Source organism: Thamnophis elegans, chromosome Z, assembly GCF_009769535.1.
Source record: "Thamnophis elegans isolate rThaEle1 chromosome Z, rThaEle1.pri, whole genome shotgun sequence".
Taxonomy (NCBI): domain Eukaryota; kingdom Metazoa; phylum Chordata; class Lepidosauria; order Squamata; family Colubridae; genus Thamnophis; species Thamnophis elegans.
In genome coordinates this window covers 106,758,998-106,902,609 of record NC_045558.1, presented here as the reverse complement: position 1 = coordinate 106,902,609, position 143,612 = coordinate 106,758,998, and the positions used below count along the sequence as shown (strand labels likewise).

The window sequence follows — 143,612 nt, the reverse complement described above, 5'->3', positions numbered from 1 at the left end:
ATGAGGACATTTTGCTCACTTAGTAGAGTAATACATTTAACACTAGCCAAGCTTTATATGTTTGTGTTGTGGCAATGAAAGCAACTAGAACTTTAACCTTGACCTTGTTAAGTGTCCACTGGATTAACAACTCTCATGACTGGGCAGGAGGCATTACAGTTGTAGGTGGAGAATTACCTGTATAGCCCAGAGGAAACTGGTTAACTTTATGCAAAATGGTACTTATTTGCATAAAAGACTTGAACTAGAGTGTCCCTATTTCAAATTCTGGGGTATTTCTTTCCCATTTATTTGGGCAAGGCACATACATTACATTGTCCTAATAAACTGCCTCTGCATTTCATTACAAAGCTGAAGGGGAAAACCCAGTGGCTACAAAATATAATTGGAAATGTAGAGTAGTTGGAAGCTGTGGGTTTTGAATGACCTCTAGTGGACAGTCTTAAAGTCGTATGGAGGAAATCCCCATTTTCCTGACAAGGCAGGGGTTTCCCTGATTGCAAATGGGAAGTTCCAGGCCGGCAGATTTAAAGGCAGCATTGGGAAATATAATATTCTGGACCACTCTTACTTCACCTGGTGTCCTCCATAGATCTTAGACCCCCAATTGATTATTTGATTAGATTTAAAGGCCACTTCACTACAATATACGCTTTAAAAAGGGGATACAATGTAAAGCAAAAGATATTGCACATACTTCTGACAAAACAGATGCGAAAAGCTACCAACTAAACTCCACACGGCCTAGGAGAACAGCAAGCTTTAAAGACTTCAGGAACACCGTCAAGGTAACTGCCACATGGGATACTATTTCAGAGCACAGGAATCATGGCTGCTTCTGGATAAGTGGTATTGTTTGACAGGACCTGAAATTAACGGAGTTTCGTATACTGTGCCTAGCTCCAAGGACATTTCAATAAATAACCAATTTTAAACCAATTTTTTTCAGAAACTAATTCATAATCCCCTTTATGTACTCTGCCCTTCCTTCAGAGAACCAGAGAAATATGTAGGACTGTCCCTTCCTTTTATTGGATCATCACAATGACCTAGTTCTAGATATGGCTAAATGATCTTATCTGACCCAAAACCATGTAATTAAATTCTATCAATTAGAATTTAAGTCTCTGTAGCCCATAATGTCCAAGAAATGTGGATAGCCTAATCCATACTGAGGGCATCCTTGGGCCCTCACAATATGGTTTCACAATATGAAACACACACACGGATCTTCAAGAATGCTAGTTCTCAGGTTCCCTTGAACCACAAAACTCAAAAAATCACTTCACATGTGGCATTAAATATACAATATAAAATGACTTGTTTTGGCAAAGGTGTGTTTATAGACTCAACCCTATAGATGAAATAAACCACTGTCAATAACAAGGATAGACTGGAGTATTTTAACTGGGGGCTGCAATTTTTTATTTTATAGTCCTCGCTTAGCAACTACGATTGGGACTGGCAACATGATCACTAAGTGGGAACTGAAGCATGAGCTTACTTCCCCTTTAGTCGTTAAGTGATATAGTCACTAAGTGAAAAGTCATATGAACGTGACTTATGATTTTATTTCTACCTTTCAAACTGTACAATATTAACTGCTTATCACAAGTGAAAATTGCCCAATTGTTGCAAAGCACATGAATAGCAATCATATGACTGCAGGATACTGCAGCTGTTATTAAATGTGAGGATTGGTCACAAAAGGATTTTTTTTTTTTTAGCATTGTTATAACTTTGAATAGTTGCTGCATGAGACACTCAATAAGAGTGGAAAACTGTGGTTGTTTTTTGCCTTATAGGGTTGCAAAGGGTATGGAGGACAAAACTGAAGAGTTAAGGCATGTGCTTCATGAGTTTGTATTATCTTAAATTTATTAAAAAAAAAATAATTACTCACATAGTTAAAATCCTAATTTTGTTGCCACTAGAATGTTTCAGTGACTCACTCTGCACCCAGCATGTGACAGAGAATCAGCTATGGTGGAGTACTTGTGGGTGGGTGTACACACACACACACACACACACACACACACACACACACACTTTATAAGTGATAAGTGAACTCAGTCAAGTATTCTTAAGAACTCCACTTCCTTTCTCTTAAGACAGGATCCTGGCTATTTTTCTGCCCACACACACCCTCTCCTAATTAACTACAAGGGAAAATTTCTCACACAGGAAACCAGTGAGATGCTTTATTTTCATGATCAGTTTATTTCTTCTGGGTATTTGCCCCATACACCAGGTACTACATATGGCAACCCCCTCTTATTTTCACTGTAAAACTCTTCCCTCCCTAAGGAGAAACCATTCTCAGTTGTCTTACCACTATTGTTAAATGAATCATTGCAGTTAAGTTAATGATGCGGGGCACAGCTGCTTGCTGTTCACAAACGGGAAGGAGTGCAGTCTTTGGAGGACAAGTGTTTTTTTTTTTTTTTTTTTTACTTCTCCCTCTTCCCACTCAGAAGGAAGGTGGGTGACTGACCTCCCCCCCTCCCCCCCAAATCTGAAGCAATGGAAGAAAGATGACGACTGTTCGGGAAGGAGGAGAAAACAAAAGTGCTTAGTAGCTCACTTGACGCAATTCCTTTGGCAGGATCCCAGTCGAGCCATTGTAAGGCTTATGCTGAATCCAAAGACTCGCTATGGGGAAGCATGCCTGCTGGTGCTGCTGGGAGAGGTCTGCCTCTTCCCCAGTCCATTCAAAAGGTCTATTCGTGGACGTCCCAGATCTCAGACAGAAGTGGCGGAAGCTTCTTATCTTGAAGGCGCAAAGCAAAGACCTGCTCTGAGTGCACGCTGCTCAATGTCCGCAGGCTCACCAGCTTCATCAGCATGCGGGGGAACATCAGGTGGTCCTGTGGAAAAAAATGGAGGGCAAAAGAGGTCTGGTGAAAGGTCTGGTGACGCCTTTGGTCAGAACTGTGTTGTTTGAGATTCCAGGGCTGCAGAACGCTCAGAAAGCTGCCTTTAAATGTTACGTGTCTTGAGTGGAATACAAATTGATTAAATGGTTCCACCAGAAAACCGCAGTAGACAAAAGCGCGCTCGACGAAAGCGCGTACGTGACGTCATCACAGCGCGACGAAAACATCGCGCTGTGAGCGGTAAATTTAAAATTAAAGCGAAAACCTTACCCTAACCCCCCCAAACCTAACCCTAAACCTAACCCTAAACCTAACCCTTAACTAACGCTAACCCTAACGCTAACCCTTAACCTAATGCTAACCCTAATCCTAACGCTTAACGTAACCCTAAACCTAACCCTAACCCTTAACCTAACCCTAACCCTAAACCTAACCCTTACCTTTATGTGAATCGGCTTGCTTTAATTTTATTTTAATTTCAATTTAATTTATTTTTAATTTTTTTCGTCGCGCTGCTGATGACGTCAGGTACGCGCTTTCGTCGAGCGCGGTTTTGTCTACCGCGGTTTTGACGGGTCACGGATTAAATACATGGCAAACAGTCATATAAACTAACATTTAATGTTTACATACAAGTAGCCATTGGATTATGATAGCAGTTGGGAAACTAGGATTGCTGTCGCTAAGTGATGTGGTTGTAAAGCACAATGTTACACAACCGCACAGGGCAATCCAAGCAGTCCCAGTTGCTGTTGTAACCTGGAGACACCCAGGGCATTAAGAAGGAAGCAGCAGCAGTCCCAGGTAAGGAATGAGGAGTGTTACGGGGGATGACGGGGAGGCCCAGTACAGGTTGGATATGAGTTGAGGAGGGAGATCTTGTGGTCCAGAAGAAAGGTAAGGGGAAGAAGGGCCATGATGTGTCTGAGAGAAGGGAGGAAGATGGATACAGTGCTTGTGAGCAAACGGAAGGAGGAGAAGGACATTGTGTGCGTGCAGGTGGAGAATGCAGTGAGAGAGAAGAAAAGATGGGGGAAGACTTGCCCAAGCAACTTGTGACCTTTTCTGCTGGGTTCCCCATTGATTTTACCTGGGAAACGCCGGCAGAGGTGGTCAAAAATGGCACCCAATGACATTAGGACCCTGCAACCATCCTAAATGCAACTTGGTTGCTAATCACCCAAATTTTGTATACGTGACCGCAGGGGGCATTACAACACCTAGAACTTCAAGGAACGATTTTAAATCCCTTTGATTTTAAATCCCTTTGTTGAGCACCATCATAACTTTGAAAGGCTGCTGAACAAATGAACTCTAGGTGAGATGGGCGGCCAACAAGCATAATAAATAAATATATAAAAATGAACGTTGAATGAGGTCTGATTTACAGCCATTAATTTAGTGACCATTCAAAGTTACAATGGCACTTTAAAAAAAGACTTATGACCATTTTTCACACTTAAGACTACTGCAGCAGCCCCATGGCCACGTGATCAAAATTTGGATGCTTGGCTGACATATGACGGCTGCAGTGGTACCTTTTGCAACCTTCTGACAAGCAAAATCAATGGGAAGATTAGATTTGCTTAGCAATCACAATATTAACTTAACAGTTGCAATGATTCATTTAACAACTGTGACAGAAAAGGATGGTAAATTGGGAAACAATTCACTTAGCAAGTAAATTTTGCTTAGCAATGGACATTTTGAGCTGGATTTTGGTCATAAGTCAAGGAATACCCGTACCTGTAAATTGAAAGTGTTTTTTTTTTACTTAATCCTGCCCATCTATCTGAAAATAGTATGTACATAGACTATGTACATACTATTCATATAGATTATTCATAGACTATGATCTATGAAAGATACATGATTTACTAAGAAGGAAGGAAAAAAGGACCCGGAAGAATTGGGAAAAGGGAAGGAAGGAGCCGTTGGCCTACTCAGGCTCTTAACACGCAGTACCTAGTGAAAGCAGGACAGAATTGCACAATCCAAAAATGTTTCAGGAAGAAACTTGTCTCCACACCCTACCATTCCCAGTCTAGCTATAGGAAACTGTTAGTAGGACTGGAGGCAATATTTCTAAAGATTTCCATCTTTGTGGTTGCAGGGTAGTGACATCCCTGGATAAAGAAAGAAAGCCTTTTTTTCTGTTCGATAAGAGTGGGGGTTGATGAAGTTTTCAATTTCAGAGCTGAAATAAATCTATTGGAGACCTACCACACTTATTTTTTTATTATTTTAAATTATAAGAAAACCATGCCAAAAATTCAGACACCTTGCCACTGATTTTTGGCATTGCAATATTGGGAAATTCTTGGCAAAAAAAGAATCACAAGGCTGAAAAAGGGCCTTTTCCACTCTCTAAACCCAGCATGTTCAATACATTTTGTATGCTTTAAGAAGTAGTGGTTCTAATCTAGTGTACAGTTCCAGTCAACTTTGAAGGAATATGCTTAGAACTGTACTCTTACTTGCACTCTTAATATTAAAGGCTAATCTGAAGCAAACTTCCTTCAAGATTCAGAAAATTTATCCTTATGGTTTTGTGTTTTCAGTTCAGGGATTGTTCCACCCTACTGGAACAGAGAACCATCCCTCTCTCCCTTGCAAACAAAGAATTAGCACTTCCTCTGTTAATCAACTAAAGTGAAAAGGAAAATGACTATGCAATACAGCCTTCTAGAGACTGAACTCCTATCATTCGTGCTTAGCATAAAAATAGTCAGTGGAGATGACAGGTGTAGTTCAGTGGGTGGAACAGGCTACTAATTTCCCAATCCTGTCCTAAGATTTATCAGGGACACCCAAAGTTATGTTGGCTTAAACCAGCTGTGGTGTTTGCAATCTAGTAAAATGTGCTAAACCATAAGTTTTGTCTTGGACCTTAGGCCAGGAGGAATATTATTTTTATCACTTTTCCTCCACCCAATGATGATAATCTCTCCCCTTTGTTCTATGGTTTTCTCCCTCAGCATTTACCATCTCTCCAATCCAAATACCTGTGGACGATTGAGGTGGATGTAAGAACTAAGGGCCTCAATATAGGGCTGCTGCAAAGCCTCTACCAGGCCATGGTCCTGTACATTCGGCCTGTCAGCAGAGAAGATGTTGATCGCAATGAGGAGGGCATATTCGGCATCATCCAGCTGCAACTCTCGCATGGCCCGAGAAAACTCAAATATGGGGTTGATGAATTCTACCTGAAGACCTTGTTTTGGGGGCGAGAGGATTGGGGAGGGAGAGAAACAGAACATTAGGGAACAATAGATGTCATCTAACTTTCCATGCTCAGACCTCCAAGTGTATTTCTTGTTTGTTTGTTTGGGTTTTCTATCTTACCTCGCTTCAGCTATTTTGCACTACTCAAACTTATGAGTGCTTCAAAGTTTAAATGCCTAAGATAAATTAATAGTTTGGACTGTAGATAGATCTGAAGGTTGAAAAGACTCTCCAGAAGTTGGCAATAGCAAACTGTCATATAGATGCATCCATAAAATTAAGAGCTAATTCATTATAAAGTAACTATATTTTAAAAACAGAAAACAACATGATACATTCATTAGACAGTGGTATAACCTGAGCATGGTTAGTGGCACAAGATAATGTGAAACCTTGGCAGACAAAATGCCTACCAGAATTTTCTTAAAAAGTTGGGCCGTAGCAAATGAAATAGATTGACACAGATTTCCTAAAGAAATTCAATAATCAAAACAGCTACAAAATAAGTTTTCTCCTTAACTAACTTGTCTTGACTAGCAGTAAGGTACAATTCTTCAGCTGAATTCAGGATGCTGAAAGGTTACTAATAAATAATCAAAATATCAGCATTTTGAACTAGACTTAAAAAATTAACATACAGTACAACTAGGGCAACAAATGCTTACTAGAAAGTAACTGGTTACAGGCAAAAAGAAAATCAGCGAAGAACAAACACTTTTAAGCTCCTCCAATACAAGTTCCTCCAAGCTTTCTTCCAATATAGAAAAATAAATGATATAATGCGACATGTAAACAACTGTTCCTTAGCAGAGGAAGGAAGAAGGAAACTAAACTAGAGAGCCTGAACCAACACACCCTTTTCACTGCACAATAAAGATCCCAGAATCAACACTAGACACGCAGAAGATACAAAGGACAATCTGAATTGTTTCCAGATATTTAAGTCTTGCCTCATAGGTTCACCTCTGCAAAAGGATGATTAGAAACAAATGTAAACTCTTGTCAAATGTGATAGCTCAGTAATCTTTTCACCCTTTTCAATTTGAGATGTGAAACAAGAGATCGGGAGAAATCAACCAGAAATACATCACTGGTCTACCCTTGATTTATCCCTTATTAGTATCCTCAAATATATTTTTGAAAAATAGAATCTATCTCCACCTGGGTAAGAACTTTAAACAAAACACATATCGTAAAAATACAGATTATATATTTCTAAACAAAATAGTGATTCTGCTTACATTGGGATTTACTCAAAATATGTAGATTTGACTGCAAGTATCTTCTCAAATGGAGAATGAACCAATATTCACATATGCTACATTCTCAATTTCTCCATTTTTTATCTAATGAGAGTCATAATGTTTCAAGAATCCAAATGCCAGAAATGTAACTGCTAAGATTTTGCTTTCTGTGTATATATGGGAATAGGCTCTCTTCTTTAAACAGAGATAAACCATCCTGGACAATTTAATAAAACACATAAAACTAAAACCTCTCTGTGTGAAGTTTTATCAAATGTGAGATTTATGACTATTTATACCGTCAAGAGAATCTTCTCAAATCTGGTTCTTCTCGTATGTGTTTATATCACAATTCCCATCACTCACAGCCAGCTGATTCTTCTTAGGTGGGCCAGGAATTTTGGGGGGAAGTAGCCTCTACCATTTCATACCCATTTTTTATTTTTCCCCCTCTTTCTGTCTGCAGATTTCTTCCCTGCACCATTTCATCATAATTCACTTTTCACTCACCCGCACGATGAAAGTCATCCTTGCTGTAAGTAAAATCTTTAAGAAATGTAATGCACTGAGTCTCATGATTATAGCGCCGGGCTGTCTCTAATAACATGATCTAAGAAGACAAGCAAGTGTTAAAGAACAGATATTACCCTTCTTTAAAAAACTATATAAAATGAAATATGTTGATACTGTTTATGATATATACTTAAATAAGACAATACTGTTAAGTGCGGATAACCAATTAAGTAAAATGCTTGTTATATTAAAATGGAACGATGATATATGCTGCATATAGAAACTAGAAATAACAAATAGAAAATGAAATGATAAAGTTGGTATACTTTTTCCTGAAAGGGCAAAAAATGATTTTGTTTATTTTTAAGAAAAATTTAAACTCAAGATTGAAATAGAGGAAGAAAACGTGGGGCCGAAATTTAGAATGATAATGTGATGTAAAATTAATTATGTATAAGAGATAATGTAAAAAAGGGGGGGAAACCCGGACAACACTTTGTTTGTAAAGAGGTTTTAAAATTTGTAACAAAAAATAAAAAACTGCATATAGAAAAAAAATATATAACATTCATGGTGCGTGATTAGGTAGGTAACTTTATATGCCACTTATTATCTGGAAAGCTAAACTCTCCTTCCTTTTCTTTGCTTAAAAGAAATTCTATCCTTTCCCATTCTGAGGCCCAAAAAAGCAGAAGCAACACACAATGCAGTACACATTGCAATACAGTAAAAGAAGTGTAACAGCAAGTATCGTAAGTAAATACCCGCTCTGTATTCATAGAAAACATTTTAAAGTACAGCCCAATTCTCACAGACAACAGCCTTTGTACCTGGACTATAAAATTGCAGATCTATGTTTTAAAATTCTATTTGAAATACCCTGAATAGAGAAATTATTGTTATTTCACTTTAGGGTCTGGAGGTAATGATCTTTGTGAGTATGTCTGTGTAATTTTTTTTTGGTACATCATATATTGTTAATAATAGGATCATTTATAGTAAAGGAATTCATTTGCCCAGCTGATCTAATATTGTGTCTATCAATGTTACTCAACCGTATCATCTTGAAGATATGGACTTCATCTCCCAAAATGGCTGACTGGGGAATTCTGGGAGTTGAAGTCTACACATCTTCAAGCTGCTAAGGTTGAAAACATGGTCTATAAGGTTATAAGGTTATAAGGTTTATTGTATTTATATGCCGCCCTATTCCCGGAGGGACTCAGGGCGGCTAACAAACCCAAGGGGGGGGGGGGAGGTAAACAAGAAGGAAATACAACAAACAGGTACAAGAGAATTTAAAAAGACAATCAACAGTCACACGATTCGAGAGAGGAAGGGAACTCGTCAACCCCAGGCCTGCCAGCACAGCCAGGTTTTAACAGCTTTGCGGAAAGCCTGGAGAGAGGTGAGGGTCCGAATCTCTGCGGGGAGTTCGTTCCAAAGGGCCGGAGCAGCCACAGAGAAGGCCCTCCTCCGGGTAGTAGCCAGATGACATTGACCAGTAGATGGAACCCGGAGGAGGCCTAATCAGTGGGATCTAATGGGCCCTTGGGAGGTAATTGGCAGCAGGTGGTCTCTCAAGTACCCAGGTCCAATACCATGAAAATCTATACCAATGATTGCAAAAATGCCTTTGGCGGAAAATCTTTTTCATCATTTGCTATCTGGTCCTCTTATATTGGAAATATTACTTATTAATTTTGTTTGTGCAAAACATGTGCTATGCCAGATTTCATGGGAGTAATTACTACAGGGTGTAGGATCTTTGGCTACACAGATATTTCCAGGACAACAGCCCTAGCCAATATAAGATTTTTAAGCTCTTATAGCTATGGAGGCAAAAGAAAGCTCCTTGCTCACCTCAATGGTAGAAGCCTTTAGCAGTGCGATTTGGTCTTCCCGTGAGAGCTGCAGGAAGCCGGGTACTTGCTTGGCAAAGTCTACGATCTCTTGCACTGAGATGATGGCTAATTCTGTAAAATGGGCAAAGCGCTGCTGGCGAGCCTCCCGGCTGTTGGGGTCGCTGCTCATTGGCCAGGGCTGGGAAGTAATGGGAAAAATAAAGAGATAAGGGACAAAATAAAAAAGGGAATGAGGTTGGTCCAGTACATTTTATGGCTTATCCAGATTAACAGAGTTGGAAGGGACCTTGGAGGACTTTTCTAGTTTGGCTCGCATGAAATAAGGGAGGGGGGCAGGGGCATCGTGTGCGGGCGTGCCGCACCCATAATGCAATGCGTAACCCCCCCCAGTACGCATGAGAGGCGTTTCCCATTTTTCCATGCTTTTATCGCCTTTCCCAGGCTCCAGAGGCTTTATAGGACCTGGGAAAGGCGAAAACAGCACCCCCACCCCTCAGGCCCTCCGGAGGCTTCAAGGACCTTCAGGAGGCTTCCCTGAAGCCTCCAAAGGGCAAAAAACAACCTTACAAGCAAACTGGAAGTCACTTCCGGTTTGCTTGGAGGGTCGGTTTAAGTCCTCCGGAGGCTTCAGGGACTTTCAGGAGGCTTCCCTGAAGCCTCCGGAGGGCTTAAACCGACCCTCCGAGCAAACCAGAAGTGACTTCCAGTTTGCTTGTAGGATTGTTTTTAGTCCTCCGGAGGCTTCAGGGAAACCTCCTTGTTAAGTTCAATGGGTGGCAATGACGGAGGCGAGACAATGACTCAAGTAACAAGGCTTTATTACACACAGCTAACACAACAGCAACTCCAGAACCAACAAGCATAGAACAGTTCCCGCTTGACAGCTATTTATAAGCAAGCTGTCCGCGGGGCAGCCAATCACTGCTCAGTAACTCTTTGAACCAACACCAGGCACGGGCATGGTTCCTGGAACAACCAGCACAGGGGCTCTGAGGTGATTTCTTCCTTGAGCGCCCTGCTCCGCCACCTGCTGTCTTGTGGCAGTTAATGCCAGCCTCATCGGTGTCGGACAAAGGATTTTCGTCCGCCTCTCCCTGATGAATAGGCACAGTATTAGTAGATGGTAATGCGGAGGGCGCTGCGGCTTGAAACCTCTCAATCTCAGCAGAGGACTCGTTGGACATTTCAGAGGCACGAGCCTCGTCTAACGCCAATTGAAGGCTAAGCTCTGAACGGGCTAACAATTGGCGACAAAGCCTCAAATCAGTCACACCGCACATGAATTGTTCAAGTAGGGATTCATCTAGATTAGGAAAGTCGCAGTGCAACGCCGCAGCCCTGAGGCCAGGCATATACTGGTTCACAGACACCCCCCCCCCCTTCTGCAGCCTTTGTCGGAATGCATAGCTCCTAGCTATGCACGATGGAGCAGGGGTGTAATGGTTTTGCAGTCTTGCCAGCAGGGTCTCCCATGATAGAGATTGGACAGGTTGTGGCACGGCCAAAGTCCTGGCTGTTTGAAACATTTTGTGCCCACAAGCATTCAGAAATTGGGCTCTCTTCCTCTCACTAGGCAAGTTAATCAGATTGTTTGCCTTGAGGAAACACTTGAAACACTCAATGTAAGCCTCCCAGGACTCTGAGCCTGGCACAAATGGTGCAAAGTTGTTTGAATTAGCCATCCTGAAAAGAACGTGTTCTGAGGAGATTGCCTCAATGATTAGCTGAATAACGTCGTGTAAAAAAAAATTGTTCTTACATGACCTAGCTCTTCCTATGCCTCGACCGATCCCATCTTTGTCGCCAAATGTTAAGTTCGATGGGTGGCAATGACGGAGGCAAGACAGTGACTCAAGTAACAAGGCTTTATTACACACAGCTAACGCAACAGCAACTCCAGAACCAACAAGCATAGAACAGTTCCCACTTGACAGCTATTTATAAGCGAGCTGTCCGCAGGGCAACCAATCACTGTTCAGTAACTCTCCCGCTCTCGCCGCGCATGCCATAGGTTCGCCAACTCAGCCCTATATCATTTCAGACAAATGGTTGTCCAATCTCTTTTTATAATCATGGAAATTACAGTCCAACTTACCCAGAAAGCATTAGGATAAGAAAGCTGCTCTAGAAAGTCATCCTGCCTTTGCCATAGGCCCTCGCCTTAGAACTAGTCAGGACTTAGGTCTCTCTCTCTCAACACACACACACACACACACACACACACACACACACACGCACACACACAGACACACACACACACACACACACACACGCTTACTGTGACTTTGGGCTGATCACTAAAGCTCCTCTTGTTACACTGCTGTTGGGCCGCCACCAACTGTTGGATCATGCCCTCCTGCTGTGGGGTAAGAGGAACCGGCTCAGGCTGAGATAAAGCAGGATCACAGAGCAACGGAGGTACTCGAAGTACTTCGCCTCCATCTCTCTCCCCAGCTGGAACCCCATCACTCTCGTGCTTAGAGATCTTCTTCTTGCGGATTTGCTCTTCTGAAAGGACACCTGGAGACAGAGAGGGAGTCTGGCATGAAATGGAAAGAGCTCAAAAGTTCAACAGAGAATTCCAGATGCACTTACCGTGTTTCCCCCAAAATAAGACAAGAGCCTTATTTTCTTTTGACTCCCCAAATAAGCACTTGGCCTTATTTTCGGGGAGGTCTTATTATTTTTGAGGTGCAGGAGGTAGTGAGTGTGGTCACCTCCTGGCTGCTGCTGTGTTGCAATATTTTTAGGGAGAGCTTATTTTGGGGGGAGGACTTATTTTAGCACATGCACTCAAAAGCCCAATTGGGCTTATTATCTAAGTAGTTCTTATTTTCGGGGAAACAGGGTTGCATTTTAAAGAACCATCTTTCTCAACTGTGGGATGCACTGCCCAGAAAGATTTATTTTCTCCCTCATTATTGTTTTCTGTCAGAGTACAATCCAATCCATCTTATTGACTCAAAACTTTGCACTTTCAGCATTTTCTTTTCTTTTTGATGTTTGTAACTTGAGGGTTTTCTTCCTGATAAGGATCATTCGGCCTATCAAATGTGGGCAGTACTTCAACTCCCATCATTTCTCACTATTGGCTATTTTGGCTTAGTCTTCAGCGCCATCTAGTGGGCTACAGATTTCTCATTTCTGCACCAATGTTTGTCAGCTTTAAGGCATGTAGATTTTAATTTCCAGAATTCCCTAGCTAAGTTAGTGGATGAATTTTGGGAGTTGAAGTCCGCCCATCTTAAAGTTGCTCAGGTTGATAAACACTGTCCTAGAGCATTCAAGCTTTAAAAGGTCTATGAAGCATTTAGAATTCTGGAAGTTAATTTGGCATAGGCAAAACATCTCCTTTCTGTCTTCTTTTCCAACTTTTTTTATTCCATTAGAATGATCCCTGCTAGTCTGCTGCTTCTCTGTTTTATTTAGTTCAATCCCTTACAAGCTGAAACCACCCATTATTTATTTTTTTAAGAATTGTCCCTAGGGCCCCTAGGACACAGGGGCCCAGCGCCACTCTTGGAAATCATGATGATGGAGGCAATGGATTTGCTCTGCACCAGGACAGTTCCCATTCCTAGCTGGGCCCTGATAAGTAACCTCAACTGGTTGTAGTGGCTAAGATCCCATTACTCACATTCTTCCCGCATGCCTGCTTGTCGGCATTTTTTCAACCGGCATTCCTGGCACTTCCGGCGCATGTACATGTCCATGTGGCACTGGCCACTGCCTTTGCAGGTATACTGAGCTCCTTTGATGAGGCTGCGCCGGAAGAAGCCCTTACAACCCTCACAACTCAGGACATTATAGTGAAAACCCGAGGCCTTGTCCCCACATACGCTGCAGACTTCGTCCCCCAACATCTTGGGGGCAGGTCCCTTTTTGCGTTTGCGGGCTGGCTCCTCAGCTGCAGAGGAAGAGACAGAAAACCAAAGATAATTATTTTAAGAGAAATAGGGGCGTCTCCCCCACCCCCACAACTTCTTAATTGCCAAGCGTTAATTTCAATGTTTTTAAAGTGCTCACATGCCTGGCTATTGTAAAAAGAGCGCATTGGGTTTATTCTTATCCCCTCTATCATCTTCAGTGGCCAATCATTTGGAAGCATTTAACAAAAATAAGCAACCAGGAGTCATAATGGAACATATAAGACTGATAGGGAAGGGATTGCATTTTATTGTGGTTAGTGTTAAGTAGTGTTTTTCAAACTTGGCAACTTTAAGATGTGTGGACTTCAACTCCCAGAATTCCCTTGTCAGCATAGTTCCTTTAATATCCCATTAGACAGGCAAACTCAATCACTCCTCTTAACCATTTAACTCCTCTTTTTCAAGCAGTAGCTAGATACAAAGTCAGACTGTTCATGAAAACATGAACTTTTGTCATGGATCCTTTTATTTAGTTGCTTGGTACTAAACTAGACAATCTTTGAAAACACTTATTCAGTTCTCCTAGGCTTTTATATCATGTTGCAAGTGTTTTGATGGTATTTAGTGGTTTGTGGCTTCCATATTCCTGTGAAAATATGTGGTTATTATCTGCTTCTTTCAGTTCCTGAAAGTCTTGAGTGCAATCTTTGTAGCAGCTCTGTATGTTGCCACATATGAATTATAATTTGTAATGAGGCAATAATGGCCAAGTTAGAAATTATAGTAACTGAACCAATTAAATAACCAATTTAATTAAGTATTAATCAAATTTCATTTTTGACAAAAAGAATTAATTTTGAGAATGATGCCTCAATGTGAAAAGAGTTTGTCCTTTTGTGCCACCCATATCAGTATAGTTGCTTAGTCATTTCCATTGGATGGAGGAACAACTGGTCAGGTCAGGCTACATAAGCACATTATCCCTAAAATAAAATAAAATTCACTGGAATCTGGCTTATTATTTCATACAAACTAGTCATTTTCTTCAAATTTTCATACTGAAAAACAACATGGAAACATTTAAAATGTAACAACACATGGACTTTTGCTCCAAATCCTTACTACACCTGTACGGGCAGTCCTCAATTTATGACTGGTCGCTTGGGAAATGTTTGAAGCTCCGACAGACCTTCCCCCGCCTAATCACATGGCCATACTTCAGATGCTCAGCAATCAGGTCACATTTAAAACTGTTTACAGTGTCTTGCACTCATGCGACAACATTTTATGTTTTTTGCCAAAAATTCTCATTTAATTTCAGTTTTCAGCAAAACCGGGCCCATGGTGAAACATTGCTTCGCTTAATGACTACGGCAATCACTTAAGGGTTGGTGCAAAAAAGGTTGTAAAATTAGGTTGGTCATGTGGGTGACCTGATTTATGATCATCACAAGTTAAAACTGTGATGGGCATGCTTATAACAGTCGTAATTCAGAACTACCCATAATAATAATTTCCTCAATAATATTCCTCTTTCTAATACACTTCAGATTGATGAATTGGTTATTTTGCTCACCAGTGCTGTGCGTAGAACTTTCGCCATCATCTGTGCAAATTACTTCAATTTTCACTGTGTTCTGAGACTCTGCCTTTGCCACTGACCATTCATTTTTGATCTGTGAAGTGGGCTCCCCACAGTCTGTTTCTTTGAAGGAGAAGGAAGGAGAAGAAGGTGGAAGGAGAAGGAAGTGGAAGAAGGTGGTGGTGGTGGTGGTGGTGGAGACGAGGAGGAGAAGAAGATGATGATTATTAAACTCTGAAAAGCTTATCTTACTTGTTCAGCAATGGGCCATCAGGTAGATTTTATTAAGTTTACCTTGTGATAACTGAGGTTCATCGGTGCCTGTTTTGGCCATCTCAGGGCATGAGCCACAGCAGCATTATATAGCTGGCTTTGGAATCAGACGACAAAACAGTTCTGTGGAGCTCAACTTCTTCAGTCCTCTTTCATTTCCTCGGGAAAGACAAAAATCCTACCATTCTGTCTTGTCCTGGGAGAAGTACTTTACCTCAAAAGTTGTGCTCTCCTGCCTGATAGGAAAAAGAGTCCATATGCACCCAAGTGCACTCTCAACCAATTCTCCCAACAACATAGGGAAACTATTGTCACGTGGATCAAAAATAACTACTTTCTGAAACAGAATTAAAAAGACAAGCCAGATTTACTGAGGACAGATCATCAAGCTTTTATCTATGATGGCTCCATGGAATATCCATATTTGGAGAAGCACATCAGCAGATTCTAGATGCTGGCAGTAATAGTATAAATAAGTTGTTTCTTCATACTCTGCTTGTGATAAGGCCCTTTTAGAAATACATTACTAGATTGCCTTTGCTCTTAATTTAGCACGTCTTCTTCAACACCAATGATGAGGAAACTGTGTACTTTCAACTAAAAACCTCAGCAAGTAAGCAAATCACAAGCAAGGAATGTTTGCCTTTCCCACTGAATAGGAAACAAATGATGTAGAGATGGGGGAGGCAGAGAGGGATGGTGAATATCAAACAGAAAAAGGGGGGAGAGAAAAAACTTCCACCTACATGTAACTCTTACTAAGTTGAGTAAGATTCACAAGATATAACTATTAATAGACTTTTCCCCACAAATACACAAAAATGAAAAAGTTCCCTATCTTCATCCTATATCAACAGCTTCTTTTCCAAAACTGTTACTCACCCTCATATAGTTATTTGCTCTACATCAAACATTCCATGAAAACTTTATCCAAGGTCTGGAAGTTGTCCTTAAATTCTGTCCCACCTTTCTCTCCCCCGCCCAATATGAAAAGATATTCAGCTAATATACAACCATATAGCAGGACTTATGGAGGGGGCACAGCAGCAGTTATTAGGAAGGAGGTACAGGTGACCAAATTACTGTCTGAAGGTAAAATGTAGCCTGAAAGAAGAAGAAAAAGAAGATATCAGCAAATTCCCTTATTGTACACCATAATATATGATTATGTGAAGGGCATAAGGCAGTTTGACTCACTAATACTTAGTTTTCAGAATGTTGATAAGTGTTTCCTCTTATATGTTCAGCAGTATTAAAATAAAAATGAGTAATCTGTGGCTTAGAGCCACATACAGAACCTAAAATCATTTTTTTTGGCAACTTCAGATCTCAATTATATTACTGAATTTTGTTTTCCTGCTCTTTCCTGAGATTTGAAACCCATAAAAATTATTATTAAAGTCTAAAAAAAGTTAAACATTTTTAACCGCTAAAAATAACAACAATCTTCTCATTCCAAAGTCCTCCCTGCAAAAAGCCAGAAAAAGAGTCCAGGGATAACTTAAGATGTTTAAAATTCTGGATAGCTGTCACAAAGAAATTTGAGAAAACGAGTTCACGCAGAAAAAAAACATAAAAATCTTTGTATATCAAATTAATGTATTTATTATATTGTTACCCTATCTTTGTGACAAACACGAATGTAATCATACATCAACCAAATAAATCTTTTTTTAAAAACCAAATTACGATTCCTGTTGTAAATGCTCTTTTAAAAACTGAAATTTTCAGGGATTCCTTCTTTAAATCCAAAGGCAATTGAAACACAGGTATTCCATAGCTACGATGCCCAGAATTCTCATCTTAACATACAATAGTCTCTGAATGAAAGCTGATGTAAAAGTTGTAATACTTGTGTAACTTTCAAAAAAAGATGTGAAATTAAAATCGGAGACCTCCGGGTTTCTAACTTAGTCTATTTTGTAAAGGTTTTTCTTCTCCAATAACTTCTCAAAGCAAACTTCTAGGGAGGCCTGGCATTCCTCCAATCTAATGATCTGCCACTTATTGGAAACTGACGTCTCCTCCCACTTGCTAATTGCACTAGCAAACGGTAACTTTGGAAGGATTCGGTTTCACACCTCTTTGCTCGCTCCTGATCCTCTCCCAAATTCAGTGCCAGGGTTTCAATTTCCCAAGTTCTCTGCTTCCCAACCTCCTCAACGAGTCGGAGGCGTAATCTGGGAATCTCCTCCCTGCTCAAAAGCTCCCAAACCTTTTCGACACCGTTCCAGCCGAGCTCAGAAAACCTTCCCTGACCACACGGGATTTACCCCCGAGAAAACCAATACGGGACGACGAAGTTAACGGGATGCAAGCAGCTGGGATCTCTACCCGTCCGCTCAACCAGGGAAGAGCGGGGGAAGTGCAGCTTTTACTTCCCAGATTTGTCCGAGAGGCTGCGACGTAAGGAACCGGGAGTCCAGCCACTATCATTCCCATCCTCGCCCGGGTGGGTATCAAAGCGATTTCCCTCTGCCGCGTACAATACTTCGAGACCACTCTTTACCTTCTGCTCTCTCGGAGTCCCACCACTTGCCTAAGCCAGTGAAAACACTTCTTTCGCATACAGAAGCAAGGCGCTTCCGGGAACCCTGGGCAGGCGTCACTTCCTTTCCAACGTGGGAAACCACCCCTTTTCTGGAGGGCGCGTCGGCCTCTTCTTCGTCGGGTCTGCGTTTTGCACCGCACTGCTAGCGCGCTGTGTCGTGGGGGTTGCACAACACCGAGCGTGGGTGGACCCGGGAAGCAGACGAGCTCTTTGTGCTTCCAGGGGAAAAGGGGAAAGAAAAAAAAAGGAGTTGTGCAATTCAGACTCCATTTAGCCACATCACAAGATACTGATTTGGCAGCCGCGTTTATTATCCACTTTGCTGAGTGGCAAGTGCGTGGATTTCACATGAGATTCATGAAGCAGCTTCACTGGTGATAGTTCGCTCTTCAGCCACGGGGTGTTCCTTTTTTTTCCCCAGAATTTTTTTTTTGTTCTCTTACCTAGCATTTTAAGTATACATTCACATAATTGTTATTTTTCTTTACATTTATCATTCTTATACATTTATTATTTCATTTAATAGGTTATAATATACAGTTTGGGTTGCTTTATTTACCATCCCTTCCTGTTGTAACACCACCTTATTTTCCTTTTCTTTTCTCCCTCCCTCCCTTCTTTACTTCCTTCCTCCTATCCTTCCCCTTCCTTCCCTTTCTCCTACTCCTACTCTTTCTCTTTCTCTTCCCCTTCTACCCTCTCTTCTTCTCTTCCTTTCCCTTCCATCCTCCTCTCCTCACCTCTTTCTCCTTTCCAGCCACGGGGTGCATTTTTTGTAGAGTCTCTAGATTGCATTTCACAACTTCACACACAAGAGTAGTGCCATTAATTTGGTAACTTATAAATTAAAGTTATATAAGATGCTTTATAGATAGCATTTACCTGGATTGCTGGGTTAGCCAAAATATTCAAAAAATTCTAGCAAATGTTGGAAATGTGACCAGAAATCTGGCACATATCTGTGGTGGACTTGTGCTAAAGAAGGGGGGGGGGGCAAAAATACACATGTGGCTAGAAAAGATACCAGGAAAACATGTAGAACTTAAACCTGAACTTTTATTAGACATACTACCAGGAAACTTTGATAAATGAAATGTACATTTAATATTGCATGTATCAACAGCAGCAAGGATTGTATTTGCGCAGCTTTGGGAAAATGAAGAAATATCACCAAATGAAGAGATAATTAAGTTATTGGACTGTGCAGAAATGGACAGATGTACATTGAAGATTAAACAGATAGAAGATACAGAATACTACCAAACGTGGAATTTATTTATCAATGGCTGGAAAAAAGGATAAAGATTAGGAATATAATTTGTATTGTTAAGCAAACAAAACAACCCAGGCAACATGATGTTTATTAAACACTAATTAAATGTAATACTAGAGAATTAATAAAACTTTATATAAAAAAAGAGTAATGCCATTAATTAAAGTTTTGTCTTCCTAAGAAGCAAACTGGATGATCTATGGAACCCAAACATTCTGAAACCAAGTCAGATTGAATTTTTGGACTTCTTTTATTCTCTTGGATTGTTATACATTTATGCAATTACAATTACAGATTTTATGTGATCTTAGATCAGAATTACATCAAAAAACAACGGTCACAAAAATCCACATAATTTGATACATATATAGTGAGTCAGATCTGTCCTGGACTGGCAATCTTGTTATAGTACACCTTTATAGGTACAGAACATCTAACTGCTAGCAGATAATTTACATATTCATCTGAATGCGCAGGGAACATTTTAATAAAGGAAAGAAGCTTCCTTTGTTTCAAATTAGAGTGAAATTCACAGTTTAATAGATAAGATCTCACTTGTCCCAGATGGGCATAAGCTTTGTAATATGGGTATTTTATTAAATACACATTTTATAATTGTTCAGATTAATGTATATTATAACACCACTAAAAGGAATTTATGCAGCAGTTGCTAATGAGTACAGGTAGTCCTCGACTTAAAACTGTATAGAGTTACAAGGGCAAAGTTGTAACAAAATTACAACTGCACTGAAAAATGTGACTTAGAACCATTTTTCATACGACCTTTATAGAATCCCCATGATCATGTGATCAAAATTCAGTTATTTGGCAATTGGTTCATATTTATGACTTGCTGTGTCCCAGGGTCACATGATCACCTTTTTGCAAGAAGTCAATGGAGAAACAAGATTCACGTAACTGGATTACTAACGTATCAACTGCAGTGATTGGCTTAACGACTATGGCAAAAAAAGGTTGTAAAATGGGGCAAAATTCACTTAACAAATTTTGAGCTCAATTGTAGTCGTAAGTCAAGGACTACCTGAAGTTTAAAATGTAATAAACAAATCAATAGCCTTAAACAGGACAAGATTTTTGTTAACCATTAAATATGAGCCAGCAGTGTGCAGCAGCTGCCAAAAAAGCCAACACAGTTCTAGGCTGCATAAACAGAGGGATAGAATCAAGATCACGTGAAGTGTTAATACCACTTTATAATGCCTTGGTAAGGCCACACTTGGAATACTGCATCCAGTTTTGGTCACCACGATGTAGAAAAGATGTGGAGACTCTAGAAAGAGTGCAGAGAAGAGCAACAAAGATGATTAGGGGACTGGAGACTAAAAGAAAGAACGGTTGCAAGAACTGGGTATGTCTAGTTTAATGAAAAGAAGGACTAGGGGAGACATGATAGCAGTGTTCCAATATCTCAGGGGTTGCCACAAAGAAGAGGGAGTCAAACTATTCTCCAAAGCACCTGAGGGTAGAACAAGAAGCAATGGGTGGAAACTAATCAAGGAGAGAAGCAACTTAGAGCTGAGGAGAAATTTCCTGACAGTAAGAACAATTAATCAATGGAACAACTTGCCTCCAGAAGTTGTGAATATTCCAACACCAGAAGTTTTCAAGATGTTTGATAACCATTTGTCTGAAACGGTATAAGGTTTCCTGCCTAGGCAGGGGGTTGGATTAGAAGACCTCCAAGGTCCCTTCCAATTCTGCTATTGTATTGTATTGTTGATGTCTGTGGAGATTCTCAATCTTTCAGGTCGTGATTGTCCCACAGGTGCTTTTCAAAAGGCAACTGCACTCCCCGCACCCTGAAAATGTTTTATTTCTCATCCAAGAAGCTTCTCAGTGCAATGATTTGCCTCCGAAACTTGTGGGTGCTCCACCACTGGGAATTTTAAAGAAGAAATGGACAACCATTTGTCTGAAACGGTATAGGGTTTCCTGCTTAAGCAGAGAGTTGGACTGGAAGACTTCCAAGGTCCCTTCCAACTCTTTCTTTGAAAAGTACCTTTAGGGTTTTCATTGATGTTGTTGCGATAGATGAAATGTAGCTTGTCTTTATGCATTTTACTAGAGGGATGTGTTTAGAATGGGAGAATTACTGTGAAATAGTGTACGCTATGGCTCTCTCAAAAACCAATACCTGTGTTTCTCCGAAAATAAGACAGGATCTTATTTTCTTTTGACCCTGAAATAAACACTTGGCCTTATTTTCGGGGAGGTCTTATTATTTTTGAGGTGCAGGAGGCGGTAAGCGTGATTACCTCATGGCTGCTGTTGCTTTAAAGTAGTTACCTTTATTGCAAAAATTGGTTTCTTATTACTGAATACACTAAAACTGTACTATAGGCTCTAAAAGTTGTAAAGTTTAATTCAACACTAGATTATCTTTAGGGCTGTCCTTAATATTTTGAGGAAACCAAGGTCTGCCTAAAAATGGCTCTGCATCTTATATGGAAGTGGAGACAAATCTATTTTTTTTAAATGCATGTTACCTCTTCTAGATCTATTTTAGAACCTTGACTATAGTTTTCATTTGTTTCCTATATTAGAATGGCAGGAAACTACCTTCAGTTTTCAGTACTCATGGTCCACATTTTTTTGTTTCTGATCATTTTGATTATTTTCTTTTCTCTGGACTGATTTTAATTAGTACTTCCTGAAGGGAGGTGCACAGAACTGGACACAATACTCACAGTAGGATTCAACTTGCATCATTTGCCTCTACAAAACTGTATGTCCCCCTGTTAATCAAAATTTGGTCTGTTCACATTTTATTGAGTGACAACTATTCGTACTGTCATTGGCGAGATATTTTGTCAAAAATATTCTGGTAATCCAAAAATACAATGTCAGCAGATTAATTCCCTTGCTGATTCCTTCCAAGATCTGTATTTCTATATACCCAATTAATAGTCTTTACCTCTATATCCTAGGTAAACTTGAAGTTGCATGTAATTACCAATATTATATAGCAATAGCAATAGACTTATATACCGCTTCATAGGGCTTTCAGCCCTCTCTAAGCGGTTTACAGAGAGTCAGCATATTGCCCCCAACAATCCGGGTCCTCATTTTACCCACCTGGGAAGGATGGAAGGCTGAGTCAACCCTGAGCCGGTGAGATTTGAACCGCTGAACTGCTGATCTAGCAGTAGCCTGCAGTGCTGCATTTAACCACTGCGCCACCTCGGCCCTTATGTGGAGAATATTCCCTTCCACTTGTCCATTGTTTTCTCTAAATATCATGTTACATCTTACATCATCTCAGTTGAAGTTGCTTTGGTATCACACTCTTCAGATAATATCCATAACTGTCTGAGTCATCTTGAATATGAAGTTATCTTTATTGAAAATAAAAAGATACATTATTTACAACATTGAAACCTTGGTATCTCATCTCAGGTTATATCTAGATAAACATAAAATGGAATATGGTAATGGCTACAACTTTAAAAGATATCAAAGGACATTGGATAAATACAAACCTAAAGATCTGCAAAGGCCTGAGGACTTGGCTTTGTGCTTGCAATCCTGCAGCCATTTATGTGCAATGAAGCCATTTTCTGTTTATGGTGAATGATAATTATTGCTTTTATAATTTTCTCAGCTGCTGTGCATTTTATATTTTTTGTATATCTTATCATTTCATCAATTTTTAATCTTGCTAGCCATGCGGGGTCATATATTTTACATAGGCAATCATATACATCTGTGAAATAAATAATTACATAAAATAGTTCCAGGATTAAAAGTTCTCCTATGACTAACCCTGCACTAGCAAGCATGAGCTTGGGCTTGGTGGCATTCTGTGGAAGTGGAATTCAAAGTGTGGTTTGAAGAGCATATTCCATCTTTTTAAAAATTGTATTCTATACAGGATAAATATTTATTCCTGCCATCCTTTGAAAACAGACTGATGAGTGAGGGAGCAAGATTGTTTGTCTTCCATGTTGCAGTGTTTTTCAGCTAGGGAAGCTTGAAGATGAGTGTAATTCAACTCCCAAAATTGAAATCCATGCATCTTCAGATTGCCAAGGTTGAGAAACACTGCAATACAGTTATTACAGTGGTAGCTTAAAAAACAGGGCTAGATTCAAAATAAATCTTAGCTGGGCACAAAGTGCCCTGGATAACCTTGTTGGTCGGGTAGTATGTATGCCCTATCTCAAATGCATCTCATAACAACAACAACAACAACAACAACAACAACAACAAATGATTAGGACACAGCCAAAGATTCCCTTTCCTCCTTATGGAAAAAAAAGTTAAAAATGAATATAACATACTATTTTAAGATGTTTAAAATACCCTTCAATTACACATTCTACATACTTCCAAACTCAATTAACAGATGTATTTTCTCTTGTGCTACATCAGCCTTTGCATTTAATCAGCAGGTCCCTTCTGTTTGACATTTTCAATACGATTTATTTATCTTCCTGATGGTGAATGTTTTTTAAAAAAATATTCTCTGATTGCTTCAGTCTAAACAATCTAGCTGATTCCAGCTTTGACCATTACAATAGCGACTCAGTTCCTAAGGGGCAATCCGTGGGTGAGGTGGGGGGGATAACCCCCGGGATACAGAGCTTGCATGCATCCATGGCTGCAGCCGTGTACGAAGGTTGCAGAGCCCATGGTCTCAGCCTAATTTCTTTTCGCGGAAGACCGAGGAATGAAAGTTTGAGGAAACTGCCACTTAGCAGCGGAGAATGATGTGCGCATGCGCAGACCGGTAGGGCAAACTTCAAGAGGAACTTTTTTGAAGGAGCTGGAGAATATTTCGGGCTGAGTAGATTTTTTTTTTCTGCTCTAGTGGTTGTGGGTTAAATCTATTCTCCTGGGGAAGAGTGATGGCTTAGCGGACACAGTCCACCCTGAAACGGAGTTTTTTATCCCAAAATAGGGTGGGGAGGGGCAAAAGGTGGAAGAAGAGATTCGGGCTGAGAGAGGCAATGAATGAGGAGAAGCTAGAAATGCAGGTTTCACCCCGTCTGCTCTAGAAATTCCGCCGGACTCATTTCAATTTGCCTCTTTCTAGAGGTTGGGTTTGGATTTCAGTTTTAGACCGAAACTGAGTTGAGGATCTGAAAATAAATCGAAAGATCTGATAAGAAAACACCAGTTCCGGGTATTGTAAGTGTGATGTATTGCTGCGGTTTTGAGACAGTAGTGATTATGGTGGCAGGGTTGAATTGTAAAGGAAGTTTTAAGAAGCATATGAAAGAGGCAGAAGAAGAGATGTATTAGCTAGAGCAGTGTTTCTCAACTTTGGCAATTTTAAGATAAAGGAATGTGTATGGACTTAAACTCCCAGAATTTCCCAACCAACATGGAGGAATCTTAAAATTGCCAAGGTTGAGAAACACTGGGTTAAATGGTTGGACTGGAGAGACCTATTTCCAAATCTCCATTTGATCACACAACTAACTGTTTGATATTAACTCTTAATGTAATTTACTTCCCATGAAAGCTGCGAAGATAAACAAAATTATGTAGTCCAAAATTATGTTTCCTACATTGGAGAAAACACAGGAAATAAATAAAAATCCTAAAAGAAGAATATCATATGTGGAGCAAAGAAGTGGCTTTTCTTCTATTGTTCTATTGAAAGTGATGCAAGTGTTGTCTGAGTATGTGTGTTTGTTTGGCACAGCAACCATCCTAGCGTGATTTGATTCTGGATCCCACAGGAAGGATGAATAGATATGTTCAACTTTGGGCATAAGCTGAATAAAGTTCTTGCAAATTCAGGAGAGAAAGGGAATGTGACCATGGTGTGTTAAGAACTGTCCAGGGAAACAGTGAGAAAGCAGGTGCAAGAGATGATGAAAAAAAGCAGCCAGCAGAGTAAAAACTAATACAGTATTTTCTGTGGGTTTGTTTCCCTTTCACAGGTAATGGTAGTTGGGAGAAGAAAGGTCTCTTCCCTGCTTTGAAGTACCATCCCAGCCTTTCATAGTTCCAAGCTCATGGCTGGAAGCCCAGTGCCCCCTAGAAGGAAGGTGGTTGAGGAAACACGACTGGTGCTGGAAGCATTCTTGCAAGGAGCATTAAACAGTGGAAAGGATGGGGCCCCAGGACATGTCGGTCGTGGCTACCATGACCCCCAAAGTTACATGTCCAGGTAATGGCTTTTACAGTTGAAGATTCGATTTATCTGCAAAGAAGGGAAATAAACAGAGCAGGATTTCTCAAACTTGGCAACTTGATAATGTGCAGACTTCAACTACCAGAATTCTGAGAAAGCCTAAATAATGTCAAGCTGCCATAGTTGAGAAACAGTGAAATAGTGGGATTTGAGCAGAAATCTAATAATCTATAGATGGTAATTTGAATTCTAGTTTTGGATTCTATGGGGTTAATCTTCTGGCCTAATAGAAAGTGTTCTGATTTTAAGTAGAAGTTTGAAAACTGAGAGACAAGAAGCTTAAATAATTTGACAAGAAATGCTATGATATTCAGAATTTTTTAAAAACACTTCTTCAAGTATCTCTGCCCTCATAGACAAAATAGCAATTTGAGACTCATTTTCTCCAGAACACTATTACCGTATCCATCTCTTTAATCCATCCTTTTAATATTATATGGCTAAAGTTTTTTCCCTACCTCAATATTTACCCCTGCTTCATTTTTTAAACTAATTTCCCCAACCCTTTACCATATGTGTTGTTTTGCTGCTCCTCACAAACAATTTTATTACTTTCTTGTAATTTTCTCAATGGTGAAAACGTAAGGTTCTTCATTTAGGCAAGAAAAACAAAACGCACAGGTAAAGAATATGTGGTACCTTGCTTAATAGTAGTAACTATGAGAGGGATCTTGGAATCCTAGTGGACAACCATTTAAATATGAGCCAGTAGTGTGCAGTAGCTGCCAAAAAAGCTAACACAGTTCTAGGCTACATAAACAGAGGGATAGAATCAAGATCACGTGAAGTGTTAATACCACTTTATAAATCCTTGGTAAGGCCACACCTGGAGTACTGCAACCAGTTTTGGTCATCACAATGTAGAAAAGATGTGGAGACTCTAGAAACAGTGCAGAGAAGAGCAACAAAGATGATTAGGGGACTGGAGGCTAAAACATATGAAGAACCGTTGAAGGAACTGGATAGGTCTAGTTTAATAAAAAGGACTAGGGGAGACATGATAGCAGTATTCCAATATCTCAGGGGTTGCCACAAAGAAGAGGGAGTCCAAGCTATTCTCCAAAGCACCTGAGTGCAGAACAAGAAGCAATGGGTGGAAACTAATTATGGAGAGAAGCAACTTAGAACTGAGGAGAAATTTCCTGACAATGAGAACAATTAATCAGTGGAACAACTTGCCTCCAGCAGTTGTTAATGTTCCAACATTGGACATTTTCAAGATGTTGGATAACAATTTGTCTGAAATGGTATAGGGTTTCCTGTCTAGGCAGGGGGTTGGACTAGAAGACCTCCAAGGTCCCTTCCAACTCTGTTATTCTATTCTGTTCTATTCTTTCAGTTTCATGAGGCTTTGCAGCTCAGAGATATCTTTTACAAAATAAGTGAAGAAATATATGCAAACAAAAAAATGACAAAAATGAACCAAGGAGGTTGAAGAGTAGAACAACAGACCACGGTTCCCATTCTCAGTGTGCTTTCTTCTGTCTACAGGTCCCCTGTGGAACATTTTCCAGAGTGTCCTGCCTGCAGTCCTGCCCATGAAGGAAGTAACTCTGCGGAAGGGAAAAAACATGGTTTCCGCACCAGCATTAAGCACCTGTTGCAGAAGCGGTCCAGTTCTCGAGGACTCTCGGACAATCTGCCCTGCCCTGGAGACTCTTTAAAGAAATCTAAGCCAGGACCTGAAGGGACCCACCGCAAGCGCCCCTTCTCCTTCAAGGGCTTCCTGAAGAAGAAGTCTGCTTCAGCAGAGATAACGGACCCCAATGCTCCCCCCAGGCGGCCTGACACTTTGCCTCTTGTCACCTGCTATTGCAAAAAGCAGGCAGCTGAACCAGAAGAGGCCCAGACAACAGGCAGTATGACGCTTTGCTCCTTATTCTGTTTTCTTCTTGTTTCTTTATTGTGATGTTCAAGCCTCGTTTGGAAAGATAGATGGGAATACTGTGTTTCCCTAAAAATAAGACCCGTTCTTATTTTCTTGGGGCCCAGCCTCCATTTCGCCATCAGAGCCTTCCGGAAAGCCCTCTGCAGCTAAGAAACAGGCTCTGGATTGATGCACGCAGCACCTCCTCACAGGTCTGGATCAATCCGGAGTTCTCTTATCGGCTGCAGAGAGCTTTCCAGAAGCTATGACACTGAAACAGAGGCCAGGGGCGATGCGCACATCAATCTGGACCTCATTTCTTGGTTGCAGAGGGCTTTCCGGAAGGCCTCTGATGGCAAAACTGAGGCCAGGGGCGACACAAGTGAGCGGCGAAAAGCAGCCGCAAAAGAAGTGGGCCTCTAAGGCGAGACAGGTGTTGGGGTTTGTGAGGACTGGTAAGTAGGGTAGCTCCACCACCCGCATCCCTACCCTAGCTTAATTTTTACCAGTGTGCCTTGCCCCACCCCTGCACCCAGGGATGTGCGGGATCTTAATAAGGGCTTAATTTGCGGGTAGAGGTTGTATTGGACGCACGTGTAAAAACCAAGCTAGGACTTGCTTTAAGGGTAAGTCATATTTTCGGGGAAACATGGTATATCTTGGCTTCTTGGAGGAAGAATAAGATAAAGTTATGTTTTATCTTTCCAATGTTCATTTTGAGCAAAGATTTGAGTCTTGGTGTCTCCAAGATGAGTGTTATGGTCATTATATCACATTGAGCTTATATGTGCTTATTTTTAATATATTTTCAACTTTCTTGAAGTAATGGGAACTTTCTGACTCCAGGCTGGATGCAGCCCCCAGAGTCATCTTATTAATACACTTAGACCAAGGTAGAAGTCCTTCCCACTTTCCATAACCTATTTGAAAGCCACTTCAGATCATTTCATAGTTCTCTGCATATACTCAAAGATCATCTTATTCTTGGCGCCCAAAGGAACAAGAAGTTACCTATTTATAAGACCTGATTGGCAAATTATTGACTTCTCCAAATAGTGCCTTAGCAAATAAATTTGAAAGCAATTTATATTGCTATTTTGAGGGATTCGATTGGTAGACTATAACTATGTTTGCTAATTTTTTTAAAAAACTCTTAAACCTTTAAACCTTTTTTTAAAAAAAATATTGTCCTGCCTTTTTTTCATAGAGCTCAAGAACATTTTTCATGGCTTCCCCTTAGCTAGACAGATTGTAGGCCTCATGTTGTTGAGTCAATTAAAATTGGACAATAGATAACAGAATTTAGGAAAATGATATTCTACATATTTACACTGAAACAAAGCAGTTTTAAGCTTTTGGACTGACTTTAGAATAGTAATTCCTCCACCAATCCGAACATTTGAATGTTCTCCTCATGCCCAACTGCCCATGACCAAGCTAGAAAAATTAAGAAATACTATAGTCCTTGACTTACAACTATTTGTTTGTTTGTTTGTCAAACATATACAAAACAACAAGGATAGATATGAACAATAAACATGAACAAAGGAAGCAAAACAGATAAATGGGGACAATAAGATAGGGTCAGTAGGCACGTTGGTGCGCTTATGCATGCCCCCTTTATGGACCTCTTAAGAATGGGTGAGGTCCATGGTAGACAGTGATGATGATTTGAAGTTACTGCGGCACTGAAAAAAAGTGATTTGTGACCAGTTTTCACACTGATGACATCCCTCCAGACATATGTTAAAACTCTGGGTGCTTGGCAATCAGCATGTATTTACAATAGTTGCAGCATCCCAGGTTCCTAGACTTGTCATTTGCAACCTTCTTAAGGAACTTCTGACAAGCAGAATGGGGGAAGCCAGATTCACTTAACGAGCACATGATTCACTTAATAACTTTAGTGGTTTGCTTAAGATTGTAAAATGAGTCATGACTCATTTTATCTTGCTTAGTAACAGAAATTGTGAATTTGGCTGTGGCTGTAAGTTGAGGATTACCTGTAAATAAACTGTACAGGTAGCAGTCTAAAAATCTTTAAAATGCCCAATTCTTGTACTAAAGCAAGATTGGATAGGTGTTAAATATGGGTATTTCAGGAAACCTTGAGCTTCAAGTAATTCTATTGGTAGGCGAAGAATAAAAAAGGTGGATATACTCCCTAAATCAATGGAAAATATACAATATTTTTCTCTAGAAAAAAATAATTATTGGATTAAGGAAATTATACTTAGAGCCATGATGGCGAACCCATGGCATGCTGCCCAGAGGCGGCACACACTCTCTATGCTGTTGCCAGGTGCTCTTCCAGGTTCCATTGCACTCTTGCACGCTGGACAGCTGGTCTGACGTGCATGTGCACTAGCTAGCTACTCTCTTCCGGGTTCTGGCGCACCCGTGTGCATGCGCATGCTCCAGTTTCAGCACTTGGTGCTAAAAAGATTAACCATCACTGACTTAGAGCATCTTGTCCTTCAATTTCAAGTATACCATTTCTACCTCTACCACCTACTGCTTTCCTGGTGAAGCTCATACTTGGCAATACTGGTAGTAATTTATTGGGCAAATCTGAAGTCATTCAAAAATTCCAATTGTTTCATAAATATTGAATTTCCCCTTGAGAATATTCATATAACTTGCTTTTTTACCCCTAGATCCCCAAACTGATGTCATGATGTAAAAATAACACTCCCACTCCAATATTAATATAGTCTTACAATCACTTCCCATTTTAAATATACCATATTTTTCGGAGTATAAGATGCACGGAGTATAAGACGCACGAAAGTTTAAAAGAGGCAAATTTTAAAAAAAAGTAGGTAGGTAGATAGAGGGAGAAAGAGGGAGACAATGAGAAATACATTAGGTAGGTAGGGAGAGAGAGAGAGAGTAGGTAGGTAGGTAGAGGGAGAGAGAGAGAGAGAGAGAGAAATACAGTAGGAGGTAGGGAGAGAAAGAGTAGGTATGTAGATAGAGGGATAGAGAGAGAGAGAGAGAAATACACTAGGAGGTATGGAGAGAGAGTAGGTAGGTAGAGGGATAGAGAAAGAAATACAGTAGGAGGTAGGGAGAGAGAGAGAGAAGGTAGGTAGAGGGATAGAGAGCGAGATACAGTAGGAGGTAGGGAGAGAGAGTAGGTAGGTAGATAGAGTGGTAGAGAGAGAAATACAGTAGGAGGTAGGGAGAGAGAGAGAGTAGGTAGGTAGGTAGAGGGGTAGAGAGAGAAATATAGTAGGAGGTAGGGAGAGGGAGAGTAGGTAGGGAGAGGGATAGAGAGAGAGAAATACAATAGGAGGTAAGGAGAGAGAGAGTAGGTAGGTATATAGAGGGGTAGAGAGGTAGGGAGAGAGAGAGTAGGTAGGTAGATAGAGGGATAGAGAAATACCGTAGGAGGTAGGGAGTGGGAGAGAGAGAGTAGATAGGTAGAGGGATAAATACAGTAGGAGGTAGAGAGAGAGAGTAGGTAGATAGAGGGATAGAGAGAGAGAGAGAGAAATACAATAGGAGGTAGGGACAGAGAGAGTAGGTAGGTATATAGAGGGATAGAGAGGTAGGGAGAGAGGGAGTAGGTAGGTAGATAGAGGGATAGAGAAAGAGAAATATAGTAGGAGGTAGGGATGGGGAGAGAGAGAGTAGGTAGGTAGGGGGAGAGAGAGAGAGAGAGAGAAAAATACAGTAGGTAGGGAGAGAGAGAGTAGGTATGTAGATAGAGGGATAGAGAAATACAGTAGGAGGTAGGGAGAGAGAGAGTAGGTAGATAGAGGGATAGAGAGAGAGAAAAATACAGAAGGAGGTAGGTAGGGAGAGAGAGAGTAGGTAGGGAGAGGGAGAGAGAAATACAGTAGGTAGGGAGAGAGAGAGTAGGTATGTAGATAGAGGGATAGAGAGAGAGAGAAATACAGTAGGAGGTGGGGAGAGAGAGAGAGTAGGTAGGTAGGTAGATGTTTCCAGGTGTATTTATCCATGTGCTGTAGAAGGAAATCGCTGACAACCTGCCGCATCTAAGACTTGTTTTTGCTGGCACAGCACAACGTAATTTTCATCAATCACTCTAACTAAAGAGCTTTCCGAAAGGGGGGAAAAAGTTTTTGCACTCTGCAACCCTCCCAAAAATGGCCAGTTTTTCACAAAAACGGGCCAATTTTTTTTTTCAAATAAAAGGCATGAATAGCCTGGGAGGGGGGGGGGCGTGCAAAGCGCTTGGGGGGGGCGTTTTTTGCAAAAACGGGCCTGTTTTTTGTCAAAAAAATTGCATGCATAGAGTGTTGCTGGGGCCTGGGGGGGGGAGGGAAACATCCAGTTTTTTGCTCATTTCTGTCCTCCCCATCCCCCATGAGCTCTCTGAAAGCCTCCATAAGGGTATACGTGACCATTTTTGTGAAGGGGGCGGGGCTTCAGGAGGCAAAAATTCAGTGAATTCGGCGGCCGGGGGAGAGGGTGGAGAGACCATAGATGCGGGAGTGGGCCAGAATATTGGGGTCATATTGGGGAGGGGCAGATATGGCGGGAACTTCAGGGCGAGCCATTACCGGGGAAGGAGGGTTCCCTATGTCAGAGGGATCCCTCCTTCCGGCTCTGTGAGTTCCACTCCAAGGCCAGATGGGTGAGTAGTCAGGACCCTGGTCTCAGGTTGCTGTTGCTAAATGCCAGGTCTGTGGTTCACAAGGCTCCCCTCGTCCAGGACCTAATTGTAGACGAGGGGGCAGACCTGGCATGTATTACTGAAACTTGGCTGGGCCTGGAGGGAGGAGTCCCCCTCACCGAAATGTGCCCAGAGGGTTTTCAGGTGCTTCATCAACCGCGATCCCAGAGAAGGGGTGGGGGAGTGGCCATTGTTATCTGACAGTCTTTAGTTCCTTGTAGGATCCCGGCTCCGGAGCTTGTCGGGTGTGAGTCCTTGCTGGTGAAGATGGACCTTGCGGGTCAAGTGGGCTTGTTGTTAACGTACCTGCCTCCCAACAGCATGGCGACAGCCCTCCCCTCGCTCCTCGAGTCAGTAGCTGAGCTGGCAGTTGAGTTCCCCAAACTTATGATACTGGGGGACTTCAATCTGCCTTCGCTTGGCGAACACTCTGATGGAGCGCAGGAGTTCATGGCTTCCATGACAGCCATGGGCTTGACCCAAGTAATCCAGGGTCCGACTCACTCAGCGGGTCACACACTCGACCTCGTACTTCTGTCGGAGCAATGGAGTTGTGATCTTGGTTTGTGGGGTAGTGAGATCTTGCCCCTGTCATGGTCGGACCACTTCCTACTGAGGCTCGACTTTCGGAGACCAATCCCCCGCTGTAGGGAGGAGGAACCGATTAGGTGGTTCCACCCCAGGCGTCTTATGGATCCTCAGGGTTTCCAGACAGCGCTTGGTGTTATGCCTGACACTCTCGCCCGCAGTCTGGTGGAGACCTTAGTTGCTACTTGGAACTCGGCAGTGTCTGAGGCTCTCCACCGGATTACGCCTTTACAGCCGATCTGCAGCAGTGGATCCAGGAGAGCCCCTTGGTTTACCGAGGACCTCCGGGAGATGAAGCGCCAAAAGAGATGCCTAGAGCGCCGCTGGAGGTCCAGTAAATCCGAGTCAGACCGAGCACTATTAAAAGCTTGCATCGGAGCATACCTCTTGGCAATACGGACAGAACACCTATATTGCCGCTCTGATAGTGTCCGCTGAGTCACGCCCTGCCGCCTTGTTTAGGGTGACCCGCTCCCTCCTAAATGGGAGGGTTGCGGATAACCCCCTACAAGGTAGAGCAGAGGAATATGTCCAGTTCCTCGCGGACAAAGTTGCTCGGCTTCGGATGGACCTGGTCTCCAATTGCGCAGAGCCAGCCGGGGTACCGGGGGAAGGTCTTGAGCGACATCTCTGGACTGACTTTCAACCTGTTGCTCCTGATGAAGTGGACAAGGCCATGGGAGCGGTGAGTGCCGCCACATGTGTACTGGACCCGTGCCCCTCCTGGCTGGTCGCGAACAGCAAGGAGGTGACACGGAGCTGGATCCAGGCGATGGTGAATGCCTCTCTTCGGGAAGGCTTCTTTCCACCGGCATTGAAGACAGCGGTGGTGAGACCCCTCCTGAAGAAGCCGTCGCTGGATCCAGCCATTTTGAATAACGGTTCCACCACAAAACCGCGGATGACAAAATCGCGGTCGACGAAAGCGCGCATTTGACGTCATCACAGCGCGACGAAAACATCGCGCTGTGATCGAAAAATGTAAAAATAAAGCAAAAACCTTACCCTAACCCCCCCAAACCTAAACCTAAACCTAACCCTTAACCTAACCTAAATCTAACCCTAAACCTAACCGTTAACGTAACGCTAAACCTAACGCTAACCCTTAACCTAACGCTAAACGTAACCCTAACGCTCTAAACCTAACCCTAACCCTTAACCTAACCCTAAACCTAAACCTAAACCTAACCCTTACCTTTATGTGAATCGGCTTGCTTTAATTTAATTTTTATTTCAATTTTTAATTTTTTTCGTCGCGCTGTGATGACGTCAAATGCGCACTTTCGTCGATCGCGCTTTTGTGGACCGCGGTTTTGACGGGTCACGTGAATAACTACTGTCCAGTCTCCAACCTCCCCTTTATTGGGAAGGTTGTTGAGAAAGTGGTAGCCTCTCAGCTCCGACGGTCCTTGGATGAAGCCGATTATCTGGATCCCTTTCAGTCTGGATTCAGGCCTGGCTACAGCACGGAAACCGCTTTGGTCGCACTGACCGATGATCTCTGGAGAGCCAGGGATGGAGGTCATCCCTCCATCCTAGTGCTTCTTGACCTCTCAGCGGCCTTCGATACCATCGACCATGGTATCCTTCTGCGACGGTTACGAGAGGTGGGGGTGGGAGGCACCGTCCTTCGGTGGTTCTCCTCCTACCTCTCGGATAGGTCGCAGTCGGTGTTGGTCGGGGGGCAGAGGTCGACCCCTAGGCCCCTGAAATATGGGGTCCCACAGGGTTCGGTCCTATCCCCCCTCCTGTTTAACATCTACATGAAGCCACTGGGTGAGATCATTCGACGGCACGGGATAAAATACCATCAATACGTGGACGATACCCAGTTGTATCTGTCCGCCCCGTGCCAATTCAGTGAAGCGGTTGACATGATGTGCCAGTGCTTGGAGGCTGTCAGGGTCTGGATGGGGGTTAACAAGCTTGCGCTCAATCCAGACAAGACCAAGTGGCTGTTGTGTTTCCCTCCCAAAAATTTGGTTAGTATTGCATCACTCAGGCTGGGGGGTGACATTTTACGCCCCTCAGACAGGGTGCGCAATTTGGGAGTCCTCCTGGACCCACAGCTGACCTTAGAACATCATTTGTCAGCTGTGACCAGGGGGGCATTTGCCCAGGTTCGCCTGGTGCAGCAATTGCGTCCCTACCTGAACCGGGAGGCACTCGCAACAGTCACTCATGCCCTCGTGACCTCAAGACTGGACTACTGCAATGCGCTCTACATGGGGCAGCCCTTGAAGAGCATTTGGAGACTTCAGCTCGTCCAGAATGCAGCTGCGCGAGCGATCGTACACCCACGTTACACCTATCCTCCGCAAGCTGCACTGGTTACCGATTGGTCTCCGGATACGCTTCAAGGTGCTAGTTGTCACTTATAAAGCCCTTCATGGTATTGGACCTGGGTACTTGAGAGACCGCCTGCTGCCAATTACCTCCCAAAGACCCACTAGATCACACAGGGCTGGCCTCCTCCGGGTTCCGTCTAGCAGCCAATGCCATCTGGCTATTACCCGGGGGAGGGCCTTCTCTGGGGCAGGTCCGGCCCTTTGGAATGAACTCCCCGCAGAGATTCGGACCCTCACCTCTCTCCAGGCCTTCCGAAAAGCTGTTAAAACCTTGCTGTGTCGGCAAGCCTGGGGTTGACGAGTTCCCTTCCCCTCTCGATTTGTGTGGCTGTTGGTTATTTTTAAATGCTTGTATTTGCAGTTTCTGTGTTTCCCTTTCCCCCTTTGGGTTTGTGCGCTGCCTTGAGTCCCGCTGGGAATAGGGTGGCATATAAATAAAACAAAACCTAAACCTAAACCAAAAAAATGCTATATTCTATGTATAAGATGCATCCAGATTTTCAGCCTCTTTTTTGAGGAAAAAAGGTGCTTCTTATACTCCAAAAGATAGAGTACTTTTATAATATGATATTCTGCATTCAGGACAGAGTGATCCTTTATTGAAATAAACATTTATTTGTAAGATTTAGAACTCAGGCCCATTCAAGAGCTCAAAATAATATATAAGCTGATCTTCCTCCAATATTTTCCCCCAACAATGATCCTATGATACAGGTTGGGTTGAGAGAGAATGATAATTTCAAAGTGATCCTGGCAGCTTCTATGATTAAGGTAAATTTGAACTGAACCTTTCTATTGCCAGTCCAACTCCTTTAAAAAGCAGTGTAACTTGTTTATATAATCTGAAAGATAAGCTTTTCCATGCTACTCTATATCAGGAATTTAATTCTTACGATTTCGTAAAAGTAATTTCAAATTGCTTGAAACACTTCACCTCTGTAGCACCCAACAAGGTATCATCTTAAATATATTGTATTTGCTATGGCATTTGTTTAGTCACATCTCTCATTGTCACTTGCATTTGCCTTTCTTCCAATTCTTTTTTTTTCTCAAAATCTTTTGCTTTCTAAACAGAATTCAAAATCTCTGATATTTAAAAGTGAAAATCACTTCTTCCAAATTATCCCCTCTAAATGGAATTTTCTATTTAAGTTCATCAGAAGAAAATATTATTTTCTCTTACATAATTCTAATAATTATTGGAATGACTTTAAGTGCAATTATTTATGTATAATCAATTTTCAATCTATGGTTAAAATGCTGCTATAAAACTGGATCTCTAATCATCTTCCTGATAAAGTACAGAAGAACAAGCATTACATAGTTATTTGACAGATAATCAAGTTATCATGGCCTCAGTAGATGGCAACATTTAGCTGGTTTGGTTGATATCAAAAGGCTAAGTAGGAGCACACCTGCTTAGATCTTGATTTAAAGTAAAATGGGAAGTAAAAAAGATCTTAGAAGAAAGCTATGGCAAAACACTTCCCTATTGCTCTTATCAAAACTATACAGACTTGTTCAGGTATTACTAGAAATTGGACTTGATTTGATGGAATCTGTACTTTTATCATGTTAGTACAGTACTGTATTGACCTTTTGGTCTTTTGCTGTTCACTTGTTTCTGTAACCTCCTTGATATAGGATTTGATTTTTTGTGTGTGTGCACTTTGCTTTAATAACTTTCCATTCTTTTTTTCCAGATGGTGAAGCTGAGGATGCTGAGTTTTATACTCTGGTGGCTCAGAAACTAGATTACTTTGTGAAACACCAACAACGGATTAGCCCTATAGCTGCAAAAAGCTCAGTTTCTCCCAAAGATCCAAACATTACAATTTCCACAGATACTATCTCTGACAATTCAGGTACTACATTTATTTTATTTTTATTTTTTTAAATCTATTTTATTCATTTTCACATTCCATTTTACAATCACTTATATACAGGGTATTTTCTATAAAAGAAAAAAATATATAAAAAAAATAAAAAAAATAAAAATAAAAAAGAAAACACAACTCATCATTCACAACCCCACCTGACCCTTCCATCCTCCATACACCCCATCTACCCCCTCCAACTTTCCTTTCCTCCCTCTAACGCTCCCCTCCTACTTCCCTTTCCCCTCAAACCTTCCTTCTCCCCTTACTCCCAACACACCCTCCTTGCATTCCCCTTACTCCTTCCTTACTCCTCCCTCCTCTTTCCCTCTACCTCCCTCCTTGGTGTATTCCTTTATTCAAGTGTTGTTTATTATAATTTGATAAAAAGTAAAATAAACCAAGGAAAAAAAATATATAAAGAAAGAAAAGAGAAAAAAAGGGAAAAAAAAGAACAACCGTATATAAGTGCATTCTTGTTCTTATTGCGACTATGTTAACACCCACCCACCCACCCCCCATAAATCCCCATCCCTACTCCTCCCGACTTCCCAGGGCCCACACCTGGCACTGCCTTCTATCTAAAGTATCTTATGTTCGTATGGATTAAAAATAAAAGTAATATATTAAAGGGGAAAAAAACCAAAAAAAAGAAAAAAAAAAGAAAAGAACAAAGAAAAAAGAAAAAGAAAAAAAAAGAAACTCTTTGTGTTAAGCTCAGCCCCCCATCTTTATCTATGCTTAAATAGTATAAGTCATTCTATCTATATTTTATTCTCGTCTCTTGCTTCTTTGTTATTTACCCCGACCTCCTGTAGACTCTCCCATTCCTCTTCCTTAACCTTGTATTCAGATAAACATTTATCCAAATTTGTATAGACATCAATATACAATCTAACTCAAACATAATCCCTTCTATTAAAATTTAAGCAGCGTGGATCATTCCACATATTCAAATATTACTTTACAGAAGAATAATCAAACTTTCCCTTTCTTAACCTTAATTTCAAACAATAATTCAAAATAATCTGACCAAACTTTCCCTTCTTAGTAAAATTTAAGCAGCGTGGATCAAGTATTACTTTACACAAAAATCAGTTTGCATTCTATCTTGAAATGATCCCGACCAGCTTTCCCTTCTAATAGGATTTAAACAACGTAAATCATTCAGTATATACATTCAGTATCACCCCACCAATATACGTAAATCATTCCGCATGCATTTTACCCTCATCCCTTGCTTCTCAAATATTTGCCACTATCAAATTTATGCAAACATTAGTTTAAAATCTAGCTCAAAATAATTTCACCAGGCTTTCCCTTCTAATAAAAATTAACTAGCATAGATCATTCCACATATTCAAATAATAGTTTCAGCAAGAATCAGTTTACCTTCTATTTTAAAATAATCTCTTCAAACCTTCCCTTCTAACAAGATTTAAACAGCGTAAATCATTCTGCATGCATTTTACATATATACATTCAATATCACCCCACCAATAAATTCCGCTTTTTCTGCCGGAGAGAGGTCGCAAACCCCCATTCAATCCACAACTTTAGTGAATATTTTAGAATGTCTAAATCCTCAAACTCCGCTTTTCTGCTTCTCCGAAGGAGGGGGAGCTACCCCCTCCATCTTGCAGCCATGTGGTCTGTTGCTTGCCTTCTCCTTCGGCTTGTCTCTCCTCTTTTCCAAGTGAATCAGGAAGTCCCACCTTCAAAGTCTTGTAATAGAAATCTCGAGCCTCCGAAACAGAATTGAGACGAAGTCTTTGATTCTCAAATGTGACCGTAATGCCGGCTGGGGCCTCCCATTTATATTGAATCTGATGATTTCTAAGCTCTTTAGTTAAAAAGGTATAGTCCCTTCTTGCCTTTAACATCTGGAAAGGTATTTCTTTGAAGACAATCAAGTTCTGGCCATCAACTCTCAAACTATTATTGTAAAATTTTTGCATGATCGCGTTTCTGGATTCTTTTGTGGAGAAATATATAATTATGTCCCTCGGGAGCTGTCGCTGTTCCGCTACCAACGAATTCTGGCGATAAATTTTCCGAATCTGCCAATCAAAGTTAAGTTCCGGGCTTCCCACCGCATGGCTGAGGGCTTCAACAAAGGTCTGTTTCAGATTCTCTCGCTCCTTTTCGCGGAATCCTCTGACTCTTATTGCGAATGCCTTCTTATTAAAGTTTATCATAACGAGCTGTTCTTGAGTGTCTCTAATTTTTTGTTGTAATATTTGAATATTAGTAGTCAAATTAGAATTAGCCTCTTCCAAACTTTCTAATTTATTCTCTATTTCAGCGGTATAATCTGACAGGGCAGACACGGCTGCAAACGTATTCGCCTTCATTTGGTCAATTTTAGACTTTAAATCACCATATAGCTCCAATACAAATTCCTTAATTTCTTGTTTAAAATCATTAAACATTTGAAAAAAAAATTCCTGTGTTAAGAATTCTCCAGTAGAGGGCGTAGGAGACAAGGGCTGCAATGCCAGTGTAAATTCTTTAAGCTCATTCACAGATTCTTTAGGCACATTTGTAGAGAGACGCTTCGATTTTGACCTGGGTGCCATTATAAATAAACAAATAAACAGCGCTTTCGCTCCCCTCTGTTTCCAAAAAAACAAAAAAAAAATTATTTTGTTAAGGAGCGGTCTGCAGGAAGGTAAAACCGGCTACGTACATCCCCTATCAGTCACCAACGGAGAGAAATCACCATTTTGAAGTCCGTTTAAACAAAGAAGCCTCTAAGACAAATGGTGCTGGTATTTACGATAGTAATAAAAGCATAAATCTCACAGGGGTGGGACCCGCCCGTATTAATCTTAGCTTCAAACAACTTTGCTTTGTCCTGGGGGGGGGGGGTCGCCTGTCTAGGGCTGCCAAAAAAAGGCAGCTGAGAAGAACTGGCTGGAGATAAAAGCTCCGCTCACGCTGGATCTAATCTCTGTCCACAGCCAAAAAAAAAGAGAAAGGCTGTGAATTACGAATAGACCCTAGCACACAGAGCTACTCCCTGCTCCTTTATGCCAAAAAGGGGTGATATCTATGACCTTATTTAGATATACAGACCAGATCTCTGAGAGGAGCTCGGTTGAGCCCTCCTCGGCGACAGGCTCCTCCCCCCGGAGGTCTATTTTCTTGTGTGTTTAAACTGCCTCATTCAAAAACTCTGGGTATATAACAGTGATAACACAGAAATCCCTTCTTGATCTTTGAATCAGGTGTTTCCTGTACTCATTGTAACTTTTCTGTTTTGTTGAGACTTTAATTTCTCAATATTCCAGCCAACTTTTGGCCAATACATGTGAAAAGCACCAGATTAGAGAACTAAGTTTTGGAGGAAGTATATATCAAATCATATGGAAAGAAAAATGACTCAGAATTTAAAATAATCTTTCCCCCTGAAAAATGAAGCTTAGATGAAACAATTCATGTCCTTTTACAGCAATCTTACAAATCTAAATAGATTCCTCCATTTTAAATTAAACTATTAATTTAATTTAATTCCATTTATCTAAATTGTTTAGGGGAAAACTAGTCTTCCTTTGATAAATAAGTAGCTATGGGATGATAGAAATCAAATGATTACAAGTACACCTTGATATCATAAAGTGATATAAATATTTCCTTCAGATCTTAAATATTATATAATCTGACAAATTACATAATATTTATACAATGACTTTACAATACACATGCCGTTATTTTGACATCTATGTGGCAGGGAAATACTGTTTATATTTTGGAATGACAATAATATGTTTTACTCAGTTGCCTTGGAACAAGTGCCAGAACAATTGGATGAGAAACAGAAAGAACAAATCCTTCAGAAGTTGGTTGCCCTTCTGGAAGAGCAGGCTTCTGTCTTCAATAAAAAGGTACACATGCAACAAAGAGTTACTGCATAAAGTATTGATATTCAAAGTGCAGAGCCAGGCACTAGGTGTTTTGTGGCTGCTGTGTGTAATTTTATACTATGTTGGGTTACTATGCCAAATATATTCATCCTTTTTTTCTGACTATGTTTTGTAAATCTTGGACTTTCCCCAAGTCTTCAAATAAGTTCCTGTTATCTTTAATGTTTCTATTTTGTCTGCATTTATTTTTATTGTTCGTTTATAAAATTTATAGCCTGCCCATTTTACCTCAAAATAAGTAGGCAGCTTTTTGGGATATAAGGTTCCATATTCAAGTCATTTGTTTTGTGTGATACATGAAGTTAACAGGTGTATATAAACGTGCACAGCTGAATCTACCTATTTGTTTTTCTCTGTTTTGTGATTTATTGAACTTAACATTTAATTAGGTATGTGGAGTAAGGCAGTTTGGGGAATTTTTTTTGGTCATATTTTTGGCATGGGTTCCTTTTTGGACTGTGTAATTCAGATTTGATTTGGAATAAATGTTTCAGAGTGAGTCAGAATACAGCATCTGTCTGCAACTCATTGGAGGAATTGTAGAAACAGATATCGAGACTTTATTGAGTCTCAGACTTCATGCTTTTCTACACCTTCCAAAGCATTTTTTAAAATCAAATCTGTAAAATTGCAAAACCCTAATAGTTATTTAGGGATGATCTATTCTGAAAAAAGTACAATTTACTATAGTTGCACTAAACAGATCATTTACCACACTGTCTCTGACTGAATGCTAAGCTGTGCTTTTTAAATACATATTTTTGCACTATAAGACCCCCCCCCCCAAAAGTGGGTGGAAATATTTGTGCATTTTATAGAGCAAATATTGTGGTGTGGGGGAAAGGGTTGGCCCTATCCGCACTGCCTGTCGCCGCTGCCAAGGAACACTGGAGCCTTCGCTGCCAAGCAGCTGATCAGCAGTTGGATAAGCCTCCTGGAATACCGCTGATCAGCTGTTATAGGCAGGGGGGCTCGCCGTTTGCCGCCGCTGTTTGTTGCTGCCAAACGGCAGCGAATGACGCCTATTCCTGCTGCGTAGAACTGATCAGCAGTATTCTGGGAGGCCGATCCAACCGCCAAACAGCGAAGCCTCCAGTGTTCCCTGGCAGCTGGTCAGCTTAGTTGATTGATGGTGGGCACAACGGAGTGGAGCCCTGTCAAGCCAGTTGCTAGAGCTGTGATAACTGAAGCTGACCAGGCTGTTTGTTATTGTTGCAAGGACACTAGCCAGATGAATACTGGATGGATGCTGGGAGGTAGAGGCAGATATTTTTTTCTTGTTTTCCACCTCTAAAGCTAATGTGCGTCTTGTGGTCTGGTGCATCTTATAGTGCAAAAAATATGGTAAATCTTCCAATAACTAGCTGAATGTAGCCATATTAATTTACTTGTTCAATTAATATATTTTTCAGTGCTTTTCATGACTACAATCATCTCAAGATGGGAAAATAAAAAAAATAAAAATACAATAAATTCAAGACATGTATACCGGTAGAAACAATTAAGAATGAGAGAATTAACAGAACATACATGTAAAACTTTAAAAAGAAGCATTTGTGATAAAAAGCAGCAACTATCATAAAAGTCTTTCAATAAAATAGCTTACTTCTTATTTCTTAGTCCAGAATTTCAGAATACAGGGCGACTTTGGTTTGCCTTAGGATGGGGGTGGTTTTGATATAAACTGTTTCTCAATCACTTGGAGGATCTGATATTTATAACTAAATTAAAGTTTTACAGTATTTAATAAAACAGTGTATGAACAGATAACATGGGTATAAATGGCTTCAATTTAAAGAAACAAAGTATCATGCTTATTTATAGATTGACTCTTTTTCATAATATTTATCAGTGCTTCTCTTCACATACTGTAAACTTTTGCTCTTAATTCCCCCCGCCCGTCTTTGCTTTTGTTAAATGAGTTTTCTCCTGTCCCGCTGATTACTGCCCATCCCTCACTGCTTCTCTTTTGTAGTTCATATAGCTCTACTTGTCTAATAAAGAAATGCCCAATTAAATGTTTAGTTGTCCTACACTCAAGCAACAATATACCATTTCATCATATCCACAAACTTTCTACACCAGCAAATAGGGCACTTGAACCGAAGTTCTACATTGTATAGGGTTTGTATTTTTGCAAGAGACATTGTTTTATATAGCCTTTTCTCATCATTTTTAATAGTTGTAATATTTTCCAGAAAGTACCATAGAGGCAGATAATTCAAGATTCAGAGTTGGTTTATATACCTTTGCTGGAGCTACTGCAAATCCAAAGTTGCAAATCCCTTATGGATACTCCAGTGTTCAAAGCATTTAGATAAAAAGTTTCTAGAATTGAATTACATATGTAAAACAAATATTTATATTTGTTGTGGTATTGATCAACTATGTAATTATGGGATCTTATGTTTTCTTCGTCCCACATAGACAATAAAAGTGTATCTTCATATAGATAGACATATAGACAAATACAGGCTGATTAATTTTGGGATAAGTAACCTCTGAGAATGTGTATATACCACCTGAATTCTGAAACATTATAAAAGCAGAATATAATTGAAAATAGTAGGATTTATTGTATGCATGCTATCCAAATTCTCTTTTCCTTTCGACTGATATGCTCAGGGTTTTTTATTTGTGAAACCATATTTTCTTACTCTCCAAGAAAGGAAAAAGTGTAAAAAAAATAGCATTTCACTCCTGGACTAGATTGATTTTTTTAAAAGGATGACTCTGTTAAGTACATATTGTTTAATGAATATACCCTTGAGTTCCATAAACTTTCTGAGGTAGAATTTCTAAATGAAAGATAAGAAATAGTAGAATGTTCCTAAGAATAGGAAGTTGTCTAGTCCTACTCAGGCACTTCAAGCAGACAGCTGTCCAGCCATTATTTTTTTCACCTCTATCAAGTCATAAGTCTCTTTTATCAATAAGAAAGTGTTCCTATTGTTTTGTCTGTTCCTTTGCCATTGACATTCATTCAATTCCTATTGGTAAAAGAAAATAACTGTACTTCATCTTTGATGCAACAACATTTCACATATTTGAATGTTCCGATTAGGTTTCCTCTCAACCTTCCAACTCAGACGTTTCTTATCTGGGGCACAGTGAAATCACCTCTCTTTAATTACAGCTGTCCCTTAAAAAGCTTCCTTTAACATTTAAATTCTTGCCATTCATGTCATTTTCTTTCATTGGCAGATTGAAGCTGACCCACTGCTACGCAACACTATCTCCCGCCTCTCCTACCGCAGCTTTACTCACCTGGCTGAAGCCTTCACATCACGTACCCCACCTGGAGTTTCTAGCCCTCAGTTAGCCAAGTTAGCCCTTACCATGGAACTCACAAGGAAAGTGGCTGGCATCAACAGTCACACCGTACATACCCTCATGGGCTACAGTTTGCAGTATATGGATATGTTCATACCTTGGCTGCAACAGCAAGGTGGTTGGGTATGTAGAGAAATATGTTTCCTTGGGTTTTACTTATGCTAGGCCAGATCACATAAAAAGGGCCCCAAAAATGAAACAGAAAAGAAATCCTGATTATTTTGCTCAAAATATAATTAAGATGACGAGGTCTGATTAAATACTTTGGGGAAAAACAGTAATCTCTTCTGTAAATTGTCTGCTTTTGAGGGTTACAAAATTGGACACCCTATTTAGCTGAATACATTGTCTAAATGCTGCAGCTAAAAGCTCATACCAAAAGCATCTTAGTTCTATATTAGAAGATCTCTCTCTCTCTCTCTCTCTCTCTCTCTCTCTCTCTCTCTCTCCCTCCCTCCCTCCCTCCCTCCCTCCCCCCCTTCTCTCTCTCTCTCTCACACACACACACACACACAAAATGAACATGTTCTCTATCCCTGCATTATCAAATACAATTATGTTGCAGAATGGCAGCTGACAATTTATTTTTTCCTACATAAAAAGAAAAGGTTCATTATTATAAATTACTACAGGGATATTTTCTTGTCAAGGGACTACATTTTAATATTTTTGATATCCCAATGGAATAATAATGATGTATTAGTATTGCTGCAAATACACTGAGCCATGTTTTTGTCTTCTAAAACAAGAGGGTTTCCCACACTATATGTCACAATTCTGTCTGCTGTCAAAGTTGGAGCGTGACACAATGGAAAATGAAAGAAGGGAGGGAGGAAGAAAGGGAGAGAAATAAAGAAAAAGAAAGGAAGAAAGAGAAAGAAAGGAAGTTTAACAGTGAAATGAAAATGGCTGTTCTTTATTTTTCTTTTCTTTATAGGAGAACATTGTAGCCCAGGAGGAGATATTTGACATGCAACTTGACTGAACAAACTTCTGTGCATCAGTGGCAATGCTCTCATGATGAATCTTGTTTGCAGAAGACTGAGTGCAGGGTAGAGCTGCTAGCATCTAAAGATCTTTGTGTCTTTCCACCTAAGCTAAATCCAAAGGGACATTTGTTTTAGTAGCCATGACTGAAGCTAGTTCAAAGATATTAAGAATTAGCAGAAAGCAACTCTAATCTTCTGTGTTTGGAATGAATTGCAAAATTTGACCACAGTATGCCAAATTTTATTGTCAAGTATTTCTGCAAAAGTATGAAGCAGTTACTCCCTCATAAACCTTTCAGTTGTTAAAAGTATTTCTGAAAGGCTGTTCTTTAGAGATGCCCACCATCAGAGGCAAGAAAAGTGATGCCCTTGGTGACAGCCTCTGTTCTTCCAAGTAGCGCTTACTGAGGAAGGGTTGTTTTTTTTTCTTTTCACTCAAGATAAACTTTCTTTCTTCAGTTTCTATACTTGAGATTAAATAGATACACTCAAATCTTATTTTATCCCTATTTTGAGATGGATGAAAGGAAATTTTTAGATGTTCCTTTGCCTTGTTCTGATTTTCTTTTTCTTTTTTTTTTTGTTCTAAGGTGCTCTTGAGAAATTTTGGGATTTTAGAACAAGAAAAAGAATTCCTATGTGAAACTAACTTGAAGGAGACTCATATTAATTTCAGTGGGACTCTGTGTAAATAGGAGGAGAAAAGAAACTTAATATAAAACTCAGGGATATGGAAGCATGTTTAACAGCAATAGCTTCCCTGAAGCACTGTGATTTTTTTTAAATAAAAATTTAAAGATTATATTTTGGTGTCGAATATTTTTCTTAGTACTTTTCTTTGGACAAGCCTATTCTAATGATTTGATGAAACATAACCAACTCTTCTTTGGCTGTGCTAATATGGAACTGAAGTTTGGAAGTCCTGTGTTGGAAGAAATATCCAAGTCCAGTTCCAAGCTGGGAATAAAATGGAGGCTGATTGGAAAGATTCAGTTTATTGGTGAACAGAACCAATACACACGGTGTGCAGTTCTGGGACAATGACAAAATGGAGTTGAGAGTGGGTGGGTTTTATACCTTATTTGAGCTGGTTCCACCACAAATCCGCGAAGCCCTTATCCGCGGAGACATAAGCGCGAAGACTAATTCGCGCCGTTCTAAGCGCTAAGGAAAAACGCGACCCTACCGCGATGACATAACCGCGGAGGGCAAATTCGCGCATTCCCAAGCACTCAGTACCCTAAACCTAACCCTAAACGCTAAACCTAACCCTAAACCTAACCCTAAACCTAACCCTAAAACAAACCCCTAAACCTAATCCTAACCCTTACCTTAATTGAAGTCGGCTTTCTGCCGCGGTGCCTTTAAAGCGCCCTTCTGTTGCTGCGCTGTTGTCGTGGCCTTGATGACGCGCGGTGATGACGTCGCGGCTTTAGCACCACGATTTTATCACGATTTTGACTAGCGCGGTTTTGTCGTGCCACGATTTGAGCTTCCCATTCCTGTGCAAGAACATCCTGTAATATTCTAATGGCTGTTGTCAGATTTCTATGGGGTCATGGCTGGCTGTGGAGGCAGAAGGGGAAACGCAAATCCTAGGTTCAGTGTCTGAGTTAATCTTGTGGGCCTAATTGCTTATTTGGAGTTTCTATCTGGCCCAGTCTTTCTGAATGGATTACCAAATCTGCATTTCTAAAATAGTCTGTTTGTGCTTGGGGCAGAGAGACTCTTGTTGGTTTCTGCCTCAATATTTTTTCTCTCCATTTCTCCTTTAGGGGAAATATTCTGTCCTGCCTTTTTTTAATATTCCCAAAAATATTTCATTCTCTAGGAGAGTGGTTGGGTGCTGACTTTCTACAGTCCAAGGATAGCTTTAGTGCACCACATTGCAGAAGAAAATTTAAACTAATCTAATAATTTAAAACTCGGGAGATGTTTGAATATAAATGTTCATATTTTTTTTTAATGATTTGTTCTCCTGAATGACCCCTGAATTACTCCCCCGAAATTCATCTTTAGGTGCATGATTGCTACTTGCTCCGTTCCTCAAAACGGCATACGGAGCAGTTCCAATCTTTTTTTCCAGTACAAGCACATCATACACACACTTAAGAGAAACGTTATCGAAACTGGTCCCGAGCGAGCAGGAGGCGGGTTGACCTCGATCGTGCCAGCAAAGGACCAATGAAAGCGTTTCTGCGCACTTCCACAGAGAGGCGAGCTAGAACGGTCAGAAAAAATCACATGGAAAAAGAACATAGAAGCTCGACTGCAAATTCAACCGAGGAACTTCCTGTTTCCGGCTTTTGCTCCCGGCCTCCAGTGACTTGTAGAAGGCGGAGCGGGCTGAGGTTTACACACGGCGCGAGAGGAGGGTTGCAGGAATAGCAGCATGGCAACGGCCGCGGTGAGCAACAGCCTCGTTTTCGTTCTTGGGAGAGAGTCGGCTAACCTTCTTTTCTCCCACGCGAGGACACTCCGGGTCCCTGGTCGTCATTGAGCTTCTGATGGGGGGAGCGAGTCGGGAGTAACCCGCGTGGGATGCACTAGTCCTCCTCCCCATTCGCTCCCTTCTAGAAAATACGAGGGTCCTGCCTGACTGCTTTGCTTAAAATGCATTTGATTATAGCTCCTATCATTCGCCGCCAGTCCATGTGACAAAAGTGGGAACAGGCTCTTTGGGAAGACAGCATTTTGGGGACTGGGATACATTTCCATGTCGTGTGAATTGCATTTATGTGTATATAACTTTAACTCCGAGGAGTTTACCTAGTTCTGTTTCGCCACTTGCCAGTTTGTCCTTTAAACTTATTAAGCTAGGTTGGGATTTCTGAAATATATAACAGCAAGATTCTTAGCGGTGCGGTGACTTGTGCTGATCAGATTTCGTTCTGAGTTCACAAAATGTTAAATCGGGTGGTTGAGACTTAGCAATAGTGTTTGCACAACACGTGTAGTAGCTTGGCTAAGGTTATTCTAATGTATTTTTGAAATTTAATAATGGTTTAGGGTATAGATTCTGAAGATACATTAATTCAGTTACTTGTTTAAGCATGTTGGGGGAATTCTGAAAATCCACTCATTTTAAAGTAGTCAAGCTTGAGAAATGCTGTGCTAGACTATATATCTACTGCATATTCTTATAACTTTCCTTTTATCCCCTTTCCTGAGTAAATTATACCAGGGCTGCTAGGAGGGAGGTGATACAGTGATTAACTTGTCTCCCAATGATTCTGATTAGGATTTCTATTTCTCCACTATCAGAATGGGAAAGTGCCCCCCAACAACATCCAAAACAGTCGTTTGATAGATATCTGAGAATTCTTGTTGCCCCAGCAATTATGGATCCTATTAAACACCAGATACAGGATATGAAAATTTCATGGCAGAAATTGGAATGGGGGTAGGGGTCATATAGTTTGCCAAATCATATTTTGAATTATTTAAGAGTAAGGATTTTAATCTAGATTATCTCTAACACTAAACCACCATGATATTCTAAGAACATTGTTTTTTGCTCTGGTTCTCATGTTCACAAAATCTTCCGTTTGTGTCCTTTCATTCAGAGACCATTTAAAATTATGGTTGTGCTGAAATTTTTTTAATGTAGATCAGTTCTCAAAGTTCTGACCATTGATGTTCCCCTGTGGTCATGTGATCATAGTCCAAGCACCTGTGTGATCAGTTTATGGCAGGAACCTTGCAGGGATCTGTGGTCATGTGATCATCATTTACTAGCTACCCTGTCAATTTCCCACAAATAAACTCAGCAGTGGGGAAGCCAGCAGGAGAGGTCGGAAATCATTTATCTCTTTTTCTCCCGCTCACAGCGCTTCCCTGCCTTTGTATAGCCTCTCCTGATATCTTTTGGCCTCCAACTCAAACAGAACATGTGGTGGCCTTCCCCTGCCTCCTGCGATTTGTGTGCAGTCTATGCTGGCCGGCCCTCAGTCTCCCCACTCACATTCCTTACCTGGAACTCATACCTCTTTCTGCTTAGTGATTTTGTGTATCTTGGAGTTAGGAAGTATCACCAAGCAATGCAGTCACATGACATTACACAACCACATTGCTTAGCAACAGCAATTCCAGTTCCAATTGGCATCATAACCCAAGGACTACCTATATGTGCATCCACACAACTACAACATTTACACAAATGTATTCTATCATTCATATAGCTACTGTACTGTATTCTTCAGTTTTCCAGTCTGACCTCATTCACAGTACAATGCTGCTTCAGTTTGTCTTTTCTATCTCTTTGCTTATCTTTCTTTTTTCCTCCTTTGTCTCCATGTTCCAATTACATTTTATTTTGTTCCATCCATTATGTATGTATGTATGTATGTATGTATGTATGTATGTATATGTATATGTATATGTATATGTATATGTATATATGTGTTGTATTTGTGCTGATAAATAAATAAAGGGAGACTAGTATAGATCTATTTCAAGCTATTTAGCTCTCATCAGCTAGCCATACTAAATAGCTTGAAATCGATCTATACTAGTCTCCCTTTATTTATCAGCACAAATACAACACAAATGTAACAAAGGCAACAGTAAAAATATTGGGTTTCTGTCTGGATGGTCTCTTGTGACGAGCCGATAGACAGAATGGAAGCAGTAAGCTTCCTCCCATATTTGGGCATACCAGGGGTTGTAACACTAATTATGTATGTATGTATGTATGTATGTATGTATGTATGTATATATGTATATGTACATACACATATATACATACATACACACACATATACATATCTTGATTATTTTATCAAGTGCTTGATTGGGAGTCATGTTGGACATTTCCCAACAACATGTGATCTAATTATATAATATTCTGTGTTTGGAGTGATGTGAGATGACAAGAGAGTTCACATTTGGTAGCTCAGTAGCTCAGTGTCTATGAAGATTGTCAGTCATGCAGCTTATGGAGGTCTCAAAGGTGTTTTTTTTTTCAAGAGACGATTTTCTTTGACAACATTTCACTTTTCATCCAAGAAGCTTTTTAATATCTGACTGGATGATGGGGAATGGAAGGATTTATACTCCTTGCAAACAGCTGGTCATTTGCATTCTTGAAAACACCTTTGGCAGTATTAAAGCTCATTTTGTGTTTGGATGCCACACAGTTACAGTTTATATCACTTTATATGAGGTGTTTCCAAATGGGATGCATGTTTTGAAAGAGATATAGAGAGCGATCTGTTCTCTGTCTCAAAAATTCAGACCAAAATATGTTACTTATTTGAGATTTAGAACAGAATAATTTTGATATATGAGCAACCTCATCATCATCTCTTTTCTTCTCAGGCTACAAAAGTTCCTGAAATTCGCGATGTTACCCGGATTGAGCGTATTGGTATGTGTTCATTGCTGCCTCTTCCTAGAACAATTTCCAATTTTATTCCCATGGGGAAGTTTATTATTAAATCAATAATTATGTGACAAATCTAACAAATCAATGTGCTACTGTCTGTATGGAAATGATTGCCAAATCAAAAGCTGTTGTACAATTAGATGGCTTTGTAATTTTGATTCTCCTGGTATACAGCAAGGCAGTCAATGCTGAGTCTCAGGACAGATTCTTTTATTCGTGACTTCCAAATAAAATGGACAAGAAATTATCTACTTTATTTTGAGTAAGGAAAATGAAACATTTTAGATAGATCTTTAGGTAGGCTTATTAACTGCAGATATCACCTTCCTCTAATTAAAAAAAAGAGTTCAAAAAAACCTCCCAAAACTATCTCCATCTACCTACTTGAGGTTGCCTCAACAACTTTGCATCATTACCTGTGGAAATTGCCCTCCCATAAAAAATATTAAATAAAGCCTCCAGAAAATTGTCTGCTTCCAATATTCAATGTCACCAACCTTTTTTCAAGTAATCATTCTCTTTCATGTGCACAGGAGCCCATTCCCACATTCGAGGACTTGGCTTGGATGATACCTTGGAACCCAGACAGGTACTTGAGAAAATTTTCAGAAAGTTTTTGGATTTATTGAAGTTGGGAGAAAAAGCAGTTTGTTAAAGTGACTGAGTAGAATAATAGGTGCAATAATTGAGAGAGGTTTAGTGTTTAAATTTAAACTGCAAGAGAAGAAAAATTATTCATTTGCCAAATCATTCAGTTAATTGGCTTTATCTGTGCTAATGTTTTTCAGATAAATGAATTTCATTATAAATAAATTATCTTAACATTTAAAGAACAAAAATATGTGGAACATATATAAATGTTTATTCAGTTAAGAAAAAAAAACATGTAACTTCTTCAGACAATTGTATTATACATATCCCAATACTGCTAGGGGGTGGGGGAACTTGGTGTCATAACTTCAAATCTGAGTTGTAATAATCTTTTAGAAGGCCAGTCATAATTTCAAATGGGTCACTGAGTAACTGAACATAAGTCAAAACTATCAATATTCACACCCCACTCCACACACAAGGGAATATGAGTTTGTTTTTTTGTTATTAAGATAAAGACTGGTCAGTTCTGGATTAATTTTTCTCTGATCATTGTTATTTACAAGTAAATTCAATACAATTTACTACTTGAATGTTTTCCAGGAAATTATTTATCTTAACTATCTCCTACTGTCATCGAAAATAAGCAGGAAAGATAAAGTTCCTGATTATAATTTTGCAATCTAAAATGCAATTAATATAGGGTTAAATATATAACCCATTATATGCAGTATTTGAATAGTGTTAAACTGCAATTAGGAGAGATTAATAGGTCCGTGACCCGTCAAAACCGCGTTCCACAAAAGCGCGGTCGATGAAATCGCGTATGTGACGTCATCACAACGCGACGAAAAAGATCGAAAAATTGAAATAAAAATTAAATTACAGCAAGCCGATTCACATAAAAGTAAGCGTTAGGTTAAGGGTTAGGGTTAGGTTAAGGGTTAGGGTTAGGTTTAGAGCGTTAGCGTTACGTTTAGCGTTAGGTTAAGGGTTAGCGTTAGGTTTTTCGTTAGGTTAAGGGTTAGGTTTAGGGTTAGGTTTAGGGTTAGGTTAAGGGTTAGGTTTAGGGTTAGGTTTGGGGGGGTTAGGGGAAGGTTTTAGCTTTATTTTTACATTTTTCGATCTTTTTCGTCGCGCTGTGATGACGTCACATACGCGCTTTCGTTGACCGCGATTTTGTCGTCCGCGGTTTTGTGGTGGAACCTAATAGGTCAAGTGTCAGAAAGCAAATGTGAGAAATATGCTTTGTGAGGATTGAAATAAAGGAAAATAAATATTTCCCAGTTGTCCATTTCCCTCCCTTTTTTCTCCTCCCTGTTAGGTATCCCAGGGCATGGTAGGACAGTTGGCTGCTCGTCGAGCTGCTGGGGTGATTTTGGAGATGATAAAGGAAGGCAAAATTGCTGGTCGGGCTGTCTTGATTGCCGGCCAGCCAGGCACAGGAAAAACAGCCATTGCCATGGGTAAGGGGAAATTCTAGGAACCAGCAATGAGTTGCTGGTATCTTGAATGATAATGGATCTATCAACATGAAGGTTCCTCATTCTGAATCTCTTTTCTGAATAATTCTGGCTGCATTCTCTTGTAGTAACCATGTTATTGTCTCTCTTCCAGGCATGGCCCAAGCACTGGGTCTTGACACTCCTTTTACAGCGATTTCTGGGAGTGAAATCTTCTCTTTGGAGATGAGCAAAACTGAGGCACTAACTCAGGCCTTTCGGCGTTCCATTGGTGTCCGCATTAAGTAAGACGTTGCCATGAATTTGTATTCTCCAAAGACTGATTAGAGTCTACTGCTCCAACAGAAAGGACCAGAGAGTTAAACAACCTAAGGAAATGAACAGACATTTTACTATTTATATCTATGCAATACTTATACGCTGATTTTAGCTTGTTAGCTGCAATAGTTTTTGGGTTGCTTTAATGATATTTGGTCAATTACTGTGCAATTACTCTGAATTAGCTGTAACTAGAGTTATAGCTTTAGTTGTTTAAATGGGAAGTAGAAACTAATAAAAAGGTTTCTTGATTGACTTTGAAATTATATTTCTACTTTTTATTCAAAAGTAATGTAATGAGACATGTTACCATATGTCCTTTTTCTAATGACATTTTAATGATTTTTTACAGGGAAGAAACAGAGATAATTGAAGGTGAAGTTGTTGAGATTCAAATAGATCGTCCAGCAACTGGTTCTGTGAGTTGAGCTAGAATAGAATAATATGGGGAAAATGAAGTTGAATGTCTCCAATTGCCCAGTACTGGTTGAAACTGTCTATAAAAGCATCTTCATTAAGGTCATGATAACTGGAGAAAGTTGATTGGTCCCTTCCTGTTGCAGGGTGCCAAAGTTGGGAAGTTGACCTTGAAAACTACAGAGATGGAGACGATCTATGATTTGGGCACCAAGATGATAGAGTCACTGACTAAGGAGAAAGTGCAAGCTGGGTGAGTTCTGGGCAAAGAAGGGGAAAGAGTTGCAAGAGACAACATAAGACACAGATGAAAATCAAGGGCTTATACTAGATAGGCAGTGGCAAAGACTTGAATTTTTTTATTTGTCTGGTTTTTAGAGAGACACTATGAAAATCACTCAGTGAATTCCATGGTGAAGTACAGATTTGAATGTCAGTCTTTCTGGTCCGGTGCTTTTAATTCTTCGGTGTCCGGTTCTCCAGCAGACATTGGAATGACTTATCATTGCTATCATTGTGGTTAATGGAGATCATACATTGAGAAGCATATATGTGTTAAAGCAAAAAGGATAACAGATGGGGAACAAAAAATAAGTTCATACTTTAAAAAAAAATCTTGATTCTTCTTTCAGAAGAGAAAAGAGAAGTTAGCTGGTACTTCTGATGCCATGGGAGACACTGAGTTTCTTCATGAGATGTCTTTCATTCAATGTTGAATGCCAGGCCCAATCCAAAGTTACTTCTGTCTGTTTCTACAGGGATGTCATTACTATAGACAAAGCTACAGGAAAGATTACCAAACTAGGACGTTCCTTCACACGGGCCCGGGATTATGATGCAATGGGCTCTCAGGTATTGCCATGGGGCAGAAGGTAAATTTGTGGGAGGCTACAAAGAGACCCGAGGTTTATTATGGGGAGTGGGGAGGTAGGAATTGTGATCTGAGATGGACAGCTTTTACAGGCATTATAGACTGTGGCCAAGATGTGGAGGCTTTGCTTTGAAGGCAGAAGTCCCTGATAAAGAATTTAGTCCCTGATTAAGAATCCTAGGAAGCAGGAATCATAAAGACATCCATCCTAGCTCTAGGAGACTAGATAGTGTTGGGTTTAGCTGAATGCTATAATAGTTTTATAAGTATACATTTTTCAGATGCTTTTTGTCTGAGCTCGGAATTACAGGGCTGGGCTGGGAAGCAATAAGATAGGGAGGATTCAAGTTTAATTACATCTGTCTGATTTAGACAAAGTTTGTGCAGTGCCCTGATGGAGAACTGCAAAAGCGCAAGGAAGTCGTGCATACAGTCTCACTCCATGAAATTGATGTCATCAATAGCCGCACTCAAGGATTTCTGGCGCTCTTTTCTGGTAGGAAAATGGAGTGGGAGAAAAGGGAGATTATCAAACTCTGGTGTTTGGTATTTTCAGTCAAGGAAGAGATAGTATCTATTTCGTTGGATTCAAGTTGCTAAGATAGCATAAGATATAATATACATATCTATAAGAGACATCTTCTGTTAAGTGTCAATCTAGTTTTCTTTATGCCAGTTGGATCACATATCCCATTATTTTATGGTGGCTGGAGGTTGTAGAAATTATAATTCACTATAGTTATATGATTGGTAAAAAAAATCAATAGGTTTAATATAGGACAGCAGTTCCCGCATAATTTTTATGTCTTATAGGTCAACACAAATAATAGCATTTCAGTATAATGTAAATTTTGAATGGAACGTTTGGGGGGGAAATTCCATATCGTATAATTCTTCAAACTTTAAGCCTATGGAATTCATGGAACATAGAGCCGAGGTGGCACAGTGGTTAGAATGCAGAACTGCAGGCTACTTCAACTGACTGCAGTTCGGCTGTTCAAATCTCACCGGCTCAAGGTTGACTCAGCCTTCCATCCTTCCGAGGTGGGTAAAATGAGGACCCGGATTGTTGGGGGCAATATGCTGACTGTAAACTGCTTAGAGAGGGCTGAAAGCCCTATGAAGCGGTATATAAGTCTAACTGCTATTGCTATTGCTATTTATTATTTAAAAAATGTAAAAATTATGTTTTTGGCACTTTATATGCAGAGGATATAGGATATCTAAGGATTGTGATATTTATGTAATGGTAATTAACAGTAAGTGTTAGATAACTCAGATGCAATGATATTTTACTGTGTATTTTAACAAGTATTGAAATTATATCAATAGTTAGATACATGGGAAATGTATGATCCTCTTATTCTTTTATTTATTTACCAAAAAATATTTTGGGTAGTATTTTCTGAAATTATAATCATTGAACTCTTATTAACTGAGAAAATATCTACCAAGCCATAAAACAGAAAACAAAGATGAAAAGTATGGGTAACAATGATTCATGTTTCCTCTCGTTTCTAATCCTATATTTCCAGGTGACACAGGAGAAATAAAGTCAGAAGTACGGGAGCAGATCAATGCAAAGGTAGCAGAATGGCGAGAAGAAGGCAAAGCTGAGGTGATCCCTGGGGTGAGTTGTACATTTTAGAATGTAGATTAAATCTCCACACCATTTCCCTCATTTTGTAGTCCTTTACTAACCATTTATTCAGCAACCAAACTAATGATGCTGCTGAAAAAAAATTTTTTACAGCCAATTTATGAGCATTTATGACTTTATAGTGTCCCTCAATCATTTGATCATGATTACCACCAGCACGCATTGTGCTTGACCTGTGGGGCGTTTTCCCCATTAACTTGTAGAGCAGAGAGATTGGAAAAGAAGGGATTTCAAGAGAGTAAGCCTTTTATTCTTGTACACATTAAAAATAGTGCAATTGCACTAGCAGCAAGTAATGAAAAAGGAAAGGTTGCCTACAAAAATCACTTGCTTCCTCATTGGCAGAACAGAAAGTTTGCAGAGGAAGGGATTTCAAAAAAAACCTAAGCTGTTTTCACAATAAGAAAGATAATAAGCTCCTTGAGCAGTTAGAAAGGCAGAGGAGTGGTTAGGAGGCAAACAAAAGCCAAAGGGTGAAATTGAATACACTTTTGGCTTTCAGCCAGAAAGCACAGTGGTGGTCATGTAATTTCCTACATAGTAACCACTTAATTTAGCAGAGGAGTTGCTAGTCCTACTTAGGAAGATTGAGGACTACTTGTATTTTATCTCTGACTTAAAAGTTCTGGAAGAGTAAACCTCCTCCCATGTGATTTTTCCTCTCTCCCTAATTCTATAGGTTCTCTTCATTGATGAAGTCCATATGCTGGATATTGAGTGCTTCTCCTTTCTTAATCGAGCCCTGGAGAGTGACATGGCACCTGTCCTCATCATGGCCACCAATCGTGGCATAACCAGGTTGGTATCAGGTGATTCAGTGACTAGCTGAAAGATTTCATTATGGACAAAAGCATTAAAAACCAGCTTCTACAATACCCAAATTCTGTAAACTCTAGTCTAGGCAACAGTTCTGTTCTTTCCCCTGCATAATTGATTGCTTCTCATAATTTTGATAGGCTCATTATGACTCTGAAATGATTGTAATGCCTATATGGATCATTACTCCCTTTCAATGAGATTAAAATTGAGCTGCAATGAGATGCAGAAATGCTCATATGCAGTGAAGGAAGACAATGAAATATTGATAGACAAGGATACAGTTGAAAGAAAGATTACATATGATCATAGTGCATTGTCGAGTGGAGAATTCTTATAAAGTATTAAATATGATGGGTGTTTTCAGTAAAGCCAGCTAAGATTGCACAGAAACCATTGTTCTCAAGTAGTGACTTTTAGTGGGATAATATCAAACAGAGGTGAATGTGATAACAAATGCTGAAGATTTGCTTATATTCATTAAAGGTGCAGAAGGAAAACCTGTTGTCCAAAGATGAGCTCTTAGCATTATATTTACATGATATTCTTTCTACTGGTTTATTAGTCCTGTGGACCCCATCAATTTCTTTTCCTTGCAATGTAGGATTCGTGGCACCAACTATCAAAGCCCCCATGGCATTCCTATTGACCTGCTGGATCGTATGCTGATTATTTCAACCTCTCCATACAGTGATAAGGAGACAAAACAAATATTGAAAATCCGGTGAGGAGCACATTGTATCAGCTTCTGGCCTGAAATATATTGCCTGTATCACAGTTGCCCCCTTCCCAACTACAACAATAGTTTATTTTTCTACTTGAAATGAGGCATTCTTATGCTGATTACCGCCAGGCTTCTCTTTCAGGTGTGAAGAGGAAGATGTTGAGATGAATGAAGATGCCTACACAGTATTAACCCGCATTGGTTTGGAGACTTCCTTGCGGTATGCCATCCAGCTCATTACAGCAGCCAACTTGGTGTGTCGCAAAAGAAAGGTAAGCTCAGACCTTGTATAGTGTTTCAATGCCTTCTGACAATGGACTATGCCATTGCTCAAGGTCTTTTGATGGCCAAGAACACATACATACATACATACGTACGTACGTACGTACGTAGAACTACAGACAGTTATATCACTGTTTATAGATAGCTTTAAAAATTTCCCAGTACATTGGTAAGATTAAAAGTGTATTAACAAAACTTTTTATTTATTCAAAAAAATATTAATAAGAACTGACAGTCATAGAATAAGGACAATTTGAAAATTTGGAGTGCAGTTATAATTTTGAAGTCTTGATGATTGTATACTGAGTCCAGAAAACACATTCCGGCTTCTTACTTTTACCCAGAGATTCAGACATGTAGAAGGAAATGCATGTTCACAATTTGTATTGTTTATGTACTTGAACTTAAATCTTCACTTTCCTGCGCATTTTTTATATTCCTACCAAACTGAAAATCTTACCAGAATAAGCTAGGTTTGAATGCCGAAAGAATCTGTGTGGAAAATGTTTGTGATATCTTATTGATTGCAATGCTCCTGAAGTCTAGATTCTCATGAATTTTATATTGCCCAACAAAGTTTGAAAAATCCATCCATGTTGGTTGTTTCCATGTTGGTAGTTGTCTTACACCTCCCAGTACTGTGCAATGTGCTAAATCAGTGGTCCCCAACCCCCGGTCCGCGGACCGGTGCCGGGCCGTGGACCGGTGCCGGGCCGTGGAGTACCTGGCACCGGGCCGCGCAGCGGCCGGGGGCCATGATCGCTGCAGCGGCCGGGGGCCATGATCGCTGCAGCGCAAAGGCTCCTGGGCCGTGCACAAAAGCTCCTGGGCCGTGCCCCCACCCCTGCGCACGCTCAGCGGGCCACGGTAAAATTATCAAAGGCTGACTGGTCCGCGGCGATAAAAAGGTTGGGGACCACTGTGCTAAATTATCTATCAAAAGTACATTATGGCAATATGTTATATGAACTAATTCTATTGAAATTAAGACTTAATCAGCTTCATCCACTTAACATGAAAACAGTGTTGTTTTGGGAACCCTTGTTCATAACATGTCTTCTTCATAGTCATCAATGAGGAAACATCTTTCGAAAGGAACCTTTCTTGGCTGTTTTGTGCAAGTTTCATATTCTCCTTACTCAACACCAATACTGTACATGACATAAAACTATCCATCATCATTAACCTATGGCAGTTATTCCATATCTTCACAATAATTATGGTATACTTATGATGGAGAGTTGTCATGACCAGAACAGTTTTACTATTTTAATGGTGCAGTTGGTGGGGGTCATCTTCATGGGTTTCTGTCTGTGGGACAGGAATATTGACTCTTTCCTTTTATGTCCTCAGGGCACAGAAGTTCAGGTTGATGACATCAAGCGTGTATACTCCCTGTTCCTGGATGAGTCACGCTCCACTCAATACATGAAAGAATATCAAGATGCTTTTATGTTTAATGAACTCAGTGAGTAAAAGTATGAGCGAAGAATAATCAGAGTCCCAGTCCCAAAATCACGTTCCCTTCTAGCAGTCATTTTTCCTAATGGCAACAATTATATACTGAGCTCTTAAAAAAAAAGCAATGTGCTAAATTATCTATCAAAAGTACATTATGGCAATATGTTATATGAACTAATTCTATTGAAATTAAGACTTAATCAGCAAGCATACAAATTAATTGCAAACAACTGAGCTCTCTAACTTCAGCCAGGCCATCAAAGGTTAGGACTCCACATACTATGTTTGTTGTTCTTTTATGGTAATGTGAATGATTGAGGATGTAGCAAGCTTTTCCATAGCAAAAGGCCATCCTGTTATAGTTTGTCTGCCAGAAAGTATGAAAGCTGCTAAACAGAATATGAAATGGGAATATCGTACAAAATGATCCAAGATGCAGACTGACAAGTATGGGTACTTTTGATTCTAGTGCCCTTTACTTGATCATTGGTCTTGAGTGCTGTAAGCCTCCTAATATAATTTTGTAAAAAGAATTCTGTGATTACGCGGGAACTTCATAGAGTTAAAATTTTAAGACCATGTCCTCTTAAACAACATCCTTATTTACTGAGGATGATCTCTCACTCGTCCCCCAAATAATCTTGGCAGAGTTTCTCCATCTTGATGTTTTGTTTTTATTTTTCAGAAGGGGAGACCATGGATACAACATGATGAAATTTAAATACCCAGAGCAGACGGGAGTGTGAATCGATATTCCTTTGTGTTATTAGTTTTTTATACAAATAAAACAGAATTTACTGAATTTCTGCTTGCTTTGAATTGCGAAGCCAACAAAAATCACCATTTTTAGTATTTCAGTAACTGCTTCCTACGTGGTGCTTTCTTAAACAGATTTAAGTCTTAAATTCTGCAAGCTTTTTTTCTGTGATACAACCTTTTGACTCTCGTAAAAGAATTTTATACAATGATGAATTAATTCTGTTGCTGGCATTATCGTTTTCCATTCCTTCCCCCCCCCCCCCCAAACCTATAAAATAGCCCATATTGTTGAGTGGAGAGATTTACAAGAAAAGACAACAGCAGTTTGACTTGCAAAATTTTATTTCACATATCTTCTGGAAAAAAGTCATCATAGGAATGTCTTTGCCCCCTTTAAAGTTTGCGCCAGTTACAAAGTTTGACCAGCAGAGAGAACTTAGGCACTCCATAAATGTGCCTTCTCTGGCAAAGGCAGGACAATAAAACAATCATGTTCAATATTACGTTGTTGGTTTATCCTTCTGAAAACTGCCGGTAAAGTGATTCCAATTTGGAGTCTGTAAACTGAGGCACAAAATTAATCTTGAGAATTTCAGAGAAACCCTCCTCGAGGGATGGCTCCACATACTTACTCCTGTCAAAAAGAAAAATAATCATTAAGTAGTCCCCAGGGTTGGGGATATTTGCAGAGCTTTGTTTAACCATGCTATTGGATTTTTGCAAGGATGGAAAGTGCCCAAGAAAGCTGCCTGAAGAAAGCAAGTCGATGGTGACAACCCCATGACCTATTGGGTAATTATTCTTTCCAGATATAAATAATGACAGGTTTGCATCAACACCCCCCCCCCCTTCACAGGAGGCCCAGTCAAGTCTCTTCTATCTCGTCCCTGCAGGTGGGAGGTGGAACAAAGGGAGCCAGGAACTGTGAGGAAAACTGCACCCCTACTTCTCATTCCAGTGTGTCCCAAATGGCCCCCTCCTTCCAGGAGTAAGAGGCTTACCTATCAACAGCTAGTGCACCTAAGGCAACACTTCCCCTCCCCCTAGTGAATCCTATCTCTCCAACAAACACTGAAGCTGTTCCCTTGTCTTTCCTCACCAGCCATCACTGTTAAAGAGAATGTAATTTTTGACCTCAGTTGCAAAGCAGCCAATGGCTGGTTGGCCATAGATACCAGAGGGACACAGGAAACAGGGTGGGGTATGTATTTCCCATCTTTCCTTGCATAACACAACCTGTAGGTTCATGGAAGTATAATTGGAAGGCATAGCACTGAAGGGATTCCAACTTCCCCAAATTTCATTATCATGGGGATCATGGATTCTGGCATTCTTGTATGTTGGCCCATTAGAATTGCCTTAGTTCAGCAGTGTCAAATGATTTCTTTGAGGGCTGGATCAGCATTGTAGTTCTCCATGGGTCAGCATTGTGGAGAGACGACCGATGCCTCCAGCACCCTGCCAGCCAAAAAGGGTGCAGAGGGGCCACGCATGCCCCCCCCCACTCAATTTTCAGCCTGGATGGTCTCCTGCAGCACTTTGTTAGCCAAATGGTGTGTGACTGAGCCATACAGCCCCCCCCCCCACCTGTGCCTTATTTTTGGCTTCTGCAGCATTCGGGCAAAATCGGGCCATGCAGAGACCTTGCGAAACTCCCATGTGGCCCATTTTCAGCCTCCCCAGCCTCCAGCAGCAGGTCCCCATGCAGCATATTTTTGGCCAGCAGAGTGTTTCTGGAGGCTGGGGAGGCCAAAAATGGGCCAGATTTAAGCACCCGTGGGATGGATCTGGCCCACAGGCCTTGAGTTTGACACCCCTGACTTAGTTGAACAATTGTTGCCCTACACTTTCCAATTTCACCCACTTGAAGCTTACAGATATGCACGTTTTATTTCTTTATAGACAAATAAAGAAAAGGAGGAATTTTACTCCTTGATTACATTTGGCAGGGCAAGCTTATCGGTAACTTAGCACTGAAAATTAGCTTTTTGAATTCAGCTTTGGAAATAATTAGCTAACTCTTCTAAATCTCCAACAAAAGTAACTTAACTACTCTGGGAAGAATAGATGCCCAGGAAGGACTAATTTTCCATTCCAGTTCACTCTTTTCAGGTTTTTAGAAACTTACTTATAGGTATTCAATACAATGTTGTTGACTGGCACATGTTCTTTCTCTGTCATCTCTCGGAACTAAAAAGGAAAAAGGGTTCTAGTCAGCAGGGGATAGCAATGGGAAAATAAATTGGACAATACTTAATTTTTAAAACAAATACAGTATAGGGAGTCCTTAGCCACAACTGAGCCCGTTTTCTGTTGCTGTGAGAAAGTGATTAAATGAATTTTGCTCCATTTTACAACCTTGCAGAATCACCACTGTTAAGTTAGTAACAAGGTTGTTAAGGGAATCTAACTTCCCCATTGATTTTGCGCAAAACATGAGCACATGATCCCAGGATACTGCAACATTCATAAATACGGACCAATTGCCACACATCCAAATTCTAATCACATGACTATGGGGGTGCTGCAATGGTCGTGAATATGAAAAATGGCCGTAAGTCACTTTTTTCAGTAACATAACTTCAAAAGGTTGCTAAATGAACAGTTGTAAGTCAAAGTCTACCTGTAGTCCTCAAATTCCAATGACAATTGGGATCAGAATTTCCACTGCTAAGCGATGTGCTTGAAAAGTGCCATGACATTGTTTAGTGATAATAATATTAGTTGCCACTGTTAACAAGGGCAACTTCCTGCCGGCTTTTCATAACCCAAATCAGTGGGAAGATGCAAGCCCTAAGTGGCTCACATACAGGTAAGTAGCTGCTGCTGGGCGGGGGAGGGTGCAAGAGAGATTGACAAGGGTCAAGGAGGGATCAAGAGGATGTACAAGGGAGGGGAAGGGAGGCTGGGAGAAGGTGCAAGGGAGATACAGCAAGGGTTAGGATGTGCAGGAAGTGCAGTTAAGTTTTTAAGGGCAGTACATCTCCTTTATTGGAATATTTTAAATCAAGAAGTTCTTGTACATATGGAGAGGGACAACAGAATATCACTTATCTACAGAGAACCCAGATACTAATTTGGCTTGTGGGATAAATAATTTTTAGGAAGGGCTTTGTCAGGTCTTATTAAGACTAGAGAATCAGATCTTTCACCTTCAAAGACAGAATACTTGTACTAGAAGAAACTGCAAGCTACCAATGCTACATTCATCTTTAAGCAAAAGTGTGATTTATAGCAAAATAAAAAAAATAAATTTAATATTGAAAAGATGTGCTGGGTACACCCACGCTATCTGTCAAAGTCTCTTGAAGCACCTTCAAATCTGAACAGTGGCACATTTCTAATCTGTACTTGCACCTTATCTATTTCTGAAATGCCACAATTTATACACAGTTCTCCGAAGTAGCCTGTGTGGGGAGTCATTGATGGGTTATTCTCATATCCAATCTGCCCTGAGACTGAGGTTAAAGTTGAGGCCACTCCCCTCTACTTCCTCTGCATGGCTCCAATTTAATCTCAGTCTCGGCCCGAATCAGTACTGTTTTTGCTTCGAATTGGACTTGAGTGTTTGTTTTTTTCCTTCTTTTCTCCTTCCTTTCCTTCCTCACCTCTCCTAGCGTCTGTGTGTGTGTGTGTGTGTCTTGCATAAGCTGTGCTTTGCTACCTTGTGAGGTGCTACTGTACTGCTGGGCGGTTGTGGGGCTCCAGGCCAGGTGCCAAGGGGCGCTGGGAGCCACAATCCCCCTATTCCATCTGGTGGGGGGGGGGTTGCTAGATCAGAAAAGAGGCTCCTGGAGGAGCAGCTCGGCGGACCTCACTTGGAAGCATCGGATCGCATGGTTGGCGGTCACCATTTTGTTGAAGGTGGCCATTTTGAGAGGTGCACATCCTCTGATGTGCAGCTGCTGCAGGACATTAAGAAGCTGATGGTGGCTACCCAGTTTTCAGCAGACACCACGCTGGACGCAGTTAAGTACTCTAGAGCCCTGTCCTCTTCAGTGGCATCAAGACATCTTCTCTGGTTGCTGTAGGCAGATACCAGATCAAAGTGGAACCTGGCAGCAGCTGAGTATGCCGGAGACAAATTGTTTGGTGCTTACCTTGATCCTATTCTAGTGGAAGATAAAAATAAGTGCAAGATCCTCCCTTCCTTGACCAAGCTCTCTGATCAGCGTCCAGCCCTTATCCAAGGAGGTCTCCATACCGGCTTCCTGCCAACACTTCCAACAACAGAGATATTCTTCCCCAGATACTCAAGGCAAGGGGACAGACAATACTCTAGGGACAGGTACAGGTACCAGCATCCCGGTAAATGGCTTCGAGGGGGCGGATGGCCGTCCCTACCACAGAAACAAGTGATTTGGATCAGATCACCTGAATGGCGGCTGCCTTACCTTGTTTTCAGATCGCTGGAACTGCACCACCACTGATCCTGGGTCCTTCAGACTGTTAGGTTTGGTTGAGGTTAGAGTTCCGCTCCCATCCTCCAAATAGATTCCATCTCTTTTCTTCCTCTAGGAACCAGGTAAAACGTAAGCTCATGCACAAGGCTATTCAGTATTTGATGGATATCCAAGTGGTGGAGCTGGTTCCAGAGGGAGAGAAGAGGTTAGGGTTTTATTCTAATCTGTTCGTAGTTCCCAAAAGTTCAGGGAGTTGGAGAGTGATCCTGGATTTGAAGGTGTTGAATACTAGGTTAGTGTATCATAAGTTTAAGATGGCGTCCCTAAAGTCCATCCTCGAGGGGATTAGACAAGGGGACTTCCTGGCATCCATTGACATCACGGAGGCATACCTCCATATCATGATATTCCCAGAACACCATACGTTCCTTAGGTTTTCTTATAAGGGGATCCATTATCAATACAGGGCTCTCCCTTTTGGCTTAGCGTCAGCTCCCAGAACCTTCACCAAGGTCCTGGCGGTGGCCATGGGTCATCTCTGCTCTGTTCCGGTCCGCTTACAGTGCTACTGGATGATATCCATTAACACCTTGCAGACCCTGGAGTTCTCGATCAATTTCGTGAAGAGTTATCTGGACCCCACTACTAGACTTCAGCATTTAGGGGCTGTCATTGACATAGTGGAGTGTGAGGTGTTCCTTTCTCAGGACTGTAGGGACAGTATTCTGGGGTTGATTAAACAGATTTGCAAGGCATGCTCTGTTCCCGTAATTCTTCTCTCTCGGCTCCTGGGAAAGTTTATCTCGTGCATCATGATTGTACCATGGGCCTCTGCGCCAGGGAGCTGCAATGGTTACTACTTCCCCACCAGAGGGACAGAACCAGCGATGCCTTCTTCAAGATTCTTGTGCCGCCCCACAGGTTTTTCTGCCCTTCCATTGGTGTCCCCAGCGCTGCCAGGAGCTCCCTGTTCAGGGAACCAGACAAGTTGGTCCTGATGACAGATGTGAGTCTTTTAAGTTGGGGAGCTCACCTGGAATCCCAGATAGCCCAAGGCTGGTGGATACCCATGGACCTGCAAAAAAACATAAATTGGCTGGAGCTCAGGGCGAGGGTCAGCCATCAACATGTCCTGGCCCTGATGGACAAGATTGCTGCCAAGGCCCATGTCAACAAACAAAGGGGCACTCACTTGCTTGTACTTTGAGATGAGGCAGTGCAACTGGGAAACTGGGTGGAATGGCATCTTCTGTCGATACAAGTGGAACATATCTCTGGGTGGAGAACCAGCAGGCAAACTGGCTCAGCAGGAAGACGGTGGACCACGGAGAATGGCAGTTACATCCCAGCATTTTCAACGACATTTGTCGGAGGTTCGGTTGGCCAGCAGTGGATCTCTTTGCTACCCCGTCCAACTCCCAGGTCCGGAACTTCATCTCACAGTTCCCAGCTTGAGGGGCAGTAGCCATTGACATCTTGCATTGCAGATTGCCAGCGGGTCTCCTCTACGCCTTTCCCCCTCTCCCTCTCATTCCCGGGGTTCTCAGGAAATTAGAGAGGGCAGAGGTGATCCTTGTAGCACCATATTGGCCCTGGCGATCTTGGTTTGCTGACCTGGTGGGGCTGTTGGTCCTTCCCCATTGAAGGATTCCATGGCGGGGGGAGGGGAGGTGGCTCTGCATCAAGGGAACCTAGTTCATCCGGAGCCCAAGTGGCTTCAGTTGACTGCTTGGCGCTTGAGCGGGAGCAATTAAGGGCGGGCCAATTCTTGGCCAGAGTGATCAAGACCATTGAGGCATCCCGTAGGCAATATATCACCCGCATTAACAATGCGACTTGGTCCTCTTTTGTGTCCTGGTGCCGGTCCACACAGGTGGATCTGGCTTTGACAACGCAGGTGCTGGAGTTCCTTTAGGATGGTCTTGAGAAGAGTCTATCCCACAACATCCTCAGGAAGCAAGTTGCAGTATTGCTACAGTCCCTGGGGGGCTCTCATTCCCTAGTGCAGCACCCAGGCATTGAGGTTTCTTAGAGGGGCGGCTAATCTTAGGCTACCCGTGGTTCACCGGTTTCCTACATGGGACCTACCCAGGGTGTTCCAGGCACAGACCGAGGCTCCATTTCAGCCTTTGAGGACAATAAGTCTTCAGTTCCTCACCCTTAAGGTTGTTTTTCTGATGGCGATTAATTTCGCCAGACACGTATCAGAACTCAATGCCCTGTCATCTAGGGCTGACCTATGCAAATTTCATGACAACAGGGTCGTTCTCAGGCTTGATCCTTCCTTCTTGCCCAAGATTAACTCTCCTTTCCATAGGCCTCAGGTGGTGGTTCTCCCGGACTTCTGTCTGGTGCCCTCCAAGGAGAGGGAATGGTCCTGGCATCACCTGGACTTGAGAAAGCACTGCGTATTTATCTGAAACACACTTCTACATTCAAGAAGTCGGAGGCGATCTTTGTCTCCTTCCAGCCCTCCACCCTAGGGGCTAGGGTGTCACCAGCTACCATCGGCAGATGGATTAGGCAGATGGATTATCACTAGAGCATATGAGGCACGAAGGCTTCTGGTGCCGGTTGGCATCACAGCGCACTCCAGTAGAAGTGCAGCCATGTCTGCAGCCTGGTTGACCCAGGCGCCCATCGAGGATATTGTAGGGGAGCCACTTGGGCTTCGCCCTTGCCTTTCATCAGACACTATTGGCTGGACACTTACACTTCAGCTGAGGCCTCTTTTGGTAGGAGGGTACTGCAGGGAATGCTGGACACTCGAGAGGCTCAGGCCCAGTGATTCCCTCTCATGAACATCAAACTTGGACATGTCCCATCAGTGACTCCTCCCACAGGCTACTTCAGAGAATGTCAGTTGGTCTTACCTGAACTGCATTTCTCGAAGTCCTGTGGGATGAATTACTTCTCACCCTTGTTAAGAGTGCTTTGCTAGGGTCCTAAGCCAGATTTAATGGCTATTGGGTCAGTCAGGGTCCTGGGGTTTGGGGTGTTGTCTTTCCTATACCCTTCCTTCCCAGGTTCTTCTTTGGAACACTGACCAATTAAACTGGAGCCATGCAGAGGAAGCAGAGGGGAGTGACCTCAACTTTAACCTCAAGTCTCAGGGCAGATTGGACATGAATATAACCCATCAGTGACTCATCCCATAGGACTTCGAGAAATGCAGTCCAACTGACATTTGGTACTGCCCTGTGCCAATGGTTCCAGAATTACATTCCTTGTTGGATTATAAGAGAAAAGGAGGAAAGTTTGCAAGTCCTCAAAAGGGGGAGTGGGGATGGGGACTGGATTCAAAGAAATTTGCTTTCCCAAGTGAAGAAGGTATATCATGGTATAAGGCAGTGTTCCTTAATCTCAACAACTTTAAAATGGATGGACTTTTTGAAATTCTGCCTTTATTATTTTCACAGTTCAAGATGAATTATTATGAAGGATGGTGAACAAGCCTAATACTCCTTCTTTTTCCTATTTTACCTTTTAAAACTCTGTGTGGCAAGTTCAACTCAGACAGAGTAATTAGCCCAAAATCACCCAACTGTCTTTTATACTTAAAGGAGGACCAGAACTTGCAGCTTGCTGGTTTCTGGCGGTGCCTCCACCACTAGACTGAGCTGGTTGACTAGGAATTGAAATCCACCCATCTTAAAATAGCTGAGATTGAGAAACAATGATCCAAAGTACTTACTCTGTTGTTATGCTTGGCTTGTTCCAGCGAGGCAGTAAAAAGAAAGCAGCGGCAGGGAACGCTGGCCTTCTTAGCACATTCAGTGTACCTAGATAAGGGAACAGCATTTTAATTTCTCAATTTATCTGATTATTTTCTATCTTTGGGCTTGCAGCTTAGACATTATCTACTAAACTTAAGGGATGAACCTTACCTGCGTCTCGATTCCAGTTCTGGGTTGGTATTATCCACTACTACACTCTTTCCTGCTTGCAATGATGTTTCACACAATGCCACACATTTCTTCCATGAACCAAGGGTGTCCTTAAAGGGAGAAAGGCAAGATATAAAGGAAGGAAGCAAGCAATAAAGCAGGACGAGAAGAGTTTTAATCTCTCATTGCTTACCTGGTTGACATACGCATATCCAACTGAGACTAAATGTCTCTTCAAAAAAGTTGATTTGCCAGCTGGAGTGGGCAGGAAAAGATGGAGGAAGTATGAACAGTGGGGTATAGCAGAGATTTCTAAAAGTCAACAGAACTCAAGGAACATCATCAATACATGCCTTAATACGTGCATACATTTTTTAAAAATAGCATCCATGTTCCTTGCAACATTCACAACTAATAGTCAAAGGCACGATAAAATTCCTTAATTTCACAACACTTGGACAGACTTAACCAGTTTCAACTGGGACCACATTTGACCAAACCAAATCCAAAAACTGGAGAATTCCAAGAAGCTTGACAATGGCATATTGGTCATTAATAGACATCAACAACATCAATATATCATTAAAAAGAGACAATCAACAAGCCAAAGGGGGAACCAAAATTCCCCTAACACCTCCACACCAGCAATCAACACCCTCATTAGCAACAGTTAACACCAAGACTAACTAGCCAACAATCAAGAAGCAAACAATATCCCAATTAAGGAATTGCCAAACAAGCTAACAATAAACAGCCCAACCAAACCACCACTCCTACTAACACTAACAGGACAAACCATTAGAATGTAAAATGAGAGCAAAGCCTACTCTCTATTAGCAATGACAATGTTACTTAGCTCAGGTAATGTCTGCAAGAAAACAACCAAGCTCGGAGAGCACCAAAGACCCCTCACTTCAACCCTGAGTTACAAATATTCTCTTATCTGGTAGGGCTGTGTGACATTCCAGATTGACACTGGAAAACAGGATTCAGACTGAATGTGGAACTCATCATAGAATTTCTTAAATTAAATATGAATTTTCCTGGAACTTGCCAATAGATCAGTTCCAATCACTGTTTCTCTTTTGAAACAGGATCACTGCATAATCTTCATTTCTTAGACATCAAGACTGAAAAGGAAATGTGTTTTTCAGAATATTCCTCTTCTACAACACAAACCTCTTCTGAGGTACAGATTATCTCATTTTCTTGAAATGAGATTGAAAGGTTTCTTTACACATTAACTCATGATTAAATGAACTATTTGGTCATTAACTAAATTCCAAACTTCACAGTGCACTCTATACTAATCAACCACTTATTAGACACACGTATACAACTAGCAATTACACTTAGGCTTATATACCACTTCACAGTTCTTTACAGCACTTTCTAAGCAGTGCCCAGAATCAGCATATTGACCCCCAAACAATCTGGGTCCTCATTTTACTGGACCTTGGAAGGATGGAAGGCTGAGTTAATGTTGAGCCGTTGAGAATCAAACTGCCAAACAGCAGTTGGCAAGTCAGTAGAATTAGTCTGCAGTATTGCATTCTAAACACTGTGCCAACATGGCTCTTTGAATGGTTGTGAGTGAAACTAGTTCTGGGCTCACCACTCGAGCCCTATGGAAATCTCCTGGCAGATGACAAGACCAAAAGCTCAGAGAAGCTCAGGCCTTGAAGACTTCATGTATTGCATTACTACTGTTTTCCCATTAACCTTAATATTTGAAGATGACACTGCATGAATGCTGAGGTTGCAAAGATCATCACTCACCAGCAGGGAAGCCAACAGCTATAACCAGCTCTGAGGAGGATGAGATCAAGGAGGCATTGGGTGGATCATACAGTTCAGCTTTAGGGTCCAATGCTCGCTAAATTAGGGGTTAAAGAGAAAATCAGTGTTTTAATACTAGAATACAAACTTGAATTCTGGATGTGCTCTGCAAATCTTGAATGTGCTTAATTTTTTTACCCGTTCTCCTAGTTTTGCAGCTTGTTAGATCTTACTTATCAGTAATGTGAAAAACCACACATTTTTCAAGAGTACTAATGTAATGAGTAAACGAACATAGCTTAAAATAATGGCTAGTTTGTGAAAGAGACAGCATTTGTAGTTGTTGTTTTCAACAACTCATTATTTTAACCTGGTGCACTTTCTAGATGATCTCAAGTTACAGTGACAAAAAGCTAGGCAGTCTTGATCCAGTCAATATTTTAATTATCTTCAACCTCTTGCTGAACATGCCAAAAGACAATGGCAACTGCTTTTTGCCAAGAAAACCGCTTGATGATTTCATATGATCATAAAAAGTCCGCAAACAGTTTCCAGTCTCTTATAAAGCTGCCTAGTTCATTATCTCTAATCAAGGCAGTTAATTTCACCATTCTCTGCTAATTCAGTCAGTTCCAAAATCCATTCTTCAACAGTCGGCATCCCTTTTTCTTTCCAGTGTTTTGGAAGTACAATCCTCACAATGGTCACCAGATGAAGGAATAGCACCCCATATTATTTTACTTTTTATGACAAAACAATACATAATATAAAAAATATTGATACAAATAAATAAATAAATGCTGGAAGAGAAGCTGGTGGGTTTTTTTTCTTTGTTTTTTTTAAAGAGAGACAGAGAAGTGACTCACAGGATCAAAGTCGGGGAGTGCAAACGGTGCCTGTTTCCAACCCAGGAAATATTCTTCAGGAGTGTAGAAGGGAAGGCCAGCATTCAAAGCAAACTGTGTGAATAAACAGGATAGCTTTTAATGTGGAGGAAGCAGATGAAAATGTTTTTCTGGTCTCCTGAAGATATGTGTGCTCAGATCTATCCAGTTTACCTCTGATTCTGTTCATTTTGCGTCATGTTTCTAAGTTTGCTGGAAATCTGAATGTGGGACCAAAACTGAGATAAAGCATATAATCTTTCACCCTCGGAGATTTCACTACTGATACGTTTTCTTTCTTGTTTACAAACTAAGAGATAATAGCTTGTTTTGGAGCAGGAATAGAATAGAATCTGGAAGGGACCTTGGAGGTCTTCTAGTCCAGCCCCCTGCTCAAGCAGGAGAACCTATACCATTTCAGATGTGAGTGTCTAGTATCTTCTTAAAAATCTCCAGTGATGGAGCGTCCACGATTTCTGAAGGTAAGATGTTCCACTGGTTAATTGTCCTCACCGTTAGGAAGTTTCTCTTTAATTTCAGGTTACTTCTCTTTTTTATTAGTTTCCAACCATTTTTTCTTGTCCTGCCCTCTGGAGAATAATTTGACCCCCTTTTCTTTGTGGCAGCTCCTCTAGTACAGGAATACTACTATCATATCTCCCTAATTCTTCTTTTCTTTAGACTAGCCAAACCCAAATCCTGCAGCCATTCTTCATGAGTTTTAGTTTAAAAGAAAAAGGTTCAGTCTGGCTGCCAAATTTCTTACTGGATATAAAGCTAAAGCTATTATTTTTTCAATTTCAGAAGTTTATAATTTTGGATACAGAAAATAATTACTGTAGCTCTTAAAGCAGTGCTGGGAGAACCTGTGGGTCTTGCTGAATATTGCTGAATTACAAATCTGAGCACCCCCAAAGTCACAGGATTCCTGTTCATACATGAAAATGAGTAAATTGGAAGGAATGATGCAGATGTAAAGACTACCAACTCATAGCTTATATTCTATGCCGATGCAATGCTAGCTCTGACTGTGGAGAATTGCATATCCCTGCAACTTTTCTGCATTTTTTTCTCAACAATAAACCCCTACAAATTCCTATTTTTCACTGCTTAGACTGCCAAATCCTTCCTAGACCTTTAATCATCTTTGTCTGCCCCAAGAAACATAATGTTACAGCCCTGTTTAGGTTAATTATGACTTCTATAATTTAGCATAATTATTTTGAACTTTGGCAATTCTTACATTCAAAGAAGTGACCAGATATATAATTCTGGCTAAATTTTCCTATTTATTTATATGATATATTAGATATTTAAAGAGGGGAAAATTAAGTGAGAGAGGTAAAAATATTTTAGTAACTAAGTAAGAAAAATATGAAAAAGTACCTAACATGGTTAGAAAAATAGGCTACCGATTTTTGAAATATTTTTGAAATGTTGGGTTTACCACAGAGGAGAAAAAAATAAATTCATAAACTCTGAATCAGACTGAAAGTTGCAAGGCAAACCCATTGTCACACAGAATTCTGCACACATAGTGCTTGTGTCAAACTATTATATAGACAACTAGAGACTTATTAATCATCTTGAAATTGGATTAAAGACAAAAGAAACAGCAAGGATATGGATGTTTTCAAATTATTTATATTTCATCCCAGAAGTTCAATATGATTAATTACCCGAGACAAGAAATACTGTAAGACATAAGAAGGAGTAAGTTTTCTCTCTTACCAGACGGTCACTGCAAGAAAAATCTTTCTCTTCTGTCCAGGGGCCCAGTTTGCTGGACGTCCAGCAGCATCTATGAAACAGAAGAAAGATATGAACACACCCATTGCATGAGATGGGAAACTGATCACTTGGATATCAGTAATAAATTTAAAAACTGGGCATTGATTTTGAAGGCTTAGAAGTATCATTGGCCAGGATAAGTACTTTCTGAGAGTGAGTCAAATCTACTCTCTATTGTTATATCAAATGGCCTTCCTGGTGGCGGAACTCATCCTGGTGGCATATGGTTAGAATGTAGTACTACCGGCTAACTCTGCCCACAGCCAGAAGTTTGATCCTGACAGACACAAAGTTGACTCAGCCTACCATTCTTCTGAGGTCAGTAAAATGATGACCCAGATTACTGGGGGCAATACGCTAACATTGTAAACCACTCAGAGAGTGCTATAAAGCACTACAGGATGGTTTATAAGTCTATGGTGCTATTGCTATTGCTTCCTTTATGCTTGACTCACCTCCTACATAGACACTTTCTTGCAAAGACACTTCTAAGCCACCATTTGCCTTGAAGAAAGGGGAGAGAGAGAGAGAAAGGGAAAATCCAGACATGGAATAGCAAACTATGATTTTGCTCCTTCCCAGCCCTTTTCATACACACACCCTCTTTTAGTACCTTTTTGCCACAGATTAATCCCACATGCCAAGGACAGGTTTGCGGTACATTCCTGAATGAGTTGCCACAAAGACCTGCGGAGAAAGGGATGTAATAAAAGTGAATATTCCAGTTGGGCCTGGATTCCATCCTTCCCTCAGAAGCGGATTCTTACTTTTAGCAATTACCATTTAGGTCCCAGTCCATGATCTGAGTTGAATCTTACAATAGTTATTCATTAATTATAATTATATAAATAATTATTTAATAATTACTGCTCTGCTCCCAATATTATAATAATTATTCATTAATTATAATTATATAAGTAATTATTTAATAGTTACTAGTCTACTCCCAATTAATGAATTTCACTCAATTCCTCACAGGTGAACATAGATGAATGAGGAGTTGGAACATTTCTGCAAGATTATCCATTTGGGATGCCTGATTCATCTTTTATGACTTCAAAATGACAATGTATCTGTAGCAACTGTAAGAGATTACAAGTGCACAAGCAGCAAACAGATACAACTTTTGAAGAGAAGGAGCAAAGCGGCCATTCATTTTAACTAAGGGTCAATGGCTATCATTATTTTCTTTCTTTCTTTCTTTCTTTCTTTCTTTCTTTCTTTCTTTCTTTCCATTTATTATTTATTTATTTATTTATTTATTTATTTATTGCAACCAAAAGAAAGGCTGTAGGGGAACATAGCTTGGAGAGATAAGAAACCTTCCCCAATTTGCCAAAAACAATTCTACATAAAAACCTACGTGCTACTTGTGGTATAGTTTTCCTTTAAATCCTAATGGACCCACAAGACATCTTAATAACAAAATAAAAACCATACTATTAAAATATAAAATGGAAGAGAAGCATCTGACAGCGATATGAATAACATGCAAAATAAAACATAACAAAATTAGCTACAGGATAATGGTTACTTATTACCTTTAATTTTCTCTGAAATAGAATAGAGTTCCCTAGAGTTCCATGCCAATATTAGGAATGATGGAATTGCAAATTCAACCCATCTAAAAAAGGACAGCAAATGAGACAATGCAATGGAAATGTCATAATCTGCTGCTTGAATTCTTAATTAGAAAGTGTCAGATCCCTAAAAGTGATACTACCATTCATTAGTATCATACATAAATCATTAGCTACATCTGAAACAACTGAGTTTTACAACTTTACAACTGGTTTCTTGTCACCGGGAGACTGAAGGTCCCAACATCTCTGGAGGGATGTTTATGGTAGCCATGTGGGATAAACTCCCTAAACCCAAGATGTATAGCATGACTCCAAGGGAGTTGGAAGAACTGAGGGCATTCATTGAAAAAAACCTAGCAAGGGGTTTCATTGAACCAGCCCGATCAAAAGTTGCAGCCCCGGTGTTGTTTCGAGAGAAAAAAAGATGGCTCCAAAAGCTTATGTGTTGATTTTAGAAATTTAAATTCAATCAGTATGGCAAATGTATATCCTCTCCCACTCATGAAGGATATGCTAGCATACCTAGCCAAGGAAGAATTTTTTCAAAGCTGGATTTAAGGGAGGCTTGCTACCGTAACAGGATTAAGGAGGGAGATGAATGGAAAATAGCATTTAACACCCCTCTTGGATGCTATCAATTCAAAATGCTACCATTTGGGCTACAAGGGGCCCCTGCAGTATTTATTCGATAATAAACAAGTGTTGTGGAGCATCTATATAAGGGCTGCTAGTCTATATTGATGACATTATATTATATTCTGAGACCAAGGCAGAACATGTAAAACTAGTCTGGGCGATTCTGAACAAAATTTGCTCTGCAAAACTTTATGCTAAACTCTCCAAATGCGAATTCCACCAGGAAAAATTGATTACTTAGGATACCGCATTTTCACACCAGAGCATAGAATGGATCCTTCGAAAGTCCACTCGGTACTTGACTGGGAACCATCCAGACCCGCAACCAGTGCAAAGCTTCCTGGGATTTGCAAACTTTTACGGCAGTTATCCCCGCTTTCGCCCAAATTGCCTCCACCAAGCTCTAAAACGAAGGGAGAGGAAACCCGAAACCAAAGCAGCCTTTGAACTGGACAATGGAATGCCAACGGCATTGAAAACTTCAAAAGGCTGTTTCAGCATAACCGATCCAAAGCACCGGCACAGAGAAACCGTTCATCATACAAGCAGATGCTAGCAATGTGGCGATTAGGAGCCATCTTACTTCAGAAAAATGAGGAAGACAATTACAACCATGCGCTTACACATCCAAAAAATTTAATGAATCTGAGCAAAGGCGGGCCATTTGGGAGAAAGAGGCTTATGCAGTTCGATAGGGCTCTTTTAACCTGAGACATTTCTAGAGGGGAGTAAGATCCCTTTTGAAGTCTGAACAGACTCATAAAAATTTAGAAGCCCTAAAGACCCCAAGGGAAACTCTCTCCAAAGAAATACGATGGTCTCAGTAGTTTAAAAGGTTTGAATTTATGCTCAGATACCTCCCGGGGGGAATTTCCTGGCAGATGCACTATCCAGGAAACCGCATACAATAAACATAATCAAGCCCATGATACAAGACAATCAACTAGCCGCTAGAGTCACCACCAGATCCCAGGGAAAATGGGACACTCTGGAGAACAATACACCACCCAAACTTTTTAACAAGCTTTAACCACTGATGAATGGTTTGTGAGCCACAAAGAAGCTGTCTGATGAAAGATAACATAGCTTGAGTGGAAGGGTGGTTGTATGTTCCAGCCAACCAAAGACGGTACTTAATGGAAAGGTGCCACGACTCCAAACTAGCATGGACACTTTGGTTTTGTAAAAACTTACATCTAAATTAAAAGGAAATTTTGGTGCCCATCACTAAAAAAGGACATAGAGAGCTATGTAGCCAGCTGTCCAATTTGTGCGGCAGCCAAAAAGACGCCAAGGCAAAATGCCAGGACTGTTACAGAAGGTAGCCGAGCCTTAGCACCCTGGAAGGAGATAGCTATGGATTTATTGTCGAACTACCAGAAAGCGCAGGGAATACTGGCCATTTGGATTGTAACAGACTTGTTTTCAAAATAGACATATTTTATACTGGTGCCAAAAGATCCCAACTGCCAAAAGTCTAGCCAGGTTATTCCAGATACACATTTATCGCCTTCATGGAGCCCCGCAGAGAATCATCATTGACAGAGGGGTCCAATTCACCTCAAAATTTTGGGGAGGCATTCTTAAACTTACTGGGCACCACCCAAGGACTGAGCTCAGTCACCATCCGTCACCAATGGTCAACTGAAAAATCGGAACATGGTTCTAGAACAATACCCAAGATGTTTTAATTTCAACAGGACAACTGGGTTGATCTTTTACCTTTTGCAGAAGTGGCCTTCAATAATGCTGTGCACTCAAGCACTGGGTTCACCCCTTTTAGAGTAGCAAACAGGCCAGGATTTCAACCCCATGCCTGAACTACCCACAGAGGAACCCACCATCCCCTCACTAAAAGAATGGATAGACAACCTACACATGGCCAGTGGTTAGATTAGTGTTACAGGAAGCTAGAGAGGCTTTCAAAACTCAAGCTGACAAAAAAAGAGTAGATCCCAAACCCTTCCATGTGAAGATAGAGTATACCTATCGACAAAATTCCTGAAGTCGTTGCAACCATTGAAGAATTAGGACCACATTTCATCGGACCTTTCCCGATCACCAAAGTTATTAACCTAGTAACAGTAGAATTACTCCTACCAAAGACACTCAGGAAAGTCCATCCAGTGTTCCACATTAGTTTACTCAAACGAGAAGTAATCTCACAAATCAGACCACATGCACCTACACCTCCTGTTCCTATGATGGTAGAAGGCGAACAACATTTTGAAATTAAGGAATCCGGGATTCTAGGATCCACAGGGGGAAACCCAATACTTAGTTGCTTGGAAGCATTTACCTTCAGCCCAAAATGAATGGGTAGAGAAACACCATGTTAGGGGCCCCTGCCCTATTGAAAAATTCACTCCCAATACCCAGGCAAACCTTGTTAAAATACTATGATGCAATTTCTTTCCTATTTTTTCACAGGTGAATCTCTCCTTTTTCAAAAGAACAGCAGCATGTCAGATCCCTAAAAGTGATACTACCATTCAATTGGGAAGAGGGGAGCCTCAGAGTTAAATCATTAGCTACATCTGAAACAACTGAGTTTTATAACTTTACAACTGGTTTCCTGTCACCCGAGGACTGAAGGTCCCAACATCGCTGGAGGGATGTTTATGGTAGCCATGTGGAATATATAACTTTGATGTCTAACTAGAGATAGCCATGGGAACATGTGCTTTATTGACTCCTAGGGCAGAAGAGTTAAGGAAGCATCTTCACACTTGTGTATTGGTGAGAATCTGCATTCAGACAAAGGGGAGGGGTCATTATCAGCTTAATCCATTTGCATGGCCTAAAGGTTTTCAGATGCTGCTTTGCTTCTAATGGTTTCCATCCTGCTTGATCAAAGGTTCCTTTGAAATAATCCATTTCAAGAGTCTTTACTTTCTCAAGTTAGGAGAGGAGCCATTACATAAAGAATAAAGCAAACCTCTCTTCCTAGAAATTGCTACAATTTTGGTGCTACAACGTAGAAACCCTTGAGACTTTTTACACATTCTCTTAATGCTCCTCCATCTTTGCCTTCTGGGTCCAAATCTTTACTGAAACCATATTTTCTCTTTCACATTTTCTTCATTCTGTGTGTCATATTATGCAGCATAATGGTTATTTAACTGCTGTTAGCTCTCTAAAGTTGTCATGATGAGATGAGCAGCCAAATAAATGGAAAATGAAAAAAAAATCATGAGATTAACTGGACTTTGCCATAAGCATTCAAAGCCCCCCTGTTCAACACCTGCATGCTTTGCTGAGCAACCTGGGCGAGGTACTGCCTCTCCTCGCAACTCACCTGCAACGAGACACCCAATCGCTCAATCACAGCTTCCACTTTAGCTTTGAAAATTTCAGGCCTAAGACGGCCACGGCCAATGCCCAGTTGATTGGTAAAGATCACAAGCTGCGATAAGATGGGAAGCTGAGAGATTACTTACAGCGAGGAAAGGGTTTAACACAGAAAATGGGTTTGAGACAAGAGGACCATACCTTGTATCCTTCACTCTGAAGTTGCTTCAGCTTGTGAGGTACTTCAGGGTACAGGATCCTGCAAATCAAGGAAATTTAAGGTCTGCTGTCTATATGCTCATGCTCTTATCACTAAAAAATATGTAATCTTACACAGAAATTGCACTATAAATTCACTTTTAGTCCTCTACTCTGCAAAAGCGCTAAGTATTTCTTATAGTATTTCATCTTTCCTCATGGAAGCATACTAAGCCCCATTCTCTTTTTTTCCATTTAAAAAAAAATAAATCTATCTGGACTTAAAGGAATTCCAGGTGATGTAATACCCTTCTTCCTCCATTTTACATCAATGACAATCCTGGCATGTTAGGTCAGGGCTGAGAATGAGGTAGGCTTAAGTCTTCCAATGGAATCAAAGTTGGCTGAGGTTTTTAGTTTTTCCTGGCAGAACACTCGTGACTTCAGTGGCCTGATATTTAAATGGCTCTGCTTAATATTTATCTTCTCTGGTAAAGTGACCAATTATCAAGACAATCAAATGAAAGTATTTAAAAATAAAAAAAATACAAAACAAATGCAAATTAAAACTTGTTTCTAATAAAAACGACTCAACTAATAACACAGATGAAGAATTAGGGTTTCCTTTACAACAGCCTTCCCAAATTCTTTTTGTAGTTAAAAATATGAAAGGAATCAGTTTGGAGAACAGTGACCTACACCCTTTTCCCTTCCCTTGCTCCAAGGAGCTAAAGATACGGCAGCCTGCTGCCCTTCTTCCTCAGACCTCATCTGCTTAGTAGTTTTGTAACATTGGGTTGAGAAAGATTCCACAGGTTTCAAAGAAGCAGATTTTCAAATCTAGCACTCACTTTCTTCATCTAAGAAAGAACTTCCACGCCAACTAACTGGCTGTCTACAAATCTGCTCTGCCTTCTACATCCCTTAGCTCTGTGCTTACCTCCAATCATCAGGACTTATAGGAAACACTTTTCCAGATTTTGTTGTGATAAGAGTTCCATCCAGGTCAAACCCTGCCACCTGGGTGAAAAGCACCAAAAAAGCCCTCACATCCACACTCACCAACCACCCTAGTCAACACCATTTGCCTTATTTTTTTTATTCATATATTTATTACATTTTATCCCATCTTTCATTCAAGAGCCTATGGCAGCGTATACAGTATGTGTGTTCTTCTCTCTCATTTTTACCTAACTCTTATTGAGAAAGGTTGGGCTGAGACAGCGACTGGCACAAAGTCAGCCAATGAGCTTTCATGTATGAATGTAACAAGAATACCAATCCACTACTTTAACCAGTATGCCATACTGGTTTGTTAGACTTTTTGAAGACAAAAAGCAAATGTCCAGACTTTGAAAATCAGGACATTGCTTTGCAGTCTCGGTGATTATGAGATCTTGCAAGATATTCTTTTAATAATATCCAATCACCCAAATATATAAATTCCCCGGACTTCTTGGAATTATGGCAGTGTAGTAATATTGAAATTGGAGCTTCCTTCAACAAAAATGTATGTGTATGTATTTAATTAATTGAAACACACTGGATAAAAGGTGCTTTCCCAAAAGCGATACTAGGTTTGTTTTACTCAATGGAATTTGCAACTAAATATTTATGGGGTCCTTGGTTCTTGCTGAGCTTAGTTTTTCTTCTACAAATTTCATTACCCAATTAGGTAACATGCTAGCAAGAATCCCAATGCTCAATCTTAGCTATAATATTTTTGTCTGTTAATAAATACTTTGTTTACTTTGTGCAGTAATCTGTGCATTATTCCTCTGCATTTGTAAACAAAGAGCAAAAATAAAAGAAACTTTACTTTGTTATTAGAGATAGATTTATATTTGAGTTGTCTAACTCTGGATCAGTTACATAAACCTTTATTTATAGTTCAAAGAACTGGACAGAATGCAGAATAGTCCTATTTTTTCTTGAGAAACACTCGAATAAGCGATTCTTGAAGCTGAATTTCGAAGTAGCAGCAAGGAGACTTACTTTAGTACTCGATACTATTCCTTTTTTGGTGAAGACCAATAGCTTTCATGGTCCTCCCAGGAATCAGACGGCTGGGGGCCAGTTTTGAAACAGGCTTCTGAGAAGAGTGTGCCTGTGCTGCTGTCTCTTGCAACTGCTTCAGTTTCTCAGTTATAAATGAGTCGCAATCATCCTCTTCTTCAGAAGGACAGGAAACCTTGAGACGTTTGACTGTAGGGGCCTTGCCATCTTCTCTGCCTTCTGCTGATTCTGCTTGCTGCAGAAGAATTCCAGTGGGTTCTTCTTTGCAGAGTTGTCATCTTGCTCAAAGCGGATGCAATAAGGATACAGTCCGTTTACCAGGCGCAGAGTCTCTCCTTCTTGGAGCGTTGTACTGTCCCCACAATGCAGGTGTATCTCTTCTACAGATGTGGGATTTATACCTCGCTGCCAACACATAATAATATGAGAATGTCATGCCTGGTCAGTTGGCTCTTATACCCAGGGGAGTGGTGGTTAATTTTGAAACTGTCTCTGCTTCTGTACAAAAAGCTCCCTTGGAATCAAACAGAACACTCCAAATTTCCCCCCAACTCACCTGTGTGACTCGAACTGACCGGTAGGCATAATTTGCCAGCAATTCCACTATGAGAACAGAAAAAGAGAAGACGGAGTTAATTTTCAGGCTTGTGAAAAATATTTCAAGGTCAAAGCTTTTTGATTCTAGAACTATTCAGTTCAACTTTCACAGAAATGTTCCAACTAATCTTATATTCTGCTTCAAAGCTGGACCAAGATAATTTTATGAATGAAGTGAATATACACGTCCCAGGATAAAGCTGCAGGGCCAAACTCGGTCAGTCACCAGGACCAATGGTTTCTGAGATTTTGGTCTCATGCTGGAGCCTATCTTCAGGGAACTTCTTTTCAGCAGAGTGTGTGCTGTTCTCTGTGTAGTATTTACAATACATGTGGCTTTTTAGATGTTGATTGAGATATGTTGATTGCTGTTGTTTGCTGTGCTGTCCATGCCCTCGCCTTCTAAGTAATTAATAGGCCTGTGGTAAATCAGCACTTCTGCTGACTGATGAGAAGCCTGGTTTCCAGGCTCCATCTCTTCACTAGCTGTTTTTGTACCTGCTCATCCAACAATCTTAGTAACTGTAAAATTGAATGTGTGTCCACGTTCAAGACTTGACTCTGCAAGACACTTTTTCAAAATTGCAGTTCAATGTATAAAGCAATTCAGAAAGAAACATACCGTATTTTTCAGAGTTAAGACACACCTTTTTTTCCTCAAAAGAGGCTGAAAATCTGGGTGCATCTTATACACTGAATATAGCATTTTTTGCTTCCCGAAGCCTCTCACCCACGTAACACCTATCCTCCGCGAGCTGCACTGGCTACCTGTTGATCTCCGGGTGTGCTTCAAGGTGCTAGTTGTCACCTACAAAGCCTTCATGGTATTGGATCTGGGTACTTGAGAGGCCACCTACTGCCAATTACCTCCACTAGACCAATAAGATCCCATAGACTAGGCCTCCTCCGAATTCCATCAGCCGGCCAGTGTCGATTGGCGACTACCCGGAGGAGGGCCTTCTCTGTGGCTGCTCCGACCCTCTGGAACGAACTCCCCGTGGAGATTCGTACCCTCACCACCCTCCAGGCCTTCTGCATTAGCCCTTAAAACCTGGCTGTTCCGACAGGCCTGGGGCTAAAGACTTGCTGCCCCACTCGAATGGTATGATTGCTGTGTTTTTTAACTGTGTTATGGTCTTATGTTTTGTAATTTTGTCTGTTTTTCCCCTCCCTTGAACTGTGAGCCGCCCTGAGTCCCTTCAGGGAAAAGGGCGGCATACAAATAAAGTAAATTGAAAAAAAAAATAATTGAAAATTGAAAAGATAGCCAAAATAAGAAAAATAGAGCACAAAAATATTAAAGCTTTGGATTTCTAAAGGTAAAACATAGGGAAAGATGCAAGTTTCTGTAACAGCCCAGATAATTGAATCTTAGCTAAATTTCAACATCCTCACATGGTTTATACAGAATACCAATTCTTTCCAATTATAATATTGCACAGGGAGAATTCAAAACATGGTACACAACTTCAGCCACACCAAATGTTATGACAGTCAGTGAAATAACTGGGATAGTAGAAAATTTTTATAAATACCACCCACAAAACAACACAAAGCACACACTCTACTAGAGAGAAGTTTCTTGAAGAGAGATTCCAGTATGAGTCTGAAGAGTAAGAAGACAACACTGTTGGATCTGGGTCGATCACCCAACATTATCCTGGGACACATATATTTGCCTTCGTTTGTAAGAAAAAAACCTGCTCCTGAAGGCAATGTTTTGTTAACAGATACCTTTTCAAAAAAGAGAAAACCTTACAGACCTTGAGTTCGGGAACATTTCTTATCAGTGACAAGGGTTTCTGGACCCCTGCCTAGAACTACAGTCACGCCATCAGGCAGAAGAACTGGATCATGTCGCTTATCTTGACTGATGAGAAAGCACTGCATACTGGTGAGCATCCTGAAAGTAATGAGAGACAGTTGCTTCCAAGCAACACAGTGCCATGCTTAATTTCCCATGATTCCCTATATAGCAAATCCCACTGAAGCATGCAAGAAATACATCCCGCATTAAAACCATGTGTTGAACTTGGGAGTAGGTTGAGAAGTTGTTGCATGAAGAAAAAGCTAAATTTAGAAAATATTGTTCTCAGAGACTTTAAATCAGTGTTTGCAACCTTGGCAACTTGAAGATGTGTGGACTTCAACTCACAGAATTCTGTAGCCAACATGGCTGTCTGGATAATTCTAGGAGTTCAAATCCCTTATCTTCAACTACCAAAATTGAGAAACATTGCTATAAATCAACTAGAGAAATGAAAAAAAAGTGGTAGGCCAAATGAAAATAAGGTAGATAGATATCAACCCTTACAAGGAATATCCATTAAATGTTTAAATTATCTGAATATATTATTTAAATTAGTGGTTCTTAAACTTTTTGCACCTAGGAGTCCTTCCCACTTTTACAAAAACTATGGAGGACCCCAAAACACTTTTGTTTGTATATTGATGTCCTATTACAAATTAAAATCAAGGCATTTGCAGAGTTTACTTATTGAATCATGTAAAAAAACATTAACTCATGAGATGTTAACAAAGCATTTTTTCACAAAAACCCTATTTTTTGAAATCTATATATATTTCAATATTTCAATATATATATATATATATTTTATATATATATATATTTTATATATTTTATATATTTTATATATATATATATATATATATATATATATATATATATATATATATATATATATATATATATTTAAGGTCACAACCCTGGTATGCCCCAATTATGGGAGGAAGCTAACTGCTTCCATTCTGTCCATCGGCTCGTCACAAGAGACCATCCAGACAGAAAGCCCAATATTTTACTGTTGCCTTTGTCTACACAAATATATATGTATGTATGTATGTATGTATGTATGTATGTATGTATGCATGCATGCATGCATGTAGTATTTGTGTAGACAAAGGCAACAGTAAAATATTGGACTTTCTGTCTGGATGGTCTCTCGTTACAAGAGACCATCCAGACAGACACTTATATGTGTGAAATCAAATGATTTGTCAGATATTGAAGTACTTGCAAACACTTAAAACATGTTTAAAATGTTTGCAAGTATTTTCAATATCTGGCAAATCATTTTGATTTCACAGATCCCTAAAGAATCTTGGGGCAGCCCAAGGGTCTTCACACCACACTTTAAAAATACAATTCTAAATGAGCTAAAATTTTGGGTAGCAGCCAAGCAAAGACTGGAAAAAGAGAGGAAATAATTCAACAACCTGGACTGGGATTATATACGTTTACGCGTTTAGAAAGAGATTTTCTTTTTATGAAAGGCTTTCTGGTTCTGTCGCCCACGTGAAGTGGGAAGCAAAAGTTCCACCTTACCAAAGGCTCCTAACTAGTAAATGGGACCATAAAAATCTTATTCTGCATCCGTAGAAACATGAAGACCTAGCTGAGACGTTACTCCAGAACACGAAGTCCGAAAGGCGGAACAACACCTTCCACCGATCCGAAAAGGAAGTGAACTTCATCCGCCCTCGGACGAAACAGTTTGTGTAGCTTTCCTCTGAAATATCCCCCTCTCTATAGAAGTAGAAAATTAAGAGAAAGACACTTTATCTTCATTGGGAGGAGAAAACGAAAAGCCATCCAATTTTCATGTCCTAAGGATGCAAAGAATTATAAAGCTGGAAGAAAAGCAATCTGCTTTTAGAGGGAGATTTCCATTAGACTCTAAAGCTGCGGCCCCGCACACTTTTGCCCAGGACAAAGCCACACTAAGTGAGGGCACATCCCCTTTCGGAATTCAATCCTTTCTGATTCATTCATTCATTCATTCATTCATTCATTCATTCATTCATTCATTCATTCATTCATTCATTCAGTCAGTCAGTCAGTCAGTCAGTCCGTCCATCCATCCATCCATCCATCCCCGCAGGGAATGATTCTTCATCATTAGAATTTACGGGGTTTTTCTCCTCCACCGCTCGCACAAACGCAGGCGTGGGGAAGCAAGAGTTTTCCATGCAGTTCTTGATTGGATCGCGAAGACAGATTGCAGGGGAAAGATTAAAACTCCTTCATTCTCCTGCGTCCTTGCTGCCACCCACACTGCAGCCCCCGCCCTCCTCCGCCATCAACATCCCCCAACCTGGTGCTCTCCAGATATAATGAACAGTTCCCACCACTGGTTCCCACCAAGTGTTGTCCGCCAACGCATCGGCAGGGGGGAGAAGGCGGGGGAGAAAAGAAGGGAAGTACACCCAGCTGCGGTGGAGAAGGAAAAGCCACTGGTTATTCGATTGTGTTCAGAACGTTAGGGTTAGAAATTGCTTATAAGGATAGATCGTCATTGAGAAAATCTTATCTGTGGAATTGCTAGGAATGAAAAAAATGGTTTGATGTCATGTAATAGTTCTTTAAAAAAAAACTGCCCATCGAGTAGCAACAAATCACCTTCCCCAAACACACCTTAGGCTGCGGCAAAGGTCGATCTAGTCAAATGGTTTTCCCGGCGGCCCATCCAGCCCAAATTCGGTGCTGAGCGATCCGCAGAAGCAACAGCTTCATACTCCACGGACTGGTTGGCGGCAGACCAGCCGACTTTGCATTTTAAGTGAAGCGCGGTCGCAATTTGGGCCAAGTCGGAAATAATATATGAATCTTTATTCCTATCTCTACGGTAGCTCGGTGCTTTGAATAGGCCCCCTTCCGGAGGTGCACGAGGAGGACTGGAAATGAGTTCCGGTAACTTTGGTTCCCTTTCACGTTGATCCCTGGAAACGAAGGGGCTCCTATGATAAAAGGATATGTAATTTGCCAGAAATGACCTGGGTCACTCCTAAAGAATAACCAGTAAAATAGCCTGTTTTTTTCAAGCGTGATGCTCTTACAAACAAAAAGCAACTTGGGTGGGGGTGGGCAGAAAGGCTTACCTATTTAAAGTGAGAATTGGCGTGTATGAACATGTCTGTATAGCATACTAGCTGAGTGGGAAACACTGAGCTATGCCTTTCTACCCCTTTTTGGTAATATGTGATTAGATTCCACGTTAAGGTTATTCTAAATCTGAACCAGTTTACTTTGGGGAGGGGATTTCATAGGGATGATGATCAGGAATTATTGTACAAAAAGATTAAAAGATTTCTGAATTTTTAAAAAAATATCTTTAATTTTTCATGAAATGCATTTAATTAAAAATATTATAAAATACCACATGATTAATAACACTAATTTCCTTTGTTTATTACAATTCCAAACTTATGCATTCTATTATGTACTTCTAGTAATGTTAGAAGAAGTAATATTAATTAACCATAAAAGTGACATTTGTAAAAAAAAATATTTAGTATAAACGACTTGATTTGTAAATATCTTTCAATAACCATTTGATTCACAAACAAGTTCACAGTTTAAAAACCCTAAAAAGACTGAAGGCTAAAATTGATAACTAAATGCTATAATTATTCTCTGGAACAAACTTTATCTTCTAGCAATATAATACCATTCTGCAATTATCTGTAACTGACCAAGACTTCTGCCCACCCCCCTTGCTAATCTCCAGAGTCCTGGGAAGACACCCATTATTAAAAACAAAGCTGAGAATCAATATTCCATTAAGAGAGCAGCAGATTTTTTGACCTCAGGTCAGGGCATATCAAATATGATGGAGAGCTAGGATCCTCTTTGATAGGATTGTCTGCTGGGTTTAAGAAACAAACATAAAAACAGTTGTGGAAATGGGCAGGAAGCAGCAGAGCTCAAAATTATTGTCCTCATAAAGCTGCTCCTAACATAGCCAGGAGGAAATATATGACCTGATACAATGAATATTGATTTCTCAATGAAATTAACCATATTTGAAACAATTTTAACTTAATAATGGTGCAGGGGAAAGACTAAATGCCTGATTCTCAGTAACTCCTTTGCTCACTTAACTTTGCCTAGCCATGGCTACACAGTGGGACCTCGGGTGCCAACCATGATCCATTCCAGGACTTTAGTCGGCACCTGATTTGGTCTTGACCAGAAGCAAGACAAACTGAGCATGTGCGTGCACGCACACACAAAATGGCACAGAAGGGGAAATCGCCGTGGCAGGGAAAATCGCCATGGCTGTGTTTATTCAGCACCCAAGGATGTGTTTGTGACCTGAGTGAAGCATTTAGCAGATTTTTCAATTGGCACCTGAATTGTTCATCTGTCTGAAAAGACATTTAATGTATACTGCTATAGGTTTTCTTAACATAAAAAGTACAATTTGTTTTACTGACCAGACATCACCTATGTTGAAAGTATCAAGAGGGAAATTCAGGTTACTGGTAAATACTGAGGATTGCTGCCTTTTGTTTGTTGCAAACTCCTATGCAGAGGTGGTATTCAGCAGGTTCTGACCAGTTCTGGAGAACCGGTAGTGGAAATTTTGAGCAGTTCGGAGAACCGGTAAATACCACCTCTGACTGGCCCCGTCCCCATCTATTCTCTACCTCCCGAATCCCAGCTGATCAGGAGGGAATGGAGATTTTACAGTATCCTTCCCCTGCCATGCCTACCAAACCACACCCACCAAACTACGCCCACAGAACCAGTAGTAAAAAAAAATGAATCCCACTACTGCTCTCCTGCATATAAAGGATGTTTGGTCATGTGCCGGTTTAAATGGATACAATATTCTTTGTATTTCCCAGAACTGAGTGGGTTAATCAAAAGTCTTGGGTGATCTAACTTTTTTTTTTAAACCTAGAATCCTAATGTCTAGTTAGTAGGTATAATTTAAAAGTATAAACAAATCATGTTTTCTTCTCAAGCAAGAAACAAAAGTAATTACATGATTAGGAGAATGTCCTTTTGGTTTGCAAATGTCAACCATACTGTTGGCTCTGAATCCAAGCCATTAGAACTGATGAATGTTCTAGAAAGGTTCTAGTTTCTACTCATTGTTATATTAGAAAATGGTATCACACATGACTTCATTTACTCTTCTTGTACAGTACCAAGTGCATTGGCCCCTTGGCTGATTCAAAGACAACTAGGAATGAGATGTCAAGGAAACATACACTTGGGAAATTAATGTCAGCTTGGATTGTCCTTATGAAGACTTATGGAGGTAATTATCTTAAGAATACAGAAAGTTGTTTTGTAATAAGTCATGCCATTGCATTATCTATTTTCATTAATAGCTTTAGCGCTTTCAGGCAATAAGAAAACCTTCCTATCACCTACTATATCAAGATTCTTTGGATAGGAATGCCATGGACTGAACCTTGGGTTCATGTAGGGTATTTGTAGCTGAATTGAAATGTGATCCTGGATTATCTCAGTCATTTCCTACTGAAGCCTACATTTCAATTCTCTGAGGCATCAAGTGTTGAGACACATTTGGGATTTTGTAAATAGCAGCAGCTGACACTTCTTCATTGTCTTTTTTCATGTGCTATGGAAAAGTTCAATCTGTAAGAAAAGAGATCAGCAAAAGATGGTTAACTCCTTTATTATTCTGTTACATCCAAATAATCCACTAGGGGGCAGTGATTTCATTAGTCTAAACAAATTATAGATGAGATAAATTGTACAGATAGTCCTCAATTTACACAGTTCATTTAATAACCGTTCAAATTTTTTTACAGTGGCCTTAAAAAAGTGACTTATGACTATTTTTCACAAAACCGGGGCCTTGAGGCTGTTAAAGACTGGATGAGAGCTAACAAACTGGTGCTCAACCCGGAAAAGACCGAGTGGCTGTTGTGTTTTCCTCCCAAAAATTCGGCTAGCGTTCCATCAATCAGGCTGGGGGGACAAAATTTATACCCCTCAGACAGGGTCCGCAACTTGGGAGTCCTCCTGGACCCACAGCTGAGTTTCGACCATCACTTGTCAGCTGTGACCAGGGGGGCATTTGCCCAGGTTCGCCTGGTGCGCCAGTTGCGGCCCTACCTGAACCGGGAGGCTCTCACAACAGTCACTCGAGCCCTTGTGATCTCTAGGCTGGAATACTGCAATGTGCTCTACATGGGGCTGCCCTTGAAGAGCATCCGACGACTTCAGCTAGTTCAGAACGCGGCCGCGCGAGTGATCATGGCGCACCACGGTTCGCCCATATAACACCGATCCTCCGTGAGCTGCGCTGGCTACCTGTCGATCGTCGGGTGCACTTCAAGGTTTTACTTACCACCTATAAAGCGCTCCATGGTAGTGGATCTGGCTATCTGAGAGACCGCCTCCTGCCAATTACCTCCCTGCGTCCCATCAGATCGCACAGAGTAGGCCTCCTCCGAATTCCATCCGCCAGTCAGTGCCGACTGGCGACTACGCGGAGGAGAGCCTTCTCAGTTGCAGCTCCGACACTATGGAACAACCTCCCCGTGGAGATCCGTACCCTCACCACCGTCCAGGCCTTCCGCACAGCCCTCAAGAACTGGCTATCCCGTCAGGCCTGGGGATAGGATTACTCTCACCCCGCCCGAATGTTGAGTGAATGGTGTGTTTTTATGGTTAATTTCTTTTATTCACGTTTCTTTTTCTTTTTAAGTCTTGTCTTGCACTCCCTTCCCTCCATTGTTGTAAGCCGCCCTGAGTCCCCTCAGGGAAAAGGGCGGCATATAAATGTTTAATAAAATCCTAAAAAAAAAAAAAAAAAAAACTGTTGCAGCATCCCTATGGTCATATGATCAAAATTTAGCTACTTGGCTACTGACTCATATGTCCTGGCATCATGGGATCATCTTTTGCAACCTTTTGACAAGCAAAGTCAATGAGAAGCCAAATTCATTTGGTGTTACTTACATAACAATGGCAGTGATTCACTTAACAACTCTTGCAAAAAAGATAATAAAATACGGTAAACTCAATAACTGTCTCACTTAGCAACAGAAATTTGGTGCTCAATTGTGGTCATTAGTCTAGAGCTACTACTTTGTTGGGGTGTGTTTCTTCCGAAATAAGTGGGATTTTTCTCAGCAGAAGAATAAATCATTTGATTTTCCACATTTCTTACTTGGAAACTAGTTTGATAGTTAGCAACCCCTTTTCACCCCCTCCAACTGATGCTACTTGGTCTTTACCAAAAAGAACTTGTGTGAGAAATAAAGAGGACTAAGGACCAGGAAGATTTGGGGTGCCATTGCATCTAATTATTGTTCCCTTCAGGAGCTTTAGTAACCTAGCTGTAATTTGTCACATTCTGATATTGGAACTCAAATTGTCCAGTAATACTAGAAAGTCTAGTTAATCAAGAGTGCATGATATTTGCATCCCCACAGCAGTTGCTGTATTCCTTCTCACCACAACTTACACCCATCTTTGTTTTGCATGGATTTTAATTAGGCAAACTCAGAAAATCCAGTGTAGCTGCAGTTAACTAAAAAAGGGAGATAATTTTCGTAAACCTGTATTTCAAGCTCCACTAAACATAATGTCAAGAATGTGAATTGTGATAGCATAGAAATTAGGTAAATAATAGCATCAATTGAATATACAATTAAATCACTGCTTTTTAATGTATAATTGGTTTTTTAAAAAATAGTAACACTTTTTGGGAGGTGAAGAGCAGGTTGAAGTAAAACTATCTCTAAATCAATGTAGCACATCATGCTCCAGATTATTTCTTCACCACTCTTTTCTTGCAAGAGCTGTGAAAGAAGACTACTTCAGAAGGGGAGTAGTGTTAGTACTCTCTGTGTTCACAATGAGGTTGTGGGAAGACCCATAGTGATTCTTTGTCACTGTCAGAATTCATATAATTAATTCTGCAATAGCCCAAAAAGAAGCTGTGTAGGAAGTGTCCAAAAAAGAAGTAAATCATGTAAATCTATAGCTACTGTGACACACCTTTCCTAAGAAGGCTGATAATAAGAAAAGAGGAGGGATGCAAATAAATATAATGACATCAGTCAAGGTACAGGAACAACTTAGCCTAACCCAACAAAAGAAAAGAAGATGCTCCATTCTTTCCTGTCTGTTTTGTTGATCTGAGTATGATGGAACTTTGGAATAATACTAACTTCCTTCTGCTCTGGATTTCACTATCCTTAACCAATAAGGAAGCTTTCCAGAGGAATGTATTTATTGAACCCAACATATTTTGCATAATAGAATAGAATTCTTTATTGGCCAAGTGTGATTGGACACACAAGAAATTTGAGAAGAATTTGTTTAACTTGAAAATAAATTTAACTTGAGAATGGTGTTAAAAAACTAGCATCTTGGCTTCTAATTCTCTTGCAACATATTCTTTTGCATGGCAGCCTCATCAAATCTAGAGGAGCCTTGGATAATTTTTTCCCATTTTTTTGCCCTCTAGATGAAAATATGAAAAGGAACTAAGTATTCCTATGCCTATGAAGATTTTTTGTAGTTTTGTGCCTCACAAGTTCATTCATGGCAAACTTTGCATATGACTATGTGTAAATACATGCGAACATGCACACTGAGAGATCTGCATAGATAAATGCTATTCTTTACCTTAGAATAATGCTTATCTGTCTATTAAATATCCTTAAGTATTTCTGAATTTTCCTGTCCACTTACCTTTTTTCTGAATAGGTGGAACTTGTTTTCCTTTTGCTAGGTCACTCTGGGCCAAGATATCTACCATCCAAGACAAGGTACTGGTACAATACTCCATCTAATGGGAGTAAATGAAATAAACCTATTTGGGAGGTAGTATTTTTGAAGGTTCATGTGAGATAGTTGTCTTTTATGCCATATTGTGATTACCTTGTTCCTGGCTTAGCATACCAGTGTGTCTTTTAAAAAAAAAAACATTGTTGAAACCAGTTGTGATTTCTTTAGATGTATTTAATCCATTTGGGGGGGGAATGCAATTTTAGTCTTAGAGGAGACATCTGTGGTTGGTGAACTACAACATCCAGCAGCTCTGGTTGGTAGAGGTCCGTGATAGCGAACCTATGGTGGCATATGGAGCCATTTGTCAGGGCATACGAGGCATTGCCCTGTCAGCTGACTTCGGCCTTCTTTTGGGGCCATTTTTCACCCTCCGGTGGCTTCCTTGAACGTACTTCCAGTTTGCTCGTAGAGCTGCTTTTAGCCCTCGGGAGCCTTCAGGGAAGCCTCCTGAAGGCCCTTGAAGTCTTCAGAGGAGGAAAAACAGCCCCACGGACAAACCGGAAGTACGTTCCCAAACTTCCAATTTGCCCGAAGGGCCAGTTTTTCACGCTCTGGAGGCTTTATGGAAGCTCCTGAAGCCTCTGGGTGTGGCGGGGGAGGCTGTTTTCGTCTTCCCAAGGCTCCTATAAAGCCTTTGGAGCCTGGGGAGGGCGAAAAAAGCAGCCCCAAAATGGGGGAGAACACTGGTTGTGCGTGCATGGACATTGGGGTCGTGCACATAACATTATGGGTGTGGCACACCCGCGCACAGCCCCCCTGCGCTCCCCCCCTGCTTTTGGCACGTGAGCCAAAAAAGGTTCGCCATCCCTGGTATAGGTGCTGCACACTGTTCCCTCTAAGGTGTGCGGCTGCGCGGCCGCGCACATGGCAAGAAAACCCCACGCAGCAGTTTCTATCTGCCGCGCAGAGATTTCTGTAAAGCAAATGTGGGGAAGTTCTTTGCAGGCGGCTAGAACTGGCCGCCTGCAAAGGACCTCCCCAGACTTGTTTTGAAGAGCATGGCTCTTCAAGTCCATGTTCGGGGGATCCCTTGGAGAGGGGATTCCTTCCTGCGAGACCCCGTCCAGAAAATGCGGGGAGTGGAAGCGGAGACCCGGGGCTGCTTCTGCTGCGACCGCTGGACTGTGGGGCTGGGAAGGGGGCGGGAAGAGCGGCGGGGCTGACGGTGGCCGGCGGTGGCAGGCTGGTTGGCTGCCTTTCCACCGCCGCCCCCTCTGTGCGGCGGTTTTCGACCTGCTTCCCCCTCCCTCCGCCGCACCCCTAACTTGAACCTGGTCCACAGAGGGGCGGGCGTGGGGGGGGTCCGGCACCTGCGTTCCGGCGCAGCCCAGCGGACGGGGCGCTGCACGAGGGGGCGGGCGAGGAGAGGAGAGGCGGGGCGCCCTGCCCTGGTGGCTTTTACTTTCCGGGGCCAGGACTCTAGAGAGAAGAGAACTATAAAAGCTCTTTTCTCTTATTCTTTCCTCTGTGTCTCAACTCCTCTAATTGCCCATCAACTACAACACAACATTGGAACAATTTCTCCAAACTCTCTCATATGCCAATAACTCATTTCTCAATTTGTCAGCAAGTCTCTTCCAAAACTGGTCAAAGCAAGTTTATTCCATTCCATATCCCTGACAATGTCTGGAAATCCAATATATAAATACCAACTCTGCAATGACCTTTCTTTAGTTTGTGAATTTCCCAAATCACTGTTGTTCTTTCCAGTTCATCACAAATCTTTGCATGAAATATGGGTAATAATTCAGCAATTGATTTTTGCCTTCAATAAGGAGCATATCCCTTTCAGTAGCCTCTTCTTTCAATGGACTCAGAACAAAGGCAAACCTGGAGTGATCTGTAGATAATTCCGCTAGTCCCAATAAGAGGGACAGAATCACTTGGATTAGAGTGGGTCCTTGGGTAACAATTGGTGGAATTTATTTAACACCAGCAACAAAGATAAGTTAAAACCATTACAGTCCCCCAGTTACATGATCAAAGTTCAGATTGGCAGCCTGCCTGCACTTATGGCCAAAGGAGTGTTTTAACTCCCATCACCGGCCTATCTGCTGTTGGAGGAGGAGGAGGCAGCAGTTATTCTAGTGGAGGCAGGGGCTCGTCGGCGTCTTCAACGGCAGCCCTGCCCCCTGTGAAAAAAACTGAAGATGGAGCAGTGAATGAATAAACCATAAAAGCAACAAACAGTTAATGCGTAAGTAAGCTGAGGAGCAAGTTCTCAACTAAGGAAGCAATATAAGAAAGAAATATAAAAAGTTCAATATGCCAAAACACTTATTTTAGTCTTCATTTAATTACTTGTATTGTAGTCTGATGTAACATGTTTTTAAAGTTAACAAAAACTTAGTTATAGGCCACCTGCTTGCCCATCTCTCTCTGATCTATCAGAAACCAGACGACAGGACCTCACTTGTTCAGCTTAAAATTTGGTGAACTATCTATAGCCATCTATCAAGCTATCTCAAGGAGAGGCCCTTCAGATAGCATGATCCCAAGCTGTTTATATGTTAAAGCCTAATGCTAGCAGTGTATCTTAAACTGGACTTGGAAGTTGGAAACAAATGTGGTGTTAGTACAAATGATGCAAAATAGATTTAATAGAAGGGGAATCTTAAGATGGGGGGAATCTTAAGGGTACCTTGAATAAACCGTGACCCGTCAAAACTGCGGAGGACAAAATCGCGCTCGACAAAAGTGTGCATTTGACGTCATCACAGCACGACGAAAAAAATTAAAAATTGAAATAAAATTAAAATTAAAGCAAGCCGATTCACATAAAGATTAGGGTTAGGGTTAGGTTAAGGGTTAGGGTTAGGTTTAGAGCGTTAGGGTTACGTTTAGCGTTAGGTTAAGGGTTAGCGTTAGGTTTAGCGTTAGGTTAAGGGTTAGGTTTAGGGTTAGGTTTAGGGTTAGGTTAAGGGTTAGGGTTAGGGTTAGGTTTGGGGGGGTTAGGGTAAGGTTTTCGCTTTATTTTACATTTTTCGATCACAGCGCGATGTTTTCGTCGTGCTGTGATGACGTCAAATGCGCGCTTTCGTCGAGCGCGATTTTGTCCTCTGCGGTTTTGTGGTGGAACCGAATAAACATAACTGAGTTTCAAATAATACCGATTTTGTTGTTGTCTTAGGTGACATCTGTGAAAAAAATTCAGGTGCTCAGGCATGAAAATATGCCGCTCAAACACTATACTTTTCTGCTCACACTGAAAAAAAATTAGAGGGAACATTGGTGCTGCACAGGAAAGGTCAACAACATGTCGAAGGCCAAATGTTCCTCCATCCCCGAATTTTCTCTGTTAACATGACAGGTCTTTTTTCATCTACTGCTGCTACTTTTCACCTTTGCTACTACCTTGAAGCCTTTGTCCTATCAGTTCCCAAAGGGTTCTATTTCCCTCCCATTTCCCATTTCAAAGGATCCATTACTGTCCCCATACCTGTATTTCAAGGTTCTTCAGATGTCGCTCTGATTCTTTGATATCAGAAAGCTGCTTTAAAACCTGATCGACTCTGCAGAATGAGAGGTATGAGGCAGTTACAAAGAAAGGAAACATTCACCCTTCCTTTTCCTCTATAGGGCATGAGGCAATCTTTTATCCTCTTTGATACAGAGGTGGTATTCTGCCAGTTCTGACAGGTAGTGGAAATTTTGAGTAGTTCAGAGAACTGGCAAATAGGCTGGCCTCGCCCCCCACTGCCTCCCAGCCTCCCAGCTGATCTTCTTTTATTGCCTTGAACAGGAGAACGGAGCTGGAAAGCCAGTTAGTGGGGCGGGGAGGGAATGGGGATTTTGCAGTAACCCTCCCCTGCCATGCTCACAAAGCCACGCCCACAAAGTCACTACGCCCACAAAGCCACGCCACGCCCACAAAGCCACGCCCACAGAACAGGTAGCAAAAAAAAAAATGAATCCCACCACTGCTCTGATAGTCCCCTAGATTTGATTCCAAAGCTTTCATTTTCCCCACATAAGGATACTAGAAGTGTTTCAATAAACTTTGGAAAACCTAATACATCTAGGCAGAAAGATTGGATTTTAGGAATTTGTACACAGGCTTTTTTAGAAGGAAGGGTGAACACTTTCCAAAGCTATTGGTTTATGCATGCATCAAGGTTAATAGTTCATACTTAGAGCCATTGAAATGAATAGGACAAACTAGTAATAGCTAATGTGAATCCTATGGTTTATAGTGGGTCTTCCTAAATATGGGAATTTCCATATCATATCTGGAACACAGGCAAGGTGAAGAAAGTGTTCTTACTTAACAGAAAAATGCACCACCCAGAAAGTCTGCAAAGCAACAGCCCCCACCTCTACACACACACACACAAGCAAACACACACACACACACACACACACACATATGCAACGGTGATGGTTCTGAATGAAGTATAAGGCACCTCCCAGAAAGGCTGGACTGCATTTTACCATGTTATTGTTGATTTTAGAAATGGTTAATCAATAAACAGGGAAGATTTTCCATATGCGGTATGCATAGAAACTTAGTTCTCATTTCCCAAGCAATATCTCTGGAAGAAGCTACCCAAAATATCTAAAATAAATCAGGTTTAGGAAATCTGTCTATAATATGCTTTTCTTCTGTGCCAATTAAAGATGAGTATGAAATTTGATCTCAAATTCCAGTGTAAACTGATTAGATCTGTACATTCTGATTAAATGTGGTGGGATTGTAAATTCACTTATATTTTGGATTTTTCATTTCTTTGCATTCAATGAAATATTCATGATTCAATACACTTTAAAATGCGTATTTTGAAATTAAATGATTAAATTGCATTTTAAAGAAAATATTTAAATACACATTTAATGCTATTTCCCCAAACTTAAAAAAAAAATTCAGTATGAAAAAATCCCTTGATAATTAATTGAAACTGATTCAAATTGGATTTAAACTGATCAGTCCTTCCCTAATCTCAACCTCCTCCTTTTTCTTTATTGTCTTCTATTCCCCATTCTTACTTTTGGGAAGTTCTCCGGAGTCGCTCAGTGTCGCTGTCACGTTTCTGTCGAGCCTGGGTTACTAAGTAATTTTCTTTCTGTACCGATTCCCACGTCAGTAGTCGTCTATTTTGGATCTCAGAGAGTTCTAGCACTGTCCAAAATAGATTAATTATCGGTTCACAAAATGATAATGATTCAGAAGTCAGTTTAGTAAACAGCTACCTGCAAGTCTGTCTATTATTGGTAAAAAGAAATGGCTGCTCACCAATTAATGTAGAATACATGTCTCTGCCCTAATGGATCAGTTAGTTATAAATCGGAAATGTTCCTTATCTCTCTCATCTCAGTAAACCTTATTAATGATTGTCACAGAGGGAGAATCTTGCTTGGAAGGAGTGGAAAACTTGGGAAGGAGCCAAAAGTCTGACAACACATTCGGTGCAGAATGAAGGAGATAATGATTGTTAATAACAGAGAGTTACAATTAATCCTTTTTGATATTCACAAAGAGCTGATGTAGAACAGTGATTTCAGCATTATGGGGAGCCCCAGCTCTTTCAATTAGAGAGTTTACTACATAGTGCTGAACTAGTTACTTGCTCCTCATCTGTAATTCTATTTTGTGGAGAAGAACATAGGAAAGTCTCATTTATGCCACCTTTGAGTTTTCAGTTGAATGGCAAAATATAAAGACAACAAACGAACAAATGAATGAATGACCTTGAACAACCTTCCCATATTTGATGTTGTGTAGGTTGGTTAACATTGCAAGAGTTCCAGCATTCCTAGGTAGGTTATCTCTTATCTATCCCAAAATTGCCTATAGCACTCACAGAAGTCACGCCTCTTTGCTGACGGCACCTTGCGGATATGACGCTTGAACAAAAGATGTAGGTGGCTGATCAGGATGAAGGGTGGAGCCAATGCAGGCCGACTATGATACTCTAAGATAAGGTTATAACGCTGTGATTTCCAGTAAATATCACTGTTGTCTTGCACTTTGGAGAACGTGTAACTATTAGCAGAAGAAACAATACGTTACTCCTACCTTTCTCCAAATTGGAGGATTCAACTTCAAACCGAATGGCTCATCCCTACAACCAGAAGTGGATTCCTATCAGTTTGGACCAGTTTCCAGTCTGGGTTGCCGGGACCGGTGGTGACCCAGGCCTGATATACCTCTGAATTGGTTCTCTGGCTGGCACGGCATGGTTCCCTCCCCTTTTTTAAAGCTTCTGCAAATGCACAGATGCTTTTTGGGCAACTGCGCACGCATGTGCGCAATGAACCCACCCCAGTCTACAACACAATCATAGACTTTCCTTTTCTACATGAAAATCTCAACAAAAGAATTGGGGACCATACTGTTTAATCAGAACAATTAAGGGTGGGCTACAGAAAATGTAGAGATGCAGCCCTCCTGTTCTATCATCCATGGCCATTATATTTGCTTAGCAGCAAATATTTTTCAGCTTTCCCCTAAACTTGAACCATGGAAAAAGTTGTAAAAATATTGTGAATGTATTTTCACAGATATATGAAACTGCCACGTGTGAAATATGATCATATAATTAATTCAACGAATCTTATTCTTCAAATATTTCTTTTGAAAATACTTTGTTGAAAACTGAACTCGAAATGGCTAAAATAGATACAATCTAAATTACTTTTGAAAATTATAATGTCTCATTGAACTAGGTTTGGACCATAATCTTATTCCAATTTTTTATTATTATTATTATTATTATTATTATTATTATTATTATTATTTTTACTAGAGAACTTTGTTGTAAGATTTTTTTTTAATCCTGCGTTGGTAGAATTGAGGTAGTGATACCTGAACATTGCAATCAGCAAGTTGAGGAGCAGAATATTGGCTACCAGAAGGAAGATCACAAGAAGAATGAGCACCAGCCAGTTAGCATAGGTATTGGTACAAGGGTTCGCGTCCTCAATCAAGATGGCTAAAGGGTCATAGGTGCAATTTGAGGCTGTAATCTGGGTAGCTAGGGAAGAATATCAAAGGAAAAAAATGAGATGAAAGTCATAGATTGAAGGAGAAAGAGTGCACAGAATTCTTGCATAGAATTGTTTTAGCCCTAGGTAGTTTAGTGTTTACTGTAATTACTTTTCTCAAGATTTGGTTTCCTTCAGTTCTTTGGGTTTACATGTTATTGTATTGGGCTTACAGTTCTCATCAGTCCTGGACCATGGCTATATTGGTTGGGACTGATGGGAGTTGTGGCCCAAAAGTTTTGGTTTGAAGAGGCTGTTCTGGAATGAAAGGTAAAACCCTAAAAATTATCTACTGGATCAGATTAGCCTGCTGAATGCAGAATCCCGTTCCTATCAGTAGCCATCCAAATATTTTACACAAGGTATAGGTTTCTCAAACAGACCCCTTCATAAAGATGACACCATCTCTCCTTATTTGCCAACTAGCATTTGATATTCTGAAATATGCTACTAAGCTTGTGTAAAAATATGAAGGGGGGGAAATAAAAATATTTCCTATTATTTCCTTTTTTTCGCCACAGGCTTTTACAGCTCTAAAGAAACTTCTAAATTGTCATGGCCAATAGCTCTTGTCCAATCTCATTCTAAAGTGATCTAAATAATTGGTCAATGTTTCATAGTTAATGAATTCCTTATATTCATAATGCACAATATGAAAAACTCTTTCTTTAAGTCCGTTCAAAAGCCATCTTTATTGTTTCCATCTTTTTTAAAAAATTAATACTTTCAATATTGTAATTGCCTTGCTTTTTATATTTTCCATTCTAGGCTACCTGTGTCATTTATTTGAGAACTAGCTTAATCATCATAGTTAACCATGCATTCCATGCAGGTGAGGGAGCAGACTGTCAAAGAGAGATGGAAAGCACTATCTTTTTTCTGCATTCAGCACAGAAATCAAATCAAATGAGTCTTTGTAAGTAAATAAGAAATAAAGGAGTTCTTTAACAATCTTCAGCAGGCCTATTTGGTGCTCTATCCATAAACCTGCACTTCTCTTTCTTGAGTTTCAACAGGCCAAACTGAATGAAAATCAGAAAAGTTAGTAAGCAGTCCCAAAATACACACCATCAATTTCACTGAGTGGGATCTGTCCGAAAATTTGCAAGAAAGGTCGGTAGAAAACACGTCGAAATATCCAAGGGATTCTTCTATCGTGGGGGAGGAGAAGACCCTCAGTCGTGACCCCATAGGCTACCAACCACACTCCAAGAAAGAAGAGAAACAGAAATACATCCTTCATCTAGGAAGAGAAGGAGAGAACAAAGGAGATTATGCCATCGATCTCACCCATCTAGGTTACTTGCAATCAAATAAAAGCAACAAGATAAAACATTAAAACAGGCATGTCCAACCTGTAGCCCCACAAGATTGTAATTTATTTTTACATTATTATGTAATTTTTTTTAGCCATATTTACTATAAGGTTGTTACTAAGTTTATTTGCTGCCTCTCGTACCATGGACTATTCTAGACAGATCACAACCATAAAAAACAAAGAAAGAAAAAGGAAATGTAAACAATGCAAAAATAAAATAATAGAACAATACAAAAATAAAATATATACATTTTGTATGCAGCCCAAGCCTCTTCACTCAATGTTGCTCAGGCAAGCCAAAAGTTTGGACATGCATGCATTAAAACATGAAAATAAATAAACATTAATATTAAAAATTAACAAAGATGGCATGAAAGGGAACAAGGTGTATGTGGGAAGGCAGGAAGGCGGTGTCACCCCCATTATCACATGGCCCTCAGAGACAAGTTTTCAAGCCTTTTTGGAAGGCCAAGATGGTGAGGGCAGATCCTATCGGGGATGGGGGAGGACATCATGTTCCAAAGGGCAAGAATTATGACAGAATGGGTTCTTCTGGACCCAGCCATCTATAATTCCTTGATCAACACCGTCTTTCTGCCAGCACAAGTGGGGTGGGCCAATTAATTGCCATATTGAAAGACAATTTGCTCTCCTATGTTAAATCCAATAGCCTTTGCATCCCTATTTCATTTGCATTTGGCTTAAATTTCGTTGGACACTGTCCGTTCATTCTTAAGCAACCAAACAGCCCTCCTGCGTATTCAACAATCCTCTTTCTGTGTATTATTCCATGTGCATCAAAAATGCACCTTCTCACCATCCTGCCAACGATAATCATCTTGGGCCCCAACTGTTTGTTGACTGCAAAGATGTGGATGAGACGAAGCGTGAAGATCATGAAATCCAGGCACAGAATGGTGCGTCCTGATTCATATGATGAAGGAAACAGCCTGTGATGTAGACAGTGATATAAAGAAAAGAAAAAAGAAACCGATTCTAAACTGTACAAGTCATTACTTTTTATCTCCAGGGGTATTAATCACTGATCTCATCAGCTCAGTCTCTACAATACAGAAGACCACTTACCTGCATACTAGCCCTACCATGAAGAGTAGCAGGGCCGTGATATCAAACTGGTTCCATGTGTCCAGGAAGTACTTCCGTACACTCTGCAACAAAGGTTGGGAACCCACAAAACATCCTTGACGCACCTCTTCACAGACTAGTGTGAAGACCCAGATGTACAGAACTATCTCAGTGCCAGATGGACCTTTGGGAGGCGGAGGGTCAAAATCCAGCAGCAGAACGTAGGAGAAGAGGAAGAGGAAGAGCAAGTACATCACCACATTGCCCAGGAATGCTGTCACAGGTGCCACCCAGAATTGATGCCATCGTCGTAACCACAGTTGTCGAACAGAAAGAGGGGATGGAGGTTCCAAACTTCTGAGTCAAGATATGAAAAGGAAAAGAAGAGAGAAATGTTTGAGTTCCACCAATAAGTTGACTCTTATTGCTGTGAGTAATTCATTCATTAAATAAAATACATTGGCATATGAATAAATGTTTGTAAGCAACTTCAAAATGTTCTGAAAAGAGGCAGTTTAAATAAATAAGAAGTGTGCTTTTAAAAAAAAACCCTAGGCAGTGGGGAAGGCTAGAAGTTGTAGTTCACCTAAATTTCAAGGACCAGAGTTTCCACTCTCTGGTTTTACATTATTTTTTGGCAAAAGCTGGATATTCATAGGGAAAAAATATCCTGAAGAGATCCAGGCCACCCATCAGCCCCACTGCATCAACAGTCTTCATTTATGATAACCCATATTTCTTCCACCCTCCCACAGGCCCAAGTTCCCAAGATCATGACCATTCCCCCTACTCAGACAACATGTCTCCGATGGTACTTTTCACATCTGTATCAAGACTGTCCAATTCAAGCTGTTCCAAGGAATCCAGCTGTAGATCATCCTCCATGCTCCTATTAAAGATCACATTACGGATCAGAATTACCACCTGGCCACATTTTAAATGCAGATGCTTAAATTTAGCCATAAAAGTTAATGCTAGAAATTAAATTTACTGCTAGAAATTTCAGGGACAAGAATTTAAGATTTGAATATGTTTGTTCCATTTGTTCTGGCAGGTGGACTAATCATCCCCCGGCAGGTCAATTGCAGGTTCTGAAAGGGCCGCTCAAAAGAGAATGGTTGCCCTGGAGCTAATACTTATTTGTGCTCTTGTTATATAAAGAAATACTCGGTACTTTTGATATTCAGGAATTGCAGTTACTAAATAACTACAGTAACTACATTGTAGGCTCCCAGCAATGAGCAACACCTTCCTTTCTGCCACACTATTAAGTGTAAATCAACCATGTTCAGTAGCACCCACCTGAATGTAATGAGTTCAGTAAAGATGAGAGGGGGGCAAAAAAATGTGAGAAGTAGCTTCCAGACAGAAGTACTTCGGTCCATTTCTCCCCACCAGTTTTGGGTAAGCAGGGACTATTAGAAAAACACAAGAGAAAGGTGGCGCTGAAAAATACAGAGACAAGCCATAATGTCAGTACTGTATGTAATTCAATGATTGGCTTAAGAAGGTGCTTATTAATATTCGTACTAGTTGGTTTCTCCCATAGTCAGGGCTTGTCAATTGAGCAAAAGGCAGGGATAAGGTGAATAAAATTGACAAAGGTGTGTTTTGTATGCCTATTGTTATATTTTTGAATAAGAGCCTTCAAAGGAGTGCAGTGGTCTACCGTGCTATGTACTTTTGGAAATCCTGCCTGATCTGAAGAAAAAGTTTTATTTCTCCTTCCCAATCTTCTGGTTTTAGAAAAGTCTAACATTGAGCTTAGAATAAATGTCTAGCTGATTAATTGTGTGGTAATTAGCAGGTTCCTGTTAGTTGCCCTTTTAAAAGATTGGGTATGTTATGCTTTGTTTCCAGTTAGGAAATTCAACACATGCTTTACCTATTTCTGAGAAGAGTTTAGTCAGGGTGGGGATCCACCAGGAATCATTTGTCACTGGAAGAATCATCTTCCCGAGGAGCTTTCCCAAGATTGGAATCAGCTGCTGAGACTCAGATTTTGAGACACTTGGCCATCTGGAAATATGCTTAATTCGGAAGAGACTGTTGCTAGCTCAGTATGTGGGAAGCTATAAATGGAGGAAAAATATTGGTCCAACTTTGGACTGAGATATCTATATCAACATGATGTGTGTGGAAATACTATTAGCCACAATTTCCAAATTTTCCTCTCATTTTTAAGCTAAGGCCAAGTTCCCTCTATTGATCTATATAGTATGGTTTTATAATTTTACTATTTATTGCTTTATTGCTATGTTATTCTATTTTATGCCATTCCTTTGTTATATGACCTCTGGTTATAATGATTTTATTTGCTTACTATCCTCACTATCCTCACCCCAATATTATTAGCATTCCATGTAGTACTTAACAATACTTGTGCCCTGCAGTTTATAAATCTAACCATCCAGAACCTAAGGGCACCTAACTCATAGTCATCAATGGGAAGTAGTCTTATATAAATGTTATTCCATGAAAACTTGATCCCAGGCAGATAATTTCTAATAAACACATTCCTACTATTGTGTTATTTGGGATAGGAACCTATGATTCTCTGCAAGCCCTTTGCACCATTAATTTATTCACCAACTTCTGGGGACCATAATTCCCTTCTGAACACACGCTTTAAGAGTTCCAAGGGGACAAAATGCAGATCAAATACAAGATGGAATCCCGTGACAATATTCATCCTTAAACACCCAGCACTTTTGGAAAGTGAGTAGCTTAGTGAATATCTGTATGGTCATACCTGGACACCATCCTGTGCAAAAAAGAAACGGGCATCAGCCTGGTGAGCCAGATGGAGGATAGTGGCTCCAACCCAGAGGTGGGAACAGCGCACCAGTAGTTTGTAGGCCCGTGGCTCACTGTTACGGTAACATTCACTGAATACTCCTAGAATTGTGGCGTTAAGAGGGAGGAGAGAGATATTTGAGTATAAAAAGTCAAGGAATTACGAACATTTGCACAATTCACAACTCTCCTTAATTTAAGGAACTGTTAATAATAGAGCAAGATTAATATTATGGTACTACAACACTCAAAGCCTTCCAAAAAACCAAACCATCAGTTCGCTAAGACTTTGCAATTCATGTCCACATTAATTGGAAATAATTTTGAGCTATCTTTGAATCTTTCCCATATTCATACTGATATTCATATTGTTAAAATCTACCCTTTTGCTAGTTTAGAGCTCATAGAGAAGATCAAAATCAGAGGTTTTCCCCTTGCTCCTAAGTCAATAATCAATTGTCCTTTGTACTTACTAAAATGTTCTTGCTCTCAAATAAGAACTGTTTGAGTTTTCCAGTTCACAAAAATGATAGAAAATCATTGTCACACAGTACTCCAATACACACATTCCTATATATTTGTCTACATTTGCTCGCAATCATCTAAGAAACTTAGAAATGAAGGCAATGAAAAAATAATTATAAAAATAAATATTGCAACTCCATGGATATGGCAGCTCCATGATAATATAGAAATTACCTTAAACTCAAAAATTATTGTCAAGTACACAATGTGACCCCAAATCCTCATTCAAAAACTTCTACGAGTAACTTTTCATTAACGTTTTCCCAAGTAACTGACAACATGACATCAAACCTTCACATACAAATTCTTTCAAGTGATGAAAGTAAAGAAATGAATCAGTTGTAAAAATGCGAAACTGTCCCTCTTTTCTAAAAAAAATGAATCGCTAAAGCTAGGTTGGAATGTGGGAGGTTATGGTAAGAAATTGCTCCTATAGAAAACATGCATTTGTTAGGATGCCTATATAATATATTGCAAAAGGTTTTTGTTTTTTTTTGCAATATACATGATAGGGGACTAAGAAACACTGGATTTGAGATGGAGCAGCTTTGACATCATTCCACCGGTCAGAAAATAGGGCCTTTTATTGGTGGACTAAAAAAGAAACCTGATTCCTGAAGTGTGAAAAATACTTTTCTCTGTTCTCACCAATTCCAAAATTTGTCCATGTACATCAATTTTAAAAATTAGTGGAGACTGTCAATGCAAAAATTAATCATCTGAAACCTACGAGAAAATCTATTTTTGAGTAATTAGGGATTTAAAATCTATTTCATCTAAATGCCAAACTATACAATTTTCAATTTTCAGGAAAACCTGGGAACCTATCACTGGGTTTCTCCATAAAGTATTTTATTTCATGAGCGTTACAACCTACTTTTTTCCCTACTCTATTATAACTCTTTCCTCTTCCTATATTCCCCTGTATGAAGAAGTGCATGTTGTATTATGCCAATAATCTCTTCCACCAACAGATTCCATCCTATTGCATCCTTTGGATGGCTTGGAAGTCAATTCTCATATGCCTGTTGTCATTATGGGTTCACTAGATCAATATATCTAGACCAGTGATGGGCAACCTTTTTGGCGTGGTGTGTCAAAAATCGGCAAAAAATCGAGCATAACTCGCGTTGTGTGTCACTTCGACAAAAACATAATTTTGCGCAATTTATAGTTTAAACTACAAAAATATATAATTGCAATATAATTGTATTTAATAAACCAAAAACAAATTATTTAACATAGCTGCTTAGTAACTTCTTTGTTCATCAGTCGATTTCGTATGTTGCCCTTGATATTATTATCAGTATCACTTACCAACGGTCCTGCTTAGCAACCAAAATGTTGGCTCAGAAACTCTGGTATTGAAGCGTGCAAGTCTTAAAGCTGTCAAGTTACAAGAACCTTGCACCCCTAACCCTTTAGGAAAAAAACCCCAGGGATCTTCAAACCTGACAGCTTTAAGCCTTGTGGACTTCAACTCTTCAACTAAAAGAGAGACTGATAAATATTAAAAATAAAATAAAACCAAAAAGCAGCTACTGCAGTGGCTTAGAATTTTACTCAATTACTGTTGAGCCCATGGAAAGTTCCGCAGCCCCAGGAGCAAAGGAGGGGGGACGGAGAGAGAGAGGGTAGCTGTTTGGGGTGCTTGAAACCACCTGGCCCTCCCCAAAGGAAACCCTCATTTGCAGGATGAGCCTCGACTGGCTCTGCCCAGCGGGGTTACCCCAAGCACCATTGGGCAGCGACGGATGCTTATCCTTTTTCCTTCGGCTGCTTCAGCTGGGACTTCAGACACCCCAAGGGGGGGACTTTATCGGGCCTCCCCCTCCCCACCCTTTGAATGAAGGTGTGATATGGCTCCTCCATCCCTGCTCTTTAACCCAGCCAGAATTACAGGAGGGCTGCCCCCGTTCTGCTTTCCGGGGTGGATCTTAGCCGAGGGACACCAAGACCCCAGAATGGGTGGGGGTGGGTGGGGGAAGGGCTTCTTGACAGAGGCCACGATCGACTTTTGGAAGTTGTGTTTTCGTAAAATAAGATTAACCTTTGGATGTGTTTGTTCCGCTCGGCCAGCGGCGTTTTCTCCCACTTAATCCCGGCGGATCCTGATATCTGAGCTGGAAAACTGCAACCCCCCGGAAATGATGACGCCCCGCTGAGTAGCTGGGACTTGCAGAAAAAGGCTGCAGAGAGAGAAGCGTTCGATCCGTAATCCGTCTGTGGGGGGCGCTGGGGACAGGCCGGGCCCCTTCTTCCCACCTCTATCCCCCCCCACTCTTGAGGGACAAGCCCTTTCCCCTGTCCCAACAGTGGAATTTGAGGCTACCTCTGCTTTCCCTCTCCCTCCCTCAGTTGTGCAGCAGCGGCAGCGGCAGCTCTCAGCCTGGGCGGCAGCGTCACGCAGGCTGTGGAAGGAGGGGGAGGAGGAGGGAACCAAAGAGAGCTTTTACCGAGTCTGCGCCCCACAGCCAGGACCGTCCTGGCGCCTCAAGCCGCGTTTCTTCCTGCAAAGCCCTTCTGGCGTCAAGCGGAACTCTCGGGTTGCCCGAAGGGCTTTGCAGGAAGAAACGCGGCTTGAGGCGCAAGGACGATCCTGGCTGTGGGGCGCAGACCCGGTAAAAGCCTCTCTTTGGTTGGTTCCCTCCTCCTCCTCCTCCTCCTCCTTCCACAGCCTGCGTGACGCTGCCGCCCAGGCTGAGAGCTGCCGCTGAAACAAGTTTGGGGAGCATGTGTGTGTCACCCGAAATGGCTACGCGTGTCAGCACTGACACGCGTGTCATAGGTTCGCCATCACTGATCTAGACTGTTGGTCTAGACCAGCATTTGTCAACATCAGAAATTTTAAGGTATATGGAATTCAACTGAATTTTTGAAGTTGAAGTCTAAACAATCTAAAGTTACTAAGTTTCAGTTATGTCACAAATCATCCCCTACCCCCTGAGCAGTCCTTTCTCCCATTATCTCTTTTCCCACTTCTCACCTATGGCCAAGTTTTCAAAGTGCATTGCTAAATCCTTCAGGGCTGCCACTTCCTCTGTCTCTGTCTCTAGATGTGAAAGTTCCCGCAGTATTTTTGCTGCTGCCAATGCCCCAGCCACTGCATCAGGTGCCTTAGGTTGAAAGAAAAAGAAAATGCCCCGATAAGTTGGAAGATTTGCATGGGTTTGTAACCCATCATTGTGATATCTCCTTTGACACAAAACAAATGGCATATGTTCCAACATATCTTCTTGCCGTATATTTATTTTTCCAACTATGTTTACAAAAAGTGTTTTGAGCAATTGTGACATCCCTGCACTGTGAAACACTGTCAAATATTTTTTAGAAAAAATTAACAGTAGCTACTTGTAGAAACAAAGAAAAAAATCAAAAAATATAATAAACACCATGAAACTGACCAAGATTTTAGAAATTGAGTGATATTAGGCTTCATCTAATTATGAAACTGACTAAAGAATTGCTTAAGTATCAAAGAAACAGATGGAGGAACTTGCCCCCAATCTTTTCTTCCTTCAGGAACTTTTATGTCTGTAAAATAAACTGCAATAAATGCTGAGGGAAAAAATGATTATTCGAGTTTATCTATAATTGCAGACAGGAAACTGGGTAAAAATAATGAAGCAAATATACCAGCAACAGAACTCTGTTGTTTTTATTTTATTTGCACTTGCTTATTGAGCAGTTCCAATTTCAGTTTGGAAAATTATCACTACTGAAAAACCTCATACATCCTTCTGTGCAATGTTTCTCTTAAGAAGCATAGACAACATTGGCATAGAAAATAACTTCTTGACTTTCATTCTAAGCATATTCTTCTGCTTTCTCCCTTATCCCATCCACTCTGTTCCCAAGACAGCAACTAGATGAGACCCATAGAATCATAGAAGACACATTTTTAAAGGTAAGAGCAGCCGAATTAATTCACTAGCTTTTTCTCTTTTCCTCTGTACTATTCCTGGATTTCACTAACTCTCCCACCCTCTGACTACTACTTGTTGATGGAGCTACAGAAACTCTTTTTAAAAAGAGAGAGAGAGAGAGTCAGAGCGAGTCAGAGCGAGTCAGAGGGAGGGAGATACTGTAAATAGGAATATTTTCCTGAATTGGTTTCACTCATCTACACATCAGTGCCATGCTAATTTGGATCTGGCAATGTGTTTCTAAGATTCCACAATACTAAAGGCTTGGATGAGCTTTGACAAGGGAAGAAATTTGGCAACAATTATTCTGGAGCTGTAGGGTAGGGAGTTTCCCACTGTTGGAAATATTTAATTTTTTTTATGGCTTCTGGATTCAACTCTCTCCCTTCTGTAGCCCAGGTGTTTCATCACTATCCATTACCATCCATTGCCAGTCATTTCACCCCAATCCATTATTATTCCACCAGCACTATGACAATTATGGGTGGCGTTGTTTCCTTGTTTTTGCTCGCCCCAAAAAAGGAAATATAGCATGGGATGAATGACTGCCATCCCTATTTCCTTCTAGTCACAGCATCCACATGACTCATTAGCCAATTTGGGAGGTTTTTAAATGGATGTCCCAATGACATTGATTTTGTCTCATCCCTAGCCTACAACAGAAGCAGTTTAAAGTTGTCTTAAAGTTATTCCACTTTTATTGTAGCACTTTCCCTCTTCTCCTGTGATATGGCTTTTGCCATGGGTGTTATCTAGGATGCTTCATCAGCAATGTAGTTGATGATGTGGCCAAGGGTTAGTTAGGATCACCTCTGCTCTTATTGACTCCTAGAGTGACCTTCTCCTCTAGCCATTGGGTGCTATTCTCCAGGGTGAATTGTTTTTTAGCTACTAGAGAAAAGAAAAACCTAGGTTTCATGGTGGATTTTGCCCCTAATGTTTGCCTGATGCCTTTCAAAATGCCTGTGTGGTCTTTATATACGCATATATAAAAGTGTAGGCTCTTTATACATGGGTTTAGTGTCTATGAAGATTCTCAATCATTCAGGTCATGGTTGTCCCAAGGCTGTTTTTCCAAAAGGCAAATGGACTTTCTTGATTTTCCCTGAAAATGTTTCACTTCTCCTTTAAGAAGCTTCAGAACTAAAAATGTCAAGTTGGGTTTTGTGTTTTTTGAAAGAGCACTAGACCTGTGAGCAGTAGTCTTGCACTGCTCAAGAAAGTCAACTTAAATTGAAGTAGGAGTTGGGTTCTGCTAGCTACAAGCTGTTGCCACCAACAAATGTGTTCAATGAATTTTTATTACAGCGGAGACCAGCAAATCAGTCAGTGTGTAAACAGATTTTCTTCTGCTTCTGCTGACAACGGATTTCCATGCAGTCATAGTAGTCACTATTTTTATCACTTTAGGAAAGGATAGTCATGTTATTTTACCTACTCTATGGCTGCTTTTGGTGTTATCATTTGCTGTTGCAATGCATTGCTATTTCTTTACAACATTAATTAAGGAAAGAACATGTTTGATATTGATTGGCCCTTTTGTTTTACCCTTACCAAGCTCACAAGTCACAAGGGCATTTATGATGATGAAAAGAACTTTACCAGATAGACGGTAAGAGCTTCCTGTTGCTTCATCTCTTGCTCTTTCTCCATATATGCAACCTGCCAGACAGCCTTCTATTTAAATATGAGTTTAGCACTCTTTCAAAAGAGCGCTAAACTCATGTTCAGAAATAGACTGATTGACAGGTCACAGGCATGGACAGGTCACAGTGTCTGTTAATCAAGCAATTGGACAGTTAACCAAGCATGATTTCCAATGATTGCCTACATTCTTAATCACACCCTACGTTCTATTAAAGAAAGCCCACCAATTATTTTGTTTAACTTTTTTTGAATTTAAATTGGAAGGAAAGCACTGATGTGATTATTTAGACAAAAAATCACATTCTTGATGGCTCAGCAAGCCATCAAGTTTCAATCAGGTTCTGTGGTGGCAGAGGAATTCATAGCAGTTATATCATCCTTTCTATCAGGAGTGAAATCCAGCAAGTTCTGACAGGTTTTGGAGAACTGGTAGTGGAAATTTTGAGGAGTTTGGAGAACAGGCAAATATTACCTCTGGCTGGCCCCAGAGTGGGCGGGGGGAATGGGGATTTTGCAATATCCTTCTCACTGGAGTTGGAGATTTTGCAATATCCTTCCCCTGCCACGCCCACCAAGCCACACCTACAGAACCGGTAGTAAAAAAAATTGAATTTCACCACTCCTTTCTATGCATTTGCGACATAATATTTCTACGATATTCTGTAAGAGACATTGCCGAATACTATTGGTAGATTCATATCAAAATACAGACCATTTCCCAGAAGTAAATTGCCATCTCTTTTCGATTCAGCAACACTGCCCAGATAAATAGGTCAGTCCATGGGTTTGGTGACCGTTCATTTTGGTAGGAGGAATCTCCATTCGCTAATAATCCTTTTTTCTAGGCAGAGAAGACATCTTGATCAACATGAGAAAGAAAACATCCACAGACACACATTCTTGTCTTGGGTTGGTTTCATACATTAATCAAAATTCATTATCAAAATTGAAACAAAAACTTAACCCAAACTTTACCCTTAGCAACATCAGAAATCCACAGAGATTTTTTGGGGGGGAGGGTGTAAATTTAATATGTTCCAAACCCTTCAGGCACTAAAGCTGTTTTTAAAACATTGCCTGTTTTTTTTTCAAAACATTTCCTCACGATGAAACTGGAAACTATTTTTAAAGCATTGTGAATTATACAGCCTTGAACTTCTACTATTATTAAACGTAAAATGATAAAATAGATCTATTTTTCAATTTTAAAATCAATAATTTTTTTGGAAAAATAATGCAGCATCATAAGTGATTTTTGAAGCAAAGCATGTCATTTAAGTTCAAAGGGTTCAATGCCTCTCCAATTCAGCCAGTCCTTTTAGGAGAATTCTCATCCTTTTGCTTATAAGAAGAATGTTATAGGGAGGAAATGGAAACTGGAAAGATTTCTTATCTTAACGACTAGAGTGCCTTGGTGTAAGTAATATTATTACTTACCCCTATCCCTCTGTGGCCAATAGGGTATAGTCCTGCATAAAAAGGAGCACAGACATCCCCTAGTAGCTCGTGCAGAATAAGAGCCACATGAGATAAATGGCAATCGGGCAAAGATCGTTCCAGCAGCACGTCTTCGGGAGGGGAGGATGGCTCAGAGCCTGTCCCTTGGCATCGCTCCAAAAGCTGGCGCAGCAGCGAGACCTTGGGGGACCCAGCATACAGCTGTTCCAGCTTTCCCCATGTCAGGAACTGTCCTACATCCAAGCCATTCTCCACAAAGAGGCGCACTAAGTCAGTTCGATTACCTAGCAATGCATCACGCATTGGGTTCTCCAGCAGGCTGGGCTGCAAGAAATGATAGAGGAAGAATAAGAATAAAATATTTATGTCCCAAGGGAGTAGATGTTTGCAGCTACTTAGAGATCAAAGTGGGTACTCCATTAGCTAAAGTGTGATAACAACAATTTGCAGGGTTATGAGGAGAACAAGTTATTCTTTCATGAATCCATGACTGCTCTCTTCTATCAGAGAGCAGTCTTTTCACACAGCACTTAATAGACTGTTCCTTCAGCTATGCTGGAAGACATTATTCCATCACCAGGTCTGAGATAAGTTCAGACAGTTCTGTTTCTGGGTACCATTCCATCCTTCACTTTAGCCAGCAACATTTGTTGATGCAGCCCTGATGATCCTTGGCAATGTGTCATTCTCAAAGTTAGTAAGACTTTTGACAGAGCAATCATAACACTTTAGTCATTCTGGAAAGCTTTTGGGCTGAACAACGGCCATATTCTGCCTCTCAAATAAAGGATTCACCTTGCATTCCCTATTCTCTCCATATTCTGCTTCTTCCCAAATAATTTGTGGCTAATGTTCAACTCATTTCCTTCTTCCTTGTTAGTTAATATAGCCTCTTCACCCCAGCATAAGGGAAAGAATCCAAGGATCCATAAAATGGGCAGAGATTTCCAAATGCAACAACAGTGGCTTACCAAATCTCAGAATTTATTGAAGGAAGAAAACATTATGTCTGAAATCTAAAATAATTGAATGGCATCACTGTACTTACAAAAAATATTATCTTGCAAATATGGACATTGTGGGAGGAAAGCCAAATATGGACATTGTGGGAGAAGAGCCTCCTCCCAAATCAGGAGGAGCCTAGCAGCAGTTTTCCAGATTCATGTTGTTGTTGTTAATTGCGAAGTCGTGTCCGACCCATTGTGACCCCATGGACAATGTTCCTCCGGGCCCTCCTGTCCCCTACCATCCACTGGAGTCCATTTAAGCTCACACTTACTGTTTCTGTGACTCCATCCAGACTATAGATTTTATTAAAAGGCACATATTTTTGTGAGCTATATACTACCAACTGATGAAAACTTTGTATCTTTTTTTTTAATGGGAATTTAGGAAAGTGCTACCAGGCTCATCTTGATTTTCTAAAAGTATAGGGAATTTTGTTTAAAACTGGAGTACCAATTATTTATGAGTGCTAAACAATATTTCTGAGCATGTCTGGTGTACATTGGCACATGCTATGCACACCTCCAGCCAACCTTCCACAATCAAATGATCCCCATAAGCATCTGCTCAACCCATATGCCACTTTGAAGTTATGAAAACCAGAGTCCACTAAAGGCACAACATAGGAAAGGCTCTTTATGTACTCAAAACAACTTAATTCAAGGCTATTTTTCTCTATTCCACAGAGGGGAAGGGGTATGTTCCAGTAAAGGATTAAAAACTAAAACAAGTCTGCCAACCCATCAGAGGTGCTATTATGCCGGTTTGCTCCGATTTGGGCAAACTGGTAGTGATGGTGGCGGAAGGCTCTGCCCACCTGCCCAGATGTCATCACAGATGCTCTGCACATGTGCAGTGTTCTGGGCATGCGTAGAAGCGAGCAAAGCCAGCACACACACACACACACACACACACACACACACTCCCAGTTCCAAACCAGTATTAAAAGTAAGAGCATTTCATGCTTGCAACCCACCTCCCAGAGAATGTCCCCACGGAACAATTCTGTGCTGGCAATGTCCACCCGATTCCAGGCTACCGCCAGGCGTAGCTCATCCAGATAACAGGTGGCCTTGCTTGACCGCTTACATGCTGCCAGGAGGAGAGAAAAGAAGTACAGCCATCATTGTTCATAGTTTTGTTATAATTTAAATGTCAGTTATTTTTCTGCCTGGCTGACTATTGGTAAAACAGTTACAGCACTTTTAAGTCAGTTTTTGCAATGTTTATATGTAGTTCTCAACTTAACAACCTTACAATGCTTAGTGATGGAGTTTTCCAGGGATAATTACGGCCCAGTTCTGAAATTCCAACAGGCACTCACCCACAGTCACATGACCACATTTGGGATACTCGACAACTGATCTGCATTTGTGATTGTTTGCAGCATCCCGCAGTCACACGACAGCATGTTATGTTTTTGTCAAAAACTGGCAGTTACTCATTTTCAACGGAACCAATCCTTACTAACAACTGGTTTGCTCAGCAACTGCTGCATTCGCTTATCACTTGTCTCAAAAAAAGTTGTAAAATCAGGTTGGTCAATTATGACCACAATGAGCAGGCTTCATCAGGATCATAAACTGAGGATTATCTATATCTTCAGTGAGAAAGAGATAGGAACGGGTGCCTGCATCTGATGTAATCTGTGCATGACATCACCTCCAAGATTTCTTTTATTTTATTGCTAGTACATTCTCCAAATCACCCACTGTCAAAAGTGTGTCATAACATAGTCACTGTCTAGTCATATAGGAATGTCTAACCAAGCTGTTGAAATCATAATAATATGTTACGCCAGATTGATTTCCATTGATTCATATAATGCTATCTCATCAATTAATCTCAAATAAAGGAGGAGCTTCATGAATGGGAGTTGAGAAAATTGTATTTTAAGACAGCCATAAAGATGTCTGCATATTTAGGAGCCATGTGTGTTCATGGCTGTGCCACTGATTTGAAAATAGCAATTTATACTTATATACCACTTCACAGTGCTTTACAGCCCTCTCTAAGTGGTTTACAAAGTCAGCATATTGCTCCCAACAATCTGGGTCCTCCTTTTACCGACCTTGGAAGATGGAAGTCTGAGTCAATCTTGAGCCGGCAAGAATCGAACTGCTAAATTGCAGACAGCCAGCAGGCAGCAGAAGTAGCCTACAGTACTACATTCTAAACACTGTGCCACCATGGCTCTTAATAAATAACAAATACAGGTTATTGCCAGTGGCAATACATGGTAGATAGAATGGAGTTGTCAGGGAGATTTCTTATGGAGTTCTATCATCTTAGGATGTTTGTGATATTTCTTATGTAGTTGGGGACAGCAATTCTAGGAACAGGAATCTTAGTGAATCCAGCAGACACCCATTGGGAACAAGCTCCCCTGAAAACTCTCACGTCTAAATATTCCATATAACATTAACTTCCATTATATTAAAATAAGAAGATACAATTACTGTTCCTCCTAATAAAAAAAAAAGTATAACTGATTGGAACCGAGTTTAGTTATTTAAAAGGAAGGGTAATCATTTTTTTTACTGAAGCCCCCAATTTACCTGATCCAGCCATATGCCAAATAGTATGTGGAGGGGGGGGGCATGGTGCATTCCTTTAAAATCAAGAAACTGAATGCTTTCCGCATATGGTGGGCTTAGAAACTACAGTAGCTTCATGCCAAAACAGAGAACAGGTAGTCCTCAACATATGACCACAATTGAGCCAAAATTTCTGTTGTTAAGTCAGAATTTGTTAAGTGAGTTTTGCCCCATATTATGACCTCTTTTGCCCCAGTTGTTAAGTGAATCACTGCAGTTGATACATCAATAGCCTGGTTGCTAAATGAATCTGGCTTCCCCATTAACTTCAATTTGACAGAGGGTCGCAAAAGTTGATCACATGACCTTGAGACTCTGCAACCATCATAAATATGACCCAGTTGCCAATCATCTGAATTTTGATCACTTGATGCTGCAAAGGTTGTAACTGTGAAAAACGGTCATGAGTTACTTTTTTCAGTGCCATTGTAACTTTGAACAGTCATTTAACAAATGGTTGTAAGACAAGGACTACCTGCACACAGAATGAAGCTCACAATCATTTCACCTGATTTAAAATGAGAAGGAATAGCATCTGACTAAAAAATCTTATTAAAATCCATAGGCTCTTCTGAGCTGCCCACAAAAGCTTAGGTCTTTTAATAAAATATGTTAGTTGGAAAAAGTGCTCCTTCCAATTTTGCACCAGCTTAGGCTAATATTGTTCTCTTCCTAAAAGGTCTCCCTGATTTAAGTGCTTTTCTTTTTAAATGCATACAGGATTATTTATTGTATTGTGTTTATATTTATAACTGATGATGGCATCTATAAGGTGTCTATAAGGGATCTGAATTATGAAATATGGGATGTAACAAAACAGAATAACAGAGTTGGAAGGGACCTTAGAGGTCTTCTAGTCTAACCCCCTGCTTAGGTAGGAAATTCCTTTACCATTTCAGACAAATGGTTGTCCAACAATTGTCTTAAAAACTTCCAGTGTTGGAATATTCACAACTTCTGGAGGCAAGTTGTTCCCCTGATTAATTGTTCCAATTGTCAGGAAATTTCTCCTTAGTTCTAAGTTGCTTCTCTCCTTGATTAGTTTCCACCCATTGCTTCTTGTTCTGCCTTCAAGTACTTTAGAGAATAGCTCGACTCTCTCTTCTCTGTGGCAGCCCCTGAAATATTGGAACACTGCTATCATGCCACCTCTTTTCCTTCTTTTCATTAAACTAGACATACCCAGTTCCTGCAACTGTTCTTTAGATATTTTAGTTTCCCCTAATCATCTTTTTGTTACTCTTTGCACTCTTTCTAGAGTCTCAATATCTTTTTTACATCATAGCAACCAAAACTGTATGCAGTATTCCAAGTATGGCCTTACCAAGGCATTATAAAGTGGTGTTAACACTCAAAGAAGGTTTGAGAAAAATGGGAAATCAAGCTAACTATTGAAGTCTGGCATTATGACTCTTGGATACGATATGTTAAGCTAACACATTTTAGAAACACACACATCAATAAAATCAAGTCTTGTATGATTTCAGTTATTCAATGAGATTCCAGTCATAAGACTGCTGAAACCTTTTTGGGTTTGATGATGGAAGGTTTTTTTTTTCTCTTTTCAATTTAATGTAAAAGTGTCCAATGCACCGTATGGACTGCATATTTGTATCCTTTGCTATTATGCAAAAAGCTGCCTATCTTAGATTTAGAGATATATGTTGAATCTTGACAAACTTGAAATTGGGCACTATTTAATAAAATGAAATTCAATGGTGAAAAGAGTAAGGTTCTACATTTAGGCAAGAAAAATGAATTGCACAGGTACAGTATCATGTATTACTGAGACCTGGCTGGGCCGAGAGGGAGGAGTCCCCCTCACTGAAATGTGCCCAGAAGGTTTTCAGGTGCTTCATCAGCCGCTATCCCAGAGAAGGGGTGGAGGAGTGGCTGTCATCGTCCGAGGGTCTTTAGTTCCTCGTAGGATCCCTGCTCCGGAGTTTGTCGGGTGTGAGTCCCTGTTGATGAAGCAGGACCTTGGTGGTCAAGTGGGTCTGTTGCTAACGTACCTACCTCCCAACAGCGTTGCAACAGCCCTCCCCTCGCTCCTCGAGACAGTAGCTGAGTTGGCGGTGGAGTTCCCCAGGCTTATGGTTCTGGGGGATTTCAACCTGCCTACACTTGGTGAACGCTCTGATGGGGCGCAGGAATTCATGGCTTCCATGACAGCCATGGACTTGACCCAAGTAATTCGAGGTCCGACTCATTCAGCAGGTCACACACTTGACCTTGTATTTCTGTCGGAGCAGTGGAGATGTGATCTAGAGTTGAAGGGCATTAAAACCTTGCCCTTGTCATGGTCTGATCACTTGCTGCTGAGGCTTGACTTTCGGAGGCCAATCCCCCACTGTAGGGAGGAGGAACCGATTAGGTGGTTCCGCCCCAGGCGCCTGATGGACCCAATGGGGTTTCAGACGGCGCTTGGAGAAATACCTGACACTATCGTCCACAATCCGGTGGAGTCCTTAGTCGCTGCTTGGAATATAGCGGCGACGGGGGCTCTAAACTGGATTGCGCCTTTGCGACCTCTCCGAGGCGGCGGATCCAGGAGGGCTCCTTGGTTCACCGAGGAACTCCGGGAGATGAAACACCAAAAGAGACACCTAGAGCACCGCTGGAGGGCCAGTAAATCTGAGTCAGACCGAGCACTGATGAGAGCCTTTATTAGAGCCTATCTCGTGGCAATACGGGCGGTGAAATATTTGCATTTTGCCGCCCTTATTGCATCCATCGAATCGCGCCCAGCCGCCTTGTTTAGAATAACCCACTCCCACTTGAAAGGGAGGGATGCGGGTGACCCTCTACAGGGTAGAGCTGAGGAATTTGTTCAGTATTTGACGGATAAAGTCGCTCGGATTCGGACAGAGCTGGACTCCAATTGCACGATACCAGCCGAGGTACCGGGGGAGGGTCTTGAGCATGCTTTATGGATTGAGTTTCAACGGTCTTCTCCTGATGAAGTGGACAAGGCCATGGGAGCGGTGAGTGCCTCCACTTGTATACTGGACCCGTGTCCCTCCTGGCTGGTCTCGACCAGCAGGGAGGTGACACGCGGCTGGATCCAGACGATTGTGAACACCTCTCTCCAGGAAGGAATCTTCCCACCCCTCCTAAAGGATGCAGTGGTGAGACCCCTCCTGAAGAAATCGTCTTTGGACCCAGCCATCTTGAGCAACTATTGTCCAGTCTCCAACCTTCCCTTTGTAGGGAAGGTTGTTGAGAAAGTGGTGGCCTTGCAACTCCAACGGTCCTTGGATGAAGTCGATTATCTAGACTCTTTTCAGTCGGGTTTCAGGCCTGGTTACAGCACGGAAACTGCTTTGGTCGCGCTGATCGATGATCTCTGGCGGGCCATGGATAGGGGTCACCCCTCTATCCTTGTGCTTCTTGACCTCTCAGTGGCCTTCGATACCATCGACCATGGTATCCTTCTGCGACGGTTGCGAGAGGTGGGGGTGGGAGGCACCGTTTTGCGGTGGTTCTCCTCCTATCTCTCGGACAGGTCGCAGTCGGTGTTGGTCGGAGGGCAGAGATCGACCCCAAGGCCCCTCAAGTATGGGGTGCCGCAGGGTTCAGTCCTGTCCCCCCTCCTATTTAACATCTACATGAAGCCGCTGGGTGAGATCATACGCCGGCACGGGATTAAGTATCACCAATATGCAGACGATACGCAGCTGTATCTGTCTGCCCCATGCCAACTCAGCGAAGCAGTAGAAGTGATGTGCCAGTGCCTGGAGGCTGTTAGAGTCTGGATGGGAGCAAACAAGTTGGCACTCAATCCAGACAAGACCGAGTGGCTTCTGATGTTCCGTCCCAAAGATTGTCCAACTGTTCCATCTCTCAGGCTGGGGGGGGGCAAAATTATACGCCCCTCAGAGAGGGTTTGCAATTTGGGAGTCCTCCTGGACCCACAGCTGACTCTAGAACACCATCTGTCGGCTGTGACCAGGGGGACCTTTGCCCAGGTTCGCCTGGTGCACCAATTGCGACCCTACCTGGATCAGGAGGTCCTTCAGACAGTCACTCACGCCCTTGTGACCTCAAGACTGGTTTATTGTAATGCGCTCTACATGGGGCTGCCCTTGAAGAGTGTTCAAAGACTCCAATTAGTCCAGAATGCAGCCGCGTGAGCGATTGTGGGTGCACCAAGGTACACCCACATTACACCTATCCTCCGCGAACTGCACTGGCTACCTATTAGTCTCCGAATCCGCTTCAAGGTGCTGGTCGCTACCTATAAAGCCCTACATGGCATCGGACCTGGGTACCTGAGAGACCGCCTCCTGCTGATTACCTCTCTCAGACCAATTAGATCGCACAGGTTGGGTCTCCTCCGGATTCCATCTGCCAGCCAATGTCGGCTGGCGACTCCTCGGGGGAGAGCCTTCTCTGTTGCAGCTCCGGCCCTCTGGAACGAGCTCCCTGTTGAGATCCGGATCCTTACTACCCTCCCGGCCTTCCGCAAAGCCAAGTCCTGGCTGTTCCAGCAGGCTGGGGGGGAGCTGAGAAGCATCTATCTCCATAGAAATTGTGAATGTTGGTTTTGTTTTTAATATGTTGTCTTTGTCTTGTTCCCCCTTTTCCCTTGTCTTTTGTGAGCCGCCCGGAGTCCTCCGGGAGTGGGCGGCATACAAGACAAATAAATAAATAAATAAATAAATAAATAAATAGGTGGTACTTAGCTCTATAGTAATAACTACGAGAGGGATTTTGGAGTCTTAGTGGGCAATCATTTAAATATGAGCCAGCACTGTGCAGCAGCTGCCAAAAGGCCAACACAGTTCTAGGCTACATAAACAGAGGGACAGAATCAAGATCACGTGAAGTGTTAATACCACTTTATAATGCCTTGGGAAGGCCACACTTGGAATACTGCATTCAGTTTTTGTCACCACAATGTAGAAAAGATGTGGAGACTCTAGAAAGAGTGCAGAGAAGAACAACAAAGATGATTAGGGGACTGGAGTCTAAAACATATGAAGAACGGTTGCAGGAACTGCATATGCCTAGTTTAATGAAAAGGAGGACTGGGGAGACATGGTAGCAGTGTTCCAATATCTCAAGGGTTGCCACAGAGAAGAGGGAGTCAAATTATTCTCCAAGGCACCTGAGGGTAGAACAAGAAGCAATGAGTGGAAACTAATCAAAGAGAGAAGCAACTTAGAACTGAGGAGAAATCTCCTGACAGTTAGAACAATTAATCAGTGGAACAGCTTGCCTCCAGAAGTTGTAAATGCCCCACCACTGGAAGTTTTCAAGAAGATGTTCGATAGCCATTTGTCTGAAACAGTATAAGGTTTCCTGCCTAGGCAGGGGGTTGGACTAGAAGACCTCCAAGGTCCATTCCAACTCAGCTATTGTATTGTATTATGTGCTGAACTAATTACCTTTCACTAGAGCTTTAAGCAGGACAGTCTCAAACTCTTCCAAACCTTCTTGGTCTGAATAGACAGTCACCAACTCCCTCAGATTCCCAATGCTTTCCACCTGAAAAGAAGACATGTAGAAAAGTCAGTACACTTATCTTGGAAGAGAGAGGCGGGAGGGAGAGGGGGGATGGACAGACAGACAAACAAAGACGGAAAGAAGAGGAGAGATGGAAAGGCATTACATACTAAGTCCTACCTGCTCAGCCAACTCCTCCAAGTCATGTTGTGGGAATTTTCCCTGCATTTTCTTCATTGCCATAGTTTTCAAGGACTCTCCAGGTTGTGTCTCTTCCAACAACTCAGCCAAGCAGTCTGCTGCTCCCCCAGATCCAGCTACGAGGAGGCAGGGAATGGAGGCATGCACAGCCTCTGATACACGCTTAGGAAATGAACAAGACAGAAGCAACTGATGTTAGTAACGTGCACTTTAGGAAGGAGCTACAAAGGCAGCCTTCCTCAATCCAGTGTTTCATCTTCTCTGATCATCCCCAACCAGCTTCATCAACCGCAGCCATTCCTCATTGTCTTCCTCTTTGACCTCTGAATTTTAATTTGTTCACATCTAATCAGGTTCATTGCTGTTCTCAACTCCCATGATTTCACATCTTTAACTCTCTCCTCTCATTGTTATCATCTCACCTATCTTTAAGAATTCAAAACCTGGATATATATTTCCCTTTACACTTTTTTCCATAAGGATAATTGCTATCTCACATTTCATGATCCTTTTCTCCATCTCTTGGTTTGTTTCCAGAATGCCTTGTCTATATTCTGTTGTCAGAATCTTTCCTTCCTCTTTGTTTTTTTTAACACAAATGAATTGCATCAGAGATTTTATGAGCCGAGGTGGCGCAGTGGTTAGGGTGCAGTACTGCAGGCCACTTCAGCTGACTGTTATCTGCAGTTCAGCGGTTCAAATCTCACCGGCTCAAGGTTGACTCAGCCTTCCATCCTTCTGAGGTGGGTAAAATGAGGACCCAGACTGTGGGGGCGATATGCTGACTCTGTAAACCACTTAGAGAGGGCTGAAAGCCCTATGAAGCGGTATATAAGTCTAACTGCTATTGCTATTGCTACACACTTCCCCCATAGTACGTATTCTATGCATAGGAAAACCAAAGTTTCTATCTTGGTCTATTCATTTCTTCAGTTCTTTGTCTTCCTAAGCCAGCATATTTAGGTAACTGCAACTTTGGACAATAATTTTATTATTGCTTTCTCCTGAAATTAATTTTGTTCTCTCTCCCAAATTTTTTATGGAGCACTCTTTCACTGGAAAAAGAAGGTTACATTCCTTCACATCCAAATGTGTTAGCTTAACCCTCTTATCCTTGGAGTGGAACTATGGAACACTTCCCTAAAGTCTGACGATGAAACTATTTCTGTTCAAGACACTTCATCTTCTTCCACAACATCCCAATTCCTTTACCTTGAATATGGCTGAGTCCCCACTGATGAGCAGCAGCAACACAGGAATCTCAATGCTCCCTTCACCTATAGGGTGGAGGAATGGCAAAATGGGAGGAAATTAGTTAAGGGAACAGTGGCCAAACCAAGTCCGAGTAAAACGATCTTGGAAGTTCAAATGCAAACATTTTTTGCTACCACTCGGGCAAGAAAGTAAGGCCAAGATAACGATACACTCAAACTAAGTTGATTTTGAGCTAAGTTGATGAATGATATAGATACATCATATTGTTTCTTGGCCTTAGTATGAAAGTGATTTGTCACTGCTTTCTATTGGGGTGCTTTTTTCCTACTTTTTCAGTCTTGCCTACAACAAGGGGATTTTCTAGAGTCTCTCATGTAAGTGGTGGTGCAGGCTCATCTCTTGAGCCGTGTGATGGCTCAAGGGTTAAGGAACTGGGCTTGTCAGCTGGAAAGCTTACAGCCCAGGTTTGACCAAACATTGAGCAACAAAGTGAGTGCCCATCTTCACCTAGGTCCTGCTCACCTACCAGTTCAAAACACACAAATGGCAAGTAAATTAACAGGTACTTGGGGAGAAATAGCTCTCACACTGACCACAGAAACATCTTCCAATAGCCTTGGCTCAACGGCCTTGAAACGGAGATGAGCACGGCCCCCTTTAGTCAGCACTGACTAGCTGAGTAAAATCTACAGGGACTCCTTTCCTTGTGTAAGTATTATCCCAGTTCAAAACTGCCTAGCTTTTCAGGCTCAGTGCAGAAGAAAACAAATTTCTATAAAAAAAAGTTGATCTGGGGCATAAAGATATAGGAGAACAATCCATATAATTTTGAGTAAATATTCATTAACCAGAACAGCTCTCTGGTTGTGGTCTGCCTTGGGAGTAATTAACAGGATTAATATTTAGATGCAAAGTATATGTAATGAGGCTTGCCAGTACATTGTATTTCTTAAAGAATTGGAGGGTATCCTCCGATCAACAGGAAAGATAAACTATTATTGTAGACACAGTGGAGTCAGCAAGCAGATTAGAGTCAGAGATTTACAAAACAGGTGGGGTTTCTTCTCGTAAAGTAAAGATGCAAAAATGAAAGGAAGTGGAACCAGAGGAGAGTATAAAAGTTAAGTCTGGATGAAGTCTCACCTCCAGGCAGGCACCTGACCACAGAGCTTATACTGCATCCTGAGAAAGCTAGCTTTTTGGCCACATTTTAAAAGATGTAGAACAGAACACAGAAATCTGGTGACTTTCAAATATATTAAATTGCAATTCGTATGTTCTTTAGTTTTAGCTATCTAAGGGTTATAGAAACTGAAGTCTGATGCATCTGAAGATAAGAAAATACTATTAGTCTGTTGCAGGAAGCATGGTAAACAGGGTAACGTCCTGTTCCATGTTTTATGTTCCTGTTTATATAAGAAATTCCTCACCGCCAGCTCCCACTTTCTGCTGGGCAATATAGCGTTCCAAACGGGCTCGGAAGGCGGCCTCTCCACCTGCTCTCCCCAGTGTCCCATTGTCCACCAAGAAGAAGGCAGAATGGTTGGCATCTAGAGGGCAGAAAGGGCTCACGGGGTTTGTCCTGGGGTAATGTGCTGGGAAGGAACCCTTTAGGATAAAAAAAGAAGCAGATTAATCAAACGAGATAAAGACAGGCATTATTGTCTTTTGTCCCTTTGAGGTAAATTAGGAACTCAACTTTTGAGAGATCAAGAATTAAGTGGGAGATATAGAACATGCATTGCGAGGGGGGCGGGAAATTGGTAAAGCCAGCACTGTGATAATTAATTGGATTAATTTAACCAAATTATTCAAATACATTTAAAGTAATTGACTCTTCATGTATTATTTTCCCATTTTTTATATTAAACGTGAGTGGGGGCTCTTATGGACCATGTATATAGGTTCCAGGAGGTACCTATGGTCTTAGGACCTCACCCACCTCAATCTGTAACTCTGTGTTAAACTTCCCAGCCTTCATTCATTATCCCTATTAGCATTTTCCTTCTCTAGCCCACCTACCTTGGGGTTCACAAGAGAATGGTGCTGCTCAACGATACCCCATGGAGCAATGCCCATTGCTACAACATGAGTGCTGCGGCTGGTACTGGCCATAGCATGGTCTCTCACTGCTTCCCCCACATACCGGCCGACACCATCTTGGAGACCACTTGTCATAATCCAGGCACCTGCATAGGAGCAATAAATATAGTAAGAACTTTATAAGCATATGGGCTAAATTAAGTATTATTCTGTTTTTAAATGATCACAAGACAGTTTAAGAAATTATGATGAAAAACATGATCAGGCTTTTTGGCCACACTGTGAAATCCTAAACCAAGCTATCAGAATTATACCTGAACATTTCCTTTATTACTATCACACAGCTCGATCTGTTATAATAGCTCACATGACTGAGAAATGGCCGTGTATGACCATTAAACAAATTGTAATCTTAGTCCATGTTACAGTATGAACTCTTATCTCAAAAAGGTACCCATTAAAGGATCAATCAGGTTAGAACCAGCACCCACCCATCCATAGATTCAGCGTTATCTTTTCAAACATGATTGCTATTACACAAGCAGAAACTCCTCTATTATGCATATAAAAAAGGCACCCTTAAGGGAGGGAGAAATTTGTCCATGCAAGTGTGCTCCCTGCTGAATAATTACACTATCCCTCCACACCTTTCTTTACTCATGCAATAGGTTGTATCAGAAAAGTATTGATCAAATGCATACAGTTTGCCAAGCATGGAACAAAGGTTACAGTATTTTTCCTGCACATCTTGTTAGTAGAAGCAGCTAGATCAAGCAGACATAATTCGCCACTCAGCAAACTGAAGACTTTATTGTTACCAGCAGTATATACAGTTCATAAATTAAATTCTGTATTATGCAATGTCCTAGAACTTGATTTTTATTCATTTTTTCCTCACAAAAGAATTCAAAATTTTAACTCTTTTGTAAATCCAATATAAGAAAGCTATCCACATCACTCTTTTAGTTTGTTATTAGCATATTCCTTTTAATAGTTTTATTTATATATCCAGTGCAGCACCTTTTTGCATATATTTTTATAGCCTTTCATTTTAAAAACCACTTTCAGATCAATTTCAATCTTGTCTGGTGAATCTTTTTTCTCTTCCACAATATCTTTTTAAAATGATCTATAATGGTAACATTCTTACAATCAACTTCTGGGTCCATTGTTCAAAAATATCCTTCAATGTGTCTTGTGTTAAGTATTTTGTTTCATTCTGCATTAGTAAGTCAAATTTAAATCTTCTTCTCTTTTAAGAGTAATGTTTAGATTCTTTGTGTTCCCTCGAGTGTTCAACCTTTCCATCTTATCATTTTTTTAAAAAATAGAACATAACAGCACTTTCCCACAGGAAAGATTCTTATAAGAAATTTCAGAATCTTATTTCAAAGCCACCTGGATCCTTATTGCATTTGCAAGTTTACAAAGTCAACATTCTAATCAACCTTGGGCTGTGTCTAAATCAAGATTTAAAATCCTTAAATTTGTATTTTAAAACTTCTTTTGCTAAAAGAGAGAGAGAGAGAGAGAGAGAGAGAGAGAGAGAGAGAGAAGGAAATTCACCCAGTGCTATAAAACCCATCTTTCTGAACGTTTCTAATAACTGCAAAGCAGTTAACCAGTAATTTCCATCTGTAATTAAAAAAATTACAGCAAAACAGAACAAGTCAGATTCGTATAACATTGAAAATACACTATTATAAAACATGCTAGATATTCCTATTCTTTTTGTATTCAAGAAACCTAAACTAAGAAGCATGTTTACCTACGTTTACCTAGTTGCTATGTAATATGCACACATATCTTTCAATAACCTTTCAAGAAAGCCTTTTCCCTCTGTTTCAATAGCAAAGATACGCTAGCATACTCGACCATTGTTATTCAAATGTATCCCACATCAAACTAGCTATTGGCTTCCTTCAAAAGCTTCAGCCCCTTGTTCTGCAGTGATGTTTAAAATGGTTAGTAAAATTAAATCAAACCGCAGGAAGAGATTACCTGTGCTTTGAGCTGCTTTAACCAGCCCCTTTCTCAGAACATCTTTGAGCCAGGCCCTTACAGGCCCCTCACCTTCACCTCCCACCACCGACACCACCAAGTTGGGGTGTGGGATTTTCCAGTGATGCGTTACTAAAGCATAAGCATTTGCAGGATCAGATGAGTCAGAGAGGCGAATGAACTGCAAGGGAGAACAAAGGATTAGACCAAAGAGCCTAGTACAAACCTTGAATAGTTTTATCTAGAGTCATCAATTTTTGTTACACTCCATGTATCTTACTCTCTGGACTCATTGTCTTTCTTCCTACTAGTCCTATATGACTTTGAGAGACTTTGCCAGATGCTCCTTTTTAAGAGATCTGGGATACTTACCTGCGAAGATAGCCCGTATGGCAATTCATTGCTATGAGCACCCATTCAAACAGCTATCTAGAAAGTGGCCAGTTTAACAGCCAGGCACAAGATATGGTCAATACAAGGGTAAATTTGGCAGGTGAAAACAATGAAGGGAATCATGGATCTTCATCCTACTTCAGGATGTCGCACGTCCTTCTGAGCTGCTCCTGCTTTATCCTGTAATATCCCATCATTGGGCCATCCCTGACTAAATATACCATCCTTCTTGTCATTACATTTAGGGTTGGGAAATAGTTGCTTTGCCTTTAGCTCCACAATCTCCTGCCATAATCCTAACTTCATCCTCTGGGATCCTTAGTTTAGCTCTTGTCCTATCACAAGCTCACCTTGCTTGGTCTACGGCCAGTGCCTAGAAATTCTACCTCCCCATATGCATCCGTTGGCCTCTCTGTGGTATGTTGTGCTGAGTCCCATTTGCTGACAATGGCTGCTCCAAAAGCATCTTCTATGGCTACTGATGTATGGTTTTTGCGAGGGCTGCCACACTGGCAGAAATCGGAGGCACTGTGAAACAGATTGATGGAGAAGGGATCAGAACAAAGTTGCACCTATAACTCTGAGACCGAGTATAACAACTTGAGGGAGATGGGTGGTTCAGAAATATGAAGTATCAATAAATGAATAAACAAATTCTCCTTTATCTTTTACATATTTTAATGCTCAGCCGAGTGAGGTTTTTCTTTGGGAGGGGTTGTTCTGTTGTGTCAATGTTGAATCTGGGAGAGTAGTCCCTGCATTTGGTTTAGCAAGATTTTGGAACTGGTTTGCCATTGCCTCCTTCCTAAGGCTGAGAGAGAATGACTGGCTCAAGCTTATTCAGCTGGCTTTGGGCCAAAGATAGGACTAAAACTCACAATCTCCCAGTTTCTAGCCTGGTGTCTTAATTACTATTGCAAACTGGCTTTCCAGTTTGCTCAGTAATTCAGTAATGTTCAGATATAGGTAACGTATAGTAATGTTCAGATATAGTCAGGGGGGAATATGTGTGTGTGTGTGTGTGTGTGTAATGATACAGAACAAACTCATGGCTTTGTAGACATTTGGTTCTAGTTCCTGGCATCTCTGGCTACTGGCCAAAATGGTTGATGCTGAAGGAAGTTGGTGTCAAGAATTTGTGAAGGTGAACAAATCCCTTATTCATGATATAAGCAAATTGAATGATATTCGGGAAGGACAAAGAATTTGGCGAATTTGGAAATTTAAAGGAACAATGTAAGCTTAACTTCAGAAAAAGAAGATTCAAGATGGACCTGCTCAGAAAGTGATATTTGGAATATAAACAATAAAAGAAATGACAAAATACACAAAATACATATTTAGGGAGCTATGCAATGTAATGATGTTTATGGGATAGGATAATTGTTGCCAAATATAAATACTTCAATCTGAATGTTACTGCACCTTCTAGCATCTTTCAGAGATGTTCATGCATTTTAAAATGTAATTCAACAACTTCAGAAAGAGAAGGGAGTTAAAGCATTACAACAAGGGCAGAGATGAAAGAGAGTCATGGATGAAGAAACAAAAAAGGTACTAGGAATTGAAGCCATGGGAGAGTGGAAGTGGCAGGAGGCAGAGAGAACAAGAGAGAGCAAAACAGAGGGAAACTGTGTGGAAGGCTGGTTAGAAATAGAATTTTATTACCAAAAGACAAGATGACAAGATGACATTTCACATTGCCATTTAAAAATTCATTTAATTTGCATCTTGTTTAGGCATCAACAAAAATAATTCTCCATGTCACCTGACTAAAGCTGATTGTTTTAGGAAGCCAATATAAGGATTCAGGCACCCACAACTCTGTTTTCCAAAACAGAGGGATGCCCAGGGAAATCGTAGCTAACGTTCTCTCACAACTCACTAGCCAGATCCTGAGGCAATGCTTTAATTCCAAAGATGACTAAACCAATGGTGAGAAAGAGAAAATTACTGGAATAAATCATGGCACGTAGGATGCCCTCCATATATTGAGCCAAATGTTCTACCCAGAGTTTAGCAGTGCTGAAATGTAAAATATGGTTAGCATGAGTGAAGCTCGTCTCGCATGGGGATCAAAGTGCAGATTTGAGAGAAAAACTAGAAATGCTAAACTGTAAATGAGCCTCAGAGGGTGTTAGAAGTGCCCGCTTACATATATTTCAAAGAACAGAGAAAGAAAATCAAGCTTTACTCACCCTATATCACTAGGTTGCTCAATGAAAGTTGTGCAGACTTTCTTCTTGAAATATTTGGGGATCCATGCCTGGAAATAAATCACAGTTACTATCAGCATCTTCCAGAGATTTAGGTAACTCAATCCACACCAAACATCTGACTGAAGACCCAATACCTGATCTTTATGGTTGGAAGTGGCCATGGAGCAGAGCAATCAGTCACAGCCACAGGCTGCTTGGAGCAGAAGTCCCAAACCACAGTGCCTACTGTCTAATCTAAACCTGTGTGTGAGTGAGAGAACAAGCAGGAAGAACAGTCTCAAAATCCAGCCTCTTGGCAGCAGTACCGCACCCTATGCAGGAACTTGTTGAACTGGATAAACACCACCCAGTGGGTAGAATGAAGCTCCCCAAGAGCTAGATTTTCAACAGTTATCTGCCTAGCACTATTTGTATTATTGATGGGTCTGTGTGTTTGTCAGGGTGTGGGCACTGAGATGTTCAACAGTGAAATTCTACTTTAAAGTCCTCTCAATGTTACCCAGTTCATACCTTCACTCTGCCATCTGCAATTTTAATATTCATAATAGGGGGAGGAAAGGAGCATTAGGTATGCTCACTGCCTTGAGTTATTTATAAAAATAATAAGGGTGGGATTTAAAAAAAATCTAAAAAAATATGTTAATCGGCTTCTTTCTGTACAGGCAACAGATGTGCTAGAAAGTCTGGAAGTGTTTTTCTTCCCCTGCATTTAAACAATCAAGTCCTGTAATTTGCTTTAATTGGGCATGGAGTGTTGAGCTATTAGTGGGTGGAGAACTGAGGTGAATTGGTTCATTTTGGAGGTTTTCTCTCTTTCTGTTGTCATTTCTAATTCCTCTGAGGGTGGGAGAGATTTGCAGGATATCACATTGTTATTGCAAATGGAAAAGGACGACAGTAAAAGCTTTATAGCAAGGGTTGGGCTTTATTTATTTATTTAATCGATTACACTCACTCTAGGGCGGTATTTCTCAACCTGGAAATTGTATGATGTGTGGACTTCCCCAGCCAGCATATTTCTATTTACTTCTTTCTTTTGTTCTTTTTCCTTCTTTCCTTCCTGTTCTTATCCTCTTTCTCCTCCTCCTCCTCTTCTTTCATCTTTCTTCTTTCTTTTCCCTATTCAAGCACTGACCTTATGCATATGCACCTATTTAAATGAATAGATATGTAAACAAGATATAACTGCTATATAATTTGAGTAGAAATAGAACATAGTTCCCCATCATTCTGAAAGCTGTAAACAGGTGCCCAGTTCACTTTGATTTTTGATGGATTCTCTTTGTAATGTCAAGTGGGAAATTCTAAGTTTCCCTTCTTCAAATTCTGTAGTTTTAAACCCCAGCCTTGAAGTGGGAATTCTTCAAATACACTACTCAAAAGCGACTGTTTAACATCCCCAAGAAGATTGTCCACTGCCAACATGCATGTACCTGCCCTGACAAGGAGTATTAGTAGCACTATCAGATAAGCTGATCCCCCGTTCGCCACTCCATTTTTAAAAAGTGTGTGGGATGAAGGGTTAACAACAGAGGTGATGTTTTAGGAAGTATATGAACACTATAGAGAGGAAATGCTTTCAATAAATTATCCTGTCCTACAAAAAGTATTGGTTATTAAATGCTAAGTTATTAATTAACATAAGGGCAAATGCATACCAAAATCTGGAGGGAAAGGCTTCAGCTTTCCATAATACAGGATTGAGTTCTTACTCTAAAACCTTTATTCATCTCACCTTTGAATGCTTGCTCTGAAACAGGGTTCAGGCATGTTTTTCTTTCTTTCTTTCTTTCTGACAAGTTATGGAAAATATGCAAAACTTGGCTTTTGGAATTCTTTCTAATCCTGCTGAAACAGGTCAGGGAAAGGAAGATCTTAAGCAAAGCCATTCCCACCCAACTTACTCATCTTTGGATGATTTCAGGACTACAGATACATTTAAATATGAGGAAAAAGAAATAGATATCTATATACTACTATAATTCCTGTAACCTTTAACTGGGTGAAGCAATGGACTATAAGCCAAAACGTTTTGAACCAAGGTGCCTTAAATGGGCTTATAGGATGTGTCTAAAATCAAGGATCCATGGCTCCCAAGAAATTGAAATGTGACAAATTTTATAAAACATTTTATGACATAAATATTATCATAAAGCATATTTATGTCATAACATGGGATTGATCCCATGTTTTTGTTATTTTAATGTCTTATGTTTTAAATGGTTGTGCATTTAAATGATTTTATAAATCTTTAAATCCTTGATTGAGAGCCATTTAGAGTCGGTAGAAAAATGTATGGCTATATAAAAGTTATAAACAAACAAACAAACAAACAAACAAACAAATATCCTGTGTTCATATTTCACTGTGCTCTACAGTTTAACATAGGCTATTTTGAAGATAGATAAGGTTGATATATCTCAGATTTTTCAGTGAGTATTGTACACTAGAAGTTCTGTCATCATTGAAAGCATTTAGAAATCTAGTAAAGAAATGTCTCTGAATCTATGACTCAACAGGCATGGGTTGTCTAATCTACATACTACTAAAACTCTGATTCCTGTAACCATTAACCAGGTGATACAATGCGCCATAGGGCAAAACCTTTAAACCAAAGCATTTCAAATGGAGTAACAGAATGCACAGCATGATGACTGTGGGATTAAAAATTTGACATGACAAATTAAAAAAAATGAACAATATTATCATAAAGTAGTCTATGACATAATACAATATATAATACAATATATCCTATGCTGACATTTGACTATAGTATACATATCAACACCTGTTATTTTCAAGGCAAATACATCCCTGAATATATTGCAGTCTTTCAGTGAAGGCTCTGCATTACATTTTGTGTTATTGTTGAAGGTAATAAAGAATCAGATAAGGAAATATCTCCGAAAGGATGATCTAAAGTCATGATGGCGAACCTATGGCATATGTGCCCGAAGTGGCATGCGGAGCCATGTTGTCTGGCACACGCGGAATCGCCCATTCCTCTTCCAGGTTCCTGGCACGCATGGGCACACAATGATCAGCTGGTCTTCCATTTTCTGGCGTGTGCATGCAAGCCGGACAGCTGATCAGCATGTGTGCATGTGCGGCAGTAATTGGAAGACTTGCTGGCCAGCGTGCATACGTGCGCTGGAAACCAAAGTTCAATCAGAAGTTCCTTTCCCTGGTCACGGCACAGATGAGCAAACAAAGTACTTTCTTTTTGGCACTCGGTGCCGAAAAGGTTCGCCATCACTGACCTAAGGCGTCATGGATGGATTGTCTAGTTCAGGGGTGCCAAACTCAATTTCACTGAGGCTGCATCAGGGCTGTGGTTGACTTTGGGAATGAGTGGGTGTGGCTGACTGGGTGGGTGTGGCCAGCTTGACACCATTCCCCAAACTGCTGGCATGTTTCCTCTTCACATTGCATAGTCCGGGCTGAAGCAATGCAGGCTGTCTCCTTACATTTTCCAGGACTGCCCCACAGGCCAGATCCGACCACATTGCAAGCCAGATCCAACCCCTGGGCCTTGAGTTTGACACCCCTGGTCTAGGTGCACATATAATCATCAACCTTTATTTGTCAAGAGAAAGTTGATAGTATATTTGCAAAATGGAGTCCTGGAGAGCCTTCGGAATCTGCCAGAAATCCATCTAAAAAGGTCCCCTGGGAGGACTGGAACCCAGGGAACACGAGAGGGCTAGTCATCCGGAAGAATTGCCACTTCTGAGTGATCCCGAATGGCGTAATCCTCAGCGGCCACGGAGTTACTCGCGCTGCTTGGAGGGGGAGATGGCGTCGCTGCGCTGCTGACAGCTGCGTTCTCATCTGATTTCGGCATTCTTTGATTCTATCCAGCCAAGCGGTGAGCATTGGGGACCCTATTATGGACACTACCACTCATCATCACCCCGGAGAAGTGGGGAGCTATCTATTTGGACCTGACCGGGATCGGGCGGATCGGGTGGCTGGCTGTAGTTGCCGCCGCCATAGCCTTCCTTGGACGCCCCCCTCCCTCCATCTTGCTTGCCTCCCTCGCCATCGCAGCCTCTCCCCTTTGCTCCTCTGCGTGTCTGGGCTTTATACTTTAACAAACTTTTGTCTTCTGCTTGCCCCCACTGCTTCAGAGCCTCCATCTGTTCCCTTGCCCAGCATTGACTCTCTACTATCCTGGCCTGCAACCATCCGTTTTTGGCCTTCAACATCTAACCTCCTCCGACCGTTTTGCTAACCGTCACTGCCTCTGGAACACCAACTCGGACAGCGCCCATCGAATACAACTCCTAGGGCACCATGGTCTGTGTATGTGTGGTGCATTTGGTTTATGGAAGGAGCGCAAGAGGATGGCAGAAACACGGGTGGGGACTTGGCATCTTAACAACCGACGCACCCACCTTCCTTTCAATCTGTTCCAGCACCAACAAATTTTGGACCCCCAGACTTTGGACCCTTTCAGGCATATAGGAGAGGGGGAAGATAAAACATTCCCCTGCATACCAGCTATATACCTCCTATGGACTGTTGTTGGCTGTTGTTTTGAATTACATCCTGATCTGGAGGGTGTGAGACTGCGAAGTGGCTGCATGTTAACATTTGGCATTTACGCCCTGCCCCCCTCCATCTATATCCATCTCACCCAACACAGACATTGGACCTTTGGCCTTGGGTGTCTTTCTGGGACTTGGAGGAAGGGAGAGGGGCGGAGCAGCTCTCCCTTCTCCCTCCACACCACTGACTATTTTAAACCGCACTAGCGCAGTGCTCCGCAAATTTTATGAATGTGGTGTGAATGGTGTGCCTGTTTGATGTCTGTACCCACTTTTTAAAATCCCATTATTGTTGTATTTTCTGTGTTTTAACTGACTTATGTGGGGAATGTATAGGTGAGTGGTTGTGTATGTATGAGAGGACTGGGAGTACAACCTGGTGCCTCCTCCACTGAGTGCTATTGCAGAAGTGGTAGGGGGCCCAGGCCTACCTCCCGTCCTAGAATGACTGATACAAATCGCCTGCCGGAAGGAGTGGAGGCTGTGAGAGGCGAAATGGGGTCAATGGGTGCGGGGGTGGGCTGGAGCAATACGGTCATTACGGGGAGGGGCAGGTACAATGGGAACTTCAGGGCTAGCCATTACTGGGGAAGGAGTGTTCGTTACGTCGCAGCGATCCCCCCTTCCGGCCCTGTTAGCTCCACTCCAGGACCAGATGGCGAGAGTTGTCAGGGCCCTGGTCTCAGGCTGTTGTTGCTAAATGCCAGGTCTGTGGTTCACAAAGCTCCCCTCGTCCAGGACCTAATATTAGACGAGGGGGCAGACCTGGCATGTATTACTGAAACCTGGGTGGGCCCGGAGGGAGGAGTCCCCCTCACTGAAATGTGCCCAGAAGGGTTTCAGGTGCTTCATCAGCTGCGACCCCAGTAAAGGGGTGGGGGAGTGGCTGTCATCATCCGAGGGTCATTAGTTCCTCGTAGGATCCCTGCTCCAGAGCTTGTCGGGTGTGAGTCCCTGCTGGTGAAGTTGGACCTCGCGAGTCAAGTGGGCTTGTTGTTAACAAACCTACCTCCCAACAGCGTTGCAACAGCCCTCCCCTCACTCCTTGAGTCAGTAGCCGACCTGGCGGTAGGATTCCCCAGGCTTATGGTGCTGGGGGATTTCAACCTGCCTTCGCTCGGCGAGCACTCTGATGGGGCACAGGAGTTCATGGCTTCCATGATAGCCATGGACTTGACCCAAGTAATTTGGGGTCTGACTCACTCAGCGGGTCACACGCTTGACCTCGTATTCCACTCGGAGCAGTGGAGACGTGATCTAGATTTGAAGGGCATTGAGATCTTGCCCTTGTCATGGTCAGATCACTCCCTACTGAGGCTTGACTTTCGGAAATCAATCCCCCACTGTAGGGAGGGGGAACTGATTTGGTTCTGCCCCAGGGGCCTGATGGACCCTATGGGATTTCAGACGGCGCTTGGAGAAATACCTGACGCTCTCCACAGTCCGGCGGAGTCCTTAGTCGCTGCCTGGAATACAGCGGCGGCGGGGGCTATAAACCGGATTGCACCTTTGCGGCCTCTCCGAGGTTGCGGATCCAGGAGGGCTCCTTGGTTTACCGAGGAACTCCGGGAGATGAAGCGCCAAAAGAGATGCCTAGAGCACCGCTGGAGGGCCAGTAACTCTGAATCAGACCGAGCACTGATGAGAGCCTTTATCAGGACCTATCTCGTGGCAATACGGGCGGTGAAATGTGCACATTTTGCCACTCTTATTGCATCCGCTGAATCGCGCCCAGCCGCCGTGTTTAGAATAACCCGCTCCCTCCTGTGACTCTTTACAAGGTAGAGCTGAGGAATTTGTTCAGTTTCTAATGGATAAAGTCGCTCGGATTTGGACAGATCTGGACTCTAATTGCACAGTACCAGCCGAGGTACTGGGGGAAGGTCTTGAGCGGATTTTATGGAGCGAGTTTCAACTTGTCACTCCTGAGGAAGTGGACAAGGCCATGGGAGCAGTGAGTGCCTCCACCTGTATACTGGACCTGTGCCCCTCCTGGCTGGTCTCGACCAGCAGGGAGGTGACACGTGGCTGGATCCAGAGGATAGTTAACACCTCTCTCTGGGAGGGATCCTTCCCACTCCTCCTAAAGGATGCGGTGGTGAGACCCCTCCTGAAGAAGCCCTCTCTGGACCCAGCCATTTTAAGTAACTATCGTCCAGTCTCCAACCTCCCCTTTGTAGGGAAGGTTGTTGAGAAAGTGGTGGCCTTTCAAATCCGGTGGTCCTTGGATGAAACCGATTATCTGGATTCCTTTCAGTCTGGTTTCAGGCCTGGTTACAGCACGGAAACTGCTTTGGTCGCATTGATCGATGATCTCTGGAGAGCCAGGGATAGGGGTCACTCCTCTATCCTAGTGCTCCTTGACCTCTCAGTGGCCTTGGATACCATCGACCATGGTATCCTTCTGCGATGGTTACGGGAGGTGGGAGTGAGAGGCACCATCCTACGGTGATTCTCCTCCTACCTCTCAGACAGGTCGCAGTCGGTGTTGGTTGGAGGGCAGAGGTCGACCCTTAGGCCCCTCAATTATGGGGTGCCGCAGGGTTCGGTCCTGTCTCCCCTCCTATTTAACATCTATATGAAGCCCCTGGGTGAGATCATACTACGGCGCGGGATTAAATACCACAAATATGCCAACAACACGCAACTGTATCTGTCCGCCCCATCCCAACTCAGTGAAGCAGTAGAAGTGATGCGCCAGTGCCTAGAGGCTGTAAGTGTCTGGATGGGAATGAACAAGCTTGCACTCAATCCCGACAAGACCGAGTGGCTATTGATGCTCCCTCCCAAAAATGGTCCAGCTATTCTATCCCCTAGCCTGGGGGGTGAAATCATACGCCCCTCAGAAAGGGTTTGTGTTGTGTATTGAAGAAAGTCCTCGCTGTTACGAATGACAGCTCGGAAGCAGCCAGGCGCGTCTTAGCCAATCAGACGCGCCTGTCAGTTGCCGAGCTGTCATCCGCGCGAGCTGTAACACGAGCCAGCTGCCTGCAGTATAAAAGGCAAGCCGTTTTAACAGTTAACTGTCTTGTTAGAGCAACCACCTTGCTGATTGCTACATTGTTTCAGCTGCTTCTGCTGCCGCCTAGCCGACTTCAATTATTACATTGTTGCGAGTTTTGTTACACTCCTTCAGCTACTGAATAAAGGGTTACAGTGTTTTAAAGAACCTGCCTGGTTTTTCAGTTATAATACTGGCGACGAAGACTGGGGACCTGTAACCTGAAGAAAATCAACTGCAATTTTCTTCTCTCAGTTGTTTAGAGTTCTCCTCACCGTCATGGCTGGTATGCCTACTTTTGCACCTTTTGGAGTCGGAGGTGAGACTTGGGAAGCATTCCTGGAAAGGTTTGAGTGCTTTCTGATCGCAAATAACCGCCAGGGTTATTCTCAAGCGCGAAAATGCGGATTTTTCCTTACAGCTTGCGGTCCGGAAATGTTTGCCACCGCAAGGTCTTTTGCCGCCCCAAGAGCGGTTTATGACCTCTCCTGGCAAGAGCTCACAGATGGGCTTCAGGCTTACTATGCCCCTACCCCCTCCCAAATAGCAAGACGTTTTGCTTACCGCAGGCGCGTCCAAAAGCCTGCAGAGAATGTCAACCAGTTTTTGCAAGCTTTAAGAGTTGCTGCAGCACAGTGCGATTTTCCTGACTTAGAGGCTAACCTTGCAGAACAATTTGTCTGTGGATTAAAAGACATTTTCCTCAGACGCCGGCTTTTGGGCAAGCCTAAAGTCACGTTAGTTTATGCCATAGATGAGGCTCGCGCTGCGGAGTTGGCAGATTCGTCATCCAGCGAGATAGAACGTTACCTGGCGCAGATGACAGTTGCTGGCAGTTTACCAATGGGTCAAGCCTCAACTGCCTTGGTCCCTCCTCCACTACAACAGCCAACGTACATCACCAATTTAATTGATGAGCTTGCCCCTCTTCCAGACTATTTACTTAATTTACAGGTGGACAGGATTGGGGCACAGCCCCGCAGACAGCAACAGCGTCAGCAGCAGTCTATCAGCTGTCCACTTTCTAATTCAAATGCCTGTTTTAGCTGCGGTGGTCCGCATGCCAGGGCTTCCTGCCCCTTTAAGGCTGCAGAGTGCCGCCGTTGCGGAAAAAAAGGACATTTGGCCAAAGTTTGTAGAGCTGCTCAGCCTGCTACAGCTGCATCGTCTGCTCCTCCACCTCCTTATGGGACAGCTGCTTCAAACAGGAGTCCTCAGCCCCGCGCGTCTGCTCAGCGACAGGATGATTGCTTCAACGTCAAGCAAGCTGGCCTGCCGCTTCCTGATGTCTCCATCAATTCTTCCTCAGAGGGTACGAACAAGATAATTGTCACTCCATTGATCGAAGGTCAACCTTGCAACATGGAAGTAGACTCTGGAGCTTCCAAATCCTTGTTATCTTGGGACAAATTTTCTCTTTTGTGCCCCCATGTTAAACGCTGTCACCTTTCTCCTCCTGACTCTATCCTAAAGGACTATCAGGGGTCTAGCATTTCTATTGTTGGTTCCTATAATGTCAGAGTTTCTTATGGGCAGCATTGTACAACTTTGCCTGTTTTAATTGTGCTTAAGCCCTTGCCATCCATTCTAGGTTTGGATTGGTTCAGCCCACTGGGTCTCTCAATACATGGAATTCATTCCATGACAGACACTTCTGCTGATGTGGCATTAGTTTTGTCAGATTACGCTGACATTTTTGATGGCCAGCTGGGCCGGTACAAGGGTAACCCTATCTCTCTCAACTTGGATCCCCAGGTTGCTCCCATCAGACTGAAGGCCCGCAGGGTGCCTTTTGCTTTAAGGCCCAAGGTTGAAGCCGAGCTCGACAAGCTCGTGGCACAGGGCATACTGGAGCCAGTCGACCATTCACCGTGGGAGACCCCAATTGTCATTCCGGTGAAGCCCGACGGCTCCATTAGGGTCTGTGCCGACTACAAATCCACCATCAACCTCGCCTTGCAAGCAAACCCATATCCAGTCCCTGTTGTACAACATCTGCTCCATTCCCTGGGGCAGGGTTGTATTTTTGCCAAACTGGATATGGCGCAAGCCTACCAGCAGCTTCCTGTGGATGACGATGCGGCGGCTGCCCAAACCATCGTCACCCACCGGGGGGCTTTCCGTTGTCGCCGCCTACAATTCGGCGTATCCGTTGCCCCGGGGATTTTCCAGAGTCTCATGGAGCGGTTGCTCCATGGGCTTCCAGGAGTGGTACCATATTTTGATGACGTCCTGATCGCTGCAAACAGCCGATCAGACCTCATCAAAGTTCTAAGGAAAGTCCTCGACCATTTCAGGGGCGCAGGACTTAAATTGAAACGTAGCAAGTGTTTCTTTGCTGTTCCCCAAGTGGAATTTCTGGGCTTCACAATTGACGCCCAGGGAATTCACCCTACCACTTCAAAATTGGCAGCTATCAGGGACGCTCCTGCTCCAACTTCCAAGGCGCAGCTACAATCGTTCCTGGGGCTTTTAAATTTTTATGCACCTTTCATTCCACACAAGGCATCACTGGCCGAGCCCCTGCATCGGTTGCTTGACCGATCAGCGCCTTGGCAATGGGGCAGCCGCGAAGCACAAGCGTTCGCAGCTGTCAAATCCCTGCTGACGTCAGATGCAGTCTTAGTCCAATACAGTGACAAGATGCCTCTGACTCTAGCGTGTGATGCCTCGCCCGTGGGTTTGGGAGCCATTCTGAGCCATGTCCTGCCCAATGGTTCAGAAGCTCCCATAGCTTTTTACTCCCGGACACTGTCATCAGCAGAGAGGAATTACAGCCAAATTGACAAGGAGGCTCTAGCTGCAGTGTCAGGAATTAAAAAATTCCACGATTACTTATACGGGCGGCATTTCACCTTGTTTACAGACCATAAGCCACTCCTTGGGCTTTTGGCAGGTGATAAGCCGACCCCTCCTATTCTATCCCCAAGAATGACACGATGGACGGAATTCTTAGCGGCGTACTCCTACGCCTTACGATACCGTCCGGGCAAGCAGATAGGGCATGCAGATGCCCTGAGTCGCTGCCCACTTCCATTGAAGGAAGTTAAACCAGTTCCTTGCCTTTCAGTTTTGGCAATTGCAGAGCTAGAATTGCCTTTGTCTGCTACAGACATAGCAGCCCACTCTCGGTCTGACCCTACTTTGGCAAAACTTCTTAATTGGGTCCTGAGAGGTTGGCCTTCTGGTACATTACCACCTCAATTCAAACATTTTAAAAACAGACAAGCAGAGCTTTCAATTCATTCCGGCTGCCTGTTGTGGGGCGACCGTGTGGTCATCCCAACGGTCCTGCAACAACAGATTTTGCAACGCCTTCATGAAAGTCATCCTGGGGTCAGTAGAATGAAAGCTCTCGCAGTTTTGTTTGGTGGCCAGGGTTAGATGCCGACATTGAAGCCTGGGTTGCCAAATGTGAGACATGCCAACAGTCCCGGCCTTCTCCTCCTTCCTCTCCCTCCCGGGAATGGGAGATGCCTCGAGGGCCTTGGTCTAGGTTACATATTGATTTCGCTGGTCCATTCCATGGGCAGGTTTTCCTTATAGTTGTGGATGCGTACTCTCGATGGGTGGAAGTATTGCTAATGCACTCCACCACATCTGACAGCACTGTGCGAGCTTTGCGACAGTTGTTCGCAACCCATGGGTTGCCAGACACAGTGGTGTCTGACAACGGCCCGCAATTTACAGCCACAACTTTTCAAACTTTCCTGGCTGAACTAGGGGTACGACATGCGCTGGTTGCCCCTTACCACCCGGCAAGCAATGGCCGAGCGGAAAGGGCGGTTAGATCGGCCAAGGAGGCTTTGGGCCGGCTAAACTGTGGTGACTGGCAGACTAGGGTGGATGCTTACTTATTGGCACAGCATTCCACACCTTGCCCACTGACACAGAAGAGCCCCGCGGAGATGTTGATGGGCAGGCGCCTGCGGACCACCCTGGATAGATTGCATCCCGTCTATTCAGGAATTCAGTCTGGCAACCTGGGGCCTCCAACCCCATCCCGTTCTTTCCAACTGGGGGATCTAGTTTGGGCTAGAAATTATGGAGGGGACTTGAGATGGGTTCCAGCAGTTATATCGCAAATAACAGGACCCGTTTCCTATAGGGTTAACTTATCCGATGGATCCTCATGGCGAAGACACCTGGATCAATTGAGGAAACGGAAGACAGCAGCCGTAGCTTCTCAAGCGGATGTTCAAGGGTTTCAACCACAAGTTCAACAAAATCTAGCCTGTGTAAATGCTCCTCCCATTCCAAGGGTTCCAGATCCTTATATACATAGCCCAAACCCCTCAGAGGCAGACTACCAGCCTCATGCCCATCCAGCATCATCTGCCACCATGTCTCATCCACACAGTTCACCTCTTAGTTGTGCAATTCCTCCACAATTACCACAAGGACATCGTTGCCAGGATCCGCCTGCAATAGAATTAAGGCGGTCTGAGCGAATCCGTCGTTCCCCTGCTTATTTAAAAGACTATGCGTGCTTGCGCACAGCTGGGGGGGAAGAAGTGTTGTGTATTGAAGAAAGTCCTCGCTGTTACGAATGACAGCTCGGAAGCAGCCAGGCGTGTCTTAGCCAATCAGACGCGCCTGTCAGTTGCCGAGCTGTCATCCGCGCGAGCTGTAACACGAGCCAGCTGCCTGCAGTATAAAAGGCAAGCCGTTTTAACAGTTAACTGTCTTGTTAGAGCAACCACCTTGCTGATTGCTACATTGTTTCAGCTGCTTCTGCTGCCGCCTAGCCGGCTTCAATTATTACATTGTTGCGAGTTTTGTTACACTCCTTCAGCTACTGAATAAAGGGTTACAGTGTTTTAAAGAACCTGCCTGGTTTTTCAGTTATAATAGTTTGCAATTTGGGAGTCCTTCTGGATCCACAGCTGACGTTAGAACATCACTTGTCGGCTGTGACCAGGAGGACCTTTGCCCAGGTTCGCCTGGTGCACCAATTGCGACCCTACCTGGACCGGGAGGCCCTTCGGATAGTCACTCACGCCCTCGTCACCTCAAGACTTACTGTAACACGCTCTACATGGGGCTGCCCTTGAAGGGTGTTCGAAGACTTCAGTTAGTCCAGAATGCAGCCGCGTGAGCGATTGCGGGTGCACCTAGGTACACCCACATTATACCTATCCTCCACGAGCTGCACTGGCTGCCCATTGGTTTCCAGACACGCTTCAAGGTGCTAGTTGTTACTTTTAAAGCCCTGCATGGCATCGGACCTGGTTACCTGAGAGACCGCCTCCTGCCAATTACCTCCCAAAGACCGATTCAATCGCACAGACTTGGCTTTCTCCGGATTCCATCCGCCAGCCAATGCCGGCTGGTGACCCCCCCCCTTCTCTGTTGCAGCTCCGGCCCTCTGGAGCGACCTTCCCGTTGAGATCCGGACCCTTACTACCCTCCCGGCCTTCCGTAAAGCTGCTAAGTCCTGGCTGTTCCGGCAGGCCTGGGGCTGTTGAATGTATCCAACCCCACTTAAATTGTGAATGTTGTTGTATTTTAAATTGTTGTTTTGTCTTATTTATCCCCCTTCCCTTTTTATTGTAAGCCGCCCCGAGTCCTTCGGGAGTGGGCGGCATACAAAACCAATAAACTAAACTAAACTAAACTAAAATAAGAGGAAAAGAAATGTAAAATCATTTTTAGTTCCTGGGAAAAAGGCAGGATGTAATTGTAATTAATTAATTGTAATTTAATAAATTTATATGCTGCCCAATCCCGTAGGAGTCCGGGCGGCTAATGTAATTCAAATAAAATAGTTGGGCAGCTGTATGTATTTGTACTATCCAAACAATAAGTTGGCTGCCTACTATTGTTTAAAAAATAAACAGCAGCATAATAAATATTTGATGCATTGTGTAGTTTTGTTCTTGGACCATAACTACTGCAGCCAGCCTAAGAAATAATTATACTGAGTTTATGCATTCAGCAGAATGTGGTGAAAATTTTGTACTATGGAATCATATTTTTAAACACTCTCCTATATTGACAGTTTTAAGAGAAATAGGGGAAATATATTTTAATAAATATATTTTAATAGCATTTATATGCTATTTTTCTGCCTGTAGGAAGCTTTATTTCTCTGGAGAAATTCAGTTAAAATGATTAATTGTGCAATTGTGTTTTAAACTGCAGGTTGTTGTATGAATTTGGGCATGTGACTGGGGGATTTGGTGTGTGTTCGGGTGGGGGAATGCCATTGACTGGACAATAAAATATCACAGACAATAGGAATAGACTGTATGTCAATTTCATTTTCTCTCCATTTGTTATTTTTGTGAACTGCAGGATATTGTAGCAGTTGAAAATATCCTTCCATTGTGAAACGCCTCAATCACTTGACTGCAGGGCTTTTGCAATTGTCGTAAATGCAAAGACTGATCTTAAAGTTATTTTTTCATCCCAGTCATAACTTTAAATGATTACTAAGTCATTAAGCAAGTACTACCTGAATATACATGAATTTATAATTGAGTATCTATATGTGGGCTGTAAGAATCCAATGATCACTAGATGGGAGCAAAGAGTTATAAGAGATTCCAATTCTTGGCTCTCTAAGTAGTAAGTGTGCCACCATTTGCTAAACCTATTTTGAGGGAGGTAAAAAGTTATGATGTGGAAAAGTTATGCGTAAAGCCAGAATTGTTCAGATTTTTTTTCTTCCTCAAGGTTTGTACTTGCCTATTTTATTTTTTATTTTTAAATGTGTGTTGCTTGGGATAAAGCTAGAGTATTTACAAGTTTCCTGCCTCAGAATATCAAGTATTAAGAGTTGCTGATTTTTTTTTAACCTTAGTATTTTTTTAACCATTTGCCAAAGCTGGGAGAAAGTTTTGAGGATTGGAAAATAGAAATGTATAGGCTGCTTGGGGCTTCTCAAATTAACACCTGTCACTCTAATTTGAGCAATTCTTTTCTTAAAACTGTTTTTAACCACTCTGATATATAATCTGCATGCTTTTCTTTTCCTCACCAATACTTTCTGGATTAATATTTTTGAAATATGGCAGCACTGAAAGTTATGTTGTGTTGCTGTGTAGCCTAGCGCAGGGCTGTTCTGGTTGTCAGAGAACATATTTCTCTTGTGAAACTTCCTAAGGGGAATTATTACTGGATAATCACTATGCTCTACTCCTGAAATATTATGACCAGGGAAGGCCAGAGCGGTGTTTTTCAGATTCAGCAGCAGTGGTGGGATTCTCTTACTACTGGTTCTGTGGGCATGACTTGTTGGGCATGGCAAGGGAAGGATACTGTAAAATCTCCATTTCCTCCCCACTCCAGGGAAAGGTTACTGCAAAATCCTCATTCCTCCCAATCAACTGGGACTCAGAGGCAGAGAATAGATGGGGGTGGGGCCAGTCAGAGGTGGTATTTACCGGTTCTCTGAACTACTCAAAATTTCCACTACCGGTTCTCCAGAACTGGTCAGAACCTGCTGAATACCACCTCCGCTCAGCAGATGTAAGATAGGTGGACTCCACCTCCCAGAATTCCCATCCATCCATTATGGGAACTCTGCACATCATAAATCTTGCTGAGCCTGAGAAACATTGGGCTAGTTAGATAAGGCACTTTCATTTGCATCCTTCCCCATTTCCTCAATAATTATCCCATTTTATTTCTTATTATTGTTAAAGTGGGAAGACTAGCTCCTCAGTGTATTTTGATTGGCAACACTGGGAAAAATTTGCCTTGGAGCATTCCTGGGGGTTTGTTTTATTTCAGGCAGGCAGTGTGAGTCTACCTTTAAATCAAGGGTGTCGGTCAGGCTATGGAAAA

The 143,612-nt window shown here is 41.5% G+C and overlaps 5 protein-coding genes and 2 long non-coding RNA genes across 16 annotated transcripts in view; 4 read left to right on the top strand and 3 right to left on the bottom strand.

Annotated features, from left to right (window-relative positions):
* The window catches only part of NR1H2 (nuclear receptor subfamily 1 group H member 2), an 18,655-nt gene extending 242 nt beyond the window's left edge, over window positions 1-18,413 (bottom strand). The window contains exons 1-10 of one of the 6 annotated variants that reach the window (XM_032235641.1): window positions 17,957-18,411; window positions 16,330-16,551; window positions 15,469-15,784; window positions 15,169-15,297; window positions 13,361-13,630; window positions 12,002-12,243; window positions 9,722-9,901; window positions 7,856-7,955; window positions 5,882-6,090; window positions 2,201-2,867 (exon numbers count right to left, since the gene is read on the bottom strand). In XM_032235641.1, coding sequence (XP_032091532.1) covers window positions 2,721-2,867; window positions 5,882-6,090; window positions 7,856-7,955; window positions 9,722-9,901; window positions 12,002-12,243; window positions 13,361-13,630; window positions 15,169-15,297; window positions 15,469-15,508 — 1,317 coding nt within the window. In that variant the 5' untranslated portion in view covers window positions 15,509-15,784; window positions 16,330-16,551; window positions 17,957-18,411 and the 3' untranslated portion in view covers window positions 2,201-2,720. Of the gene's footprint in view, window positions 1-2,200; window positions 2,868-5,881; window positions 6,091-7,855; window positions 7,956-9,721; window positions 9,902-12,001; window positions 12,244-13,360; window positions 13,631-15,168; window positions 15,298-15,468; window positions 16,552-17,528; window positions 17,617-17,956 lie in introns of those variants that run through there. The other 5 variants (XM_032235643.1, XR_004256877.1, XM_032235644.1 and 2 more) reach the window with 5 other exon arrangements.
* LOC116521036 lies at window positions 17,761-19,237 on the top strand. Its single transcript, XR_004256878.1, has 2 exons — window positions 17,761-17,899; window positions 19,122-19,237. It is a non-coding gene; the product is annotated as an uncharacterized LOC116521036 (long non-coding RNA).
* A 4,795-nt stretch (window positions 19,238-24,032) lies between these two features.
* Window positions 24,033-45,775, top strand: BCL2L12 (BCL2 like 12). Of its 3 annotated transcripts, none has more exons than XR_004256778.1 (7): window positions 24,033-25,413; window positions 26,929-27,296; window positions 36,589-36,750; window positions 40,543-40,649; window positions 43,893-44,144; window positions 44,959-45,073; window positions 45,601-45,775. XR_004256778.1 is itself a non-coding variant. In XM_032234561.1 (7 exons), exons 2-7 carry the CDS (start codon window positions 25,259-25,261, stop codon window positions 45,004-45,006), a joined length of 1,092 nt encoding a protein of 363 aa, XP_032090452.1. In that variant the 5' UTR covers window positions 24,033-24,422; window positions 25,184-25,258; the 3' UTR covers window positions 45,007-45,775. The 3 variants fall into 3 exon arrangements, 2 of the variants coding, with proteins under 2 accessions (XP_032090452.1, XP_032090454.1); XM_032234561.1 differs by having other exon boundaries at window positions 24,033-24,422; window positions 25,184-25,413; window positions 44,959-45,775; XM_032234563.1 differs by having other exon boundaries at window positions 24,044-24,078; window positions 25,184-25,413; window positions 44,959-45,775.
* Window positions 45,776-47,319: 1,544 nt separating this feature from the next.
* Window positions 47,320-60,258, top strand: RUVBL2 (RuvB like AAA ATPase 2). Of its 2 annotated transcripts, none has more exons than XM_032235653.1 (15): window positions 47,320-47,417; window positions 50,330-50,378; window positions 50,930-50,985; window positions 52,312-52,453; window positions 52,605-52,734; window positions 53,121-53,187; window positions 53,332-53,438; window positions 53,944-54,037; window positions 54,429-54,552; window positions 55,592-55,686; window positions 56,396-56,514; window positions 57,137-57,256; window positions 57,399-57,528; window positions 58,892-59,006; window positions 59,688-60,258. In XM_032235653.1, exons 1-15 carry the CDS (start codon window positions 47,403-47,405, stop codon window positions 59,708-59,710), a joined length of 1,386 nt encoding a protein of 461 aa, XP_032091544.1. In that variant the 5' UTR covers window positions 47,320-47,402; the 3' UTR covers window positions 59,711-60,258. The 2 variants fall into 2 exon arrangements, with proteins under 2 accessions (XP_032091544.1, XP_032091543.1); XM_032235652.1 differs by having other exon boundaries at window positions 59,685-60,258.
* PNKP (polynucleotide kinase 3'-phosphatase) lies at window positions 59,996-84,357 on the bottom strand. The gene is given in 21 exon segments (XM_032235654.1): window positions 59,996-60,392; window positions 61,887-61,948; window positions 67,856-67,943; window positions 68,049-68,158; window positions 68,242-68,303; window positions 69,828-69,924; window positions 70,694-70,786; window positions 72,443-72,471; window positions 72,474-72,512; window positions 72,958-73,006; window positions 73,103-73,189; window positions 78,020-78,127; window positions 78,214-78,271; window positions 79,151-79,230; window positions 80,206-80,252; window positions 80,255-80,287; window positions 80,290-80,439; window positions 80,442-80,631; window positions 80,783-80,829; window positions 82,587-82,726; window positions 84,170-84,357. Coding segments are annotated over 21 exon segments (1,839 nt in total). The 5' UTR covers window positions 84,319-84,357; the 3' UTR covers window positions 59,996-60,271.
* A 1,150-nt stretch (window positions 84,358-85,507) lies between these two features.
* Window positions 85,508-99,549, top strand: LOC116520541. Of its 2 annotated transcripts, none has more exons than XR_004256802.1 (5): window positions 85,508-85,534; window positions 87,778-87,893; window positions 91,353-91,389; window positions 99,161-99,308; window positions 99,409-99,549. It is a non-coding gene; the product is annotated as an uncharacterized LOC116520541 (long non-coding RNA). The 2 variants fall into 2 exon arrangements; XR_004256803.1 differs by lacking the exon at window positions 85,508-85,534 and adding an exon at window positions 85,545-85,642.
* On the bottom strand, window positions 87,889-123,744 carry TRPM4 (transient receptor potential cation channel subfamily M member 4). The gene is made up of 21 exons (XM_032234783.1): window positions 123,637-123,744; window positions 123,045-123,222; window positions 121,612-121,676; window positions 120,379-120,561; window positions 120,141-120,240; window positions 113,130-113,245; window positions 111,128-111,472; window positions 110,403-110,531; window positions 107,104-107,233; window positions 103,549-103,694; window positions 102,099-102,211; window positions 101,587-101,685; window positions 100,797-101,153; window positions 100,528-100,660; window positions 99,461-99,635; window positions 98,214-98,382; window positions 97,210-97,391; window positions 96,395-96,527; window positions 94,851-94,923; window positions 91,313-91,409; window positions 87,889-88,237 (listed from the first exon to the last, which is right to left on the bottom strand). Exons 1-21 carry the CDS (start codon window positions 123,727-123,729, stop codon window positions 88,233-88,235), a joined length of 3,021 nt encoding a protein of 1,006 aa, XP_032090674.1. The 5' UTR covers window positions 123,730-123,744; the 3' UTR covers window positions 87,889-88,232.
* Window positions 123,745-143,612: the final 19,868 nt, after the last annotated feature.

Bases quoted from the DNA above. Each gene is read 5' to 3' on its own strand.
- BCL2L12 (XM_032234561.1), top strand. From the start codon at position 25,259: ATGGCTGGAAGCCCAGTGCCCCCTAGAAGGAAGGTGGTTGAGGAAACA. The intron at 25,414-26,928 runs GTAATGGCTTTT...TTCTGTCTACAG, and splicing joins CCCCAAAGTTACATGTCCAG to GTCCCCTGTGGAACATTTTC. The intron at 27,297-36,588 runs GTATGACGCTTT...CTTTTTTTCCAG, and splicing joins AGAGGCCCAGACAACAGGCA to ATGGTGAAGCTGAGGATGCT.
- RUVBL2 (XM_032235652.1), top strand. The intron at 54,038-54,428 runs GTATTGCCATGG...TGTCTGATTTAG, and splicing joins ATGATGCAATGGGCTCTCAG to ACAAAGTTTGTGCAGTGCCC. The intron at 56,515-57,136 runs GTTGGTATCAGG...CTTGCAATGTAG, and splicing joins ACCAATCGTGGCATAACCAG to GATTCGTGGCACCAACTATC.
- TRPM4 (XM_032234783.1), bottom strand. From the start codon at position 123,729: ATGGCCAGTACCAGCCGCAGCACTCATGTTGTAGCAATGGGCATTGCT. The intron at 111,473-113,129 runs GTGGGTTGCAAG...CATTTCTTGCAG, and splicing joins GTGGGGACATTCTCTGGGAG to CCCAGCCTGCTGGAGAACCC. The intron at 94,924-96,394 runs GTAAGAATGGGG...CTCATTCTGCAG, and splicing joins CTCCGGAGAACTTCCCAAAA to AGTCGATCAGGTTTTAAAGC.